The sequence below is a fragment of the Ovis canadensis genome, chromosome 1, assembly GCF_042477335.2.
Source record: "Ovis canadensis isolate MfBH-ARS-UI-01 breed Bighorn chromosome 1, ARS-UI_OviCan_v2, whole genome shotgun sequence".
Taxonomy (NCBI): domain Eukaryota; kingdom Metazoa; phylum Chordata; class Mammalia; order Artiodactyla; family Bovidae; genus Ovis; species Ovis canadensis.
The window spans coordinates 264,743,744-264,885,798 of NC_091245.1; the positions used below are offsets into that span (position 1 = coordinate 264,743,744).

The following is a 142,055-nucleotide window of genomic DNA, read 5'->3' on the forward strand; positions in this document are numbered from 1 at the left end:
GTCACCTCCTTAGCGTGAACTTCCCTCGCTGCCTCTGTGGAAGTGGTCCCACTCTGTCTGGCCTCTGCAGTGTCTTCCCTGTGCCTTTCCTGGAGCTGCAAAGGCATCCACCCTGTAACACAGTTGATGAATCAGAAAACTCACTGCAAAGTCAGCTGTCCAGTTCTTCCCTCCGTCTTACCCCTCTGCCCAGGGACCTCTGGATGGATGACCTGGGCACCAGGTCCTGCAGGACGCAGACCCTGGAAACTCCCCCCAGGACCTCTTAATGCCAGGCTTTAATAACCATCTTTTAAGCCTAAAAATGTCTTCTTTAGAGGAAATTTTGCCCACAAGTCAGGTGAATGAGCAAAAAAGTGCTCCGGATTCATTTTGTTAATTTTCTTAGATTTTTTTGTTTTGTTTTGGAAAGCTTCATGGATGTGACGCTGAGATGGAGGCAGAATCCCCCCGTCCTGTGCCAGCCCCGAACCCCCAGGGCTCCTTGGGGCCCCCCATACTCTGGTGGTAGGAATGCCCAGCTCACCCTCGCTTCAGTCACAGCGAAGGGAGGGCTTTGGAACCCCGGGGGAGTGCATGCCCATAGTTTTGCAGGCAAAGTAACCCACACAGGACCAGGAAGTCAGGCTCACCCCTGGGAACTAGCTCATGTGTGAGGGTACGCACCACGTGCCTACGTGAGGGATGCTGTGGAGGAGCTGTGGATGTCCCTTCCTAGCATGTTCAGAGCTTAAACAGGGCAGAGAGTGGCAGCGCAGAGCATCTCAGAAAGTCCTGGACAGTGCTATGATAAGTGACCCGTTCTCCAAGTGTGCTCGGCCCCAGCCTGCTGGAGAACCTGTTAGCCCCGTTACCCGCCCCCACCCCGACCCTCCCTGTGAGTTCAAATGCCCACCAGGAGACTCATGCAGCTGGAGTCAGGACCACTGTGTGAAGCACCGGGAAATGGATGGATGCTTCAGGTTTCGTTTCTGTGGCAGGCTGATGGTTTCGTTTCTATGGCAAGCCATTAGTTTCATTTCCCTTGCTTCTGGGAAAGCAAGCCACGAGGGGAGGAGGGATCCTATAAAAGGAACGGGAGGAATGTGCAGAGATGACTTGCCGGCCTCCCTCCTACAGGCGCACAGGTAAGAGCGGGGTCAGTGCGGGGAGGGCTGCCTAAATGCGTCTTCCGGCAGCAGATCTGCTTTTCTATTAAGAGCGGTTCCTGGTAAACGTGGCTTGTGCCAGAAGGCTGGAGGCAGAAAGATGATGTTTTTGAGGCTGCCTGCGTTGTGCGGGAGTGCTGGCCCCTAGCCATCCCTGCAGGCATGCTCTAGAAAGGAAGCACAGGGGGTGCCCATCTCCCCGAGTCTGGCCAAAGACCTTGTGACTACTCAGAAGTGGCTTCTGGAACTTCCATGGAAGTTGCACATCCTGAGGAGGGGAAAGAGTTTCATGCTCTGTGAAGCTGTGATTTATAATAAGAAATATATTAACCATAGTCGCCTTGCTGTAGTTTGCATCTCCACAGCTGATAATACTGTGTAACATTTTAGAAAGTTGCTAAGAGAGTAGAAGGCTTCCCAGGTGGCAATAGTGGTAAAGAACCCGCCTGCCAATGCAGGAGACTCAGGAGATGCAGGTTCGATCCTCAGGTTAGGAAGATCCCCTGGAGAAGGGCTTGGCAACTCACTCCAGTGTTCTTTCCAGGAGAATCCCATGGACAGAGAAGCCTGGGAGGCTACAGTCTATGGGGCTGCAAAATAGTCAGACACGACTGGGAGACTTAACAACGAAAAGAGTAGATCTTAAAAGTCCTCATCGCAAGAAAAAAAAGTAAGTATGAAGATAGATATTAACTCATCCAGGTGACTATTTCATAATATTCACAATTGTAGGGGAAAAGGAGAGATTATTTGGTCTGTGTCAGTTCCAGCCTAACAGGTGTTCCTAAAACCCTCAGAAGCGAGGAGAGCATCGGCTTCTGTTATGCTAATCAGGTGGCTTCAGGTCCCCGTGTTATGTTAATAAGGTGGGAGCCGGTTGCCTAGGTGAGCGATCACGTGACAGAGGCCGGGCACTTCCAGCCACGCCCCACCTCCCGGAAGAGAAGCAGGGCAGGAGGCTGGTTTCAATCTCTGATAGTCAGTGATGGAGTCACTCAGGTCTCTGTAATGAAACCGTCTGAAAACCCGAGAGTGTTTGGAGGGCTCTGGAGCGCACTGGAGATGCGGGGCAGCAGCGCTCGCAGACGAAGCGGAAGCTCCACCCTCGGCCCGCGCCTGCCCTCTGCGTGTCTTCCATCTGGCTTGTTCTGAGTTGGGCTTCCCTGGTAGCTCAGCTGGTAGAGAGACCTGGGTTCCATCCCTGGGCTGAGAAGATCCCCTGACGAAGGAAAAGGCCACCCACTCCAGTATTCTGGCCTGGAGAATTCCATAGATTGTATAGTCCAAGGAGTCTCAAAGAGTCGGACAAGACTGAGCGGCTTCCACTTTCATTTTTCCTGAGTTGTGTGTGTGTGCATGCGATTTCACTCAGTCATGTCCGAATCTTTGTGATCCCACGGACTGTAGCTCACCAGGCTCCTCTGTCCATGGAGATTCTCTGGGCAAGAATACTAGAGTAGGTTGCCATGCCCTCCTCCAGGGGATCTTCCCCACTCAGGGTTCGCACCCGTGTCTCTTATGTCTCCTGCATTGCAGGCAGGTTCTATAAAGAACTAGCGCCACCTGGGAAATCTTTTATAATAAACCTGTGATCTAGTCAGTGAAAGGTTTCTGCTCTAGCAGATTATTCAGACCCAAGGGGGGCGGTGAGCTGAGGCAGGCGGGCGGGGCGGGGCGGGGGGGCGGCGGGCGGGCGTGGGGGGGGGGGCGGGGATGGGGAAGACGCGGGGAACTCTTTGCTAGCAGTTTGCATCTCAAGTGGGCAGTGTTGACTGGGCGAAAAATGCGCATGAGAGTTATGAGTTAAGTTCTATTGGGGCCAAAATGAGGATGATAGCCTGGGAGATAGCATTTTGGATAGCTCCGAGGAGCTGCAACAAACAGCTAGTGGGGAAGTCAGTAATATATGATTTTAGTGAAGGGCGTACATGCAATCAAGCACACATTTCTGCAGAAGCTCACTGCTAGTCATGAGGAGCAGATGCCACTATTAGTGATTTTAGTGCTTTTCTAGACATGAGGAGATGCAAGAATTGTGTTCATAAAATCTTCTCCAGAAAATATCTAACTATCTGAAGACCTGTTCTGCCAGTTTTTCCCAGAGCACAGAGGGCCTTGTTCCTGATCTCCATCCTGAATTACTTTCAGGGGAGCAACTGCAGTGGCTCAGAGTTCAATCCTTGTAGAGTTAGATGTGTGTATGTGTGTGTGTGTGTGTCTCTGTGTGTGCTCAGTCACTCAATTGTGTCCAGTTGTGACCCCATGGACTATAGCCCGACAGGCGCCTCTGTTCATGGGATTTCCCAGGCAAGAATACTGGAGTGGGATGCCATTTCCTTCTCCAGGGATCTTCCTGACCCAGGGATCAAACCCAAGTCTCTTGCCTCTCCTGCATTGGTAGGCATATTCTTTGCCACTGTGCCACCTGGGAAGCCTAGAGACAGATGACAAGTGCCAATTTGCAATTGGCAGCACGATGGGGTGGGGGCAGGTGAGTAGGGTGAGCCCCATCTGATAATAGTAACTGTGATGATATAGAATGACACACACTTTAGAACTCGTATCAGAATTAAAGCCCCAAAGCCTGATCTCAGAGCTTCAGGATCCCTCTTACTTGAGGCAGCGGTGGCCAAGGGGGCTCCTGACACTGTTTCTCAAGGGGCAAGGACATCTGCTTTCTGCTGCTGCTGCTGCTAAGTCGCTTCAGTCGTGTCCGACTCTGTGCGATCCCATAGACGGCAGCCCACCAGGCTCCCGTGTCCCTGGGATTCTCCAGGCAAGAACACTGGAGTGGGTTGCCATTTCCTTCTCCAATGCATGCAAGTGAAAAGTGAAAGTGTAGTCGCTCAGTTGTGTCTGACTCCTAGCGACCCCATGGACTGCAGCCTACCAGGCTCCTCCGTCCATGGGATTTTCCAGGCAAGAGTACTGGAGTGGGGTGCCATTGCCTTCTCCAACACCTGCTTTCTAGCATTTGCTGATTCCCATTGTAGCATGAACTGGTGGATTATTACACCTTCAGAATTTTACTTAGAGACGGATATGATGCCAAGTCCACCCAGCAAAGAAAGGCACTTGGGGGGAACAGATTAGGTATAAACCATGGTGCTTTTGAACTGTGGGGCTGGAGAAGACTCTTGAGAGTCCCATGAACAGGAAGGTGATTAAACCAGTCAATCCTAAAGGAAATCAAGCCTGAATATTCACTGGAGGGACTGATACTGAAGCTGAAGTGCCAAAAATTTGGCCACCCGATGCGAAGAGCCGACTCATTAGAAAAGACCCTGATGCTGGGAAAGGTTGAGGGCAGGAGGAGAAAGGGAAGACAGGGTGAGATGATTGGATGGCATCACCAGCTCAATGGACATGAATTTGAGCAAGCTCCAGGAGACTGAAAGAGGGAGCCTGGCATGCTGCAGTCCATGGGGTTGCAGAGAGTCAGACACGACTGAGTGACTGAACAGCAATGGTGTGTGAGTGTCCTAGGGTTGTCATGGCACAGTATCCCAGACTAGAGGGCTTAAAAAATGAAAACTTAGTCTCTCCCAGCCCTGGAGGCTGGAAGTCTGAGATGGAGGCATTAGCAGCGCTGTTTCCTCCTGAGATTCTGCATAGAGCCCATCCCCGTCCCTTCCAGCTTCTGCTCATTGCCAGCACTCCTTGGCACTACTGGAGGAAAATATCTGAGGATGCTGCCAGCAGGATGAAAAAGAAAAAGCAGAGGCCTTTTCATGGGATCATACTTTCTCTAGACACTTGCTGAAGGGTCAGGTATTTTGTAAGATGAGGAATTTCGTGGGACAGACTGGCCCCATGGGAAACAATCAGATGTGAACCAGAGAAAAGGCAAAACCTCAGGGACTCAGAGAAATGAAGAACAGGAAGATGCAAACAGCTGTAAAACCCAGATTTAGTTTTAGTCCCCGACCAGTGGGAGGGGCTGGCTGAGAGTCTTCTTCCTCTAAAGCTAGCCACAGGGCATTTGAGGGCGGCGTGCCAGCAATTCCTGGCCAGGAAGTGTCTGCCTCATCTTCCCGCAGCCCCACACATCTGGGAATCGGCTGACTATAAGATTGGGGTTGCCTGTAAGACTGGCCTTCCACCCAACACTCAGCTGAGCAGTCTTACTGCCCCTCATCCACAGGAGGGAACAGAGGTGCTGTCTTAGGATTTCAGCACAGAGATAAGGGTGCTCCTTCCACTGGACAGCCTTTACAGGGTTCCCCCAGGAGTGGGGCCGAGCCTGGGGGTGTCTCCTTTTTCTTAGGGTCTCCAGGTCGGTGAGGCTGGCTGCTCAGAAAAGTGCAGGTAGAAGACTTCCTCACCTCCTTCCAGCCCAAACCCAAATGTCAGGTCTAGCTCCAGCCATGCCAGGAAAGGCCGGGGCACAGCCCGGAAAGAGCAAGGCAGAGACGACCAGAGGGGCCAGCCCCCAGTCCCGAAGAAGGGAGCCGCCCCTGGGCTGGGCTTTCTGAGCCCGCAGGAGATAAGTGTGCTTCTCCCAGTTCCCTGAGCTCATTCTGACCTCAGGACCTTTGCACTTGGACTGGCTCTGCCAGGAAGGTTCCTCCCCAGGTCCTCAAATAATAGCTCCTCTCTTCATTAATTTCCTGTTTCCTATATACACAGACATGCCCTCAAACAGCCCCTGCCTCCACCTCTGACACTGACCCCAGGATCTGTCACCCACTCCCTTTCTTCCAGACACCCCATCGTCACCTGGGGTTGCATTACTGCAGCCTTCTTCATTGGTCGGCTTTCTTGTTTGGGGGGTCCCCCTGACAGAATGTGTGTACCGGAGACAGGGACTTCATCTGGCTTGCTCACCACTGAACCCTCGTGACAGGAACCACCTCGCACATAGTAGGTCCTCGTATCAGTTTGCTCAGACTGCTGTAACAAAGGGCCGCAGGGTGGATGGCTTAGACAACAGAAATTTACTTTCTCCCAGTCTGGAGGCCAGACGTCCAAGACTAAGGTGTTAGCAGGGTTACTTTCTCCCAAGGCCTCCTGGGCATGGAGACGGCAGTCTTCTCCCCGTGTCCTCATCTGGTCTTGCCTCTGTGTGTATTTGTCCTAATCTGTTTTTTCTAAGACACCAGTGAGATTGGATTAGTGACCTCGTTTACCTCAATCACCTCTTTAAAGGCCATCTCTCCAGTATAGACATACACCGAGGTCCTAGGGGTTAGGACTCTGATCTATGAACTTGGGGACACAATTCAGCCTGCATCAGTCCTCAAAACACATCTGTTGAATGAATGAATAAGTGAATGAGCCACCCTCACTTTTAAAGCTAAGCCAGTGGCGCACACAAGGTTATGAATGTGCAGCTCCAGTTTGAGGGAAGGTAAAAAAACTTGGCCCAGCATTCAGAGGTATCAAATAGGAAAAGGTAGGTGAGGACCAAATTCTTTAGAAACTTTGTTCTGAAAAAAGACTCCCGAAGTTTTTAGAAAGGGTAGTGACAGGATGAGACCGAGGGCTTAGAAGGGAAAGGGCCACAGTGTGTGCAAGGATGGGACCACTGTTGTGAGGAGGGGATGGACGGAGGGCTGGAAATGGGGCACACACGGATGCCCCAAGGGTCAGCTATGGGGTAGGCACCACCTCGAGACTCCAATCCTCCCCACTGGTTAGTGCCCTGGAGCTGGCCTGACAAATGCCCCCAACTCAGACACATAGGACATCTGTTCTCTCCCGGTTCTCAGGCCAGAAGTTCCAGGGCGAGGTGTCGGTAGAGCTAGTTCTTCCCAGAGGCTCTGAGGGAGACCCCTTTCAGGCTCCTGTCCCAGCTTCTGGGGCCCCTGATCCCCTCGGAGGTCCCTGACTTGGGCCAGCGACCCGCCAGTGCCTGCCTCTGTCGCCCTCCAGCCAATGGGCTCTGAGTCTCAAACCCTCTCCGTCTGTCTCTTCTTGCATTTCGGGCCCACCGTCATCACCAGATCTGCCTCAATTCCACTGCAAGTAGGCTTTTCCAAATAAGGTCACAGTCACATATCCAGGTGGACTTGCATGGGAGGAGAGCGAAGACATTCAACTCACTGTCTCCACTCTGGCCCCCCTAGTGTGGGGGGCGGTCATAGCAGGAAAGTGTTCATGACCCAGAGTCCCTGGCCGGCCTCTGGGCCCTGACTCAGGCCAGTATCTAGACCTCTGTGCTTCACCTTCTTGACCTGAAAAAGTGCATACTAGGCACTGACATGCAGGGTTGCTATGGAAACAGCATCACAGGTTGCTGTGAAATGAGCATCTCAGAGTGGTGCTGAGTGAGGCCAGCTGTCTCTAGGAGGAAGACCACCTGGTTATAGGTCCCACGGAGATGTAAGAAACCCCAGCAACCTTTTCTCCCAGAATCTCCAGCAGCCTGACCCAGCCTGGGTGAGAAACAGTGACGGCGGGGCAGAGATTGGCAACCAAGGAACCCTGGAGGGGCTCCCTGTCATCTCTCCACGCCTTACTGCTTCCTCTTCATCCTAAGCTGTAGGTGACGACGCGGAGGCCAGCAGAAGTGACGGCAGACCCTTGAGACGCTCCCGTGGAAGCGTGGAGTCCGCTTGTCCCCAGGCCCCAGGGGCCCACCAACACCCCTTTTGTTTTCTGTGCCTGTTTGCTGCCATCAGCCCCTCCTGCAGACAGGCCTGAGCTGGGCTGCTGGTCTCCCCTGCATCGGTGAGCGGCAGGTGGGTTGTAAGGGACTGGGCGAGGCAGAGCTGGAAGAAATACAGCCCCCAGGAAGGTCCGCTGGGGGACCTCTGGGCCACATTCCCATCTTGTGTCTTCGCAGAGCTAGCCAAGAAGACCAGAGGCGCTGAGCCCCAGAGACCGCACACCCCAGCTCTCCAAGCAGACAGTCGTGTCGATGTCCTACAGGCCTTTGAAGTTCAGGAGGCATGCTCCAACCTCTACTCAGCACCACCCAAAGGAAGACATGAACTTCCATCAGCAGCCACCAGGGCTACCGGGCCCAGCACTGGGGCAGACAATGAGTCCCCCACCCTGGCAGATGGGAGAGAGCAACCCGGACTTCCTTCCCAACAACTTCAATCAGCTGAATTTGGACCCTCAGCAGCCAGAAGCAGACGGGGGCCAACAGAGGTCAAAGGTAAGGTGAGAAGAGGGTGGGTCAGGAAGGGTGCATGGGTGGGTTGGGGTGTGTGTGGAGAGAAGTGTGTGTGTTAGTCACTCAGTCGTGTCCGACTCTTTGTGACCCCATGGACCGCAGCCCGCAAGGCTCCTCTGCCCATGGGATTCTCCAGGCAAGAGTACTGGGGTGGGTTGCCATTTCCACCCTAGAGGATCTTTATGACCCAGGGATGGAACCTGGGTCTGCTGCATTGCAGGCAGATTCTTTACCATCTGAAAAGGTGGAGGGGTGGGGGGGAGTGGGGAATAAAACCTGCCAGTCTAGTCCAGTCCCCATAGCACAGCTGGGTCACTTCCAACAAGCCCCAGGGGCAGGCAGTCTCTGGGGCAGCAGTGACCTTCCTGGACATGGATCTGGGGCCTCCGTTCTCTCTGCTGGGGTCTCCTGCCTGGGAGCTTTCCCTCCAGCTATGACTGCCACAGTCATCACTGCCAGCCATCCCCCACCCCGGGCCCTGCAGGCCCGGGGTGGGCTTCTCCCTTCCCTCCAATTGGAAGCGCCTGCCCCCACAGGACCATCTCCCAACTCACACGGGCACCTCCACCTCCAGCCCACAGCAGTGGAAGCCAAGCCTCTGCAGGAGCAAGCGCGGGGGCCTTGCCTCTGGCACACCCGCCTCCACCTCTCGCCCCTCCTGTCTCTAACCCAGCATGAGCAGATCCATCAATTCAGCCGCAAATTCCAGAAAGCGGTGGGAGTCCATCAGAGACCAAGACTGTGAGTCTGTCTGTCTTCTCCAGGGGCCCGAAAACAACCTGTACAGAAAGTACGAGGAGAAGGTGCGGCCCTGCATTGACCTCATCGACTCCCTGCGGGCCCTGGGCGTGGAGCAGGACCTGGCCTTGCCCGCCATTGCCGTCATTGGGGACCAGAGCTCAGGCAAGAGCTCCGTGCTGGAGGCTCTGTCGGGGGTCGCCCTCCCCAGGGGCAGCGGTAAGTACTGCTGGAGCAGCCTCCTGCAAGCCACAGAGCATCCCAGGACCAGTAGGCTCAAGAGAGGTCACGAGAAGCCCCCCTGGACCGGTGATGTGGGCAGGGGGTGGTAGTGGGTGTGGGCCTGGATGTTCCTGCTGCCCCTAGGTTCTGAGTCCTCTTTCACGTGTCAACAGTCATTGCTGGGCTTTGTATCAGTTGGTTTCTTTCTAGTCTTCTAAGACTCTAGAAACATTTCTATGTTAATTTTTCAGTTTCCGGTAACATGTAAAGTCTTTTTGAAGAATTTTCTCAAATTCGAGAAGCTACCAGCCAGGATCATGGTGTGATAAGACACAATGTTTCATTTTAAAAGAGAAATGTGTTTTGGTCATGTCTCAAGGCACGTGGACTTTCAGCTTCTCAACAAGGGGTCGAAACTGCACCCCCTGCATTGGGAGTGCAGAGTCTTAACCACTGGACCACCAAGGAAGTTCCTGTTTCCTCTCAAAAAAAAGAAGAAAATTTAAGCGTGTGTAGAATTAAGCATGGCAACCCACTCCAGTATTCTTGCCTGGAGAATCCCATGGACAGAGGAAACTGGCAGGCTACAGTCCGTGGGGTCTCAGCGTCGGACAGAACTAACTAATACTACTACTGCTATGATCGTCTGGGCCTCCCTGTTGGCTCAGCTGGTAAAGAATCTGCCTGCAGTGCAGGAGACCTGGGTCCACTCACTGAGTTGGGAAGATCCCCGGGAGGAGGGCATGGCAACCCACCCCAGTACTCTTGCCTAGAGAATCCCACGGACAGAGGAGCCTGGCCGGCTACAGTCCATGGAGTCACAAAGAGCCAGACATGACTGAAGTGACTTAGCATGCACGCATTCAAGCACAGAATTAAAAAGCTGTCATACATTCTGACAATGAAAATAATTATAAAGGAGAAAAAAGGATGGACCTGGCACCCTAAATTGGGTAGTTTCCCCTGTCCTGATTCCCTCTCTCATTCTCATCTTCTTCCAGCACTGCCCATCCGTCATAAACAACAGGAACCCGGGGAGCCAGGGCTGCCTCCTGGGCACAGAGGAGGGTATGGGGGCTTCATGGACCCTGCACAGCCCTCAACAACCACCCAGACCAGGCGCCCCGGCCTGTGTGTCCTCCCAAGCATGGGCAGCCGGTCCTTTACTCCAGGGTCTCCTGTGAGATCCCCATCAGCCCAACTCTGGTGTGTGATGGAGTCAGAGGAGGGACCAGTGGCTCCTCCTCTCCGCCCTGGGTTCAGCATTTCCAGGAGAAAAGCAACAGAGCAAAGCGTCTGGAGGCCAGTGTGGCCGTGGCAGTCTTGTGGGACAGGCAGGAGCCCCTTACAGGACAGTGCTTTGGGCTCCCGCCATTCCCGAGTGTGAGGGGCTGGGAGGGCTGGATGGGGTCGGGTAGATCTCACTGCTTCCCTCCCACTCCTACCCCTGTCCTGACCCTTGGCTGCCACCTGGACTGTGCCCGAGGCCTTTCTAGGGCCAGGGGTAATTAGTCCTAACTGAGTCCTCCCTAGAGAGGGATACAGATTTCAGACAAGGCCTCTGGGGACACTGGGAAGGATAAGAGCAAAGGGTGGGGCTTCCCTGGTGGTCCAGTGGTTAGAACTCCATGCTCCCAATTGAAGAGATGAGGATTCGATCCCTGGTCAGGGAACCAAGATTCTACATGCCTTGTGGTGCAGTCAGAAGGGAAAAGAAAAGGGCACCTGTGAATGCTTCTTTTTAAGGGAAACTTAGAGGCTGTTTGGGAAACTCTCTCTCAGGAATCATCACCCGGTGTCCATTGGTGCTGAAACTGACAAAGCGGGAGTGTGAATGGACGGGGAAGATCACCTACCGCAACGTGACGCAGCAGCTGCACAACCCCTCCGAGGTGGAGCGGGAGATTCGCAGAGGTAGGGCCCTGCGGGCATCTGCAAGTCGGCTCCTTCCCCCGCTGGGGTCATCAGCGGTCACTCAGGCCTCTCCAGCTCCACAGCGAGCACCATCTCTTCTTTCAAGGCTTTCCCACATGCCGGCCCTCTGCCTCGCACATGTCCCTCATATAACCCTACCCTTTCATGACGGTCAGTTTACCTGCCTCTCCTCTGGGAAGTGTCCCGGGCAGCACCCCTGCTGCAGCTACCCTGGTCAGCGCTGGGGATGTGTGTCCCGATGGGCTGCTCTAACCTGAAGTATCTGGTTGCCTGTGGCTGCATTCCTGTCCCCAAGCCGTGAGGTTTCCCCCAAAGCCAACCCCACCCACCCATCACTCCTAGAAGCACATCCAACTCTTGAGATCAGCCTGAGGTAACCACTGAATGAGAAGGCTCAGTTGCTCCTAGAATGTCTTCCCAGGTGGCACTAGTGGTAAAGAACCTGCCTGCCAATGCAGGAGACATAAGAGACACAAGTTTGATCCCTGGGTGGGGGAAGATCCCCTGGAAGAGGGCATGGTAACCCACTCTAGTATTCTTGCCTGGAGAATCCCATGAACAGAGGAGCCTGGTGGGCTACAGTCCATAAGGTCACAAAGAGTCAGACATGACTGAAGTAGCATGCACACATGCTCCTGGAATCCACTTCCATACCCACCCAGAGGGGACCCTGGAGGTCATCCCCTAGCAGCCCTGCCTCCAAGGTCCCTGAGCCTGCCCACGCCTCCCCAAGGCATCTTCCCCTTCCTGCACTCAAGCTGGGCTCAGCCAGACAGGCAAAAATTCACTCTGATCATAACAGGAAACTCTGTGGCCATAGCTTCCGTTCTAGGGAGATGGACTTATGTCTCTGCTGCTGCTGCTGCTAAGTCTCTTCAGTCGTGTCTGACTCTGTGCGACCCCATAGAGGGCAGCCCACCAGGCTCCCCCATCCCTGGGATTCTCCAGGCAAAGACACTGGAGTGGGTTGCCATTTCCATCTCCAATGCATCAAAGTGAAAAGTGAAAGTGAAGTCGCTCAGTCGTGTACGACTCTTAGCGACCCCACGGACTGCAGCTTACCAGGCTTCTCTGCCCATGGGATATTCCAGGCAAGAGTACTGGAGTGGATTGCCATTGACTTATGCCTCACTGAGCAACAAACTTTGTATCTGAGGCTAGGGTTTTCACATGACTTCTTGGGCTCAGCTCCCTGAGAACCCCATGTCTCCAGCTAGCTCACCAGAAGGATCGCTCCCCAAATTGCAAGGTGCTGCCTCAATTCTAGATCCACCCCCAAAACAGGAACTTCCTGAGATCTTCACCTGGCAAGTTTCCTAGCTTCAAATGATAAAAGCTCTGCACTGCCATGCTTATTACGCCCGTCCTGTCCACATGTGCCCAGCACATCCTTCAGCGTGGCTGAGATCTGCCCAGTCTCTCTCTAGCTGTGAGCTCTGTGGGCAGATCTGGGAGGGCATGTTCTGTGAACTTAGGTGAATGTTCTGTGTTAGGATGAGTAATGAGCATCTTTACAACAGCATCTCTAAAGCATCTATAGCATCTTGGCACTCTGGTCCACTGCAGGTAGGAGTATAAGTTGGTGCAACTACTTTGAAAAATTGACACTATATCCACTAAGGCTGTGTGCACACCCCACGACACCTCAAAACTCTAATCCTGAGTATCACTTCAGTTCAGTCCCTCAGTCATTTCCGACTCTTTGTGACCCCATGAACTGCAGCACGCCAGACCTCCTTGTCCATCACCAACTCCCAGAGTTTACCCAAACTCATGTCCATTGAGTCGGTGATGCCATCCAACCATCTCATCCTCTGTCGTCCCCTTCTCCTCCTGCCCTCAATCTTTCCCAGCATCAGGGTCTTTTCAAATGAGTCAGCTCTTCACATCAGGTGGCCAAAGGATTTCAGTTTCAGCTTCAACATCAGTCCTTCCAATGACCACCCAGAACTGATCTCCTTTAGGATGGACTGGTTGGATCTCCTTGCAGTCTCCAAGCGACTCTTGAGAGTCTTCTCCAACACCACAGTTCAAAAGCATCAATTCTTTGCCGCTCAGCCTTCTTTATCCCAAGTATACCCCAGCCAAAATGTGCACCCAAAGTCAGCTTCTAGAATCTCTATAGCAGCACTATTGTGATTCCCAGATGGTGCTGGTGGTAAAAGAATCTGCCTGCCAATGCAGGAGACATAATAGATTCAGTTCCTGGGTCGGGATGATCCTCTGGAGGAGAGCACAGCAACCCGCTCCAGCACTCTTGCTTGGAAAATCCCATGGACAAAGGAGCCTGGCAGGCTCCAGTCCATAGAATCGCAAAGAGTCAGACATGACTGAGTGACTTAGCAAGCAAGCAACTATGATTACCCACCCCCCCCGCCCCCCAGCCCCAACCTCCAACACCCCACAGACTGGATCAAGACACAGAATGGCAATGAAAAGGAACAGCCCTCAGCCACAAAGCACCAGTATAAGGTATTCACACAAATGAAATGTTGAGCTGAGGAAGCGGGACCAAGAGAGGGCTTCCCCAAGGGGCTCAGCGATGAAGAATCCACCTGCAATGCAGGAGCCACAGGAGACTCTGGTTTGATCCCTGGGTTGGTAAGATCCCCTGGAGGAGGGCATGGCAACCCACTCCAGTAGTCTTGCCTGGAGAATCTCACAGATAGAGGAGCCTTGCAACGTACAGTCTATGGGGTCGCAAAGAGTCAGACATGACTGAGTGACTTAGCACACAGGCGCACATGCGTGACACCTAGAGAAGACACAGTTTTCGATTCCTTTTTTAATTAGGTGGGACCACAGGAACATGCTCTTCTTGTAGGTCAAAAGTGGTTATCTATCAGCAAATTCACTTAGCTCAGCCAAGTATAAGTACAAAAATGGGCAAAAGAGTAGATGCTGGTAAAGCTTAAGATAAGCGCTGCTTTACGCAAGGGCTAGTGATCCACAGGGAGAGAGGGGCTTTAGCAGGGTAGGGGGGCTGACCATGTTCTGCTTCTAGATATGTGTTTCTGTGACACCAATGGGTCCCGCCTGTGAAACTCACCAAGCCACAGGCTTAAGACAAGGGGTGCTTTCCTGTATGTATGTTTCACTTCAATACAGAGTTACAAAATCATAGCTTAAGTAGTGACTGGGACTGATAGCTGAAGCAGGAAACGTTTACAAAGTAGCCTGGTTGCCATCATTCTCCCACTTCCTAATTCCTAAAGAATTAGGCAATTCATCAGGGCTGTGCTTAAATTGCCTCCCTGTTTCTCACCCTAGGACTGTCCCCTGATACAGGTGAGACACATAAATAGATGAGGCACATAAATCTGCCCACAGATTCCACTGCTTTTGCCTGGTTGGGTTCTTCATCTGGACTCAGGTTTTCTCCTCTCTTGGTTTCCACAGCCCAGAACATCATAGCTGGGAATGGAGTTGGCATCAGCCATGAGCTCATTAATCTGGAGGTCACCTCCCCTGAGGTCCCAGATCTGACCCTCATTGACCTTCCCGGCATCACCAGAGTGGCTGTGGAAAACCAGCCACAAGACATCGGACTGCAGGTGAGCCTCTCTGCAACTTGGGAGTGGGCCCCACACTCAGCAGGGGGCACTTCTGAGGTCTCTGCCGGCAGCCCCCAGGGCTCTGGTGCACCTTCCCAGCCTGTACTCTGGGTAGGTGGGGAGGAGACTGCAGAGGAAAGTCTAGGGCTGGGGCCTCACACTTGGGTTCTGACAAGAGCCCGGCAGTCATGGAAACAGGCAAAGCTGACTCCGTAGGCCTGGAGGTGTATAATGCACACCCTGCCCAATGCTGTCCTGTGGGAATATGGACCCAGTGTTACCACTATCCTAATATTTAAAAGAAGCCAGACATTGGAGTTTTACATGGGATCTGCCGATTTTAGCCACAAGTTTTTAAAATAATACCACATAAGTCAATCAGGACACAGCTTGTGATCTCTGGCTAGGGACAAGAAGGCTGGTACAGTGGAGGCATGAGAACCGCAGAGCAGCTCTGACTGATACAAACCAACAGCTGCTGAGCCTGGGGCTTCTTTACCAAAGACCTTCCCACTTAAGGTTGCCTGAGAACAGTCATCACAGGAATGCCGGAATCACACCTGATCTCTGGCTGGGTCCACCCTGAGACCAGCCTTGTCAAGCCTTGCTGAGACAGCTCACATGGAGGCCAAGGAGGCAAGGATGGTCTCAGAATCAGGGTTGTTGTCCAGGGTGTAAAGGGACGGGGCAGGGGAGAGGGAGAAGATGAAAGCCTCGTCCCCTGAGACTGAGGTCACAGCTGCCCTCTTGCCTTTTCCAAGGAGGGGGCGGGGCACTGCCAGTGTTGGGAACCCAATTACAGCCCAACTAAGACCATGGCAGTCCCTCTTGGATGAGTCTCTGCTGGCCCCATTGTCTTAGGCACTTGATTACTCTTTTCTCCTCAACATCCAGATCACCATTCTCTGTCTCTGGGAGCCTTGTAATTAGGTCATTCCCCTTCCTGAGTTAAAGGACTCATTCCACACTTCTTACCCTGCTTCACTCAGCAAATGTGTGGGATTTCCCAGGGCATGACAAAAATGCTTGCCTGGGGTTAGAGCATGCCTCTTCCTCCTGCCGTCAGCTCAGAAGCATCCCAGGGAAGATCTGTCAAGGAAAGAGGGGTCTCATCTGACCACGGGAATCAGGGAGCCTTTGGGAAAGAAGAAATACCAGTGATGAGCTCTGGAGGATAAGCAGGACGTCAACAGAGAGCTCAGTGAGGGCAGCTGGTCAGACATTCTAGAGGAAGGGCGTAGGATAATCCAAAGCTCAGAAGTGTGAAAACTGGATGGTGCTCTGGGATGACCAGCTGTGCTCTTGGGTGACCAGATATGTGCTCTTCCTTTGTGACTCCCTGGCATCAGATCAAGGCACTCATCAAAATGTACATACAGAGGCAGGAGACCATCAACTTGGTGGTAGTCCCCTGCAATGTGGACATCGCCACCACGGAGGCGCTGAGCATGGCCCAGGAGGTGGACCCCGATGGAGACAGGACCATAGGTAAGAAGAAAGCACCGACAGGAAGCTGGGGGAGACCCCTCAGATATTTAGAAGGTCCTGGATGTAATAGCCCTGTTAGAGGCGCCCACATCCTGCATCAAATACGAGCTCTGTTCCCAGGGAAACTCCGTGGGCTCAGGGTGCAGTTGCACACAGCAGATGGGCCACCCTCACTCATGGTCAGGGCTAGATGTATGGCCAATATCTGGAGGTTCTTTGCCTCCTTCCTATTGTCCCTTATTTGCATTCTCAACCTATTTTGGATAGGGGGAAAGAGATGCCTTATTTTGTCTCCCACAATGGTCCAGAAAGGAGGAAAAGACTGGCCCATCAACTGTGCAAGTCCAGAGGAAAAATTCTTGTGAGCCTTTGGTTCATGGAAAAGATCTCACCAGGGCATGTATGAACATATTCAGGGAATACACTTCCAGGTTTACACTGGAGCACAGGTGTCTACAGAGTTTATATTCAAGTAGAACTCTTCCTTGGGGAGATGGGTTCTCTTAAATTCCTTTATTAAAAATGTCCCCCACAGAAGGCATTATAGGGGATTTGGTTTAAGAGCACAGATTGCCTGGGTTTCAATCCTTGCTTTACAACTTACTGGCTACATATCCTGGGGTGAATGAGAGCTACTATTTTAAAAACTCTAATTTTATTACTTAATATCACTTCTCTCCAATCACTTCACTTACCCATCGAATTTACCTTCCTGAAAGTGTGCCAGTCATTTTCTTTGACTAAATGGATACCCAGTATATTACTGCCTTTTCCACTTTTTTTTCCAACAAATACCCAGGTTTCCAGTAAGGATAAAAATAACAGTAGGGGAATACAACTTGAGTTTAATGTGTTATTATATGCCAGACTAGACTTGTACCCTGTTACCTGCTGACTTCTACAGGCGTCTAGAACACACTGAACCAGAGAAAAAACTCAGGTTTGGGGTCATCCACTATTATGCAATCGTAAGTCATTAGGGATGTCTCATTAATGACCACAGAAGATAGTTTCATCTGTTAAGTAGATAGATCTACTTGGATATCAATATCTTTATAGAAATTAAGTAATACTTCTTACTAGTAGTTTTCTGTTCTTCTCATGGGGCTTCCTAGGTGGCTCAGTGGCAAAAAAATAAATTTAAAAAAAATCTGCCTGCCAGTGCAGAAGACACAAGAGACATGGGTTTGATCCCTCGGTGGGGAAGATTCCCTGAAGAAGGGAATGGCTACCCACTCCAGCATTCATTAGCCACAAACTCTGATAATCTGTAAGCTTTCACTAAATATTAAGTATTATTGTGGTAAATTCAGTTAAGTACTATACACATACAGTATACACAAAAAGGTCTTAGTATATTCCAAACAGCCTTATAACATTGTGCAAATTTCCCATGCATTCAAGGTTAAGTATAGAAATAGAGAAAAGTATGCTAAGCTTAAAAAAGAAATGGAATATACACTCAAGTACACAGCAGCCAAAAGGTGGAAGCAAACCCAGCATCCATCAAGAACACAGTCACTTGGAATTCAAAGCCTTCAGTCCAGTGTGAGCGACAGGAGTAAGAGCAGGAGAGTGGGAGAGGAAGGCAGGGAGGATCTCAAAGGAGGTACCGCTACAGGGGCAGAGTGAGTCTGTGACAGGAGACCCTAGAGAGTCACAGACCCTCCGTACAGTAGGGAATGATGTGCTTTTGGAGACATGGTGACGGAGTGAGTTGGTTCTGATGATGCACGCTGCCTTAGTGTCGGGGACTCAGCGGGCACCCGAGAGACATTTTTAAATAAATTACACAAGGCAGTCAATGAGTTGAGTGACTGGATGAGCAAATACAAATACATAAGAGGAATTACAATGGAATGAAAGAATGAGCTGAGAGGCACTGGGCAGAAAAGGCTCTTGGTCATAACAGTCTTGATAAAGAAGAAGAAAGTTGGAGGCATCATAATTCCTGGTGTCAAGTATATTACAAAGCGACTGTGATTAAAACAGTATGGTGCTAGCAAAAGGAGACATATAGATCTGCATGACAGAATAGCAAGCCCAGAAATAAATTCATGTCTGTACAGTTAGCTGATTTGGGACCAAAGTGGTAAGAATATACAATGGGAAAATGATACTCTGCTGGGCTTGGCCAAAAAAGACCCCATAGCCTAGCAGTGTTCAATGTATTTGAAGATAAAATTGACCTTTCCATTGCCCTCCTCTAATTATCTCACAGGGATCCTGACCAAACCAGACCTGGTGGACAAGGGCACCGAGAAAGGTGTCCTGAAGGTCATGCAGAACCTCACCTATCATCTCAAGAAGGGGTATATGATCGTGAAGTGCCGGGGCCAGCAAGATATCACCAACAAGCTGAGCTTGGCAGAGGCAACCAGGAAAGAAGTAATGTTCTTTCAGACACATCCGTATTTCAGGTAAGACTCTTTATGACAGCCTTGGACTCCATGGAAACCAGCCCTGCCTACCAGAACTGGCCAAGATGATCACCATATTTAAAAATTATACAATTAACATCAGTTCAGTTCAGTCTCTCAGTCATGGCCGACTCTTTGTGATCCCATGGACTGCAGCACGCCAGGCCTCCCTGTCCATCAATAACTCCTGGAGTTTACTCAAACTCATGTCCATTGAGTCAGTGATGCCATCCAACCATCTCATCCTCTGTCGACCCCTTCTCCTTCTGCCTTCAATCTTTCCCAGCATCAGGGTCTTTTTAAATGAGTTAGCTCTTCACATCAGGTGGCCAAAGTATTGGAGTTTCAGCTTCAACATCAGTCCCTCCAGTGAACATTCAGGACTGATCTCCTTTAGGATGGACTGGTTGGATCTCCTTGATGTCCAAGGGACTCTCAAGAGTCTTCTCCAACACCACAGTTCAAAAGCATCAGTTCTTTGGCACTCAGCTTTCTTTATGGTCCAACTCTCACAGCCATACATGACCTACTGGAAAAACCATAGCTTTGACTAGATGGATCTTTGTCGGCAAAGTATTGTCTCTGCTTTTTATTATGCTGTCTAGGTTGGTCATAACTTTTCTTCCAAGGAGCAAATGTCTTTTAATTTCATGGCTGCAGTCACCATCTGCAGTGATTTTGGAGCCCCCAAAAATAAAGTCTGTCACTGTTTCCACTGTTTCCCCGTCTATTTGCCATGGAGTGATGAGACTGGATGCCATGATTTTAGTTTTCTGAATATTGAACATTAAGCCAACGTTTTCACTCTCCTCTTTCACTTTCATCAAGAGGCTCTTTAGTTCTTTGCTTTCTGCCATAAGGGTGGTGTCATCTGCATATCTAAGGTTATGGATATTTCTCCCGCAATCTTGATCCTAGCCTGTGCTTCATACAGCCCAGCGTTTCTCATGATGTACTCTGCATAGAAGTTAAATAAGCAGGGTGACAATATACAGCCTTGACATACTCCTTTTCCTATTTGGAACCAGTCTGTTGTTCCATGTCCAGTTCTAACTGTTGCTTTCTGACCTGCATACAGATTTCTCAAGAGGCAGGTCAGGTGGTCTGGTATTTCCATCTCCTTCAGAATTTTCCAGTTTATTGTGTTCCACACAGTCAAAGGCTTTGGCATAGTCAATATAGCAGAAATAGATGTTTTTCTGGAACTCTCTTGTTTTTCAATGATCCAACAGATGTTGGCAATTTGATCTCTTGTTCCCCTGCCTTTTCTAAAACCAGCTTGAACATCTGCAAGTTCATGGTTCGCATACTGTTGAAGCCTGGCTTGGTGAATTTTGAGCATTACTTTACTAGCATGTGAGATGAGTGCAATTGTGCGGTAGTTTGAGACTTTCTTTGGCATTGCCTTTCTTTGCGATTGGAATGATAACTGATATTTCCAGTCCTGTGGCCACTGCTGAGTTTTCCAAATTTGCTGGCATATTGAGTGCAGCACTTTCACAGCATCATCTTTTAGAATTTGAAATAGCTCAACTGTAATTCCATCACCTCCACTAACTTTGTAGTGATGTTTCCTAAGGCCCACTTGACTTAACATTCTAAGATGTCCGGCTCTAGGTTAGTGATCACACCATCATGATTATCTGGGTCATGAAGATCTTTTTTGTACAGTTATTCCGTGTATTCTTGCCACCTCCTCTTAAATATCTTCTGCTTCTGTTAGGTCGATACCGTTTCTGTCCTTTATTGAGCCCATCTTTGCATGAAATGTTCCCTTGGTATCTCTAATTTTCTTGAAGAGATCTCTAGTGTTTCCCATTCTATTGTTTTCCTCTATTTCTTTGCACAGATCACTGAGGAAGGCTTTCTTTTCTCTCCTTGCTATTCTTTGGAACTCTGCATTCAAATGGGTATATCTTTCCTTTACTCCTTTGCTTTTAGCTTCTCTTCTTTTTCACAGCTATTTGTAAGGCCTCCTCAGACAGCCATTTTGCTTTTTTGCATTTCTTTTTCTTGGGGATGGTCTTGATCCCTGTTTGCTGTCACGAACCTCTGTCCATAGTTCTTCAGGCACTCTGTCAGATCTATTTCTCACTTCCACTGTATAATCATAAGGGATTTGATTTAAGTCATACCTGAATGGTCTAGTGGTTTTCTCTACTTTCTTCAATTTAAGTCTGAATTTGGTAATAAGGAGTTCATGATCTGAGCCACAGTCAGCTCCCAGTCTTGTTTTTGCTGACTGTATAGAGCTTCTCCATCTTTGGTTCCAAAGAATATAATCAATCTGATTTCAGTGTTTACCATCTGGTGATGTCCATGTGTAGTCTTCTCTTGTGTTGTTGAAAGAGGGTGTTTGCTCTTGTGTGTGTTCTCTTGGCAAAACTCTATTAGTCTTTGTCCTGCTTCATTCTGTACTCCAAGACCAAATTTGCCTGTTACTCCAGATGTTTCTTGACTTCCTACTTTTGCATTCCAGTCCCTTATAATGAAAATGACATCTCTTTTGGGTGTTAGTTCTAGAGGGTCTTGTTGATCTTCATAGAACCATTCAACTTCAGCTTCTTCAGCATTACTGGTTGGATTACTGTGATATTGAATGGTTTGCCTTGGAAACGAACAGAGATCATTCTGTCGTTTTTGAGATCGCATCCAAGTACTGAATTTCGGACTCTTTTGTTTACTATGATGGCTACTCCATTTCTTCTAAGGGATTCTTTCCCATGGTAGTAGATATAATGGTCATCTGAGTTAAATTCACCCATTCCAGTCCATTTCAATTCGCTGATTCCTAAAATGTCAACATTCACAATTAGCATAACCAACTGTTTTCATTAGTTTGGTATTAAATGCATTGGCTTATTTAAATCATTTTTTCTTGAATTCTGATGATGACATTGATTAAAAATTGAAGTCGTGTATTTCATAGGGCAAGGGTCCCCAACCCCCAGGCCATGGACCTTTGCAGGTCTGTGGGCTCTTAGGAACTGGGCCACATAGCAGGAGGTGACTGATGGGCAAGTGAGTGAAGCTTCATCTGTATTTACAACTGCTCCCCATTGCTTACGTTACCACCTAAACTCCATCTCCTGTCAGATCAACAGCAGCGTTAGGTTTTCATAGATGCACAAACTCTACTGTCAACTGCAGATGTGAAGGATCTCGGTTTCAAGATCCTTATGAGAATCATCCCAAAACCATTCCCCTCTGTGGAAAAATTGCCTTTCAGGAAACCAGTCCCTTGTGCCAAAACAGTTGGGGACCACTGTCCTAGGGCATAGCACACTTTGGTTTCCCAAAATGTTTTCCCTTGCTCTCTCTTTTGAGTCCCACAATATCTTGAAAGACATTGGGATTTTTTTCCATTGAACTGGATACTTTTTTCCTTTCCTTTTATTTAGGAACTTGCTGTTCCTAAACCATGGGGGAGAGGGTAATAAGATATAGTGGTCGCTCCTACTTTAAGGAGAGACTGTGGGAAATTGGTGAATTTTTGCAGGCCTGGTTTACTACTTATTCTGTGCCTTCAGGAGATGGCTCAACCCCTCTGAGCTTCTGCTTTTTCATCTGCTCAGAGAGTCCTGCTACTGCTTCATGGGATTAGGTTTAGGATTAAATAACATGCAGATGTTCTGGCTAGTACACCATAAATATCACCTTGGTTCCTTCTTTCTCTCTGCTCCGGCCCTGAATGAAAGAAATGGAAGGGTTTCCGAAGTATTGAGGGTTACAGCAGAGAAGACTGCCTCCAAGCAAAGAGAAGATTCTGTAACAATCACACACGTCGTTTTCAACCTTGAGCGAGCAACAGAATTTGTGGGTTATTGTTGTTCAGTAACTCAGTTGTGTCCAACTCAATGTAAGCCTGTGGATTATAGCATGCCAGTCTTCCCTGTCCTTCACTATCTCCCAGAGTTTGCTTAAAGTCATGTCCATTGAGTCGGTGATACCATCCAACAATCTCATCCTCTGTCATCCCCTTCTCCTTCTGCCCTCAATCTTTCCCACCATCAGGGTCTTTTCCAGTGAGTCAGCTGTTCATATCAGGTGGCCAAAGTATTGGAGCTTCAGTGTCAACATCAGTCCTTCCAATGAGTATTCAAGTTTGGTTTCCTTTAGGATTGACTAGTTTGATCTCCTTGCTGTCCAAGGGACTCTCAAGAGTCTTCTCCAGCATCACCATTTGAAAGCACCAATTCTTCAGTGCTCAGTCTTCCTTATGGTCCAACTCTCACATCCTTACATGACAACTGGAAAAACCACAGCTTTGACTTTACAGATCTTGTTGGCAAAGTGATGTCTCTGCTTTTTAATATGCTGTCTAGATTTGTCATAGTTTTTCTTTCAAGGACCAGTTTGTGGGAGAGTTTGTTAAAATTCAGCTAGCTGTGCCATCCCAGAGTTTCTGAGTTCTAAGGTAGGCCCCCAGACTTTCTAACAAGTTCCCAGACTTTCCTGGTGGCTCAGCAGGTACAGGATCCACCTGCAATGCTGAAGACTTGAGAGACTTGAGTTTGATCCCTGGGTCAGGGAAGTCCCCTGGAGGAGAAAAAATGGCAACCTACTCCAGTATTCTTGCCTAGAAATCCCATGGAACCGGGAGCCTGGCAAGCTACAATCCAAAGTGTCTCAAAGAGACACACGGCAGTGACCAAGCACAAGCACAACAGTTTCCCAGTTGAGGTCAATGTTGCTGGTCCTGGGACCACACTTTGAAAGCCACTGTTCAAGGTCTTTGGAAAAGTTAAGGCTTGGATGAAAAAGTGTGCTGAAGTGCTTGTTACTGAACATCTGTGCTTCAATCCTTGTGTGCCCACGTGCTGGGACTCAGCTCTTTTGCAGCAAAGATGCTCGCAGTAGCACTGGAAAAAATGATCCTACTGGGTGCTTCGTGAATTTATGTTAAAGGTGAACACCTTGCAGCCAGACCACCTGGTCTGTGACTCTGGGCAAGCTGCTTAACGTTCCTGTGCCTTTGCCTTTTGCTCTCTAAAACTGGTTGTTCAATGATTAAATATTTGTAAAGCCCTTAGAATGGAGTAGGCACTTAGCATGGACCATGTAAACATTTTTTAAATTTAATTTTATTATGGAAAGAACATTTAACATGAGGTTCACCCTCCTAACAAATATTTAAGTGCACAATGTGGTATTGTTAACTACAGGCACGATATTGTTCGGCAGCTCTCTAGAATGTGTTTATCTTTCGTAACAGAAACTTTTTGCCCTTTGATTAGCACTCTTCATTTCCTCCTCCCCACAACACCTGGCAACCACCATTCCACTCTCTGATTGCCTGAGTCTGACTGTTTTAGATAGAGCACATAAATGGAATCATGTAGTATTTGTCTTTCTGTGACAAATTTCACTTAGCATAACATTTTCAAGGTTAATTCATGTTGTCATATACTGCAAAATTTCCTTCTTGTGAAATGCTGAATTATATCCTTTTGCATGTATCTACAATTTTTAATCCATTTATCTTTCCATGAACATTGAGGTTGTTTCCACATCTTGGCTCTTGTGAACGGTGCTACAGTGAACAGAGGGGCCCTAATAAATCTGTGAGATCTTGATTTCAATTCTTTTGAGTAAATGCCCAGAAGTGGGATTGCTAGAGCCATTTTTAATTTTTTACAGTACTTCATTACTGCTTTCCATAGAGGCTGCATCATTTTGAGTTCCCATCAACAGTATACTAGTGTTTCAATTTCTCCACATCCTTGCCAACACTTGTCTTTTTTTTTTTTTAAATATCATCCTAACTGATATGATGTGATATTTAATTGTGGTTTTGATTTGCATTTCCCAGATAATTAGTGATGCTGATCATCTTTCCATGTGCCTTTTGGCCATTTTTATGTTTTCTTTTGAGGAAATCTCTATTTGAGTCTTTTAGCCCATGTTTACACTGGGTTATTAGGGTTTATTTGCTATTGAATTGTGGAGTTCCGTGCATATTTTGAAAATTAAGCCCTTTTCAGGTGCATGGTTTTGCAAATGTTCTCTCCCATTTTGTAGGTCGCCTTTTCCTTCGTCGATGGCTTGCTTGCAGTGCTGAAGGTTTTGGTCTGGCATCATCCTGCTAGTCTATTTTTGCTTTTGTTGCCCGTGCTTTTAGTGTCATATTCATGAAATCACTTCCAAGATCCATATGATGAAGATGTTCCCCTATGTTTTCTTCTAGGAGTTTTACAGTTTTGGGTTTTACATTAAAGCCTTTAATCAATTTTCAGTTGACTTTTGTGTCTAGCATAAGAAGAGGCTCCATTTTGCTGTGGATATCTAATTTTCCCAACACCATTTGTTGAAGAGGTTATCCTTTTCCTATTGTGTATTCTTGGCACTTTTGCAAAAATCAGTTAACTGTATATGCATGGATTTATTTCTGGGCTTACGATTCTGTCCCATAGGTCTATGCTGTTGCTGTTTAGTCACTAAGTCATGTCCGACTCTTTGCAACCTCATGGACTATAGTCTGCCAGGCTCCTCTGTCCATGGAATTTTCCAGACAAGAATGCTGGACTATATCTGTCTTTATTCTAGTACCATACTGCTTTAATTATAGTAGCTTTGCAATATAGTTTAAATCAGAAATATGATGTCTCTAGCTTTCTTCTTCTTTATCAAGACTGATACATCTAATCAGGGATAAATATTTGTAATAAGAAATAAAATACTACTTTGGGCAAGTCACTTAACCTCTATGAAATTGTATTGTTTTGCTTTTCCTGAAAAAATGACTTAGCACGTGAGTTTATTGGGGCACAAAAAGAAAAAAAAGTAACCTCTCTAGTACTAGACTTGCCCAGGTATGATCTTGCTCCTTAATTATCAACTGTCCTCATGTACCACCTGGCTCTTCTGATGGTGTGTGTCACTCCAAGGAACTAAGCTCATCTACCCACTTATAAGGTGCAGTACTGGAAAGTAAGCCTATGGGCCCTTCTCAAATTCATGTGTGCTCCGTCTTGTTTCAGAGTTCTTCTGGATGAAGGAAAGGCCACGGTGCCTCTTCTGGCAGAAAGACTTACCACCGAACTCATCTGGCACATCAATGTGAGTCAGTAGTTTAAGTTGCAAGCTATTAAAAAAAATGACAGCCTTGGGTACTTCCCTGGTAGTCCAGTGGTTAAGAGTTAACCTTCCAATGCAGGCGATACAGGTTCAATCTCTAGCTAAGATCCCACATGCCTTATGGCCAGTAAGCCAAAACATAAAAGAGAAGCAGTATTGTAACAAATTCAATAAAGACTTTAAAAATTATCCACATCAAAAGACAAATCTTAAAAAAGAAAATGACAGCCAGTCCAGGTCACTTTCTTAGTCATGGTTGACTAGGACACTCCAGTGAAATGTCCAAACCAGTAGATAAATAAGAACATTTTGAAAACCAAATCACTCCTGGTCAGAGGCTCACAAAAGAGCTTCTGAAACAGAAAAGCAATAACTGCATAGTGTTGAAATAAAGAGTTGAATCTGTCAATTTGGGGCAAGCAAAAAGAGAAGGAAAATGCTAACACCAGGTTAGCAGTGTAAAAAAGAGTGAATATCGAGTTAGCAAATTTTTAATAGTTTGAAATGGCAACCCACTCCAGTATTCTTGCCTGGAAAATCCCATGGACGGAGGAGCCCAGTAGGCTACAGTCCATGGGGTTGCAAAGAGTCAGATACGACTGAGAGACTTCACTTCTAACAATTCACAGTATAAAAATCACTTTCCTTTGAGACTTCCTGATGGAACACTGCACCTTCCAATGCAGGGGTGCAGGTTGGATCCCTGGTCAGGGAACTGAGGTCCCAAGTGCTTCGAGGCCAAAAATCCAAAGCATAATACAGAAGCAATCTTGTAACAAATTCAATAAAGACTTTAAAAGTGGTTCACCTCAACAAGTCTTTAAACAATAAATTAAAGATATAAATATAAAATATTTTCCTAGCTTCAAACTTTTAGGAAATAAATGTTCAGTTTTCAGTGATTCTCAAAATAAGAAAACCACAGACAAAGTTCTCATGATGTCATTGAAGGGGGACTCTGGCTTAGTGCTTATTGAGAAATAGAATATTTATAGCCATCACCATCACCACTGTGGGCTCCAGGACTGGGCACCAGCCACTGCATCTGCACACCCCCATCAAGAGGATGACTTGAGAATTGGGCCATAAAGAAGGCTGAGCACCAAAGAATTGATGCTTTCAAATTGTGGTGCTGGAGAAGACTCTTGAGAGTCCATTGGACAGCAAGGAGAGCAAATCAGTCAATCCTAAAGGAAATCAAACCTGAATATTCATTGGAAGGACTGAGGCTGAAGCTGAAGCTCCAATACTTTGGCCATCTGATGTGAAGGGCCACCTCATTGGAAAAGACCCTGGTGCTGGAAAAGATTGAAGGCAAGAAGAGAAGGGGGAGACAGAGGATGAGATGGTTGGATAGCATCACTGACTCAATGGACATGAGTTTGAGCAAACTCCGGGAGATAGTGCAGAACAGGGAGGCCTGGCATGCTGCAGTCTGGGCAGTTGCAAAGAGTCGGACACAACTTATAGAGTGAAGAACAACAAATCAAGAGGATAATGGCCAGAAATAATGGAAAGACGTGGCAGGTGTCCATACTGAAAATAGTCCTCCTATTAAAAATATTAAACCCACGCAAGCTACTCAAGGACCTTTCACATCAAAATAGCCCTCTGAGACCACAGTAGATAATCATTTCTCCTAAACTCTCTGAGTAAGAGAAATACAAGTAAAATGAAGATGCAGAAGAGCAACTCTCAATTAAAAGGCCAAGAGAATGCCCCTGAAAGAACAATGAAACAGGCTTGTTTAGTCTGATGGATGCCGAGTTCAAAAGGGAGAGAATGAAAATACTGGAGGAATTAAGAAAGGCTATGGATAGAAATGCAGGTTACTGTAAAAAAGGAACTAAAAACTATAAAGAGGAGCAAAAAATAAAATTCATTTGCCAAGATGAAAGCTGATCTAAAGACAATAAATAGCAGAATGAATAATGAAGAAGGATAAACAAGTGATCTGGAAGATAGAATAATGGAAATCACTCAGTCAGAACAATAGAGAGAAAGCCAAATGATAAATGGAATATTTGTCATGCTTGCCTGAACCATTGTACATGAGAAGATGAACCTTGAGAACAGAGGTGGAACCTAGGGGCTGGATCCCAGTCCGTGCTAAATTGCATGTTGCATAGAAACAATACATTCTTTTGAACCAAAAAATGCATACTCAAAATATTTGTTTGTAGAGGGGCAGCATTTCTCAAACTGTGTTTGGTGCTTGTGGTAAAGAACGTGCTTGCCAATGCAGGAGACAGATGTAAGAAATGTGGGGTAGATCCCCGGGTTGGGAAGATTGCCTGGAGGAGGGCACAGCAACCCACTCCAGTATTCTTGCCTGGAGAATTTTTGCCTAACACACAGTTAGGGAAAAATGTTACCTAGAAAATTTTTTTTAATTCATATTCCTGGGCCCTGGCTGAGCTTCTGAGTCAGTAGGTCTGGGGTAGGGCCCATGAATTTGTTTTTCTCAGGTGATCTTTGGAAACATACTTGGAGAAATACTGATTCTGGTAAAATCCCTTCAGTTTGCAGCAGAGAATTCTAAAAGATATAACCCTGTCTAAAAACTATGCTGCTAGTACTAAATCACTTCAGTCATGTCCGACTCTTGGCGACCCTATGAACTTGTAGCCTAGCAGGTTCTTCTCTCCATGGGATTCTCCAGGTAAGAATACTGGAGTGGGTTGCTGTGCCCTCCTCCAGGGGATCTTCCCAACCCAGGGATCTAACTCACATTTCTTACGTCTGTCTCCTGCATTGGCAAAGCAGTTTCTTTACCACTAGTACCACTGGGGAAGCCCGTCTAAAAGCTATATCTCCTATCTAATTGAGAAAAAGCATCTTTCTTTTAAAAAGATGTTATATTTTGATAATTTTTTTCATAACAGTTCTCAACATTTAAATATTGCACTTTAAATTTTGAATTTCAGTTTTGTACTATTTTCAATTAATCTTTAAAATTTATATCAAAACACAATGGTGATCATTTGAAATATCAGGAAAAAGATTAATACATTTCTGCCTACAGATACAAACTGTCCAAAGAGAGAGAGGATGAGACCTTATCAACTTCTTGGTACGCTACTCCACAAACTTCCTCTAAATCCCAATAGCTCATTCTGCCTGGCTGACTACGCTAACGTCCTTCACTCAGATATCTTTACCTGCAGTTTTTACCTGCTCGGGCTGTAAAGGTGTGAGCAGCTGTGAAGTGAAGTCTGCTGCTTACCACCTCAGTGATGATATCAGTTCGTCTCTCTGAGCCTTTTCCTCTCTTGTGAAAAACAGGCAACAAAGTCATGTGCTTTGTACCACAGCGCCAGGCTTCACTAAGATGTAAAGGACTTGGAATGATGCTCAACCCAAAAACAACCCTCCTCGGTACCCCTCTCCATCGTTCCTGCTCCTCCACTTTGTTAAATCGTCATCAGCAACACGGACTGCTTTGGACTTTTGCCAGCCGACACTGACACAAAGGCATAACCTCTTCCAAAGCACCATTTATCAGTTTATAACACTCAAATGTTATAGGGAACATTTCATTAAAGAAACCTTCCATTATGTTCAAAGGTACTTGTTATCTCAACGAAAGCTCTGAGTCAAACAAACAAAAAAACCCAAACTGGTCACCACCGGATTCCCTCCCAACTCTGGTCACATGACGGGAACTGCAGAATTCTCAACACCAGATCATTCAAACATTGCATCCCAAGTCCTCCTTGAGTTCTTAGCAGGAATTGCGCTCAACAAGGGTCACAGGATAATCGAAACTGAATGCTTTCAAGTGGGACTCTGCCCATACACCTAAGATACCTGTCAGCTAATTTCAGCAGGCGGCAGCATTTTGTTGTTTGCTCTTATTTAGTTCAGGGAAGATCCCCTGGAGAAGGAAATGGCAATACTGTCCAGTATTCTTGCCTGGGAAATCCCAGAGACGCCTGGCGGGCTATAGTGCCTGGGGTCTCAAAAGAGTCAGATAGGACTTAGCGACTTAAAAACAAAAAAAGTTCATCAAGCTGTAGCCTTTCATTGCTTGCTCTTATTTTGTTCAGAAATCGCTCCCCTTGTTAGAAAACCAAATAAAAGAGAAACACCAGAGGGCGACAGAGGAGCTGCAGCAGTACGGGGATGACATTCCCAGCGATGAAGGGGATAAAATGTTCTTCCTCATCGAGGTGAGGATTACCCAGGACTCCCCGTTGCCCTGCCCTCCTCGTTTCTCATGCGGTGGCTGGTGTGGGGAAGGGGTTGGGGGTAGAGGGTGTATGAGGTGGCTGATGGGTCATCTCACCCCCTTGGAGCCCCAGCCCCCACACCACCATGCACAGCTGATCCAGATCCCTGCTCTTTAATATAATTACAGCACAGATTGATGATTTTATCTCATCTTTTCAGAAAATTAAGGTATTTAATGAGGACATTGAAAAGTTAATAGAAGGAGAAGAAATCGTAATAGAGACAGAGTCTCGCTTATGTAACAGAATCAGAGAGGAGTTTACAAGATGGGTACTCATACTTACCACCAACATCGAAAAAGGTAAGTCCTGGGACAGGGCTTCTCCAAAAGCAGCATCACGTTTGCCAAGACCAGAAGCTACTTCTGGCACATAAAACTTGTGCGAAGAGCCAACTGTGCCCACACTAGGGACCTCTCAGTATCTATAACAGCTTCCTGGCCATTCTTGTGGAGCACGGCCTTCGCCAATTCAATAGTAGACCATTCCACCCACCTACTTCCAACTACCTCCTTGCTTCTGTGTTTTGAGGCTCAGCAGTTTCACTTACCCTGTCTCTTTCCTCCTCTTTACCCCCAATCCAAATCAGAAAGGTCTATGCTTTGACAACAGACTCCTTACTTCTTCTGGCAGAGTTCCAACTTCTATCTGCTCCAGCCCAAAGGCCAATAGGGTGTGTGCCCGTGTGGCGTTGCAGCGTGTATATGTGTGTGTATCTTTGCTTTGACACTTTAAAATACATATTTATTTATTATTTTTGGCAGCACTGGGCCTTCATTGCTGCACATAAGCTTTCTCTAGTTGCAGAGCTGGGGCTTCTTTTGTTGTGGAGTACAGACACTAGGACACTCGGGCTTCAGTAATTGCTGCGTGTGGGCTCAGCAGTTGTGACTCGTGGGCCCTAGGGCATGGGCTCAGTGGTTGTGGTGCATGGGCTTAGTTGCCTTGCAGCATGTGGGATCTACCTGGACCAAGGATCGAACTAGTGTCCCCTGCATTGCAAGGTGGATTCTTAACCACTGACCCACCGAGGAAGCTCTGTTTTAACACTGAATAAAAGCAGCACTATTCCTTCCATGTTAAGAGCCTTCCAGCTATATGTAGTCTTAGAAGAAGAGCTGTAAGGGCCACAAGAATTTTTTGTTTCTATTTTCATTTAATCAGATTTTTTTTTTCCTACCAATTATAAACACTCAGCTTCTCTCCTGGCATGATGACTCTGAACTGAAACACATTGAAGTAGGAAAAGATTTCTGTGTCTTAACAGTCAATATTTCTGTGTATTATCAGGCCACAAATAATTATTTTCATAATTAAAAGAAATTCTATTTAGAAACATTGTCATAGGATTCGTTAGGTAAGCAAGACTTGAAAAAAATCCCTATCTTTAAACTGTCTGTGAAATTATTAGAATTTATCCTGGTGGTTTGTTTTTGTTGCAGTTAAAAGTATCCTTAACGAAGAAGTCTCAAAATATGAAACGAAGTATCGAGGCAAAGAACTTCTCGGATTTGTTAATTACAAGACGTTTGAGACTGTCGTGAAGCATTACCTGGGACAACTGATAGACCCAGCACTCAAGATGCTCCAGAAGGCCATGGGTGAGGAACTCTCAAAAAAACCTTTCAGATTGTTACCCTTGTACCTCCCATAGGTCTCAGTGCTTGGAGGGAGAGATTGGAATGGAAGTATCAAACACAGCCTGCAGATGTTTGTCCACTTAGGGCGAGGGGGAGAGTGTTGTCAAGGCTGTATATTGTCACCCTGCTTATTTAATTTATATGCAGAGTATATCATGTGAAATGCCAGGCTGGATGAAGCATAAGCTGGAGTCAAGATTGCTGGGAGAAATATCAATAACCTCACATACACAGATGACACCACCCTTATGGCAGAAGGTGAAAAATAACTAAAGAGCCTCTTGATGAAAGTGAAAGAGGAGAGTGAAAAACTTGGCTTAAAACTCAATATTCAGAAAACTAATATCATGACATCTGGTCCCATCATTTTATGGCAAATAGGTGAGGAAACAACGGAAACAGTGACAGACTTTATTTTGGGGGGCTCCAAAATCACTGCAGATGGTGACTTCAGCCATGAAATTAAAAGATGCTTGCTCCTTGGAAGAAAAGTTATGACCAACCTAGACAGTGTATAAAAAGCAGAGACATTACTTTACTAACAAAGGTCCGTCTAGTCAAAGCTATGGTTTTTCCAGTAGTCGTGTATGGATGTGAGAGTTGGACTATAAAGAAAGCTGAGTGCTGAACAATTGAAGCTTTTGAACTGTGGTGTTGGAGAAGACTCTTGCGAGTCCCTTGGACTGCAAGGAGATTCAACCAGTCAATCCTAAAGGAAATCAGTCCTGCATATCCATTGGAAGGACTGATACTATAGCTGAAACTCCAGTCCTTTGGCCACCTGATGCAAAGAATGGACTCTTTGGAAAAGACCCTGATGCTGGGAAAGATTGAAGGCAAGAAGAGAAGGGGATGACAGAGGATGAGATGGTTGGATGGCATCACTGACTTGATGGACATGAGTTTGAGCAGACTCTGGGAGTTGGTGATGGACAGGGAGGCCTGGTGTGCTGCAGTCCATGAGGTCGTAAAGAGTCGGACATGACTGAGTGACTGAACTGAACTGAACTGAGAGTGTGTATCAGCTTTATGTACCTCTTACCTAAGCCTGGATGACGCGGTGTGTGGAATAATTAGCTGCTAACCCTGCAGAGAGGGGCTTGCAGGTGGCACTAGTGGTAAAGAATAAGCTTGCCAATGCAGGAGCCACAGATGTCATGGGTTTGACCCCCCTGAGTCAGGAAGATCCCCTGGAGAAGGAAATGACAATGCACTCCAGTATTCTTCCCTGGAGAATCCCATGGACAGAAGAGCCTGGAAGGCTACCATCCATGGGGTCGCAAAAGAGTTGGACACGACCGAGCGACTAAACAGCAGCAGCAATCCTGCCGAGAATGCACACCCAGGAAAGGACCAGAAGTTGACAGGGTCTGCTTAGGATGGGGGTGGATTTGGTGTCTCCACGGTATTATGTGCCGTCTCTCCTTCTCTCTTCGTCTGTGATCTGAAGAGTCAGCACCAGAATGGGGCCAGTGTATCATGATTTAGCCTCCTGTGTCTTTAACCCATTTCATTCCTGCTTGCATTTTGCTGATGTTTCCTTCTTTCCTTGATCAGAAATTATCTGGCAAACTTTCAAGGACACAGCCAAAAAGCATTTTGCTGAATTTTGCAATCTGCATCAAACAGTCCAGGTAAGCGCCCACAGTTTGCTTGCTTATAGTCTGCCTGCCAGTGCAGGAGACGTGGGTTTGATCCCTGTCTGGGAAGATCCTCTGGAGAAGGAGATGGCAACTCACTCCAGTATTCTTACCTGCTGCAAGCATTGGCTGTTCTGGGGCCAGGAAAGTTCAAGGGCCTCTGTCCCCTGTAGCATCCTGGGATGAACAGAGGTCTGGGTGCAGCTACCTGGCTCCCAGCCAGCCACTTCCCTCCACCATCTGTACCCTCTTCTCCTAGCCGCATCAGAAGCCAGGATCTGTGTCCTCCCATAAAACTCCTCTTAGGAAGTGATGTACAGCCCATTTCTGCTCTCAGGGCCCCAATCTGCAAGGGGAGTGGGTTGTCACATACGTGTTTGTGGCCACATACACTCCAATGAAGAACCTGCCGTTGTGAAGCTCTCACTTTCTCTCTTCTCTGCCTTCAGTGCACACACATCCCTGTGAAACTCAAAAGTCAACCTGTAACCCAGTTTCACTGAGTCACCTCTCCCTTTCCTGGGATGCCTTTGACCATGTGCATGACTCGAGAGTCACAGGATTTCTGGGAAGCACAGAGATGGAGCTGTTATCCCATGGTGCTCATTAGCACCAGATGCATTCTTGAATGCTTGGATTCAAGCCAGCAACAGAGACAAGAGTGATGGGCTTGAACATGTAGATTAAACCGTAACTGAGGAAGCAGAAAGGCAGTAATGTGTGAGGAAGCAGGTTGGGGCCAAGAGAAAGACAGGTGCTTGCTTCGGCAGCATATATACTAACAAACACACAACAGGCAGGAGAGAGGGTGAGCATGGCATGTGCAAGGCGGGGAGCCACAAGATGCAACAGGTGAGGACACAGCGGAGGGCAAAGTGGGAGCTTCTGAAAATTGCTGGAAAAGTCTCAGACCTTCGTTGACCTCGGATTATTTTTAATTCAGTGTTCACCATCGTAATACGGTACTATAGTAATAGTAATAATACTTCCTAAGCTGTTTACACAGCAGGGGAAGAAAAGGAAAAGTAATGTATTTCTCTTCCTTATTCGACCAGAACAAGATCGAAGACATAAAAACAAAGCAAATGGCAGAAGCAGCAAATCTGATCCAACTTCAGTTCAGGATGGAGAAGCTGGTTTTTTGTCAAGACCAGATTTACGGCGTGGTTCTGAACAAAGTCCGAGAAGAGATTTTTAATTCCGTGGGAAAGGCTTCAGAGAATCCTCAGTCGAAGCATCCCTTTTTAAATAATCAGTCTTCAGTTTCCTCCATCGTTGAGATTGGGGTCCACCTGAATGCATATTTCACGGTGAGCATGTAGGGATACAAGTCAGTATGCTCTGGTCCCTACCGAGCAGAAAGCCGGTGTCCTGGTTGACAGCTGCTTAGCTGAGCAAAGAACAGGGCACTGCTGTGTACAAAGCCCTTTAGGCTGTGAAAACCTACTCATTTATCATCTCATCATAGTTTTACTGTAACACTGAAAGGGAAAGAGTTAGTTGCTCAGTCAGGTCCGACTCTTTGAGACCCCATGGACTATAGCCCGCCAAGCTCCTCTGTCCATGGAATTCTCCAGGCAAGAATACTAGAGTGTGTAGCCATTTCCATCTCCAGGGGATCTTCCCCGCCCAGGGATTCTGCATCACAGGCAGATTCTTTACCATCGGAGCCACCAGGGACAGTAACCCTATCAAGACACTTTTAATTAATTTGCCCCAAATCAGATTTTTCATCTTAGCAGAATGTGTACTCAAAATTGGAGAAGGCAATGGCACCCCACTCCAGTACTCTTGCCTGGAAAATCCCATGGATGGAGGAGCCTGGTAGGCTACAGTCCATGGGGTTGCTAAGAGTCAGACATGACTGAGCGACTTCACTTTCACTTTTCACTTTCATGCGTTGGAGAAGGAAATGGCAGCCCGCTCCAGTGTTCTTGCCTGGAGAATCTCAGGGACGGGGGAACCTGGTGGGCTGCCGTCTATGGGGTCGCACAGAGTCGGACATGACTGAAGTGACTTAGCAGCAGCAGCAGCAGCAGTACTCAAAATTAACTCCAACTCCAAAGTTCATTATATTTTATTCTCTGCATAAATTCCAAAATTACTATGATCAGAATACAGCAAAACATAAGCACTAACTTTACTGGCTATGTTTTAGCTTTCCTGCGTGTTCTAAGAGGGCACCCAGAGTGCCTCAAACTCAAACTAAGTCCCACAAAGTGGAAGTGGAAAAGCCTGTCCCTAAATTTTGCAGCCCAGCTGACTTCATGGTTTCTAAGGCTTCATCCATGGATTAAAGTATTAGGGTACATGGAAAAGAAGGTAGCTTTTTATTTAGTTGAGTTTTTATTTATTTATTTGGTTGCATGGAATCTTAGTTGTGACATATGGGATCTAGTTCCCTGACCAGGGATTGAACCCAGGTTCCCTGCATTGGGAATGCAGAGTCTTAGCCACTGGACTACTAAGGAAGTCCCAGAAGGTAACTTTTGAACTACCCAACTCCTGAAGCCCTTTCTTGATTAGGATAGAAAGTAGAGTGACCCAGATGTGGGGTCCAGCTGTCAGGCAAACTGGAGATGCTAATGAAAGGAGTAAATGAAATAAGCATTGAAATATGTCCCGATCATCTCCCAGAAGAGACTCGGGGTTCACTGCCAGGAGGTCCCTCCAGGGAGGAGAGAGGAAATGAGGAAGAGATCCCTTCCAGGAAGGCTGGTATGTCCAGAAGGTGGCTGGTTCTGCTAGCCTTCAGGTGGATCTTAGTGTCAGAGGGAATACCTGGGTAGTGAAAATGGGGCAACCCAAATAGATCCTTCCCTTGGTTGGTAGTGACCACTGAGTGGAAGTGGACAGGACCCCAGGACTTAGCATGGATCCAAGGAACTTGTCCCTGTAACCATAGACCCCTCCAGCTGACCCCTCTTACCCCCTCTTCCAGGAAACCAGCAAACGGCTCGCCAATCAGATCCCGTTCATCATTCAGTATTTTATGCTCCAAGAGAATGGTGATAAGGTGCAGAAAGCCATGATGCAGCTTCTGCAGGAGACGCAGCACTATTCCTGGCTGCTTCAGGAGCAGAGCGATACAGCTACCAAGAGGAAATTCCTGAAGGAGAAGATTTTTAGGCTGACTCAGGCACAGCAAGCTCTCTACGAATTCCCCCATTTCAAAGGGTAAATGCCAAAGGAACAGCAATACTTCTGGGTTTTGCTTACGTGTGGTGCGTGATCATTAAGGGAGGTGGTCCAGGAATTGGCCTCTTGTTTGGGGCCAGACCTTTCTGCTGTTGTCTGCATCCATCTCTGCTGTACTGCACTCAGAACAAGAGTTTATACCTGAAGTCCTGAGCTGTTCAGAGCTGTCACTTCCTCCGGGAGGTCTTCCCTGTCCTCTGTGAAGAGGGGTCTTTCCAGTCCTTGGGCCCCGTAGCCCCCAGTTACAATATTCTTAAATACTACTGTCATTCTTTGTTCACTTGTCACCCCTCCCCATTAGATTAGGAGACCTCAGAGACGAAAGATCACTTCTTGTTCTTTTGTATTTCCAGAATCTCACGTGGCCTCTGGAGCATAGTAGTTCACTTAATAAATATCTCATTGCACAAATGAATGATGGGGAACACTTGAGGCTGTGGCTTAAATCCAGTTTGGTTGTTCGGAATGGTGTCCCTTAGCTGGTCCTTTTCTTATAAATTCAGTCATACCACCTGCTTCCCATCATTTGCTGTGATGGTGTTTCCCAGCCCCCCTAGAGGAAACTGGCTGAGTGATACCATTTTTAATTTAGTTTTTCTGAATGCAGTGAGCTCCATTGCTGTATTAAGTCTTAAAGAGAAATTTAATAATGAAAAACTTTTTTTTTTTAAATATAGAGCTTCATGACAGTGGCCATCTCTAGATTGAGGGATTATGGATAATTTTATTTTCTTCCTCAAACTAAGCTAATGACTTCACAGCAATTTTAAGAGGGTTAAGTGAAACCATTTTTACAAACTATGTGTCCCAAAGCAGGTATTCAAAACTGCCAGCAATTTTTCCCTCTAATTTTTCTTTGCCTCTAGGTCTGTAGAGAAGCCCTCAGCTCTAAGACTCTTCCAGTCAATTCATACATTTAGTTCTTTGATATTTTTTTGACAATTTTTGTATATGATGTTAGATAAGCATCCTTTTGCATATGGATATTCAGTTTTCCTAGCACCGTTTTTGAAATGACTGTTCTTTCCCTACTGATCTTGGTTCCCTTGTCAAAAACCATTTGACCATATATGCAAGGACTTGTTTCTGGGCTTTCTGTTCTATTCCATTGGTCTAGATGACTGTCTTTATGACATTATCATACTGTTTTGATAATTGCAGACTTCTTGTAAGTTTTGAAATCAGGAACTCTGAGTCCTCCAGCTTTGTTCCTTTTTCCCACGAGTTTTGGCTGTTCAGGTTTCCTTGAAATTCCCTATGAATTTTAGGATAAGTTGTCCTATCTTTGCAAAAAAAAAAAAAAAAAGATCATTGGGATTTTGATAGAAAGTGTAACGAATCCGTAGGTTGCTTTGGGTAGTACTTGCATCTTAACAATATTAAGTCTTTAAATCCATGAACATAGGATTGAAATTTATTTGTGTCTTCTTTAATTTCTTTAAGCAATATTTTATAGTTTTCTGTGTACAAGTTTTTCAGTCCCTTAGTTACCAAGTATTTTGTTCTTTTTGTAAATGGAATTGTTAATTTCTTTTTCAAATCATTCACTGATGATTTACATATATGTAAATTTACATATATCATTTTTATGTGTTGGTTTTATATCTTTGTTGAATTCATTCTTAGTTATATTAGTTTTGTGGTATATTTATGGTTTTTCTAATACACACAAGGTCATATCATCTGTGAAGCAAAATTATTTTGATTCTCCATTTCTGACTTGGATGCCTTTTATTTCCAAATCTGGCCTAACTACTCTGTCTAGAACTTCCAATACTATGTTAAATAAAAGTAGCACAAGTGGGAATCCATGTCTTACAAATTTACTCTGATTTTATAGAAGTGTAATATCAAAATTGAAGATTATGAGAAACTTTACGAGACAAACATTGGTCTCACTTTAGGTATCATACTTTTCTTATTTTTGGCTTTTCCACCTCATTTTATAAATTGGGTCACAGGTACAAACAGTAGCAGAACTAAAGAAAATAGAAGAATCAAATCCCTTCCCAGTATGAATGCAGTTGTGGACAATGGAATCTGAGAAAAATGAAATCTGATGTTATCATTTGTGTCATACCTTGTATAGTCAAATCTGCCCCTAAATACTTTGTACATTTCACACATGTGTACACATGCATTCACACCTGTGTGTACATGCACACAGCCTCAACCAAGCTTTCTCACTTACCACCTCAGGACTGACCCCAAAACTTAGGTGTGAGACATCTAGGGAAGATGCTTAGTATCAAGTGTATGAGTTTCCGGGGACTGCAACACAAGGCACCAAAACCTGGGTGGCTTAAAACAACAGAATTTTGTTCTCTCACAGTTCTGGATGCCAGAAGTCTGAAATCCAGGTGTGGGCAAGGTTGGGTCCTTCTGGAGGCATTCTTAGTCCACAAGGACAAGCATAGTTACTCATTTACAGCTGCCTGTAGCAAGTGGGTCGCCACCATTGCTTACATTTTGGCAGAAACTCAAGGATAGGCAGAGGAGTGGGGAAGCTTCGTAGTGGGATGAAAAAAAGAAAAAGAAGGCTCAGCTTGCACTGAGAAGCTGCTCCAAAGAGAAAACAGAGAAGCCAGGATATTTGTGAACATTTTTTGCTAGGAAAATCATGTGTGTGTGTGCATGCTCCATCATGCCCAACTCTTCACAACTCCCTGGACTGGAGCCCATCAGGCTTCTCTGTCCACGGGATTTCCCAGGCAAGAGTACTGGAGTGGGTAGCCATTTCCTCCTCCAGGGGATCTTCCTGACCCAGGGATCAAACCTGGCTCTCCTGCATTGGCAGACAGATTCTTTAGTGTCTGAGACACCAGAGAAGCCCAAGAAAAACTTGTGGTCAAGCATAAAACGATTACTGCTGGTCACAAAGAACAGATATCTCAAGTTAATGATTTCAGTGCTTTTCTAAATAGGAGAAGATGCAAGAATCTGGGGCCATTGAAACTTTTCCTTAGTGTCCATCTTCACGATTGGTGTCTAAGGGCTGGTGTATCCAAGCACAGAGTCCTCCTTGTTTTCCCCCTTCTGCATTCCCCTCAGGTACACTGTGGGTGGGCAATGGTGGTGCCCAATGGTTTGATCCTTGTAGAACTGGAATGTCAGGAACAATTCTTTTTCTTTACAGTCTTAAGTTAAAAGTGGGGACAAAAAAGGGAGACTTTATTTGGTAGGGACAGAGTAAAGAGAAGAAGTAGGTGATTAAATAGTTAATCCCACTAAGGGATTGTAAGTAAAGAAAAAGTATGGGAGACCCTTGTAAGTGAATGATCACTCAAGATAGCACTCAAGTGGTTTTCTAAACCTCAAAACCAAGCAGGCTCACTTAGCAACAAAAACATGAAACATGACTCAAACAAAAATACGAGACTCACATCCTCCCCAGTGAGCTCAGTAAGTTAATGATTCCTAGGATACCATCCTCTGCACCCACTAATATATATATGGAAAAGGTGACATTATACTAAAACCTAAGCTGATTTTCTATTTTTAGCATATGAGGATGAGATGGCTGGATGGCATCACGGACTCGATGGACGTGAGTCTGAGTGAACTCCCGGAGTTGGTGATGGACAGGGAGGCCTGGCGTGCTGCGATTCATGGGGTCGCAAAGAGTCGGACACGACTGAGCGACTGAACTGAACTGAACCACCTTTTTGCTCATTTCTGTTGTACATGACAGTCCAGGCTTGACCATGTAGGCACAAGAAAACTCGCCTGCCTGAAGTGGAGCTGATGATGGAAGTGTGACGTCTGTTCAAGAAAGAGGATGAAGGTCGTCTTTTGACCCTCTCTACTTTTCCTTTGATTATGAAACTGGAGCCCACTAATTTCTTTAGGTGCAGCACCCTCTTACCTGCCTGCTTATAAGTCATATAAACTTCATATTCTAATAAATCACTTCATATCTGTCACATTGCCTCTTGCTGAATTCTTTCCTGCGCTCAGACATAAAGGACTTGGAGGCCTCAGAAATGCCACCTGGTGGTTACATTATAACCAAATTGAAACTGTGCACCCCATTCCTCCTCTGTCCATGGAATTCTCCAGGCAAGAATACTGGAGTGGGTTTCCACTTCCTTCTCCAGGGGATCTTCTCAACCCTGGGATGGAACCTGGGTCTCCCACATTGCAGCCGGATTCTTTACCATCTGAGTCACCCAAGAAGCCCACACGAAAACCAGTGATACATGGCATATTTTCTGCCGTATCAGTAAATGGTGATGTCACAGTCATCAATGATTGCAGCCACAGCTGATGGTGAGCCGGTGTCCCCGAGGGAACTCATGAAGGAAAAGAATATCTGCCTAGCAGCCATCAGACTACAGCTACACCCTAATTGAGCCCTGAGGAAACAGGATGTGAAAACAAAGAATCCTGGCCCCAGATAGGTGAGGTGCATATCAAAGAAATAAGATTTCAGTGAGCCCAGACTCTTGCATCTTCCCAAACATAGAAAAGTGCCAAACTCCTTAAACTGAGATATCTAGTTTTCTTTTAGTAGCAGTAATCTTTTGATACTCCAAATACCTGCCCTTTGCTGCAAAAACTTCTATATATCCTGGCTCCCCCCATTGCCTCCTCAGAGCAGTTCTCTCAGGTTTACTTGAGATCCTGCCTCCTGGGCTTTAAGTCCTAAAAATTCCTGCTGAATAAAATGAAACTCAACTTTTAGGTTCTAAATAATTTTTTAGTCAATGTATGCAACCCAGATGTGCCTGTGCATAATGCCAATGACCTCACCTTTTTCCTCCATCTCCATCACCTTTCCCCAACTCTGAGACCACCCTGCTTATCCCATAAATATCCCAACTCCCTCATATTCTGGGAGGTGGATCTGAGACTTGTTCTCTCTTCCCCACTCTTGGCTGCTTTGTGAATAGACTCTTTCTCTGCTGCAAACACACCTGGTTTGGTAACAAAACCCCGGTCATTTGAAGCTAATTGTTTCAGGAGTTACTGTTTGACTTCCCAGACTATTGGAAACAGCAATCTGACCTCCTGCAAGTTGGCCTAAGACAGGCTGGCTTCCTTGGTTGGCTACCGCAGAAAATGGATTGGTTTCCTAGACAAGTCGCTGCAGCCTGAAAGTCAGATTTTTCACATGTGGTCTGACAGCTTACAAAGAAGGGGAGGAGGTGAGGAAGTAAAGTAAAAGAGCCTTAAGTCCTATAAAGTATCTCCTGGTTTCACCAGTCTTGGGGAGGGGTAGGTTAATTTCTTCTTTCCTGCAGCCATTCAGAAGTGGGTAGGTCAAAGTGTCTCCCTGTGAAATGAACAAAAACAGTTATGTTTAACATTCAGGCAGAGGGGCAGGGTTCCCTGAGGTCCTGTGGGGCCTTTCTTTCTCCTCTCTCCTTGGACACTGCAGACCTGCTCCTACAGGTGAAATCTCCTTTGATCAAAATCTGGTGATCTGCCTATGCTTGAATATGATCCCTCCTGAAGCTGATTCCAGCCTCTCTACCCCCACACTGAATTAATTTTTGGAGACAGATTTGGATGAAGTAGAAAAGAATAGCTTTATTGATTTTCCAGCCAAAGGGGGCCACAATAAGCTAATGCCTTCAAAACCGTGTGTCCCAACTTGGAGAGGGTAGTGAGAAGTTTTAGAGTAATGGTTCAAAGAGGACATGGTCAGTTTGTGGACATTCTTCTCATTGGTTGGTGGTGAACCAACCTCTGGTTCCAACTATACTGGAGTCTATGCACTTATGGGCAACATATCACTAATTTCTCCCACCTGGCAAGAGTTTCAGTATCTGCAGAACAGCTCAAAGGTATTGCTTTATACGTCCCTTGATGGGGAACCAGGACCCTGGTCCAACCGCTGTACTATTGCCTCTCAACTATTTCTCCCTTGTCTGAGCATCACCTCCCTTCCCTAATCAGCAACTGCTGGAACTCAGGAAGGGAGGCTGAATGAAGCCTATTTTCTGTAATCAAGAAACAGGGGACACAGAAAGGCTTCTGTGCTCAGGAATCCCACAAGATCCTGCTCAGTATCACTCTCTCCCCTTCCTTCCCTTGAGATTCCATATTGGGGTGGAGGTGGGGAGGGGAAGGAATATTCTCCCCAGTCGATGGAGCAGTGATAATAGACAGACTCTGACTCCGCGATGGATCTGTTTCTTTTACGTTGACCTTTGCTTTTCATTGCTTTTCTTCTGTCTATAGCTCTGTTGTCATTCATTGTTTAGTCTCTAAGTTGTGTCCAACTCTTTGTGACCCCATGGACTGTATCCCACCAGGCTCCTCTGTTCGTGGCGCTTTCCAGGCAAGAATTCTGGGATGGGTTGCCGTTTCTTTCTCCAGGGGATCTTGCTGACCCAGGGATTAAACCTGAGTCTCCCGCATTGCACGCAAATTCTCTACTGCAGAGCCACCTGGCAAGCCCATAATGGCCTGCCTTGGGGACCGTGCCCCTCTACCTGAATGTTAAACCAAATGTTATGCCCAAGTCGCGAAATCTCCCAATGACCACCAGGGAGCCGATATCCGATGCAAAAGCAAGAGGGTTTTTATTACCAAGCTCGAGCTGGGGCTCCCACCAATACCAACGCAGCAGCTATAGGGAGGAGCCCTAAGCTCTGGGTTACCTTGCTTATATAGGGTATTATCCCGTGAAAAATTCAAAAAACGGGAGTCTCCGGGTCTGATTGGTCACCTTCTGGTGAAGGGTTAGGTGTTGAGTTCTGATTGGTTCTCCTTTCCCGGGCTTGACTCGAATTTCCCGGGCTGGCCAAGGGTTCTGATTGGTTCGCAGGTGGTGGGGTGAGGTCAGGGGATTTCCAAAGGCTCTTTACCCGGAACCTTACAAAATGGAGTAGCTTTGATTTTTCACCAAACTGCCTTTGTTCAGCTCACAAGGAGACACCCTGACCTGCCCACCTCTGAATGGCTGCAGGAAAGAATAAATTAACACAACTCCTCCCCAAGACTGTGAAACCAGGAGATGTTTTGTAAGACTTGTGGCCTTTTTATTTCACTGCTTCACCTCCTCCCCGTCTCTGTTCTATAAAAGAAATTAGCATCCAGACCCTGGTAAGATGGTACTCTAGAACTCTAGTTCACCATTGTTATGCCCAAGTCACGAAATCTCCCAATGACCACCCAGGAGCCGGTACCCGATGCAAAAGCAAGAGAGTTTTTATTACCAAGCTCGAGCTGGGGCTCCCACCATTACTGACGCAGCAGCTAAGGAGAGGAGCCCTGAGTTTTGGGTTACACTGCTTATATAGGGAATATTCAGGTGAAAGGGTAACAATGGGGGTGTTCGGGCTGAAGGACTACTGATTGGTTATCCTCTTCTATAGGGTTCTGTGTGGATTTCTGATTTTTTGTTTACTTCCATGGTAGATCATTACTTTCAAGGTAAATCATTACTTCCAAGGTAAATCACAAATTCTTGAACTTAAAGTCAGGAGGTTTAACCTAAGGGCTGATTGACTCATGCACAGTGGGGCAAGTTTAGGCAATAACCAAAGTCTAAGTCTGTTTGCCCGGTACCTTTGCAAAATGGAGTTCTTTTACAAGATGGAGTAGCTCAGGCTCTTCACCATCTTCTTGGATGGCTAACTCTTTGATAAAGTCACTATTCTTTGTGATAGCTTATGGTGAATGGTGCCAAGCTCGTGGTCTCTAAAGGAGAAAATTTCACTCCGGGACCAAAGACACAGTCTCAGTCACTCAGAGCTTCATGCAGCATATATTTTATTAAAGTGAAAGGATAGAGAAAGCTTTTGACATAGACATCAGAAAGAGGTAGAAAGAGTACCCCTCTTTTTGAGGTTAAGTGGAGCTTTATACATTTTTCAGTTGACTACTAAGAATAGGTAAAAGAATACTTCAAGGTTGCAAAACTTTTGCCAGACCTCTTTCCCACAACATATATCTTAGATAGTATCAGCATAAGATTATCCAAGGAGAATGGGCTCCTGGGCACTGTGTTTTCAAGTGAGAAAGCAGTGATATGGGAAAACAGACTCCAAGGCAAGATTTGTTACAAATATAATCATTAACGTGGAGCCTAAGAAAAGCATTTTCAACCAGGAAGATATATTGTGATATATCATTAACTCTGGCCTTAAAGAAAAAAACAATTTTCAAACAAGATATATTGTTGCAATGCAGAGCTTTAAGAAAAGTATGTCCTTGAGCAAGATGTATTGTTGCTTAAAGGGCCCATTGACTAAGGCAAAACAATGTGAAAAAAAAAAAAAGAATGTTTGCCTGCTCCTCCTTAAGGGGCCTTGGACTCTCTATCAACCTGCCTAAGCTTTAACTCTCTCACTTGCCTCAACACCTCATCTTCCAAATTATTGGTCTGTCGTGTAGTGAGCATAGCAAGCTTGGACTTAGTAGCTATAAGACAAAGGATTATCCACAAGAGGGTATCTACAGGTGGGATAAAAAATGTGGATTGTCCATCTTGTTTCTACTCCTTGAGGTCCTAAAATGCCCCCTTTGTCATGCATAGTGACATGGTATAACAGTTATATTTTTACATAACAAATTATTCCAAATTTTAGCCCTGAAATTTCCTCATCATTTCTTGGCTCAGGAATTCATATGAGCCTCAGACTGGTGCCTCTGGCCCAGGGTCTTTCCTGAAGTTTCAGTCCAGCTATGGGCCAGTCAGCTGCACTTGAGGCAGGAGATAGATTGGGTTCCAGGTCAGACATTTGAAGATGAAGTTCCAATACCCTGACCGCCCAATGTGAAAAGCCGACTCATTGGAAAAGACCCTGATGCTAGGAAAGCTTGAAGGCAGGAGGAGAAGGGGATGATGAGGATGAGATGGTTGGATGGCATCACCAACTCAGTGGACATGAGTTTGAACAAACTCTGGGAGATGGTGAAGGACAGGGAAGCCTAGTGCGCTTCAGTCCACGGGGTCGCAAAGAGTCAGACATGACTTAGCAACTGAACAACAATAGGTTAGACATTTACAGACAGAAATAACTTTCAGATAGAAATAATAACAGGAACAAGGTAAATAGCTGGCTTTGCCTCTAGACAGACAATTAAGATTAATAGTAATGGCATTGGCAAGAGTCCTGTCCAGATAAGAGACAAAGACCACATATTTCTCATCCTCAAGGTCAAGGCGACCTTCCTGACTGCACATGCACAGGAAGGCTCCTTGGGGGGTGGGGTGGTCAAAAACGGAGGGAGTTGGCACCCTCCTTACAGGTAGTGATGTCAACCTACCTGGGGGCCTCTTAGCTGGAATCCGACTTGGCTAAGAGATGTGTGCACACATGGGAGGATCCTGAGCTATACCAGATACAGCCTCAGAATCAGGTAAAGCAAGATGATTGGCCAGAGGAAGCCTGGAAGAAATGCCCCGTGTAAGTAATTCAAACTACCGTAAAGGCGTGACTCTGAGCCCACCTGTGTGTGTCTATTCACACCTACTCTTTTTTGTTCCTAATAAACACTTCACTTGGTTCACTCTTTCTGGAAATTTATTTCTACACAGCCAATGGGCCGGGGCCTTATCACCAGCCACTGGCCCCAGTGGTCTAACGGCTAGGATTCGGTGCTCTCACTGCCGGGGCCTGACCTCACTCTCTGGCTAGGGAAGCCAACCCTGCTGCAAGCCGCTGCAGGCCAAGGCCACCCCAGATCAAGTCCGTTTCTCTGGGCTCCATTACCCATTTGATTTATTTTTGCAATCTTCCAGATCATGTGTGTAGACAAGTTAGCCCAACGCCTGTTGTGGTCACTCCACAGATGCTCCATAACCAAGAGGCGGCAATTTTAGCACAGAAATTCAACTTTATTCCATAAAGCATGGAACTCAGTTGCAGGCAGAGGAGGAACTGAGTTAGAATTTGCAGGAATTTGGTATAAAGAACAGCCTGGATGGCCCAATTTCCATTCCCCTGGGGAGAGTACTCCAGAAGGCAGGGAACATGCACTGTTACCTCCTCCATTGGAATATCAAACCTTCACCAAGTGATCACGACGAATGCCAGCTAGACAGCTGGCCCTTATCCAGGAAAAAATGATTTTGGAATGGCCACCAACCGTCCCCAGCGATTCCACATTGGGCCACATGAGAGCTTCTCCATCCAGTAGCTCAACAGTAAAGAATCTGTCTGTAATACAGGAGATCTGACAGGAGATGCGAGTTTGATCCCTGGGCATTCCATTCCTGGGTCAGGAAGATCTCCTGGAGGAAGAAATGACAACCCTCTCCAGTACTTTTGCCTGGGAAGTCCCATGGACAAAGATGTCTGGTGGGCTACAGTCCCTGCGGTTGCAAAGAGTCCAACTGGGCGACTAACACCACCACCAAGCCTCGTCCCAGGGCCACCGACTCAGCTCCACCAGAGAGACAGAGCCTGCGTTTCTAATAAGCTCCACGGTGAAGCCGACCGTGGGACCTTCCCTTGAGAAGCACGGATGTATGTCGCGCACAGAAGAGAGAACGCGGCAGTGACACCAGACAGTCTCCAGGGGGCACTGACAGGGCCCTGACCAGCGTCAGAGAGGGCAGCATGGTCCTGGTGGGTCGGTTGCCAGGCCCCCCGGAGCCCCGCGCAACCCCGCGCTCCGGAAGAACTGCGACCGGGCTGGATGCAAGGCCCCAGCAGCAGCGCGGCCACAACGCGCCGCGCAGGAGACAGCCGGGCTGCGAAATGATCCGGCGGGGCGGGGGGCGGGGGGCGGGCCCCTAACCCCACCCCCTCCACCTCGGGCGAGTCCTTCTCTGTCCTGAGGCTCCGCCCCCCACCCCGCGCACCGCCCCCTCCTCTCCGGGTCCCTGGACTCCGGGGTGGGGCCAGTAGGACTTCCTCTCTCTGAATCGGAGAAAAAGAAAGCGAAACCCAACTTGATAGACTGGGAAACCGGAGATCAGAAACTGAAAGGCTTAGGGGAACTCTCCGGAGGTCATGTAACCTCCGGAGTGGTCATGCAGACCATTCTGCAGGAGCAGAGCCGGTCCTCCGACTCTTCACTCACTCATTCTTTCATTCTAGAAACATTTATTGAAATGCTGTGTGTCAGGAACTGTGCTGGATCACAAGGATAGCAACAAACACCACCGACTTGTCCGCCCTGTTGATGGCCTGGTAGCAGACAGGGCGTTCAAAAAAAGACCAAGACTGTGCGATGAAGCCATCGTCCCGGGAAGCCGGGAGCTGGGGCGGGGGGCTCCCAGAGAGCAAGTCTATTAGGCCTGGAGAAGGACGGAGGCTGGCTGACTTCTGAGGAGAAGCCCAGGTGGAAGATGAGAGCCCTGAATTGGAAGTTCTTGTGCAGCGAGGAGGCATTACATTCAGACAATGGAGGTGGAGCCAGGTGAGGCTGGGCATGCCAAGCTGAGCAGGTTGGAATGCCTCTACCCTCTCCCATCCCTGCAGTAGGGCGCGGCGGTCTGTTCGCTTCCCACAGGTATCTGAGGAAATGCACCAGTTACAAGTAAGGAGTAATGCATAAAAGACTGCTCAGCCTGGTTTCCCATTAACACCAGTGCACCTCTCCTCTGCAAAGCCAGGCCAGCAGCCGATGAGAGGGCTGGACAAGGGCCAAAGAGACCTACAGAGCCCTGAGCACCCAGGACTGCACAGGCAGGAGGGGTTCTGGAGTCAGTGTGATTTTTTTTAGCCTCTGATATGCTTTCCTGGAAAAGACCCTGATGTTGGGAAAGATTGACAGCAGGAGGAGAAGGGGGAGACAGAGGATGAGATGGTTGGATGGCATCATCGACTCAATGGACATGAGTTTGAGCAAACTCTGGGAGATGGTGAAGGAGAGGGAAGCCTGGCATGCTGCAGTCCATGGGTTGCAAAGAGTAGGGCACGACTGAGCAGCTGAACAGTGACAAATGCTTTCCTGTGGATGCTGTTTTCGCCAGATACTTTAATGATGTTAGGAAACAGTAAGAAGAGGGTAGGGGGCTTCCCAGGTGGTGTGAGTGGTAAAGAACCCGCCTGCCAATGCAGAAAACATAAGAGACATGGGTTCAGTCCCTGGGTGGGGAAGAGCCCCTGGAGAAGGACATGGCAACCCACTCTAGTATTCTTGCCTGGAAAATCCCCACGGACAGAGGAGCCTGGCAGGCTACAGTCCATGAGGTCGCAAAGAGTGGGACCCGACTGAGTGACTAAGCACACACATGATTACTAAGCACTCACTGTTGGTAGGTAGTTAGGCACTGGAGCATCCAAGCTTGATAGACCTTTATCAAGCTGACAGCCTCACTGAGGAGGTGGCCATATCTGCACTATTCAGAACATCCATCTGAAATGCAAAGAATCTTTGCTTGAGCTAATTAGGCCCACGGAAGGGGAGAGGTGGAAGAGGTGCGACCCAGGCTTAGAAGAGGTGCAAGCCAGGCTGGAAGAGGTGAGACCCAGGCTTAGAAGGAGCTGTCCAGGGTAGCTGCAGAGACAGGAAACACACAGCTGGGGCTTGGCCAGAAAGGAGAATGTCTCTGGGAGCCCAGGATGACAGTTAGGTCAGCAGAAGTGGGATCAGGGGTGGTGGGTGGTGAGTTGGGTGCTGAGCCTGGAGGGCAACTCTCAAGGGCTATGAGTTTGACACTTACCTGGTAGAATATAGTGTCTTTCTAGTAGGGGAAGAATAGTTCACAATTCAGGCAAAAGGCTGTGAACCTCCTAAGAGCCTCATCTTGTCAGCTTTAGCATGGAGAAAAGATGCTAGGGAACCCAGGCTTAAGAATAAAAATCTTGATTGCAGTCTAAGCTCCTTCACTTCCTAGTCAAGGGGCCCAAGAGTAACCTAACTTGTTGGCCTGTCTCCTCATATGTAACATGACTGTGATGATCTTACTCCCCTCACAGGGTGGTTCTGAAGTGAGTTATTTTCTCAAGGTGGCACCCACATACTCTGGCCTAGAGCATACAAGCTATTATTGTCTTATTATTAAATTACATCCCAAACAAGCCCCTGGGCTCTTTAGGGAACTACCTTCTAAGGTGCATATAGATGCAGCATGTACCAAAATCCCAGACCAGGAGGCAAGAAGGGGAAGAGTGTGAAGCATCTGGGCACCAATGTTAAGGATACATTTGACCTACTGACAGTGAGTGATTCTTTAAACACTGAACTCCAGGCACCTCACTCACCTGTTCCTAGTTCTGCCCCAGGCAGTGACTTTTGCCCTGGCCAATTTTCACTTTTGCCAGTGGCTCTTCCTGAGTTCATTTCTATACAGGAGTCAAGGGGAGAACCTCCTGTGGTTTGAAGAAGTAGGATCATGCCTCAGATTTAAGTCTTCACTCTTCTTTGTATCAGCTGAAAAAATACATGCAACCTAAAAGTTTGGAGATATCTGTTATTCAGCAGAAACTTTTAGGACTGCAAGCCCAGGAGACAGCATCTCAAGTGACCCTGAGAAAACTGCTCTGAGAAGAAGGGGGCTGGGGAGAAGCCAGGTTATATAGATGTTTTGCAACAATGGGCAGGTAGTTTGAATGCCAACTTTTTTTTTTATAAATTACAGAAAATAAGATATCCCAAGTTAAGGAATTTAGCGACTTTTCTTTGTATGTGCCTAGTCCAAGCTATGGTTTTTGGTTTTTCCAGTAGTCATGTATGGATGTGAGAGCTGTACCATAAAGAAAGCTGAGCACCAAAGAATTGATGCTTTTGAACTCTGGTTCTGGAGAAGACTCTTGAGAGTCCCTTGGACTACAAGGAGATCCAAATAGTCCATCTTAAAGGAAATCAATCCTGAATATTCATTGGAAAGACTCATGCTGAAGCTGAAACTCCAATACTTTGGCTACCTGGTATGATGAACTGACTCATTGGAAAAGACCCTGATGCTTGGAAAGATTGAAGGCAAGAGGAGAAAGGGATGACAGGATGAGATGGTTGGATGGCATCACCAACTCAATGGACATGAGTTTGAATAAATTCTGGGAGTTGGTGATGGACAGGAAGGCCTGGTGTGCTGCAGTCCATGGGGTCGCAAAGAGTCAAACACGACTGAGCAACTGAACTGAACTGAACTTGAACATTCTTTGGCATTGCCGTTTTTGGGGATTGGAATGAAAACTAGCCTTTTTCAGTCCTGTGGGCACTGCTGAGTTTTCCAAATTTGCTGACATATTGAGTGCAGCATTTTAACAGCATCTTCTTTTTGTATTTGAAATAGCTCAGCTGGAATTCCATCATCTCTACTAGCTTTGTTTGTAGTGGTGCTTCTTAAGGCCCACTTGACTTCACACTCCAAGATGTCTGGCTCTAGGTGAGTGATCACACCATAGTGGTTTTTCAGGTATTAAGATCTTTTTTGTATAGTTCTTCTGTATATTCTTGCCACCTCTTCTTAATACCTTTTGCTTCTGTTAGGTCCATACCGTTTCTGCCCTTTATTGTTCCCATTTTTGCAAGAAACGTTCCCTTGGTATCTCTAATTTTCTTGAAGAGATCTCTAGTCTTTCTCATTCTGTTGTTTTCCTTATTTCTTTGCATTGATCACTGAGGAAGGCTTTCTTATCTCTCCTTGCTATTCTTTGGAACTCTGCATTCAGATGGGTTTATCTTTCCTTTTCTCCTTTGCCTTTCACTTCTTTTATTTTCTCAGCTATTTGTAAGGCCTCCTCAGACAACCATTTTGCCTTTTTAGATTTCTTTTTTGGGGGGATGGTTTTGATCACTGCCTCTTGTACAATGGTACGAACCTCTATCCATAGTTCTTCAGGCACTGTCTATCAGATTTAATCCTTTGAGTTTACTTGTCACTTCTACTGTATAATTGTAAGGGGGTTGATGTAGGTCATACCGGAATGGCCTAGTGGTTTTCCCTACTTTCTTCATTTTAAGTCTGAATTTGGCAATAAGGAGTTCATGATCTGAGCCACAGTCAGCTCCTGGTCTTGTTTTTGCTGACTTCCTCATCTTTGGCTGCAAAGAATATAATCAATCTGATTTCAGTATCGACCATCTGGTGATGTCCATGTGTAGCATCCTCTCTAGTGTTTTTGGAAGAGAGTACCATGATGGCTGCTAGATGGCAAGTATTCTCCTTCCTGAGTTTCTTTAGGGCTCACCAGTTCACCGTCAGCTGTGGCTGCAATGGCTGGTGACTGTGACATCCTTGTTTACTGATATGGCCGGAAATATCCCATTTCTCATTTGTAACTAGGAAGTAACAAGGCCTGGATGGGTAAGCAGCCGTGCAAGGGTTCCTTGATAATTGCTGGGGAAGCCTGTATTCTCCCATTAGACCCCAGCAGAGGGCCCCATAGAACATGCCAGACTTCAGGCCAGGAAGCTGCTCTGTGTGGCCTCCTCCCCTTCTTTTGGGTGCCACCACATTGAAATTGGTTCCATCCAAGTTTTCCCGATGTGGCTGAAGAATGTCACCAGCCATATCAGTAGACAAAAGATATTGCAGCCATCACGCCAGCAGCCACTGCATTTTTTGACCTGTGACTGTACGTCCTTCAGGGATTCAGGATGAGGAAAAGCAGGATGCTGGCCCTAGACAGCCAAGGTGCACATCAAAGGAATAATTTCAAGGAGCCCAGACTCTTGCATCTTCCCATGCATAGAATAAGTGCTGAATTCATGAACTTGGGATGTCTGGTTTTTCTTTAAGTAACAATAACTTTGTTAATATTTTCACTACCTGGATTTTGTTGCAAAAACTCCTATATGTTCTGGCTCCTCTCTGACCTGTTTGCTGCCGTCCCTAAGAGCAATCTGAGAGGCTGTCTTCCAGGGTAAGTCCTCAGCAAGTCCACCAAGTAAAATATAATTCTCAATTTTTTTAGGTGTGTAGTTTTTTTTTTAAAGTCGACATTGTAGCCCAGCACTTGGAAAAGGGGCAGTTCTGGGTCTTTGTGTAGGGGGCAGGTGACCCTCTATAACCACAGGAGTCTTTGTGGGGAGGATACTTGTTGTCCAGGCTTCTTAGCTGAGCCAAGGAGGATGGAGGTGGGCTTTTCAAAATGAAATTTTACTCCTCATCCCCAAAGCCCTCCTGGAGGGCTCATCTTTGGGTCTATTTGACCTTGGTCCCCCACTTTCTACTCATTTCCATCCTGAAGAAATCAAATGAGCTAAACTTCAGGGAGGGCTTGGGACTTCCCTGGTGGTCCAGGGAACCCTTTGCTTCCAATTCAGGGGGCACAGGTCAGATCCCTGGTCAAGAAACCAAGATCTCACAGGACATGCAGAGTGGTCAAGAGATTTAAAGGTGGGTGGAGGGGGCGGTGCTTGAAGAGGATAAGGAGAATTGAGAAAGGAGCCTGATGTAGGTCTGGGTGAGGAGGGGGCTAAGGGGGTAGCTCCCTAGCATGCTTGAGAATCCCTACGGGCGCTGGAATGTTCCCAGTGAACCTACAGCAGAAGTTTGATACCCAGTTATCAATGCATCTGTTCAAACAACCAAAGGTTAAGGTTAGCTAGGTTCCAAGCTACCTTCGGCTTTGGATGACTCGGGGCTGCTTGAGCAGAGGTTCTCAAACTGCCAGAAACTTCAGAAGGGCCGGATAAAGCTCGGGTAGCTGGGTCCTGCTCCCGAGTTTCTGGGGCAGCAGGTCTGGGTGCGGGCCGAGAATCTGCATTTCCCGCAAGCTCCTAGGGATGCTGTTGGTGCGGGGCGCACCTAGAGTGCTTCTGGGAGGATACAGCTGAGGGTGCTGGGCGCAGCGACCTCGGGAGGCGCCGGTGCGCAAGTGCGCTACCCGTTCGATTTGGGTTTCGGTTTCCTTTCCGATTCAGCAGCCCTGAAAACTCTACGAGTTTCGTTTCCCAGAGGCTGGGTGGGAGATGAGGGACGGGGAGGCGGGGGCAGCGAGCTGGGGGCAGCGAGCTGGGGGCGGCGCTAGCGCTGCATAAAGCCGAGGAGGGCCAGCGCCGGGAGCCCGCCGGTCACTGCGCTGGGGACGGGTAAGTGTAGCTCTCCTGGGTCTGGGCACCCTCCGCGGGTAGGGGCATTTGGGCGTTTGGCTGGGAGTTGAGCGCTCTGGGATGCCGGTATTGCGCAGACTAGGAGAAGGCGATGGCACCCCACTCCAGTACTCCTGCCTGGAAAATCCCATGGACGGAGGAGCCTGGTAGGCTGTAGTCCACGGGGTCTCGAAGAGTCGGACACAACTGAGCGACTTCACTTTCACTTTTTGCTTTCATGCACTGGAGAAAGAGATGGCAACCCACTCCAGAGTTCTTGCCTGGAGAATCCCAGGGACGGGGGAGCCTGGTGGGCTGCCATCTATGGGGTCGCACAGAGTCGGACACGACTGAGCGACTTCACTTTTACTTTTCACCTTCATGCACTGAAGAAAGAAATGGCAGCCCACTCCAGTGTTCTTGCCTGGAGAATCCCAGGGACAGGGGAGCCTGGTGGGCTGCCGTCTATGGGGTCGCACAGAGTCGGACATGACTGCAGCGACTTAGCACGCGATAGTGATGATGACATGATGATGGTAATACAGTGTTGGCTGGGTTCAAAGCATTATTGATGCTGCTTTCCCACCGACACGCTGCTGAGGCTCTTGAGTGACGCATCAAAAGCAGCAGGACGCCCCTCCTGTCCTCCAAGCACTGGCGAATTTTCTGCCTGAAGAAATAGGAAGGTGGAGCAGAGCGTGTAAAAAGGGTCTCCGAGGGAGCTAAGGAGTGCAAGCCAGACAAGTCTACGCCGGGGAGGTACCCTTGGAAGCGCAAGGACCCAGGGATCTTCCCCAGTCTCTCTGGAAACAGGGATGTTGTAGCGGAGGGTCTCCGCGGACAGGTTTTGCCTAGGGGACCGTCCCTATAGAGATGGGGCATGCGCAGAAGTGCCCTCCGCGGAGTACAAGTCACCCAGGGGATGCAGAGCTGCTTCCCGCAGCTTGCGCAGCGGGATGCAATGGTGTGGGGCCGGCGCAGTTAGTTTTCCGGGTGGAGCGAGGTAGGACAGTCCTGGGGGCTGGCCGAAAGCCCAGGTATTGCTGAGACCTGCAGCCCGCAGAGCAGCCGGGGGTGGCACTCTCGGAATTAATAAGTCAAATTTTAAATCAAGTTTTTTGTTGGACTTAGGGAAGTAGGAGGGGATGTGTTGATTTCTTCTTCATTGTAGTCATTCGCCGGCGGCTGGGTCAGGATGCTTCTTCTTTTAGTTTTACATCCTGGCTTGGGGGCCACTGTGCTTACTCTAAGCTGTAGGGAACATCCCTTTAATGATTAGCTTGTGGCGAAAGCAATAGTGTTGCAGAAAGGGGGACCACTCAGGGCCCATAACTGAGCTCTTATCTAACACTCGGAAATGGATCGTCCAAGGAGACACACACGGGCTGACAAAGCAAGAGATTTTATTGGGAAAGGGTACCCGGTGGAGAGCAGGAGGGTTAAGGGAACCCAGGAGAACAGCTCTGCCAAGTGGCTCGCAGTCTTGGGTTTTATGGTGATGGGATTCGTTTCTGGGTTGTCTTTAGCCGATCATTCTGACTCAGGGTCCTCCCTGGTGGTGCACAGCTTTTTCGGCCAAGATGGATGCCAGCGAGAAGGATTCCGGGAGGTGGTTGGACATGTGGTGTCTCCTTTTGACTTTTCTTGAACTCTTCTGGTTGGTGGTGGCTTTTTAGTTCCCTGTTCCTTACCAAGACCTCCTGTCATAAAACAACTGATGCAAATGGTTACTGGGATGCCTGGCACGGTGGGCGGTTTCAGTCAGTGTCCTTCCCCTAACAATAGAATATAAAGGTAAAAGTAAATGACACAGATCTAACATGGTGTCAGATTTGTTACTCTCTATTACAATCGTAAACAGTTTAAATGTCAGTGAGTTTTTGGAAGGCAAAACACTTCCATGAGAAAAAGCAAATATAAGTTCTTAAAGGATTACCTGGACTGAATTATTTGGGCTGTTCAGTTCGGCAAGTGCAGCCAGATGCTGAATGTGACGAGTTAGTAAAACACTGATTTTTATTACTGAGATAGCTTTGCCCCAGAGATCCAAATTGATTTTCAAAGACTATCTAAGATAGGTACAGATATTTAAGATGTACAGACAAAACTCACAAGACTTGGTTTTCAGGGAATGTCACTTTATGAAACAAAGAGAGAGATTTTTTGTTCTCAAAACGTCCATGGTCATCAAGTGGTAGCCCTGGGGATCAATGATGCCACATGGCCGGGTACAGTAAGGTCAGCGGAGGTTGTGGTCTTTAACCCAGGGCCCCAGCTCCAGCCTAGGAGCCCCCGGACACACGAAATCTTTCCAAACGCAGGGGGATGGATGGTGGTTAAGAAATAAATTACCAGATTCCATAAGTATTCTTTAAAGTTGATCACCTTTCAAAATCACCTTTCACTATACAACGAACAGAATCCATCCCTCCCCCACACTTTTTTTTTTTTTTAAAACAAGCTTGCCCTTTCAACTTGGCCTTTCAGTGTGGATTCAAAATCTGCACAGGCCTTGGGGGAGGGTCCCTAGAAAATGTACAAGAAGAGTAAAAAAAAAAAAAAGTGTTGATACAGTACACTGACAGCAAGTCTCTCTGCTTTATCCTTCAACCTTAGAATTTAAATATTTAAGGTTTACAAAAGGACTCAGGGAACTGTGAACTTCCTTCAAAGCACATCCCCTCTGCATCTTCACCATTCTCAGCAATGGGATGTATGGCAATGAGCGCTGACATGGATTGTATTCATCGGGTTTTAGTCTAATTTGTATGTTTTGCCTGATTCCAAGGCAGTGTTGGAGGAGAGCTCTGCATTTCTGCCAACTAATCAGCACTACATTGTCAAGTAAAAGGAAGGTATATTGAGGTAAGTGCTTTATACTTTTTATAACATTTATTTCAAGTCTTAGGAGAAATATATTTTCATTTACTTTTATCCAAGATTATTACATATTATGAGTCTTAATATTTAGAAGTTTATGGTCCCAGAAAAAAATTATAATTTTTTAACATATATTCCCGTGGTTAGGACTCAGCACTTTCACTGCTGGGACCTGAGTTCAAGGCCTGGTCAGGGAACTAAGATCATGCAAGCTATGCTATATGTATATATATATATATATATATATATATATAAAATGTTTGGGTATTATCAAATATTTAGAGTCCCTCATCTACATTGGAAAGAGTCTTACAGTAATTTTATTTTTAAACATAAATTTTAAAATGCAGAAATTTCATTCTTTGTTGCTGTTTAACTTTCTGGTGAAAAAATTTTTGATGTTCACCCTGTAATCATGATGGGAAATACAGAGTTTTAAAAAAGCTTTTGGCATCCGGAAGCATGTCTCTGAAGATCACTGAGCTGGGATGGAGCATGTCTTCATCTGACATTTGGTTCCTTGGCGTTCTCCTGTAGTTTCTTTCTGAGCTCCCCCTCTGCCTCAGTGTGTCTCATGGTGGGTTTGGTTCCATGATTGAATGTACCCAGCTCCTGAATTGTGTTAATCCTGATGTGCTTGATTTATGCTGAACTGATAAAGGAAGAAGATGGTTCTTTCTGACTTGGATATCAAAGAACCTGATTCACCTGAATCCGGTCTAAATGGAAGTGACGATATGGTGAGGGAACATGAAACGGTAAGTTGATGCCTGAAAACCGCTATCCACATGGACATGAACTGTGTTCACCTGTGGCCTGCCCATTGATAACAGTGATACCATTGCTGCCCAGGGATGTGCTCTTCCTCATCTCTCCAGGGGCTGGATGTGGATGCAAAGATGTGACTCATTCTGCTTGGGCCCTTCTTGCAGCCAAATGCCATTAGTGTTTTGCTTTAGCTGATCCTGAAAGTGAAAGTGTTAGTCACTCAGTCATGTCCGTCTGTAACCCCATGTACTGTAACCTGCCAGGCTCCTCTGTCCATAGGATTCTCCAAGCAAGAATACTGGAGTGTGTAGCCATTCCTTTCTCTAGGAGATCTTCCCAACCCAGGCGTCGAACCAGCGTCTCCTGTATTGCAGGAGGATTTTTTACCATCTCAGCCACCTGGTTGGCGTGCAGTTTTGGTCTGGAAAATCCAGGCAAGAGGCCAATGGGCTGGTGTAAGAATTGGGCCCAGGCACTGGGCCCAAGGAGCCCTGTGAGATCATGTGCCCACACCTTAGTTCAGTCTCAAGCTCAAACCTCCTAGGTGTCATTGTGATATCTCCGACAGTGAAGCCATGTGGTATCTTTTCTCCCAGGAATGAGACATATTTTTGGTGGGAATCAAACTTAGCTTCTGGAATCAGTTCAACCTAAATTTGATTCCACTACCGACACTTGCAGCTGTAAGATCTTGGGTGGTTACTCCTCCCTTTAGAAGCCTGGTTTTCCATTTCTAAAATGAAAATAATAAGAGCATTTACTTTGTGCAGCTGTTGAGAGGAGGTAGAGGCTGGGCACTTAGAAAGAGCTCTGTTTATTGCTGTCATATGTTTTAAAGCAATGGCTCTTCAGCTTCTTTCCAATTGACTCCATTTTAATCATCAGTGGTTAACAATATTTTAAACAATATTATAAACTACACCAAAGGACACAGAAAAATAAGAAATTCACCCATCTTTCCAGCACCATGATATAACTGTGGTCTCTTGCCTGGCTGTAACTGGCAAGGTATAGGGCAGTAGGAACTCATAATGCTCACACCCACATGTTTGAATGTTGTTGTTGTTGTTATTCTAGAGAAGGAAATGCAACCCACTCCAGTATTCTTGCCTGGAGAATCCCATGGACGGAGGAGCCTGGTGGGCTCAGTTGCTAAGTTGTGTCCTACTCTTTGAAACCCCATGGATTGTAGCATGCCAGGCTCCTCTGTCTTCCATCTCCCAGAGTTAAATTCATGTGCATTGAGTCAGTGATGCTATCTAACCATCTCATCGTCTGCCAAGCTCTTCTCCTTTAGCCTTCGATCTTTCCCAGCATCAGAATCTTTCCCAGTGAGTTGACTCTTCATATCAGGTGAATCTAGCTTGGCCTTTCTGGCCAGGTTGAACAAGGTGTATCTTATGACCCAGAAATTCTACTTCTAGGTGTTGACCTTGGTTCTCAGAGTATGATCCCCAGAGAAGCAACATTAATATCTCTGGGGAAGTTTGAAATGCAAACTATCACCCTCACACACCCTTCCCCAGACCTAGTGAACTAGAAATTTCAGGGGTGGGACCTACCATCTGTGTTTCTACAAGCCTTCTAGGAGATTTTTCTTTGTGCTGAAGTTTGAGATGCATTTTTCCATGTTTGTACAGCACTTTTTTATAAGCAAGACCAGAAATAACACAAGTGTCCATGAGTAGTGGAATGCATACATAGATTGTGGTATGCAGTAGAATTCCACACAGCAGTGAAAAGTAATGAGCTAGACTTCCAGGTATCGTGATGGCTGTGTCTAAAAAACAATGGTGTGGCTGGTGACTCTATGGTTCGGGCTCAACACTTTAACTGCCATAGGTTGGATTCAATCTGTGGTTGGGGAACTAAGATCCCCTGGAAGCCACATGGCATGGCCAAAAAAAAAAAGTAAATAACAATAAATAGACTATGGTGAATCCCCTAGAATCAGGTCACAAAAGAAATATACTGTATTATTCCATTTATATAAAGATCCAGGCCACCATAAGCCATGTATTTTTTAGGGAAAGATGGGTGAGTGGTGAAACGAATGAAGAGCAAAGACATAGTTTTCATAAACCTGGAAATAGAGGGACCCTCTAGAGGTAAAGGGGTTTTAGGAGGAAGGTGCCTGGGGAGGGGTGGACAAAGTGTCTCAAGTACAGGGAATATGTGTTTTCTTAATCCAGGTGGTTGGCACATGCATTTTGGCTAATTATCGTTCATGTTTTATAGACTCTTGGGAATGAGTGATATAAAGAAATGAAAACAAAAAGAACCCATAAGGAGGGCTCAAATAGGCCACTGATAGCCACCACAAGGCTTTCCCTGGGGATTCAAGCTCCAGATCTTTCTTAAGTGTCATTATTGAGAAAACTCACACAGAACACTTGTTTTAAAAATAGTGGGGAAGATTTTATTCAAGACTATTGCAATAGAGGAGAGAGCTTGAGCTTAGTGTGGATACAAGGACAAGTGGGCAGGATAGAGGAGAGGAGAAGGAATTGCCAAGACTAATTTGCGAAGGGTAATGGGAGGTAAAGAATTGATGTTTTCGAAGTGTGTTGCTGGAGAAGACTCTTGAGAGTCCCTTGGACTGCAAGGAGTTCAAACCAATCAACCCTAAAGAAAATTGGTTACCACAGCTTTAATAATAATCATGGAAATCAGGTCATGTTAACCCTCCAACTCTTTTGTTTTTCAAAGTCATTTGACTATTCTAGGGGTATTTAGACTATTTAGATTCACTGTGATTGTTAATATAATTGCACTTGGAAAGATCATTTTTGCTATTTGTTTTCTATTTGCCTTATTCTTCATTTCCTCTTTTTCTGCTTTCTTTTGAATTAACCAAGTTTTTTATGATTTCATTTTATCTCCTTTGTTGGTTTATTGAGTAAAACTATTTTAGGGAGTATATCATGTCTTTAATTTACCAAGTCTACCTTCAAGCACTAATATATTATTTCATATATAATATAAGAACCTTATGATAATGTGTGTCCATTTCTCTCCTCCCAGCCTTCATTCCATTTTCATCATGAGTTTTTATTTTATCAGTATTTTAAGTCCCCACATTACATTGTTATTTTTTTTTGAAATGGCCAATGTATTTTAAAGACATTTAAGTAATAAAAAAGTATAGTAGTCACCATTTCTGGTGTAAATTCCTTGGTGTAGGTTAAAATGTCCATCCAATATCATTTTCCTTTGGCTTGAAGGGCATCCTAAACATTTCCTGTAGTGCAGGTCTGCTAGTGACGAATTCATTCATTTTTGTGCATCCAGAAAAGTCCTTACTCACTTTCTCATTTTAAAAGATATTTTTTTCTGAGTAGAAAATTTTAGGTTGATGATTTTTCTCAGTACTTTAACAAAGTTGCTACACTGTCTTCTCATTTGCATAGTTTCTACTGAGAAATATGCTATAAATCTCATGTTTATTCCTCTGTACATAACATGTCGCTTTCTGGCTGGCATTCTGTCATTATCACTGATTTTGACCGATTCGACTATAGTGTGCCTTGATACAGTTACTTTATGTTTCCTTTGCTCTGGGCTCATTGAGCTTTGGGGATCTTTGGGTTTTCACCAAGTTTGAGGACATTTTAGCTATTATTTCTTCAAATATTTATTTCTGTTTTACCCTCATTCTCTTGATTGGGGAGCTTCAATCACCTGTATACATTAGGATGACTGAAGTTGTCCATCTTTGATGGAACGTGACCTGCAGGCTATGATAGAGATCTCCCATTCTGCCTCTTCCAGGAGTCCAAGGGCAACCTGTACAGCCAATATGAGGAGAAGGTGCGGCCCTGCATTGACCTCATCGACTCTCTGCGGGCCCTGGGCGTGGAGCAGGACCTGGCCCTGCCCGCTATCGCCGTTATCGGGGACCAGAGCTCGGGCAAGAGCTCCGTGCTGGAGGCCCTGTCTGGGGTTGCCCTCCCCAGGGGCAGTGGTAAGCACTTGCCTTCTGTGTTGGTTAGCTCAGGCTGCAGTAACAGAGGACCTCAGACTTGAGCTTAAACAATAGAAGTTTACTTCTCAAAATTTGGGAGGCTAGAAGCCCAAGATCAAGGTATTACCAGGGTTGGTTTCTCCGGAGGCCTGTGTCCTCCGCTTACAGATGACTATCTTCTCCTTGTGTCTTCTGGGGGATGGTGGAGAATGTTTGCAGAAGTCTGGGGTTTCCCACTGCAGTGTACCACCTGGGCTGATGGAAGACACTGGGGTGAAGCAAGAGATCTAAAGTAGGGGATTTCAAGTCAAATTCCATCTGAAATGTAAATCCTAGATGCACATTCGTGAGTCATCCCAGATAGGACGCCTCAGAGAGTCAAAGGGTGAGAACAGGGAGTTTGCAGTTTTGGGAGCCTCCCAGATGATTATATACAAATTTAAGAACCACTGGTCTAAGACCACCATATAGGACTGTTAGCAGCAGAGTACAGACCTGATGAGTAGTGGTTTCCTAGGTATTGTTACAAGATGTCCTCTCGTGCTGAGGCTGAAAAAACTTGAGAAGGAAGGCGAGTGGAAAGGCAAAGTCAGCTTCCTGGACAGAGAGATTGAGATTTCAGATGCTTCACAGGTGGAAAAGGAAATCAGTGAAGGTAAGTGTCTCATGATTGTTCTTCATGCCTATTTGGATATCTGGTCAACCAGGTGAAATAGATGGGGTCTGCCTGTCACTGTCCCCACTCTCCCCTTTCTAGGCTTGTTCTGGTCCCTCAGGAACCTTCCCTTCCCTCCATCAGGCCCCCAGCTCTCTTGTATTTTCTCTCTTTTTTTTTTTTTTACTCTCATTAAGACCAGTGCTTTGGACAGAATCTGACCTCAGTAATTTATTACTTAGTATGTAAGTATGTATCTGAGCATAATGTGAATTTTGAAGCTTGTCTTCAAATATGGAGTATTTGTCCTTTATTCAAAGGCCTCCCCGCTCCACAGATCTGATGTCAAGGTGTGGGGCCCGGGGACACCTTCACCTGTTAACAGCTTTCCAAAATGCTGGCTGGAACACCACTGAATCCTGTTCAGAACTGGAAGTCTTTTTCTTCCAAGAGTGGGATGCATGTGCTTGAATAATCCCCAGCTTAGAATAATATATGGCAGGTCTCAGTAAATGCACACCACAGAGATTACTGTATCCATCTGAAACATCTGAAAAGAGAAAATTGATGTAGATAGGGACAAAGTAGGGATACACTTAGTTGCTGCTGAGAGCGAGTGAGATGAGTAAGCAATTTTCCCTTATTGACTTTAATTTCTTCCTAGTGTGTCACATAATTAAGTTCTAGTCATTTGGGGAAGATACAAAAAATGGTATGAACTGATATCCAGCAATAGGAAAGAATGGATTTGACTCTATAAAAGTGGAAGCACTAACTACCATTTACTGGCTGTTGTGCAAAAATTAAATAATGTTATCATGAAGATGTTGTTATGTGTTTGTTGGGATTAGGTTGCCTGCAGAAAACGCAAAATTAGTATGTATCAGTTAGTCTTTGGTGTGTAACAAAACAATCTCAAAACTTAATGGCTTGGAACAGTTTATTTCCTGTGAGTCAAAGGATCAGCTGGGCAGTTGTTTTCCTCTAGGATGATTTGTCTGGGGCCAAGAGTCTAGGATGACCTCAGGTACCAACCCAGTCCTCGACTGGAATGACCAGACCTTCCCATGGTCTGACAGTAGCCTGTCCCCCCAGGTGACTGGGTTGGGTTTTTTTAACATGTTGGAAGAAGGGTTCCAAGTACCAAGAGACCTGAGTTCAAATCTCTGATGTGTAAGCACCTTTCAGTGTCTACTGGAATACATTTTGTAACAACCTGTTACCCAAAGAAATTAATGCACTCAAGCCCAATTTCAAGAAGCAAATTCTCTTGATGGGAGAAGTGGCATTCTTTCTATAAAGTGGCATCCATATGGAGATGGGAAGGAGTATAGAAGCCATTTGTGCAAGCAAATTACTAACACAATGGTTTAAACAATGTCAGTTTTATGTCTCTCAGAGCTGATGTAAGGGTTCCCAGGTTATGAACCCAGACTCCTGTCTCATTCCTACACTCTGTGTGGCCTCTGCTCCCAAGGCCCCCTCATCATTCAGTCAAGTGCCTATTCCTGCCAGCTAGTCATTGGCAAAGGACCTATCCCTGTCTTAAGCATATTTCTGGAAGTTGCACATAGCATCTTCACATCTATCCCATGGGCCAGACGGTTTTATATGACCGCATCTCTGGGAAATGGATTTGGGGTGGGGGGTGGGGGGCGGAATTAGCAGATTGCGCTACATATACCATTGTTACTATTATTTCCTTCTACATTCTTGACTGATATAAAGCATACCCAAAAGACATTTTGGATGTACAAAGTGGTCAAGTGGTATTAGCTAAAAGTTTGATGAAATAAATTCTTATCTTGAAATTTTCATTATTAAGGAGGAAGGGACAGAATTAAATCTCTTAATGGAATATCAACAGCTAATGCTCAGCTTGCCTGAAACAAGCATGTACCACCACCCGTAGCTTTCCAGGTCATGTTTTAGGAGTCACCATTTTTTAAAATTTCTTTTCATTTTACCTCTTTGTTAAGTTCCTAGTATATCAATGGGAGGAATTTAGGTGTGGCACCAGGAAGAACTTACCTGCTCTGGCAGGTTAAGACTGGTTCAGTTGGGTGTCACCTACAGAGGTGTTCTCGCTAGTTCTCTCTGCAGACTATTCTGGCCACTGGCAATGCAAATACGGGATTATCCTTTGATGTCCCTTTTTGTTTCAGAGAAATGAATCTGCTCCAAACATGCCTTACCGTTGAATCCCAGCAGGTGGGTTTTGCCTTCAGAGGATTCACTGTAATGAGATATTCCATCCCAAGCTCTATTCCGTTTTCCTTTTTCCTCTTCTCTAGCCCAGATTGCCATCGCTGGCGAAGGCATGGGGATCAGTCATGAGCTGATTAGTCTGGAGGTCAGCTCCCCTCACGTCCCAGATCTGACCCTGATAGACCTTCCTGGCATCACCAGGGTTGCTGTGGGCAACCAGCCACACGACATTGAATATCAGGTGAAACTTCAGGCCCCATCCTGGCCCAGGTCTTGTGGGGGAGAGGCTGCATTAGAGCATCAGTGAGTCCAGGACCAAGCTTGAGGAGTGGGTATGGGGAGGTGGGGAATTTGAAGCATGCATTGGTCGAAATTACTCCACCAAGTTGGATGGAAGCTTCTGTGGGAAGAGGCAAAGTTGGGAAAGCATTTTATTTGTGTTTTATTCAGTGACTCATTTTTGGTTATAGTTACACTCTATGCCATATCTAAATTGGCATGCATTAGGAAGGGGTTTTATGTGGGAAGAGGGAGCATTAGGAGCAAATATTCCTGTATCAGTGAATCTCACCCTGTGGATTAAAGATTTAGAGAATAGTCAAGCATTTCTTTTGGCATCTTATTTTTCATTGTGACCTTCAGATTTGAGGTCTTGGGAAATGATTTGCGAGTTAAAATCTCACAGTGTTCCCTCAGAAAATGTAGTTTTTCTGCATTTCTCTGTGTTTGCTTCTTGGAAGAAATACCTCTGGGACTTGGAAGGCCTGAAGCAAGTCAGGACCTGTCTCAGCTCTCATACCCTCTCATTTTCTTACAGATCAAGTCTCTCATCAGGAAGTATATCCTTAGGCAGGAGACCATCAACTTGGTGGTGGTCCCTGCTAACGTGGACATCGCCACCACAGAGGCGCTGCGCATGGCTCAGGATGTGGATCCCCAAGGAGATAGGACCATAGGTAAGAAGAGTGAAATTGTTAGTCACTCAGTCATGTCTGACTTTGTGTGGCCCCATGGACTGTAGCTCTCCTAGCTTCTATGTCCTTGGGATTTCCCAGGCGAGAGTACTGGAATGGATTGCCATTCCCTTCTCCAGGGGATCTCCCTGACCCAGGGATTGAACCCGTGTGTCCTCCATCTCCTGCATTGCAGGCAGATTCTTTACTGCCTGAGCCACCAGGGAAGAATCTGAAAATGGTAGATGGCTTGACAGTGGAAGACCATCTCTTAAATCCAGTGGGTGTTTCTTGGTACACATGAGTGGGGACCTACACCCAGCGGATGAGAACCATTCAAGAACCATTGAGGCCAGATGACTCTTGGGCCACAGCTGACTCTTATTGGCCATGGGTTGACCCATAATCCTTGTTTATCTGCTGATAAGAGGCGTTGTGGGTTCAGGGGTGGGGCAGAAAGTAGTTATATCAGTTGACAATGCATTTTATGTAGAATAACCCATGTGTCCCAGAAAGATGAGGGGATACACAGGATGTGAGGTATCCATACAATGGGATAGTTCTGTGCTGTGCTTAGTCGCTAAGTCATGTCTCTTTGTGATCCCATGGGCTATAGCCCGCCAGGCTTCTCTGCCCATGGGGATTCTCCAGGCAAGAATACGGGAGTGTGTTGCCATGCCCTCCTCCAGGGGAATCTTCCCAACCCAGGTCGAACCCAGGTCGAACCCAGGTCTCCCATATTGCAGGCAGATTCTTTACCATCTGAGCCACCAGGGAAGCCCACAGTGGGACAGTATCCAACCTTAAAAAGGAGGGACATTCTGACACCTGCTACAATGAGGATGTACCTTGAAGACATTGTGCTCAATGACATAAGCCAGTGCCAAAGGACAAATACTGCATGACCTCAATCATATGAGGGACCTAGTGTGGTCAGGTTCATGGACAGGAAGTGGGGGAAGGGAGAAATAGGAGTTAGTGTTTGGCGGTTACAGAGTCTCAGCTGGGGAAGATGAAAAGGTTTTGAAGATGAATAGTGGTCAAGGGTGCCCAACAACGTGAAAGTGTTTCATGCACCTGAAATGTGCGTGTAAAAATGGTTTAAGTGTTATGTTTGAAAAAATGCATTTGGCTGTAAATAGCAGAGAGCCTGAGGGCAGTGGCTGAAACAAACAGCAATTTATTTTCACACCTAAGAAGAAGCCTGGGCAGAGGCTGCTCACCTGTGTACCAGAGATGCTGTCAGTCCCTTCTGCATTCTGCTCCACCATCCTTAGCTGCAGGTTCTCATTCTTTGCTTGTCCTGCTGCCCATCCTGCCTGGGATGAGAATCTCTCAGCCAGGGCTGCAGCTACAAGTGGGCACAGTAAACCTCAGAGTTAATCTTGGGCTGGACAACCGCACAGTGCCACACATGCAGATGGGTCCATGCTCAGTGCAGTGTTGTGATGATGCCATCTTGCAATACTTGTTTAAACAGGTGTTCTGCATTTTTATTTTGCAGTGGGTCCTGCAAATGACCTAGCTGACCTGGTCAGGCCCTTATTTTCCCAAGTGTGAGCCAGGCCCCACCTGCACCAATATTAACTGAAGAATTTTTAGAAATGCAAGTCCCTTGATCCCACCGAATCTGCTGAACCAGAATCTCTGGAGCAGGGCCTTAAGGTGGCTTAGATGCACAGGGAAGTTTGAGACCCATTGCATGAGAATGAACTCCTTTGCTGAACAGGAGGAACATAATGGGCCATTACATGCTGCTATCTCTCTGGCGTGAGAGCCAAGATCTGGGTGAAGTGAACTTAAGGAGCACATAGGGGCTGAGCCTTGCACCTTCACTTGGTGAGCTGCATTGTGGAAGCAAGCCTGGGGCCAGGGGACCTCGCTGCCCAGGAGGGGAGCTGACCTTGCTCCTCACCCTGCGAAGATGTGAACATTCTATAACCAGAGTCTCTGGGTCGCAGGAATCTTGACAAAGCCCGATCTGGTGGACAAAGGCACGGAAGACAAGGTTGTGGACGTGGTGAGAAACCTGGTCTTCCACCTGAAGAAGGGCTACATGATCGTCAAGTGCCGCGGCCAGCAGGAGATCCAGCATCGGCTGAGCCTGGATAAGGCCCTACAGAGAGAGCGGATATTCTTCGAGGATCACACACATTTCAGGTATGTGCATGGAGCTTTCCCAGGGAGAACCAAAATTAAGGACCTCCTTCCTCACAGGAGAAATGCATGCTGTCCAAGATTGGCTGTTGAGAGTATCCCTGTGTGTCTGTTCCTTTACGGTGACCACGGGGAATCTGCCTGGAGGAGTAAAGGAGGAATTCACAAAGTAGGCAAAGAATAAATCTAAAACTTCGGAAGAAGGCGGAGACTTTTTGCAATAACTTATTATAGTTCTGGAAACAGAATATGAACGTAAGTATAACAGGATGGAAACAAAGTGGAAAACCCAGAAATAGACTCAAGTACGTACATTTGGTCTGTAATAAATGTGGCACTTCAAATTCCTGGGCTTTGTCAGTTTCATTATCAATCAGTAGCACTGAAATAATTATTTAATAGTTGGGAAAAGTTAAACATGTCCTTACTTAACATGGGATACCAAAATAAATATCAGTGGAAGTTTAAAATTAAGTACAAAGAAAGTACCACTTCTCAGAAGAAAATATAGGCGGAGAATTAATAATCCCAGGATAAAGGCCTTTCTAACCCTGATGCCAAAAATGAAGATTTTTTTAAAAAGGATGATACTGATAAACTGGTTATTTTGAAATAATGAGAAGGTGTAGAGTTGGTGGGAAAGGAGGGGTGTGGGCTTGCATCTTCGCTACCAATAGCGCGTGCCGAGATCACACAGGTGTCCCTAAGGCTGAGTTCCGTTTCTAGGAATTCCACACAGGCAAGTAATCCGAGATGTGTTCAGTAATGTCCCCTAAAGCGTGTTCAGCACAGATTTGTTTTCAATTGTGAAGACTGTGGAATGTACATGTTGAAAATCATGAGATTTGTATGGTCAAACCAGAATAAGAGATCACAGGGCTAGCAACCATTATAGTGCTGTGCCAAGGAGATGCCAATAAAAAGATCCTTCCAAGATGTTGAGAAAAAAGGGACACATTCACTGAGATCCCTTGTGTGTGCACATGTGTATGTGGGGGGAGACACATGTCCTTTGTAAACATTATCATATTGGATGTTCCCAGAAGCTTGCAGAGACATATAATTCAGAAGAGATCCTTGCAGTCCTATGTTCATAGCAGCGTTATTCACAATTCTAAAACAAACAAACAAACAAAAAAACATGGAAGCAAGCTGAGTGACCACTGATAGATAAACACAATGTTTATCCAAAATGGATTTAAAAAATTCCATCCACACAGTGGAATAGTATTTGGCCTTAGAAAGGAAGAAAATTCTAGCACTTGCTATAACACGGCTGTACCCCGAGGGCACTATGCTCAGTGAAATAAGCCAGTCATGAAAAGACAAACACTGTGTAATTCCTCTTATACAAGGTCCCTAAAGGGGTCAAAACATAGAGACAGGACCTGGGGGAGGGGTTGGGGAGCTGCTTAATGGAAACAGAGTTTCAGGTGGGGAAGATGAGCTGTTTCTGGAGGTAGATGGTGGTGAAGGTTACACATCAATGTAATTGTACTTAATACCGCTGAATGTGTGCCTACAGGCCTCCCAAGTGGCACTCACCACTTGTGAGTAAAGAACTCACTTGCCAGTGCAGGAGATGCAGGTTTGATCCCTGGGTCAGGAAGATCCCCTGGAGGAGGGCATGGCAACCCACTCTAGTATTCCCACCTGGAGAATCCCATGGACAGAGGAGCCTGGTTGGGCTACCTTCCATGGGGTTACAAAGAGTCAGATATAACTGAAGTGACTTAGCTCACACATGTGCACTTACAAATTATTAAAGTGGTGAATTTTATGTATATTTTCCCACAATTAAAAAATTCGACAGGTACAGAAGCTAAAACTTAGGTATGAGTGTCCTCTTGCAAAGATATGTGTGAACTCATGTTTCCTGGCTGCCCTTCATCTTAAAAAGTCCTTTAACATGTGGAAAACTGTGTAGTAACTCACTCTACAAACACATATTTGGAAAGAGTGAGAGGAAGGCTTGGTCTCCTTCCCCAAGCAGCTCATGGTTTCAATTGTCATTTTGGAGAAGTGTGGGTCCCCCAGTTCAGGCTTCATCCATGCACCTGTGTAAATATCTGTCAATATATGTTCATGAAGCCCAATACCAATATGCACTGCGTATTCAGGAGGGTATGTGCATGTTATGGAAACATACCTCTAGGTGATATGTGAACTTTTATAAAGACCATTTGTAGTCAGGTGTCATAAGACACATTTACTTTATCAGCTGGAAGGGATCATTCTATACCATTTCCGAAATATGCAACGTTACAAAAATTCAGTCGTGATTCTGTGTGGTCCAGTTGCAGGACATGCCGTCCAGTGGGAAGTAACTGCACTTGCTTTGGCTTTCCCCAGCAACAGAGAGCCAACCTGTGTTTCCTGGCTAGACCCAGGTGGACAGGAACATTGTCTTCTCTTGCAGGGACCTTCTGGAGGAAGGGAGGGCCACTATCCCCTGCCTGGCAGAAAGACTCACCAATGAACTCATCATGCACATTTGTGTAAGTGCACACAGAGCTGAGCAGAGTCTTGCATGTGCAAAGCTAACCCATGTCCTCACACATGGATCACCTGGACATCTTGTGAAGATGTGGGCTCAGATTCAGGGGGTGTGGATGTGGCCTGGGATGCTCCCACGGGTGTGGCTATTGCCTGTCAGAGGATCACGTGCTGAGTGGGATGCTGATAAACTACCCACCCGGCCTAATTAAACATGAGCGTCTTGCAGGCGCTGGCCTAACCCTAGCCCTTCCCCATCGCCAACCGCAGCTCGTTCCCTGTTCATATTTATGTCTTTCTGTTGTTTTTCTCAGAAAACTCTGCCCCTGTTGGAAAATCAAATAAAGGAGACTCACCAGAGAATAACAGAGGAGTTACAGAAGTATGGCAAGGACATCCCAGAAGAAGAAAGTGAGAAAATGTTCTCTCTGATAGAGGTGAGTACTGCCAGTGGCACCAAGCTGGGGAGCCATACATCACTGTCCACAGGGATTATGGGTGTCACGCTCATCCATCTTCACTTCCCTAAAGCTGATCCAAACTTGTTCTGCCCACTTAGCACCAAAACTGGCCCGGAGTTAGAAAGCGGGCAGGGAGTGGTGGACCACCCCATGCGTGCCACTGGCTCTTCCTCAAGTGCGTCCCTCACTGGGGACCCCCCAGGCAGTGAGGGGAGTTTGGGGTTCTGTGCAGCCCAGGCTTCTTCTCTCCTGTCCTCCCACCTGACCTGAGAGACAGCACAGAGGGACTCATCCATGCACACGACTGCCAAACTACCTTGCTCAGTTTAGAATGTCTCTGCTGATTCTTTTTTCCTTCTTGGCAGAAAATTGATACATTTAATAAAGAGATCATCTCAACAATAGAAGGGGAGGAACTCGTGGGGCAGTATGACTCCCGACTGTTTACCAAAGTACGAGCCGAATTCTGCAAATGGAGTGCTGTGGTTGAGAAAAATTTCGAAAAAGGTGAGTCTGAAGCACCATGGTAAACGCGTCAAGTTGAGCTGAGACCAAGGCTGGGGGAGGTGGGTGATGGCGGTGGTCAAGGACGGCCAGAGTAAGGACTTGGTAGCGTGAAAGCCACATGTGCTCTTTCAAGTCCCTGAACTCTGGCCAGCAAGCATCAGGTTCAGGTTTCAGAGGACACCTGGAGAGAAGATGCAGATTCAATGGCCCACGCCAATCACGACTCTTAGAATAGTCAGTTTCCCCTCAACAGTGAGCAGGTGAGCCTGCGACGTATGTCATGCCCTTTGTGTTCCCAGTGGTGCTGCCCCTGAAATAAGCCAGTGGTTAATCCACTGAGGCCTTGACACCTGGCGTGTCCTGTGATGGATCTTCTGGTCACTGTTTCGCTGCCCAGTCATCCGGTGCTGTAGTCATCTGTAGCCTGCCAGGCTCTTCGGTCCATGGGATTTCCCAGGCAAGACTAATGGAATGGGTTGCCATTTCCTCCTCCAGGGGACCCTCCCAACCCAGGGATCAAACCCGTGTCTCCAGGTTGGCAGGTGGATTCTTCACCACTGTGCTACCTGGGACGCCCTTACGGCTGCAGTGTTGGAAAGAAAATACAACAGCATCTTGCATCATCACATCCTCCGGAGTCAGAAAATGTGATCTGAACTTTATTATTTTTTTTTACTATTTTAAGAACCCTAAACTAAATCATATATTGACCAATGAGAAAACTGCAGCAGCTGAGGGAACTTTCAATTGGCTTTTATTCCAACAATCTGATGGTGGAGGGGGGCAGTAGGCGATGGTGGTGGTTTCATGATTTATTTAAACTGAGCAGAGGTTCAGACTGACAGTCCTCCTTGGCTTTGAATAATGAACAGGGGGAGAGAAATCAAGGGAGTTTCTACTTAATTCAGAGGCCGCACCTTTATTCCCTGGCAGAGGGCACAGAGGGCGGTGTAGGATGTGAACCTTAGGGACCAAAGTCCAGGACACTCATTCCTGGGGTGCTCGCTTGTCACGTGTCCGCAGTCTTTGTGCCACTTGTTGCTAGTGCTCAGTTGCTTGGTCGTGTCCGACTCTGCAACCCCATGGACTGCAATACACCAGGCTCCTCTGTCCTTCGCAATCTCCCAGAGTTTGCGCAAACTCGTGTCCACTGAGTCTGTGATGCCACCCAGCCAGCTCGTCCTCTGTCACCCCCTGGTGCCGCTTACAGAAGCCAAGTCCTTGAGCAGAGAGTTGTACACCTGCTGTGCAGTCTGTTCTTTTGTCGGGGAGGGGGAGCACCATGCTAACCCCTTTCAAAGAAAACACCAGTCTTTGGCTTCCGGAAGCTCCCTCATGGCATTGCCTAGCCAGGTTTTTACGGAAACAGTGCTTATGGCAGACAGCCTGTGAGAAAAATGGCTCATTTTTTAAAATGATAAATTCCTCCCAACAAATGATCAGTTCCATATCACTGAGTGTCCAAAAGTAAGAATTAATTTGGACCCCTAATGCACCTCCTATCCAAAAATAAACTCAAAATGGATCAAAAACCAAAGTGTACAAGCCAAAACTATAAAACTCTTAGAAGAAAGCATAGGTTTAAAACTTTGTGCCCTTGGGATTAGGTAGCGGTCTCTTTACCTAGGACACCTGAAGCAGAAGCAACACAGGGAAAAAATGATATGCTGGATTTCATCAAAATTTAAAACTTGTGTGCATATCAAAAAACACTATCCAGGAGCACAATCAAGAAAGTGAAGACATTCCTCAGAATTGGAGAAAGTATTTAAAAATCATGTATATGATAAGGGTCTAGTCTTTATAGGACTTCACTTCCCAGGTGGTGCTAGTGGTAAAGAACCTGCCTGGCAATGCAAGAGACCTAAAAGCTGTGGGTTTGATCCCTGGTTCTGGAAGATCCCCTGGAGAAGGAAATGGCAACCCACTTCAGTATTCTTGCCTGGAAAATCCCCTAGAGAGGAGCCTGGTGGGCTATAGTCCATAGAGTCACAAAGAGCTGGACACAACTAAAGTGACTTAGTACTCACTCACTAGTATTTGCAATATGTAAAGAACTCTTACAGCTCAACAACAAGAAGAGAAATAACTCAATTTAAAGGTGGACAAAGGGTTGGAATAGACATTCCACAAAAAAAAAAGAAAAAAGATACAGGTATAGCTAATAAGATTGTCTTCCCAGTGGCTCAGTGGTAAAGAATATGCCTGCCAATGCAGGAGACATGAGTTTCCTCCCTGGGTTGGGAAGATCCAGTGGAGGAGAAATGGCAGCCCACTCCAGACAGTGTCCAACCCTGGACAGAGGAGCCTCGGGGGCTGCAGTCCATGACGTGGCGAAGAGTCAGACACAACTGAGGACGCACACACACATGGCTAATAAGCACGTGACAAGATGCACAATATTGTTAGCCATCAGAAATGCAAGTTAAATCCCATCTCACACGTACTAGAGTGGCTCTTATGCTAAGTGGAAGAAGTGAGACACAAAAGGCCACAGGACGTACAATTCCATTTACATGAAATGCTCAAAACAGGCAAGTCCATAGAAATAGAAAGTGGATTAGTGGTCTCAGGGGCTGGGTGGAGGGAATGGGGAGTGAGTGCTGATGGGGCTCCCTGGGGTGGTGGAAATGCTTGAGAATTAGATAGTGGTGATGTTTGCACCACTTTGTGAATATACTAAATGTATACTTTAATAATGGTGAATTTATGGCATGCCAATTAAATCTTAATTTTTTAAAATGCCTTTCAGAAAGTATCTCCTGACCAAAAGAGAGTAACCGGGCTACTATCCCGGGTTAGTTCTTCAAAAAGAAGGAAACTTAGTCCTTCTGAATCATCCTCTCCCCACCCCATGAAGGAGGTTCTTCACACCCTAGTTTGTTTAGAGTAAAAAGAATTCTAAGAATATAGAAAAAAAATTAAGTGCTTTATGTGGTAAACAGTGATAACATATCACATTAATAATCCAACTGTATTATCCCTCTGGTTTATAAATACGTTTTACTGCTGCTGTAACCTGGGAATATATGCTGAATCACTGACTTCAACTGGCGTTATGATCATTTCTTTATTTTTTTTAAGTGAGTCCACCTTGAGCGGCACATGGGATCCTAGTTCCCCGGCCAGGGATCAAACCCTCGCCCCCTGCACTATGCCCACAGGGCCCTAACCACCAGGAAAGTCCCCATTTCTATTTTTTAAAGTGTCTGCAGGTCATAGTATTCTATGATATAATTTTCTTTACAAAATCAAATTTGATTTCCCAAATTTCCTACTCAAGTTACCTTTTCCCGAATATGTCTTGGGACTTCCCCAGTGGTCCAGTGGTTAAGACTGGAGTCCAGTGAACCAGGGGGCCCTGGTTCAGTTCCTGGTCAAGGAACTAAGATCCCACGTGCTGTGGTGTGCAGCCAAAATTTTTTTAAAATTCTGTCTTAGTAAGTTTCTGCATTTGCTAGTTTTCAGTGTCCTTCCCTGGCTTTACACGTGCCATCTTGAGATGACTAAGGACAGTTATCTGAAAATCTGTTTCTTTATTGCAATCCTTGCATCTTTTTCAATTTGAAAATCAGATTTGATTTTTTTTGTCTTGCTCCTCTGTATTTTTAGGAAGGTCAGGATGCTGCTGTGTTCAGCCAAACCAGCAAGGTTATTTCTGCAAAATAATTCAGAGCTATCCTTTCCTTCTGTAGGTCATGAAGCCATACGTAAAGAAATAAAGCAATTTGAAAATCGGTATCGTGGCAGAGAGTTGCCAGGGTTTGTGAATTACAAGACATTTGAGATCATCATAAAAAAGCAGGTCATAGTTCTGGAAGAGCCTGCTGTGGACATGCTGCACACGGTGACAGGTGGGTTCTTGGTTTTACTTTAGGCATTTTATCAATATTTCTAGGACAGGGTCAAACACCCTGCTGGGGTGTTTTCCAACACAAGCAACCCAACCAGTCTTCTCCAGACTCTAATGGGTGTCCAACAATTCATTCCCCTTCTGACACTAACTGCCTGGAGTTTGCACAGGGCTCAAACTGTGCAAGGCTCAGCTCACAAGACCTGCCTCTGGATGGCAGCTCCGTTCTGAAACTCCTGTATTGCTGAGTGACCAGCTATAAGTCACAGTGCCCACCACCCACTCCTGGGGTTCCATACTCAGCTGGAACAGCTCACAGAACTCAGGAGCATGCTCTACTTTACTGGTTTGCTATAAAGGATTTGCTTACCTTTACCAGTTTATTAGTGGCGTTTCCCGGGTGGCTCAGTGGTAAGGAATCTGCCTGCCAATGCAGGAGCTGCAAAAGACACAGGGCTTCCATCTCAGGGTCGGGAAGGTCGCCTGGAGAAGGGAATGGCAACCCACTCCAGTATTCTTGCCTGGAGAATCCCATGGGCAGAGGATCCTGGCAGAGTACAGTCCTGGGGTCACAAAGAATGGGACAAGACTGAGTGAGCACACGCACGCACCAGTTTCCTGGTGTTGGATATGAAAGACTGCAAGTTTGCAACGAAAGTTTGCAAATGAACGATATGCATAATGCGTGATGTGGGCGGGTCACAGATGCTTCTGTCAGAGGAGTGGTGAGGGCGGGACTACCCTTTTGGCATGTGGTCATGTTCACCAGCCTGGCTATCTTTGAGCCCAGTCATTAGGGTTTTTATGAAGGTATAATCAATTATACAGCTTCCCTGGTGGCTCGGATGGCAGAGTCTGCTTGCAATGAGGGTGACCTGGGTTCGATCCCAGCATTGGGAAGATCCCCTTGAGAAGGGAATGGCAACCCATTTCAGTATTCCTGACTGAAGAATTCCATGGACAGAGGAGCCCCGAGGGCTACAGTCCGTGGGGTCACAAAGAGTCAGACATAACTGAGCTATCAACACACACACCCACACCCACACACATAAAATCAATTATCCCATGGAAGCATAATCAATTTTTAATCCAATCTCCAGCCTGTCCCCTAGCCCCTAGAAGTTGGGGAGAAGGCGGAAGCTGGGTTGGAAGTTCCAGGCTTCTAATCAAAGGCTTGGTCTTTTGGTGACCAGCCCCATCACGAAGCTGTCTAGTGCCACCTCGTTAGAACAAGTGATGCAAAAAAAAAAAAAAAGAAAGAAAAAAAAGAACAAGCGATGCTCCTGTAACCCAGGATATTCTAAAGGGTTTAGGAGCTCTGTTTTAGGAACTAGGGACAAGAACCAGATGTATGTTTCTTATCATACCTCACCTCCCTCTACTCCACCACTTTGCATACTTCACAATCTCAAAACACTATTGTTTATTCGAAATCTCTGAGAAGTAAGGTTAACTAAACAGCTGTACACGATGGGAGTGGGCTGAGCCTCTAAAGTGCGGCATAAACCTGAGACGGTGTCCCTGTGGTCACGTGCCAATTGCAAGCCACACCGGCACTCCAGAGGAGAGGCACAGTCCCTCACAGTACTCACCACCCCTTCTCCTCGAGGATCTTCACTTCCCGGATTCCTATTTACTGCTCTGAGCTTACTGCATCTCTTCTCTGTCGTCTCCTTGGCCGACACCCTCCTCACTCAGGCTTCAACTGTGTCTCATTTTAGCATCGAGTCATAATCTTGAGGATCCGTGAACTCGTAGGGGTGAAGGGAGGACAGCCTTTGCACAGTTGATAAGACATGTATTTCTTCTTTTTTTACTTTGACCTTTTATTTATTTTTCGCCGCTCAGGGTCTTCCTTGCTGTGCGCAGTCTTTCTCAGTTGCGGCAAGCGGGGGCTCCTCTCTGGTTGCCGTGAATGGGCTTCTCATTTCGGTGGCTTCTCTAGTTGAGGAGCGCGGGCTCAAGGGCCTGTGGGCTTCCGTAGGTGCAGCACGTGGGCTCAGTAAGCGGCTCGTGGGCCCTAGTGGTTGTGGTGTATAGGTTTAATTTCTCCTCAGCTTGTGGGATCTTCCTGGACCAGGGATCGAACTTGCGTCCCCTGCGTTGGCAGGCAGACTCTTGTGCACTGAGCCACCAGGGCAGTGCAAGTGGCTTCCCTGGTGTTTCTAGTTCAATTTTATCTTCGGGCTTAATAACTATAAACCCAAATCTGCAATTGTGTCTTGTTGATCAATTGTGCATTCTTCCTTCAGTCCTGAAGAAAATTCTTGTGTAATATGTCAAGGCTTTCTGAAAATTCTTCAGAAAATGTTAAAAAGTCTATATATTTATATACCTATTTCTGTTTAGAAAAATATGATATGTAGCCAAAAATGTGATATGTATGCTATGATTTCCAAGCATAGCAGCCAGTGGTTAGCACTGGTCTAGTGGTTAGGACCGGAGAAGGCAATGGCACCCCACTCCAGTACTCTTGCCTGGAAAATCCCATGGACGGAGGAGCCTGGTAGTCTGCAGTCCATGGGGTCGCTGAGAGTCGGACACGACTGAGCGACTTCACTTTCACTTTTCACTTTCATGCATTGGAGAAGGAAAGGGCACCCCACTCCAGTGTTCTTGCCTGGAGAATCCCAGGGACAGTGGAGCCTGGTGGGCTGCCATCTGTGGGGTCACACAGAGTCAGACACGACTGAAGCGACTTAGCAGCAGCAGCAGTAGTGGTTAGGACTCTGCACTTCCACTACAGGGGTGAGGATTCACTTCCTGGTCAGTGAACTAAGATCCCACATGCCTCACAGTGTGGCCAAAATAAAATTTCCAAGCATAAAGATACTGTACATCACACTAAGATAACATTCTGTGAGGAAGTCAAGTGGAAATATGAGTTTCAAAAATAAAATGAAATAATGTAAGTTTTCTGATTGAAATGAGTTTGTTCACCTATTGCTTTCAAATGGATAACAGAGCTATTTTGATTCCATTGATGTATTTTAAAAAGCGATGTGTTTTACTATAAATATTAATATATTTATAATAACAGAAATTGCATTCTTTGCAACTATTTATACTTGGGATGAAAATGTAAACATCAGATAAATATTTCAGGGGACATTTAGATGTTTAAAATTCCTCCAGGATGTTTTTGAGTAAAAAAGCACACCTTCTTTCTTCAGAAAGAAAGAGAAGATTGGGGGTGGGGAAGAGGGAGGCAGGGAACTGTTTCTGCTGTTTTATCCTCTTATATTTTGCAGTTTATGAAGTCATGGGTCCTTCCAGCAAGACTGGACTTCTCTCTCTTTCTTTCACCAGATATAATCCGGAATACCTTCACAGAAGTTTCAGGAAAACACTTTAGTGAATTTTTCAACCTCCACCGAACTGCCAAGGTAAAACTGACCATTAAGTTACTTTAAAAAAAAAAAAATGTAGGCCTGACACTAGAAAATAGATTTCTTAGATTAAGACTATTCAACCTTTATTAGTCAAGATCAATAATGAATTTAAGATATGAGCAGTGATGTCTCGTTAAAGGCAGTAAGAGGGAAAGAAAGAGAAAGAATTCAGAAGGAAAATATTTAGTCACAGGAACAGAGGAAAGCCATAGTAAGTGTGGAACCCTGTTACAGCTGAAGAGAATGATACTGACTCTGGAAACTCATCGAGGAAACCAAATAGGACAGACTCGTCCAATCTAGGAACAGGGGCCCCCCCTTGTCCTGGCTTGGGCTGCATAGCTAATACCACTGCAGACACTGAATATTTCTCATAGTCCAGGAGACTGGAATCCCAGATGGAGGTGCTGGTGGCCTTCTCATTGGCGTCTTCACGAGACAGAAGGCCGGGGGCAGAGGTAGAGAGAGAGCTCCCTGGGGTCTCTTCTCAGAGGGACACTAACCCATTTGTGGGGACCCCACCCTCATGACCTAATTACCTCCCAAAGACCCCCATCTCCAAATGCCATCCTGTTGAGGATTAGGCTTTCAATGTACAAATCTGGTGGGGACACCAACCTTAGCCCCAGCACCCAGCAGAGATGGGAAGACTGGCTCTGCCTTTTGCAAGCCAGAGGTCTTGGGGCTTCTTAACCTGCCTGGACCTCTGATTCCTCATCTACAGACTAGGACTAAGAGTGCCCTCTTATTCAGAAGGAACACAGAGAAGAAGATTTAGGACCACACTTGGCATCACACTCTTCCATTCAGTGAAGCCAGGGGGTCCAGGTAACTTTGTGTGTGAAGAGTCCCCTCTTTGACTTTCTGGCAGCCAGTTCCTCTAAACTCCAGGAACATGAAATATGTGGAATTTGACTGATGGAATCTGGCTCCCATCTTATCCCTGTGAGCTCTCTGGTAGAAAAATATTTCTCCTCCTCAGATGGAAAAGTCTGTAAAAGGGAAAAGGAAAAAAGCTGGATATCAGGCCTGAGAACAGAGCCCATGCAGGTTCCCAGGCCCTGGGGATGCAAGGTCTGGTCATCTGTGTGGCTCAGGCTTCCTGGGAAATTCTGACCCTCAGCCAGAATGGGAAGTCCCACTCCCTGCCCAGAGAAGCTATTGTGGGGACAGAGGCTGCTCCAAAGCCACCAGCTCTTTTCTAGATGGCACCTGCTCCGGGTGGCCTTTGCAGTGGAGCTATCTTCCTGTGACCCAGTGATTTGTTTCTAGATGGAAATTCTGTTGTGTTTCTCTTTTGCTATAGTCCAAAATTGAAGACATTCGGTTAGAACAAGAAAATGAAGCTGAGAAATCCATCCGACTACATTTCCAAATGGAGCAGTTGGTCTACTGCCAGGACCAGGTGTACCGACGTGCTTTGCAACAGGTCAGAGAGAAGGAGGCAGAAGAAGAAAAGAAAAAAAAATCAAACCATTATTACCAATCTGAGGACTCAGAGCCCTCCACAGCTGAGATCTTTCAACACCTGATGGCGTACCACCAGGTGAGTCTGCTAGTCTTGGGACAGTGCTTCTCATCCATTCTCTGTCTCTGAGAATGAAGAGCCTGTCTGTTCAGTCTTGTCTCTGTAAGGGAACCACCAGCCCCATCTTTCAGCCCTTGGTAAGCTTCTGTAGGAGCAATTCAATCAGACATGAGAAGGTTGTTACTTAGAGCCATTTGCATCTGGTTTGGGCTGGCTGCGTGGCCCCAGTCGAGTTATTTAACCTCTCTGAGCCTTAGCTTTCCTCTTTAAAAGGAGGCAAAATGGCTACCTCCTCCCAGGGTTCTTGTGAATATTCAGCAGGAGGAGTGTAGAAGGCAGTGACCTCTGGCCCTTGGAGAAGCTGCTGCTCATAGAGACTTGTACTTTGATTGCTACCCTACATTTTGGGCTTCCCAGGTGACACTAGTGGTAAAGAACCCACCTGCCATTGCAGGAGATGTAAGAGACGTGGGTTCAATACCTGGGTCAGGAAGATATCCTGGAGGAGGGCATGGCAACCTATTCTAGAATTCTTTCCTGGAGAATCCCAAGGACAGGGGAGCCTGGCAGGCTGCATTTCATAGGGTTTCACAAGAGTTGGACGTGACTGAGCAATGCAGCACATGCACCTTACGTTTCAAATAACTTGAGGGTCCATCTAATTCATCTGGGGAAGGATGTGTAACTCAGAGCCCGGGGGGATGTGAAAGTCTGGACAGGAAGACAAATGGCAACCTCCTGGTTTACCAGATGTCTCCATCACTTTAGGCAGAGTTTCCCACACCAACCATGCTCACCCATCTCCAGGACCTTCCGGAGATGCAGATGTGGTGGGGTGGGGGCAGGTCTGAGATGGGGCACAATTCTGCATGACTGACGGGCTCCCAGAGGATGCCATGCTGCTGGATGGGGATACACTCTGAGCAACAAAGCTCAAACGGTCAGATTCTGCAGACCTTGGGATGTGCACGGGTGTGTGTGAAGCCAGTAAAGGGCAAGGCGAGGGCAGCCCTGTGCCCCCTTGGTTTCTCCTGCAGCCAAGCTCACCCCCCAGTGCTGCCTGGCAGAACCTTTGAGAGTGAGCAATACACACACACACACACACACACACACACACATATTAAAGCCTCCACCTGATTGGGTGAGGCCCACCTGATTGGGTGAGGCCCACCCACATTCTTGAGGATGATCTTGTTTACTTATTTAAAATTGACTGACTGGAGCTATTAACCACATCTACAAAATATCTCCACAGAGATACCTAGATGAGAGTTCCATTGAATAAGTGGGTCTACAACCCAGTCAAGCTGACACATGAAACTGACCATTATATCTGGGGAATGGCTAGGGCTTGTTTTATATTGATAAGTATAAACAAAGGAACTGGCTTATACAATTATGAAGGCTGGCTCATCAAGTCCAAGGTAGGTAGGACAAGCCATGCAGAAAGCCAGGCAGGTGCCAGATCTGCAGACCATAAGCCAAAGTCCTTCCTCAGAATTTCTACCTGCAGTGGAGGAGTTGACACCTTTGTGCCTTTAAATTTCCTATCGAAGAACATCAGGGGATGTTCCTTCTTAAATATCCTTTTGGGGAGTCTCAGAAGTGTTTTCAAGTTCTCTTTGTGTAGGTGGTACACACACCTGGAGTTGATTCCTTCTTCTTTTCTCATCTTGTACCTGCTATCAATGAGACTTTTCTTCCATGACATCGCGTTTGTTGATTTCTGCATGTTGTCGTACATTTGTTAACCATGCTGATTCTCTTAAACTGTCTGTGGTGGGTTTACATCTGTTTCTCCTGAGTTTTGCCAACAAACACTCATCCCTCTGCAGACAGCGGTGGTTTCACACTCTCCCTGATCTTTCCAGTTTTTATACCTCAAACTTTTCTTGCCCCATCTGGTGGTCCCTTCAGTGCAACTTGAAACCACAGTAGACCAGCAGACAGCCTTGCCCTGTCCTGACTTTAATGAGAACTCCCTACTTTTCCTATCAAGTATGATCCTCATTGGCTAAAGTCAAGGTGTTAGCAGGGCTGGGTGCCTTCCGGAGGGTCTAGAGGGAGAATCTCTTTCTTTGCCTAGTCCAGCAGCAACAAAGGAAATTAGTCAAGTAAAGCAAATTAATATCGGGTTGGCCAAAAAATTCATTTGGGTGTCTGCCTTTTTTCATTTATGTGATTCCATTTATTCTTTGGATAAATTTTTTTAATAGACCAAAAGGAAGCAGAGGACATGGGTGAGGTGGGAAGGGGGTATTGTCTCAGGAAGGACTCCCTCAGGAAGAGGGAGAAAGGAAAGTTGAAAGTGACTTCCAGCATGCTTAGAACTTTGGAGGGGCTCCCTTCTGTGGCTTTTGATAGCCCACCTCCTTTTATGCTAAATAATTTCAGCCTTGATTTAAAACAAAAAAAGAGGTTATAGAATCTTTTAGGGAGAGTTGTAAATAATTTTAAAATGTAGGGTTTTTTTAAAATTTATTTTTAATTGGAGGATAATTGCTTACAATGTCATGTTGATTTCTGCCATACAACAAGAATCATCTGTAAATACACACATGTCCCCTCCCTCTTGAACCTCCCTCCCATTTCCTCACCCCCATCCTGCCCTCTAGGTCGTCACAGAGTATGGAGTTGAGCTCCATGTGTTATATACCAGCTTTCCATTAGCTATCTGTTTTACACATGGTGACGCATATGTTTAAATGCTGCTCTCAATTCCTCCCACCCACAGACTCTGTCCACAAGCCTGTCCTCTGTACTTTTGTACTCCACGCATTTACCTTCCTAGGGCACATTTTGCCCTCTTCTGTCAGAAGTAACCCTTTAGTGGTCCGGAGAGGCTGGCGGGAGCCCAGAGTCGGGGTTGGTCCCTAGCCTGGTGCTGCCCAGACCACAGAGGATGACCATGCACCCATTGGGTCTGGGTCCCTGCCGGGGTGCCGTGGTGAAGTCAGGGTGTCCTGGCTGCCGCGGCCCCTCACCCTCGTGTGAACTGTGCCTTCCTTCCTCGCAGGAGGTCAGCACCCGCATCTCCAGCCACATCCCCTTGATCATCCAGTTCTTCGTGCTCCGGACGTATGGGGAGCAGCTCAAGAAGAGCATGCTGCAGCTGCTGCAGGACAAGGACCAGTACGACTGGCTGCTGAAGGAGCGCACCGACACCAGAGACAAGAGGAAGTTCCTGAAGGAGCGGCTGGAGCGGCTGTCCCGCGCTCGGCAGCGGCTCGCCAAGTTCCCGGGCTGAACCCGCCCCCCCGCCCAGCCCCGGGTCTCCAGGGAGCAGACCACCACCGACAGCTCCCCTGACGGCCTCATGCCCTTAGCTGCCCGCTTCACAGATGCTTCAGTGGTCAGCCTGCAGCCGGGGTCTCTGCTGTCTCTCAGTGGATAAGCACACTGGCTTTAAACAGCAGGTGATTTCATTCGATGCTTCACGCCCACCCTGCCCCATCCCTGAACTCTCTCCACCCCTCTGTCAGTGATCCCCACACAGCGCTGTAGAAGGGTCATTCCAATGACTGTAATAGCCTTTCACACCCCATGTGTTCGGAACATGAGTGCCACATTTGTGAATGCACACAGAAGCCTATTCCTTCAATTTGTAATACACTTCTTTCTACCAGACATTTCTCTGACACTTTCTTTTCTAATGTTTATTTATTTTATGGTTATGTTGCTCGCACTGGGTCTTCATTGCTGCACTTGGGGTTCCTCTGATTGTGGCGAGTGAGGGCTGCAGCGGGCTTCTTACGGCTGTGGCTTCTCAACTGTGGTGGCTTCTCTTGTGCACGGGCTCCAGGGCACGTGGGCTCAGTAGTTGCGGTGCATGGGCTTCATTGCTCCTAGGCATATGGGATCTTCCCAGATCAGGGATCAAACCTGTGTCTCCTGCGTTGGCAGGTGGATTCTTATCCACTGTGCCATCAGGAAGCCCTCTCTGACACCTTCTTTATTTGGGAGACGTTTGAAAATGACAGCAGGTGGGAATCTGTGGAGCAATCAGTGGACACTAAGGCTGCCCTCTGTACTGGGTCAGGTCAGAAGGAATGGTTGAGCAAAAGAACGTGGTGGGTTATTTATAAGAGGCTAGAAGGGAAATGGGGAATAAAGTTAAAAAAAAAATGGGACAGAAGGTGAAGCAATCGGCATTTTTGTTTATAATGTATGCTGACCAAGCATCCAGGCTGCTTAATTGCTGGCCACCTAGTGTGGAGCTGAAAGGTGAAAGCCTAAGTCGAGAGAGGTCACTGCCCACCCAGGAGGATTTTACAGCAGATGCTGTTCTGGTCTGGGAGGTGAGAAGGCAGAATATTAACCACGTGTTATCCTGAAGGAGCAGTACGGGTCCTGACTGGCCTCCTTGGACTAGGCAGCCATGGGGACATGCAGACACCCAGCCAGAAAGGGAATGGCTGCCTCATGAGCTGTCCATTCACTCCCAGGCCAAGCTAGACAACAGCTTGTTGGAAGAGGTGGACTAGCTGCACTGTCCCTTCCCATCCAGCCCCTGCCCCACCCCACCCCTGGCCCCTTCTGACACTCAGGATTCCACAATCCTCAAAGCGTGGGACAATATAAGAATTTCTGTATGAGGTTATTGTATGGGCTCTGAAATTACTGCAGGTGGTGACTGCAGTCATGAAGTTAAAGGATGGTTGCTCCTTGGAGGAAAAGATATGACCAACCTAGACAGCATTTTAAAAAGCAGAGACATTACTTTGCTGACAAAGGTCCGTATAGTCAAAGCTATGATTTTTCCAGTAGTCACAATGGATGTGAGAGCTGGACCACAGAGAAGGCAGAGTCGAAGAACTGATGCTTTTGACCTGTGGTGTTGGGGAAGGCTCTTGAAGAGTCCCTTGGACAGCAAGGAGATCAAACCAGTCAATCCTAAAGGATATCAGTCCTGAATATTCATTGGAAGGGCTGATGCTGAAGCTGAAGCTCCAATACTTTGGCCACCTGATTGGAAGAGCTAACTCATTAGAAAAGACCCTGATGCTGGGAAAGATTGAAGGGAGGAGGAGAAGGGGACAACAGAGGATGAGATAGTTGGATGGCATCACTGACTCAATGGACATGAGTTTGAGCAGGCTCCAAGAGATGGTGGGGGACAGGGAGGCCTGGTGTGCTGCTCTCCATGACACGACTGAGCAACTGAACAAATGTACGTGAAGGGATGCTCTGAGACTTGGAGCTGCTGCCCCCTCGTGGCTGGCTGAGTAACTGCTCCAGTATCAGGCGTCCCCTAGAATCTGCCTCGACTAGAAACAGAGGTGTCACTGTTGCCAAGGATTCTTCTTTGCTGTTGTTATAGTTTTCCTAGAGATTCCTAGATAGATGGGGGAAGAAAGCCAATAATATTTCAGAGAACAGGAATTTCCTTGGGGGACAAGCCCACTGAGGACTCACAAGGTGCTCACTTTCCTTTCATCAGAAAGAGCAGGTGTCCAGGAAGCCCTCAGATCTGTCCTGACTGGCCATCGATAGGGCAGAAGTACACTGTCTTCCCTCCTATCTGTTGAGGAGTCAAGCAGAGGCAGGTCTGGAGTCCACTCTGTGTGAGTCCATCACTCAGAGGGCAGCGAGGCTCAGGCAAGGGGCTGAACTGCCCCCCATCCTCCAACCCCCATCTCCCCACCCCAGTCCCCCATCTCCTCTGTGAAGGGCAACACCAGGATCAGAGCCTGCCTCTCCAGATTCTGCTGCCGGCTCCACAGCGCCAGCATGAAGGTCCATCAACCTGGGCAGACTAAACTAGAAGAGCAATCAGGCATACTCAGGGACCCTCTCTCCAGGCAAGTCTGGGGCTCAGCTGACCCCAGAGTATGGGGCTGAGTTTGAAGCAGAGCTAGGAGAGGAGCTAGATAACACTGAAGTGACAGAACTAGGAATACAGGGTCTGCTGGCGCTTAATAAATGCTGTGGGAGGGAGTGGGCATAGGAGATCAGGCACAAGTCCAAATGACTTGCTGGTTGCTTGACTATCTTCTAAGATGCTACGGAGCAGCTACTTTTATTAGTTTCCTTCTTAGAGCAAAGACAAAAGCAGCCAGGCAGGAAAGTCCCCACAGTCAGTTACTGTGTTGGAGAAAAGGAATCCAATCCAACTGGTAAACCAGGAAGCCCTAAAAGCAGCTAATGGGGCACTGACATTGGCTTTCCAAGGTTCAGTGGGTCCAAGTGATCAGTGGCTTTTCAGGGGATTATGAGTTCAGGTTCTTTAATCACAGCAAAACGATGGCTCAAACACCAATATTTATGGGGTTAATTCATTTAAAATGAAATAGCTGGTACATTATGGGCTTTCGCAGATGTCCTAGTGGTAAAGAATCTGCCTGCAATGGAGTAGATGTGGGTTTGATATCTGGACGGGGAAGATACCCCAGAGAAGGAAATGACAGCCCACTCCAGTATTCTTCCCTGGAGAATCCCGTGGACAGAGGAGCCTGGTGGGTTGCAGTCCATGGGGTTGCAGAGCCAGAGAAAGCAGGCACAGCTGTACATTAGTGACTTTTTAAAACAAAGAATTGATGTTTTTGAACTGTGGTATTGGAGAAGACTCTTCAAAGTCCCATGGAAAGCAAGGAGATCAAACCAGTCAATCCTAAAGGAAATCAGTCCTGAATATTCATTGGAAGGGCTGATCCTGAAGCTGAAGCTCCAATACTCTGGCCATCTGATGTGAAGAACTGACTCATTGAAAAAGACCCTGATGCTGGGAAAGATTGAAGGCAGGAGAAGGGGATGACAGAGGATGAGATGGTTGGATGGCATCACCGACTCAGTGGACATGGGTTGAGCAAGCTCCGGGAGATGGTGATGGACAGGGAAGCCTGGCATGCTGCAGTTCATGGGGTTGCAAAGAGTTGGACATGACTGAGCGACCAAACTGAACTGAACTACTTTGGAAGTAGCATAAATTGCACATTTTTCTTAAAACACTGGGCACACTGGGAGAAGAGCTCTGGCCTGTACCACATCATACCTCACCCTCTCCATGTCCAGAGCAGAAAAGGACTGTGGTTGTGGGATAGGACTCCAACCGGGAGTATACGTGTGTGTGTGCGGCTCTTCACAAACCAGGTCCAGGGTGAAGCCTTGGTCAGAAGGATAAATTCTCTGAATTTCGAGCCAGATCAGGGCAACCCCAGGAGAACCAGGGAGGTGCTGAGAACAGACCAGGTACCTGAATTTAAGGCAGGACTGTGCCCCCTCCCGCGTAACAGCGCAGTGAGAATCGAATCAAAGTTAATTCATTCTCCTGGAAATTCACCTACTTCCCCAGCTGCAAGAATCCACAAAATGATCAACACAGATTCCACACCTTTAATACTTGTGTGTCCACTTTAGTATTTTGGGTTAATTTATATTAAGCAAATTAATGTGTCTCTTGTAAAGGTTTAAATAGAGAAATATCTATTTCCCTAGTTTCAGCATTCAGGCTGGATCTTTCTTTGTTGTTTGTTTATATTTATTCACTTGGCTATGCTAGGTTTTAGTTGCCACATGCAGGATCTTTGATCTTCGTTGTGGCATGCGGGATCTATGCCACCCTGGGATTAAACCCAGTCCTCCTGCATTGGGAATGTAGAGTCTTAGCTACCGGACCACCAGGAAAGTCCCCTGGCTGGATCTTTTAAGTGAAATCAGCTTCATTCAAAATTAAAGCCACTCACGGAAGGACTCCAAAATGAGAAATACAACTGAAAAAGATGTCAGCTACCCTGCCACGTGGACACTTTTAGGACACAGTCCCATCTTCATTATTCACAGATTCCTTACCGGTAGATCCACCTACTCAGTAAAGTTGATTTGTTACCCCAAATGAACACTAGCAGCACTTTTGTGGACACCAGTAGAGGAGCAAAAATATTGAGCTGCTGACTGAGTTTGAAAATGGCTACCCTGCCTTCCTGTTTCAGCTCAGACTGTAAACAAGTATCCTTTTCAGTTTATTTAGCGCCATGTTGTTTGGCATTTTTGTATTTTCGGATAGCGATGTCAATGTTGAAATGGCCCCAAGCAGCATGGGAAGTGCTGTCTAATCTCCTAAGTGCAGGAAGGCTGGCTGTACCCTCCAGACAAAACATGTGTGCCAGAGAAGCGTCCTTTAGGAATCAGTTATGGGGTTGCTGGCCATGAGTTCAATGTTAATGAATTGACAGTATCTACCAATAAGGTGTCTTTAAGCAAACATACAGTAAACAAAGTTCTATGATGACCAGGTGACAAAGACTGCTGGCCGGCAGGCACCTGCCTCTACTTGGCCCCTTTTGCTACTGTTGTTCAATAGCTAAGTCATGTCCGACTCTTTGCGACCCCACGGACTGCAGCACACCAGGCCTCCCTGTCCTTCACCATCTCCCGGGGTGATCCGACTCATGTCCATTGAGATGGTGATGCCATCCAACCGTCTCATCTCGTCCTCTGTCATCCCCTTCTCCTCCTGCCTTCAATCCTTCCCAGCATTAGGGGCTTTTCCAACAAGTCAGCTCTTAGCATCAGGTGGCGAAAGTATCGGAGTTGTAGCATAAAAGATTTTAAAGATGGCCCACATCAAAAACAAAACAAAAAAATCTTTAAAAAATATTATCTAACAAAATATGTCTTTTCTTTACTTTTTTATTACAACTTTCACCGTTATTTTAACACAAACTGACATAACGCAGACAGTTCTCTCCAATCATCTGTTACACATTGGGACCTGCCAGATTTGGGCTATTTGAAGAACATGAACGGATCTCTTCCAGGGAGGAAAACATTTACCCTCTCTCTCTCTCCTACCTGTGGTCACAATTCTGGGGGCTGAGACATGTGTTAAGGAAGCAGCTCTGCTGCCGTGAGCTCACAGGAATTTTAGGGGAGGAGATGCTACACTCAAGTTTGAGAAGACAGAATCTGAGGACTCTGGGGTCACTGGGCAGAGTTCTAGAAGGGAGTTGGGTCTCAGGGTCCATATCTGGGAGAAATGGGAGGTACAGGTGATGCTCCTTAAGGAGATTGGTTACCTCCTATAGCAGCAGTCCCCAGCCCCTAGAATCAGTACTGGTCCAGGCTACACAGCAGGAGGTGAGTGCCGATGGGAAACTTCATTGGCCACTTCCCATCACTCCATCTGAACCATCCCAGCTCATGAGAAAATTGTCTTCTATGAAACTGGTCCCTGGTGCCAAAAAGTTGGGGACTGCTGCCTTCCCTGGTGGCTTAGATGGTAAAGAATCTGCCAGGAATGCAGGAGACCTGGATTCAGTCCCTGGGTTGGGAAGATCCTCTGGAGAAGGGAATGGCTACCCACCCCAATATTCTTGCCTGGAGAATCCCATGGACAGAGGAGCTTGGCAGGCTACAGTCCATGGGGTCACAAAGAGTTGGACAAGACTGAACAATTAACACTTTCACACTTTCACTTTGCTGTCCTACAGGACAAGCTGTGGAGGCCAGCAGGGCAGCCAGAAGACCACACCTGCCCCACCACACCTGACCTCACTCCCTGCCAACCCACCATGCAGCGGCGGCCCCGACATCAAGGCCTAGTGCAGAAATGCAGACTGGTTCTGCTTGCCACATGTTTGGAAAAAAAAAAAAGATGCATAATTTATTTGCACAGTTTTTCACACTTGAATTTTACAGTTTAAAAAAGATACAAAACAGAAAACAAACTGGTCACATAAATTAAAAGAAGGACTAAAGAAGGAATGCTTGCTCACCATGACGACGCTTTTAAAAATCTGACTCGGGAGCAGGCAGGTCAGGATGGCTCCTGGGGATGCTGCCACCCGAGCATCCTGCTGGGATGCTCGTCCTGACTTCCACTCCAAGGTCAAGTCCTAGTGCAGAATCACTCAAGTCGTTCTGCGAAACCAGTGTGTCGGAGAGGAGGCAGGACCTCACAGCACCCGTGTTTATGCTTCACACTGGGTCACTGAAGCCGGACTCTCCCCTGCAGGGGAACTGGAGGAGTGGTTGGAAGGGGCCAGGGGGAGGCCCACGCACACCCCTCTCTCCTTTCTCACAAGCCCAGATGCTGTGCTTCAGGACGACATTTACAGAACGTTAAACTGGGAGCAGTCACTTTGTGAAACAGCTCGAGTCGGCCACTGCTCACACAAGCAAAGGCAGCAGTAATTTAAAGCTAAGAGTAGGACTACGGCCCGCTTTCATGGGCACTGACTGAGGTAGTAACAGGTAGACGCTTTACAGGAAACAGTGTTTCTTTAATTAGTATCCCTGATTTCCCTGGGTGAGCTCGATTTCCAGGTGAATGATTAGCAGGCTTTAAGAGGGTCAGCAGGCACCCCACTCGGGGTGAGGACCTCAGTGGGGGCCCAGGGCATTGCACCATCTTCAAGGGAGGCCAGGGAGAGACTGGAGAGTAAGGCGGGTCTCCCTGGGTGGGGGGCCCCCAGCAATGCTGGGGGTGGTCACATATGTTCCCAGGGCTCTGTCTACACACCCCTCAAAAGAAAAAGGTTTGGGTCCCCTTTCAAGTGGCTATCAAGTCATCACCCGTGAAGAGCTGGTCCCTTTATCTCCAGCCAGCACTCTGGGCTGCTAAGAAGGCACTCAAGAATGTTCATCAAATTCCCTCGTGGGGAGACAGGCCCTGGGGCTATCCCAAGTGGCCTCACCGGCAGTGGCCCCAGAGGCTGGCCCCTGCAGATTCTGCCAGGTTTTCCCTCTTCCTTTCTCAAGCCGTCCAGCAGCTGAGAAGTCGCCAGCCCCCTGTGCATCCAAGAGGGGTCCGTGCAGTGGGGCTCAGAGGGGAGGTCCCCGCAGGGCAGACCCCGTCCCCTTACTCTGCACTGGCTCTGCCGTCCACATCCAGCCAGCCTCCCCGGTCAGACGAGGGGGGCCTGGAAGGTTGGGCCCGGGGGTAGGGGAGCCACGGGGTCTGCACAGAACTGTGGAAAGGGCCAAGACATACAGGATCATGATCGAACAAAAGGACCTGGAATCACTTCAAAAAATACGTAATGCATGGGGATTCGAAATCAGCCCCTTCTTTTTCTTGTGGAACGTTGTCAAGGACCCAGGCCGTACAGATTAGCTGTTTGCCTGTTCAAAAAGGAAAAAGAAACGATGTTACTTTCTTAAGACAAACAAAGGTAGAAAATTATTTTTCCCCTACACTGACAGGGAGGGCTTCCCTGGTGGCTCAGTGGTAAAGAGTCCACTTGCCAACACGGGAGACGCAGGTTCTATCCCTGGTCCAGGAAGATACCATGTGCTTTGGGGCAATTAAGCCCATGTACCACAGCTTCTGAGCCTGGGAGCTAGAGCCTGTGCCCCAGAGCCTGTGCTCCACAACAAGAGTGCATGCTACGTTGCTTCAGCCATGCCGGATTCTTTGTGACTTCATGGACCGAAGCCCACCAGGCTCCTTTGTCCATGGGATTCTCCAGGCAAGAATACTGCAGTGGTTGCTGTGCCCTCCTCCTTCCCAACCCAGGGATCGAACTCAAGTCTCTTATGTCTCCCTGCACTGGCGGGCAGGTTCGTTACCACTGGGAAACCCCCCTATAAGAGAAGCCACTGCAATGAGAAGCTCTCTTGTGCTCACACCACGAGAGAGTAACCCCCGCTCACCACAATGAGAGAATGTCTGTGCAGCAATGAAGACCCAGCACAGCCAAGAATTAAATAAGTAAGTTATTTTAAAAAATAAGACAAAGGGATATTTTTTTCCTACAGCATGAAGGTTGGGTTAGACTGACAATGGAGAAGAATGGTTTGTGCAAAGGCCCAGGGACAGGAGGGGCCAGGATGTGGGGGGGTCCAATGACTCAGCACCGCTGGGACACAGGCATCTCTGGGCCAACCAAGCATGACCTTAGCCACTGGAAGTCATCCACGGTCTATGTAGTCCTGCTTTCTACCCCACCTCTTCTGTTGTCATCCAGCCGCATCCCCTCCACTTCCCGCTGCTGAGCCACCAGCATTGCCTAGACACAAGGTACCTGTTCGCTCTCTCATCCTGGAGGGACAGTCACCCCATGGCCTGCCTCACCTCCCCCCCAGTCCCCCCAGGACCCCCTCCCAGCTTCCCTGCATCATGCAGGTCCTCAGTGGGACAGTGGGGGTCATGAATTTCCAGAACTCAGCCCTTTGCGGGGTGGGGACTGGCTGGGCTCCAAGTCACTTGAAAGTGTTAGGTCTTAGGTTTTGGCTCAGGAGAGATGCAGGCCATGCCTCACCAGGCACTGCCCTTGGCTAGTGCCCTAGCACCTGGGCACCTTCGGAGACTTGAGGGAGACAGGACTTTCACCTAGAACCTAGCCCTGGAAGGAGCCAAAATCTGTGAGCACTGCCCAGTCCCAAGGCCCCTGTGATGGACAGACATCTGGTCCTCACCCAGGATCTGGACAGAACCCAAGACTGGGCCCCGCTGAGTATCATGCACCAGAGGCAGCAGGGGCGCCAGGAACCCCTGGGATCTTTCCCTTCTCATGCCCTCTCCTTGTACCAGAGACCCCAGCTGCTCCCCTGGGTGCCTGTGACAGCCCAGAGAAGGATAGGCCCGAATCATGCCTGGTAGCCTCACTCTGCTTTCTGCCCATCCCCAGAAGTTTGACGCAATGACATGTGAGTAGGTGAATGGAGCTATCAGAGCCAGAAGCAGGCCCATCACAGGTAACCCTGGACCCTGCAAAGCTGGGCCCCAGAAGTTTTCATCCAAACGCGTACGGGGAGGGGTGCCACCAGTCATAGGATCACACCTCCTAGACCTCCGGGCTCTGACACAGTGAAGTGGGGAGCCGATCAGGATGGAAAGGTTACCCTCATTTGTCGATAGATCCAGTCTGTGAACACTGTCACATTCCCGTACACTCCCGGTCGGTACGCCTTGGCACAGCCCGACCCCCAGCTCGTGTCTCCGATCAGCCACCAGACACTGCTCTTCAGTGTGACCAGAGGACCTCCACTGTCACCCTGGGGGACACAGCAGGTTACAGAACAGAAGTCAGTCCACAAGCCACCCAGGCCAGAGGGCAAGAAGGTGGGATGAGGGCTCAGCGGGGTGATGGGAGAGTCTCCGGGTCTCCTCCAACCCCGGGTCCCAGGTAGGGGAGGGATGCACTTCATGGGCCCCGTGGGAGCCGGGCAAGGCCCAGCTGGTCATCACCTGGCAGGAGTCGACGGTGCCCTGCAGGTAGCCTGCACAGATCATGGCGGGCGTGATGAGGTTGTCGTACATGTACTTGCTGTTGCACTTCCGGGGCTCAATGAGGTGCACCTTGGCCGCATTCAGGTCATCCGAGGTCTTCCCTGCAACGAAGACAGCATAGCTCTCACAGGAAGCCTGTCCTCACACATGGACATATGGCCATGCCACTCCTCCCAAGCCGGCTCCTGGGGAACCCAGGTACCTTTCAACTGCTGAGGCATGTGTTTAAAGCAGCTCAAGATTGTGTTTTGGGGAGGACTACCTGCCTCTGGGCTGTGGACCAAGCTCCAGCTGTGTCCTAGAGTTGGCTGCTCATCGCCCAGCCACGTGGTTCCCTGCCAGGGGCCAGCGTGAGGAATTTCGCCCTTGGTGAAGGTCATGAGGAAGGAGGCTCAGCATTACTCAAAGGCAGATCGAGCCTCAGGAGACCCTCTGTTCCCGAGCATCTAGCCCCAAAACCAGAGTCTGATTTATGCTCTCAGCTACACCTCTGACTTTACGGGGAGCTCTCCCCCATCACCATTTCTCTCGGAGAAGGAGTTAACTTGCAGCTCCAATTAATAAAGATTCCTGGGCGTGACAAGAGTGTTTTTACTTACAAACTCCTCTGAAGGTTTTCTAGCCTGCCTGACCAGGTTCGTCCGGCCACATGTGATTGTTTACAGCCTCCCAACCGTGAGAGGCACAAGATGCTTTCAACTTTCTATATACAGACTCTTTTGAAAAGTTAGAAAATTATTAGTATAGTATAGTGGGTTGATTAGGAATTATATTGGTGAAGGGTTTTTTATTTATTGTGCCAATAATTACTGCTAATTCCCTGCCCTGGGTATGACAAGGGTGTCTCAGGTCAAACCTCTCTGCTGGTAAACTAGCTTGTGTGACAGGATTATCCATACTCCTGCCACTACGCACATGATTGTTTACTACCTCTCAACCATAAACAGCACAGAGAGTTCAGAGTATTTTGAAAGTCTTAATTAGCATAGGGCTTTTCTCATTATTGAGTCAATAATTGCCGCCAGGCCTCCATATCCTTAGGCACCTGGGAATATATTAATCAATGTATTTGGAATATAGAAAAGGAAATATAGTAGTTTTGATGTTAGCAATACTAGACTTTTTGAGTTAATGAATTTTCTCTTTTGTTATAGATCACTGTACTTTGTTATAAATCACTGTGTCCTTGCTATGTAAAAATGTAACTTTATCACTATCTTAAGACTAAATAGATCCTAAGGGGAATACTGGTGAAGGGTTTTCATTTGTTGAGCCAATATTTGCTGCTAAATCTCCATATTCCCTGCCCTTATAATGAATATAACTAGCATATAGGAAAAATAAGTATTAACCTTTAAGATTAATCAGGTTAAACCTTAGGCTAAGTAAATTCCTTTCTTGATTATAACCCACTACACCCTCACCCTATAGGAATGCAACTTTATTTGGAGGGTGGCGCTTGGTTTAAGAAAAAATCACCCCTGGAAAAAATAAGTTTCTGGTTGACTGACCATTATCAGGAAGGATCATAAAATGTCAGCAGGCCTCATGGCCAGAAGATGATGTAAAACCCATAAGACCTTTGTATAATTTTATAAGAAGCACCTGATTTTGACAAGGGTCAGGTCTGCTGACCCCCGCGTGACTCTGTATTCATCCCTATGTTTAACAAAGGTATATAAGCAAACCTGAAAATAAAGAAAAACAGATCAGTTTCTGGAAAGACTGATTCCCCCATGTCTTTCTTTCCCCTTCTGGCTGAACTCCCATCTGGTACATGGGTACTCACCAAGCCTGCTAATTTTTCCTGGGCTTCTAAGATCGGACCGGGAAGGCCTCAGTGCCTCCTCTCCTTTGGGAGAACGGAAAGACGCCTGTGGCCTACATAGATGGTGATTGATATTCCACGTAAACCAAGTTATTCAGCCTCCTTTTCTCCACTAATTTTCCTACTACACTATCCGTTTCTAATCTCTCTATATATCTGTAATTAAATAAGTTTTTTCCTAGGATGCCTACTCCATCTCCCCTTCCAATTACCCTGGATCCACCGGGGCTGGACCCCGGCAGTTCCCTGGGATCACTTCTCCTCCATTGCTCTCTCTTCTCTGGACAGTTCCCAGGGTGACACCAGGAGCTCCTGTGTTTCCACCTCAAGCACCCTAACCTTTCTCAACCCCATGCGATGCTCCACTCCCGACTGCCTGCCCTTGCTCCCTGCATGTGGAGACCTCCAATCACTTGCAGGTCTGTGCTGTCTCCATCACCCACCTGCTACACAGAGGTTTTCTAGGCTCTGTGGGCTTGGGGGCTGAAGCAGAGCCTCTCCCGGAGTGCTCCTCCACCCTAAGCCAGGCCCCTTGATCCTCCTCAACTCGGGAAGTGGCCCCACGCCCCACCATGGGGCTCAGATCACGAGCACGAAGCAGGCCCCCCGAGACTGCTCACTCTCCCGTGACACTCCATCCATCAGCAGATTTGGTGGCTCTGCCCCTACCCCTCCACCCACCTCCCTGGTCTGGCCTCCTTCTTGTCTCGCAGGATGTGGCAGTGGTCTCCTCACCATGCTGCCACATTTTCTGTGAGTCCCTACTTAGCCGTCCAACCATGTCACTCCTTAGCAGCTCCCTGGCCCACTTGGATTAGAAGCCGGTGCTATCATCATAGCCTACAATACCCTATGCAACCTGACTCCAGACTGCCCCCTCGACCCTGGTTCATCATGCCCTGGCCACCCTGGTCCTTCTGTTCCTAAGACATTCTCGTCATGCTGATTTCAGCTCAAATGTCCCCTCTTCCGGGAAGCCCTCCCTGACCACCCCTCACTGTGACAAGACTCCACTGTTTGAAAGCACCTAGTTTCTCATTTCCTATCTGAGCACAATCTGTCCCCTAGTGCCCATAGGAGAATGTGAAGCTTCTGCAGGCAGAGGTTTTGTTTTAGTTTCCTCACTATTGCTCTCCCAGCCCTTGGAAGGTGTCCCACAGATCATGGCTGACTTTTCCTTCGGTCTTGGCTGCTGGGGAAACTTGCTCACAGCTGGAAGGATCAACCCAGGAGCTTCTCTAGTCCAGATGCCAAGATACTCAGCCCAGCTGCCATCTCTCCCTTCTTTCTTTAAGTCGTTCCACCCATGTACTATTTACCTTGCTTTAAATCAGTGGTCCCCAGCCCTCCTAGCACCAAGGACCAGTTTCGCAGAAGATAGTTTTTCCATGGACCAGGGAGGTGGGGGGGGGGGGGATGGTTTCAGGATGATTCAAGTGCATTACATTTATTGTGCACTTTGTTTCTATTATTAGAACATTGTGATAATGTGGTGATGAAAGCAATAGGGAGCAGCTATAAACACGGTGAAGCTTTGCTTGCTCACCCGCCGCTCACCTCCTCCTGTGTGGCCTGGTTCCTAACAGATGACTGACTAGCACCAGTCCATGGCCTGGGGTTTGAGACCCCTGCTTTAAAGAATTCCTTGTAGGCGTGCCCTAAATACTTCTGGAAGGATGTAAACAATATATTAATATAAACGTACCACTAACCACATTGAAGGTCAGGAACGCTGACAGTAAAGAGACAGCCCTCGTCCAAGGTAAGGAGCTGTGCTTTGCTGGAGCAGCCGTGAAGAGATACCCCACGCCAAGGTAAGAGAAACACAAGTAAGATGGTAGGTGTTGCAAGAGGGCATCAGAGGGTAGACACACTGAAACCATACTCATAGAAAACTAGTCAGTCTAATCACACTAGGACCACAGCCTTGTCTAACTCAGTGAAACCAAGCCATGCCTGCAGGGCAACCCAAGATGGGCGGGTCATGGTGGAGAGGTCTGACAGAATGTGGTCCACTGGAGAAGGGAATGGCAAACCACTTCAGTATTCTTGCCTTGAGAACCCCATGAACAATATGAAAAGGCAAAATGATAGGATACCAAAAGAGGAACTCGCCAGGTCATTAGGTGCCCAATATGCTACTGGAGATCAGTGGAGAAATAACTCTAGAAAGAATGAAGGGATGGAGCCAAAGCAAAAACAACACTCAGTTGTGGATGTGACTGGTGATAGAACCAAGATCCGATGCTGTAAAGAGCAATATTGCATAGGAACCTGGAATGTCAGGTCCATGAATCAAGGCAAATTGCAAGTGGTCAAACAAGAGATGGCAAGGGTGAACGTCGACATTCCAGGAATCAGTGAACTAAAATGGACTGGAATGGGTGAATTTAACTCAGATGACCATTATATCTACTATTGTATGGGCATGAATCCCTCAGAAGAAATGGAGTAGCCATCATGATCAACAAAAGAGTCCAAAATGCAGTACCTGGATGCAATCTCAAAAACGATAGAATGATCTCTGTTTGTCTCCAAGGCAAACCATTCAATATCACAGTTATCCAAGTCTATGCCCCAGCCGGTAATGCTGAAGAAGCTGAAGTTGAACGGTTTTATGAAGACCTACAAGACCTTTTAGAACTCACACCCAAAAAAGATGTCCTTTTCATTATAGGGGACTGGAATGCAAAAGTAGGAAGTCAAGAAACACCTGGAGTAACAGGCAAATTTGGCCTTGCAGTACAGATGAAGCAGGGCAAAGACTACTAGAGTTTTCCCAAGAAAATGCACTGGTCATAGCAAACACCCTCTTCCAACGACACAAGAGAAGACTCTACACAAGGACATCACCAGATGGTCAACACTGAAATCAGATTGATTATATTCTTTGCAGCCAAAGATGGAGAAGCTCTATACAGTCAACAAAAACAAGACCAGGAGCTGACTATGGCTCAGATCATGAACTCCTTATACCAAATTCAGACTTAAATTGAAGAAAGTAGGGAAAACCGCTAGACCATTCAGGTATGACCTAAAGCAAATCCCTTATGATTATACAGTGGAAGTGAGAAATAGATTTAAGGGCCTAGATCTGATAGATAGAGTGCCTGATGAACTATGGAATGAGGTTCGTGACACTGTACAGGAAACAGGGATCAAGACCATCCCCATGGAAAAGAAATGCAAAAAAGCAAACTGGATGTCTGGGGAGGCCTTACAAATAGCTGTGAAAAGAAGAGAGGCGAAAAGCAAAGGAGAAAAGGAAAGATATAAGCATCTGAATGCAGAGTTCCAAAGAACAGCAAGAAGAGATAAGAAAGCCTTCTTCAGCGATCAATGCAAAGAAATAGAGGAAAACAACAGAATGAGAAAGACTAGAGATTTCTTCGAGAAAATTAGAGATACCAAGGGAACATTTCATGCAAAGATGGGCTCGATAAAGGACAGAAATGGTATGGACCGAACAGAAGCAAAAGATATTAAGAAGAGGTGGCAAGAATACATGGAAGAACTATACAGAAAAGATCTTCACAACCCAGATAATCATGATGATGTGATCACTAATCTAGAGCCAGACATCTTGGAAAGTGAAGTCAAGTGGGCCTTAGAAAGCATCACATGAACAAAGCTAGTGGAGGTGATGGAATTCCAGTTGAACTATTTCAAATCCTGAAAGATGATGCTGTGAAAGTGCTGCACTCAATATGCCAGCAAATTTGGAAAACTCAGCAGTGGCCACAAGACTGGAAAAGGTGAGTTTTCATTCCAATCCCAAAGAAAGGCAATGCCAAAGAATGCTCAAACTACCGCACAATTGCACTCATCTCACACGCTAGTAAAGTAATGCTCAAAATTCTCCAAGCCAGGCTTCAGCAATATGTGAACCATGAAGTTCCTGATGTTCAAGCTGGTTTTAGAAAAGGCAGAGGAACCAGAGATCAAATTGCCAACATCTGCTGGATCATGGAAAAAGCAAGAGAGTTCCAGAAAAACATCTATTTCTGCTTTATTGACTATGCCAAAGCCTTTGACTCTGTGGATCACAATAAACTGTGGAAAATTCTTCAAGAGACGGAAATACCAGACCACCTGACCTGCCTCTTGAGAAATGTGTATGCAGGTCAAGAAGCAACAGTTAGAACTGGACATGGAACAACAGACTGGTTCCAAATAGGAAAAGGAGTACATCAAGGCTGTATATTGTCACCCTGCTTATTTAACTTATATGCAGAGTACATCATGAGAAACACTGGACTGGAAGAAACACAAGCTGGAATCAAGATTGCCGGGAGAAATATCAATAACCTCAGATATGCAGATGACACCACCCTTATGGCAGAAAGTGAAGAGGAACTAAAAAGCCTCTTGATGAAAGTGAAAGAGGAGAGCAAAAATGTTGGCTTAAAGCTCAACATTCAGAAAACGAAGATCATGGCATCCGGTCCCATCACTTCATGGGAAATAGATGGGGAAATAGTAGAAACAGTGTCAGACTTTATTTTGGGGGGGCTCCAAAATCACTGCAGATGGTGACTGCAGCCATGAAATTAAAAGACACTTACTCCTTGGAAGAAAAGTTATGACCAACCTAGATAGCCTATTCAAAAGCAGAGACATGACTTTGCCGACTAAGGTCCGTCTAGTCAAGGCTATGGTTTTTCCTGTGGTCATGTATGGATGTGAGAGTTGGACTGTGAAGAAGGCTGAGCGCCAAAGAATTGATGCTTTTGAACTGTGGTTTTGGAGAAGACTCTTGAGAGTCCCTTGGACTGCAAGGAGATCCAACCAGTCCATTCTGAAGGAGATCAACCCTGGGATTTCTTTGGAGGGAATGATGCTAAAGCCGAAACTCCAGTACTCTGGCCACCTCATGAGAAGAGTTGACTCATTGGAAAAGACTCTCATGCTGGGAGGGATTGGGGGCAGGAGGAGAAGGGGACAACGGAGGATGAGATGGCTGGATGGCATCACGGACTCGATGGACATGAGTTTGAATGAACTCCGGGAGATGGTGATGAACAGGGAGGCCTGGCGTGCTGTGATTCATGGGGTCGCAAAGAGTCAGACACGACTGAGCGACTGAGATGAACTGAACTGAACCACTAACCACATCCACACACTCAGCAGTGGCCACGGCACTGGAAAAGGTCAGTTTTCATTCCAATACCAAACAAAGGCAATGCCAAAGAATGTTCAAACTATCATAGAATTGCAGTCATGTCACACTCTAGCAAAGTAATGCTCAAAATTCTCCAAGCCAAGCTTAAACAGTGCAGGCACTACGAACTTGCAGATGTTCAAGTTGGATTTAGAAAAGGCAAAGGAACCAGAGATCAAATTACCAACCTTCTTTGGATCATTGAAAAAGCAAGAGAGTTCCAGAAAAGCATCTACTTCTGCTTTATTGACTACTCCAAAGCCTTTGGCTGTATGAATCATGACAAAGTGCAGAAAATTCTTAAAGAGATGGGAATACCAAACCACTTTACCTGCCTCCTGAGAAATCTGTATGCAAGTCAAGAAGAAACAGTAAGAACTGGACATGGAACAACAGACTGGTTACAAATCAAAAAAGGCAAGGCTGTATATTGTCACCCTGCTTATTTAACTTATATGCAGAGTACATCATGCGAAATGGTGGGCTGGAAGAAGCACAGCTGGAATCAAGATTGCCAGGAGAAATATCAAAAAACCTCAGCTATGCAGATGACACCACTCTCATGGCAGAAAGTGAAGAAAAACTAAAGAGCCTCTTGAGGAAATTGAAAAAGGAGAGTGAAAAAGTTGGCTTAAAGCTCAACATTCAGAAAGCTAAGATCATGGCATCCAGTCCCATCACTTCATGGCAAACAGATGGAGAAACAATGGAAACAGTGAGAGACTATTTTGGGGGGCTCCAAAATCACTGCAGATGGTGACTGCAGCCATGAAATTAAAAGATGCTTGCTCTTTGGGAGAAATGCTATGACCACCCTAGATAGCATATTAAAAAGCAGAGACATTACTTTGCCAACAAAGGTCCATCTAGTTAAAGATATGGTTTTTCCAGTAGTCGTGTATGGATGTGATAATTGGACTATAAAGAAATCTGAGCATGGAAGAACTGATGCTTTTGAACAGTGGTATTGGAGAAGACTCTTGAGAGTCAATCAAACCAGTCAATTCTGAAGGAAATCAGTCCTGAATATTCACTGGAAGGACTGATACTGAACCAGAAGCTCCAATACTTTGGCCACCTGATGTGAAGAATTTACTCCTTAGAAAAGACCCTGATGCCGGGAAAGATTGAGGGCAGGAGGAAAAGGGGACGACAGAAGATGAGATGTTGGATGGCATCACCGACTCAATGGACGTGAGTTTGAGCAAACGCTGGGAATTGGTGATGGACAGGGAAGCCTGGTGTGCTGCAGTCCATGGGGTTGCAAAGAGTCGGACAGGACTGAGCGACTGAACTGAACTGAGGCACGTCCAGTGCTCCATATAAAGGAAACAGCCTGGATCTCTTCATTTTAAAAAGGTTATCAGAGATGCAACCAAATTATAACTGAAGGCAGCAAGGCCAGCCTCCGTCAGGAGAGTCTAGAGCCTCTTCCCCTCTGTGTGGTCATGCCAGGAGAACTAGGCTTTGATGACTTGCAGCCAGTCACACAGGCCCATCCTCACCGAGACCGTTATCCTCAGCATCAAAGGCTGGCAGACTTCCAGGCAGCCCGTTAATGACTATGTGACTTGAACATGGTGGGCCATGTGCCTCTCATGCTTAGGTGGCCTCTACACTCCAAAACACAGTTTCCACTCACTGTTCCATTTGATTTGTTTTTTTAATTAATTTTTTGATATGGACCACTTTTTTAAAAGTCTCTATTGAATTTGTTACAGTATTGTTTCTGCTTTATAGCTTGGTTTTTTGACCACGAGGCATGTGGGATCTTAGTTACCTGATGAGGGATTGAACCCACACCCCCTGCACTGGAAAGTGAAGTTTTAACCATTGAACCACCAGGGAAGTCTTTGCATTTGACCTTAATCAGGGAACTGTGGTAGGTAGGGCAGGTAGGATTTTCCCATCTAACATGTAGAGAAACTGAGGCAAATAGCCTGGGTGAATTACCCTAAAATCATCCAATCACTCAGTGGTAGAAGCAGGATCAAAACCTAGATCTCCCACTTCTGAACCCATGCTTTGACTCATGGGGCCTGCCGACCCTGTGCTGGGAGACTCACCTTTCTCGTAGATGGCCCCCCACCCAGAAATCCAGCAGGACTGAGTTGGCTCCAGCATCATGCCTGGATTGGGCAGACACACTGGCTTCACTTTGTCTGTTTCATGAGAAGAAAATGCCATGAGCGAGTCTGATCTAACTGAAGGCCCCGGGTGATAGTCTCCACCTGGACCTTCCCATGTGCATGCACCGGGCCTGGGACCACCAGCCTGTGGCCCAAGGAGACGTCTAGATTCCAATGTGCCTAGCATCCTCTTCCTCTCCCTGCCAGGACCCTTTTTCTAAGAGATGAGAAGTTCATCTCTGGAAGTTAGGGTTTGGGAAAACTGAAGGTCAACAGTCAACAGTCCTGTGATGCAGATAGTTGACACTGGGCACAATAGGGCTGTATCAGCTACAGACTAAACTGATGATGAGGAAGGTAAATGATCAGTGTATTATAATCAAAGGCACAGTGTCAACTGCCACTGACCAGACTCTGATTATGAAATGACTTTTGTAGACGTGCATGTGTGCTAAGCTGTCACTGTGTGGTGGAGGAAAAATGTGGTGACCACATCGTTCGGCGGCCACAGGCACACTTGAGGGCGGCTCAGTCTCTGCTAAACCCTCTTCTAGCAGTCATCCCCTCCCCCAGCCCCGCACACGATAGCTCAATGCACATTTCCTCCATCCAGTCTTCACAGCAGTTTCATTTCCAATCAGCCTCTTAAGATTTGGTCCAAACTGTTCACACACCCTGGGCTGCTGAAACACAGGTACACACCGTTGAAAGTCAGAGGCTTCTGCAGCTTCATTAGAGCGATGTCATTGTTCTTGGTCTTGGAATCATAATTTGGGTGGGAAATCACTTTTGCTACTCGGTATCCACTTCCATAGAACATGTAAGATTGTTTCAAGATTCCCGCAAAGGCCGCCCATATCTTGGGATTGTTAAGAGGTCTGGAAGACAGAGACGAACACCGCTCAGCATGTAAGGATGGCAGACACACAACACGCATTCCACAGTTCTCAAAAGTCATCAGCCCCCGAGGTGGCATGACTTGTCAGAAGCCACACCAGAATGGTCTCAGGCTCTTCTCTCTCCCCATCTTACACAGCCTCACCCTCCCAGACCTCTCTCCTTTACTTCATCAGTGAATCATCTTCCTCCCGTATTTCTGTACCAGCCTGCAAACCCTCGCAATTCCAAGAACACTTATGCGTGTGAGCTAAGTTGCTTCAGTCATGTCTGACTCTTTGTGACCCTATAGACTATAGCCTGCAATGCTCCTCTGTTCATGGAATTTTCCAGGCAAGCATACTGGAGTGGGCTGCCCTGCCCTCCTCCAGGGGATCTTCCTGACCCAGGGATCAAACCCATGTCTCTTATGTTTCCTGCATCAGCAGGCAGGTTCTTTACCACTAGCGCCACCTGGGAAGGCCAACAACACTTATTCTTGAATCTAAATGTCTCCCTGAGGTTTGAAACCCCATTTCTAGCATGACTGGGTCTTACTTATCTTTATATACTAGAACATCTCCTGGCACACAGTAGGTGCTTAATAAATGTGTACCGGGGAGTAGACTCTGAGTCTAATAACCACTCAGGCACTACCTTCTTTTGGGTGCTTCCCTTCCAAGAAAATCCCAAGTCTTAGAGCCCATGGAATCTTGTGGATGGACACTCCTGAGTTATACACACTCCTTCCTTCAACCTTCGCAACAACCCTCGAAACAGCACACCTGACTTACAGGTGCAGACACTTCTGTCAGACACCTGGGGTGAACTGTCTGAGGCTAATCAGTCAGGGAACAGCCAAGTCAGGCCCAGCCTCACTCTAAACATGACAAGCAGCTACCATGAGTAAGGGTTTTTCAAAACATCCATGTGACCAAAAAAAATTCCTTGTTTAACAAAAAAGGAGGAAAAACAGTATCTTCTACAAGAGCTAACACTATAAGTGATGGCCACCCTCACCCCTCCCCACCCATCTGTATGGGCAACTCTGGGGCCCAGGCTGCTTAATGGATCACAGAGAACCTTCCGGCAGGACAGCCTGAGGTGTGAGTGTCTCCAAGATTCTCTGAGTGTCTCTCTGGGGACGAGCACCCAGGGAGCCCAAACCTGTCGAGAGGGCAGCGGCCTCAGGAAGGATAGAACCGAGCTGAGAAGACTGTGGACTGGAATTCGTCCTGTTCATAGCATCATCCCAGCCTTACACTGCATCCCTGTGCTGACTCAAAGCGATGGACACACGCTATGGGATGTGTTGGCCACAGTTTCACGTGCTTCACAAGTCATCCGACCCTCCCTGTGACGCCAGGGAGGCGCCCTCAGAAGCCCCAGTTGTCCCCAGGGAACCACCACAGAAGCCCAGGCTCCGCCCCCTACTCCTCTGGTTCCGCCCCTTCCCTCAGGCCACGCCCCCTTTCTCAGGCCCCGCCTCCTCGAGACTTACTCCTCTACACAGTGCGCAGCTGTCACGATCCACTCCGGGGTGATGATGGAGCCCCCGCAGACGTGGATGCCCTGCACGTGCAGGCTAACCTGCCAGGGCCATTCGCCCAAGTTAGCATTCGATCCCCCCACGATCCGGCTCTGGCGACTCGTCTTCACGGCGACCCCGCATTCTGACAGTGACAAGCATAGTGCAGCCGGCCAGTGAGCAAAGCAGGGCCGCCCCCACCCAATCCCACTACGCCCCTGCCGCCCCACCTTCCTGCCTCCCCCGGACACCTGCCACATTGTGTGCCCAGACAGTTCCCATCCCAAGGTTCTGGCCTGGCTGCAGGGTGACCATTATCTCCTCTTGTGCCTGTTTCTTTGGGCTCTGACTTTAGAAAACGCTGCCTGGTCTCTTTCGGCTGGGGTGGGGGGCCAGAGGACACTCCTCGAGCAACCACCCCTACCCCATACCCGCAGCCACCTCCAGGAAGCTCCACTTCTGATAGCCCTGGATGCCGCCTGTTGCTTGGCACTTGTGTGATTCCATCAGCATCTCCCAGATACCCATGTAGCAGGGCAGATAACAAAGGCCCTGGGACCCCCTTGAATGCTCAGAGACCCCAAGATTCCTGAACAAAGCTAAGGAGGGCTTTTCTCCTATGCACTGCTCTCAAACCATCACAAGGTGGACAGTGTGGGTAGGAGGGCAGGGCAGGCACCACGCTCTCCTAGTACCTAAAGAAGCTTGAACCAACCTGTGTGGGAAGTTACTGCCAGGACCACTGGGGAATGGTGTTCACCCTGGAATGACCGCCTGCTTCACCTGTTCAAACTGGGAATCCAAGCTTCAGGACCGAGACCCATATGGGAAGAGGATGGGGCCATACCAGAGAAATGAGTTCAGGGACAGTATCCTCCATACCCATAAAAGGTTTGGAAAATGTGAAAGTGTTAGTTGTTCAGTCATGTCTAACTCTTTGCGACTCCATGGATTGTAGCCCATCAGGTTCCTCTGTCCATGGAATTTTCCAGGCAAGAATACTGGAGTGGGTTGCCATTTCCTTCTCCAAGGGATCTTCCTGACAGAGGGACTGAGCTCAGATCTTCCGCAGTGCAGGAAGATTCTTTACTGTCTGAGCCACCAGGGAAGCCCAAAAAGGTTGGAAACTATAAGTAGTCCAAACGCTGGAATGGGGACACCCATGGGTCTCCAGCCCCACAATGTGGACAGCACAGAGAGGGCCCGTCCATCTCTGGAGCTTGTCTGTCCTCAGGGGACAGCTGGTTCTCGGACCAAAGCAGTAGGTATCTAAAGTTATCCAGATTCAAGAACGGGAACTCTTGGGCAAGGTGCTGGGCATGTCCTGATGCGTTACTCCACCTTCTATCTCCAAGTCCCTCAAAGACACACTGGGATACATTTCAGTAAGGTATCAAATTTGATACTATTTGATTTTGGTATCAAACGGAATACCAAAATGTATCCCATTTTAGAAACACAAAACAGAAAACCAAGAATCACTTACCTATACAGCGTAAAGAAACCACTGTTTTTGAAGAACAGACATCGCTGCAAAAGAAGAGGGGGAAATTCTGGTCACTATAACAATCAAGACACTGGATTCTCAAAATACTTAGAAATAAATATTTTCTTCCAATGTTCTCACTCCCTGCCTCTTTAGATATAGAAGAGTTTGCAATTGAAGACATGAATAGAGAAAGTAAATACATAGGGGGACAGTAGTAAAGAGTAGACACCAAGTCAAACTGGAAGGTTAAAATCCAAGCTGTGTGACCTTGGGCAAGGCACTTAACCTCTCTGTGCCTCGATTTCCCCATCAACAGAATGGGCTAATAATAGTACCAAAGGTAGTTGTGAAGATAATCACACATTGTGTGTGTGTGTGTGTGTGTGTTAGTCATTCAATCGTGTCAAGTCAAAACACACATCATATCAGCTGTCATTTTTTTTCTTGGAGTTTAAAATCATCCTTTAATTTTGTAAGGAAGACTTTTGTAAACTTCCAGCTTCTTGTAACATCTTTATATGAACTGCACAGAAAACTATACAACCATTTGCCTGGGAACAGAAGAAGAGTTACTCCTTGGGAGGCAAACATTCCAGGTTACAGATGAAAAAGAACTAACCAATGCATTCCACTGTACACTGAATTTTCTCCAACATGTTGAAAAGAGAAGCAGCATTCATGCCCAGGTATTTGAAGCTGGCAGTGTTCCTTTTTTTTTTCTTTTCTTTTTTATTTTTTAAATTATGGAAGTATAACGCATTTACTGCAGATTTGGAAAATACAGAACAGTTACGTATTATTTCACTATATACTACAATTATTTTTAAGTAGATGAAGATTTTTCATTGGAATTTCAATATCAAACTCTCAAAAATTAATGGAATGAATGGAAAAGTAGAAAGATTTAGTAGATCTGAAAAACGCTATGTCCTGAATGCCCTCCTGACACGCTGAGAAGGAAAGAGGTGCTGACACCCAGATGCTTGAAGCTGGCGAGGTTCTTTTGAACATAATCAGTTCGTGTGGGGCCAGATCAGTGTTACATGGCAGAGCAGGACACAGGCACACCCATCACACAATCCCAGGTTGTTGTTCAGTCGCTCAGTCACATCCGACTCTGCGACTCCATGGACTACAGCATGCCAGGCTTCCTTGTCCCTCACTATCTCCTGGAGTTTGCCCAGAGTCGTGTCCTTTGTGTTGATGATGCCATCCAGCCATCTCATCCTCTGTCACTCCTCCTCCTGCCCTCAATCTCTCCTCTGATGAGTCTTTTCCAGTGAGTTGGCTTTTTGCATCAGCTGGCCAAAGTATTGCAGCTTCAGCATCAGTCCTTCCAGTGAATATGCAGAGTTGATTTCCTTTAGGACTGACTGGTTTGATATTGCTGTCCAGTGCCACAATTCAAAAGCATCAATTCATTGGCACTCAGCCTTCTTGAGGGTCCAGCTCTCATATCTGTACATGACTACCGGAAAAACCATGACTTTGACTATATGGACCTTTGTCAGCAAAATGATGCCTCTGCTTTTTAATATGCTATCTAGATTGGTCATAGCTTTCCTTCAAAGAAGCAAGCGTGTTTGAATTTCAAGGCTGCAGTACCATCCATAGTGATTTAAGACCCCAAGAAAATAAAATCTATCATTGTTTCTAGTTTTTCCCCATCTGTTTGCCATAAAGTGATGGGACCAGATGCCATGATCTTCGTTTTTTTGAATGTTGACTTTTAAGCCAGCTTTTTCACTCTCCTCTTTCACCCTCATCAAGAGGCCCTTTAGTTCCTCTTCACTTTCTGCCATTAGAGTCATATCATCTGCATATCTGAGGTTGTTGGTATTTCTTCCTGCATTCTCAATCCCAGCTGGTAATTCATCCCATGAACCTGGTCCAAACCTCACAGTAACAAACAGCCCCCTCTGCTGGCTGGCATAAGTGACTGCACTTCTTTGCCAATCCCAGCAGTAGCCTGGCTTCATGCCAACCCACCTTCTGACAAAAAAGCATTGAGGTACCAACTATAGAAGGACCCTCATTTCTGGAAAGCATCCAATCCATGGCCAAACCTAGCTTCCTGGAACCTTCCCCAAATGACTCAATACAAGCCCACATCCCGTTATAAGTCCCTTCTAACACCCTCCCACTGAGACCCCCATGGTTTCAAGACAAGGTGTGTCCTGGTGGCCTCTGGCTGGGTGGCACAAAATGCCAAGAGGAGACATGCTCCCATTAAGAGCGGATGTTTTCTAAGGATCGTCTGGTCATTCTCCCTGTGTGGAGGCACACTGTGCAGCCACCAGAGCCTGACGCTGGGAAGCATTGAAGGCAGGAGGAGAAGGGGGCAACAGAGAACGAGAAGGTTGGATGGCATCACCAACTCAACGGACATGAGTTTGAGCAAACTCTGAGAGATGGGGAAAGACGGGGAAGCCTGGCGTGCTGCAGTCCGTGCGGTCAAAAGAGTCAGACACGACTAAGAGACTGAAGAACAACGCAACCTCAGGGCACGAAGCGATCGCTCAGACGAGCCCTACCAGGAGCCCGAGGTTCAAGCATCAAAGTGCTACGTCTGAAAGCAAACCGGAAAGAAGTCCTCCCAGCCCCCTGACGAGCATGCGGGTACCATGTGCCTCTTCTTTCCTCCAAAGTGTGAAGCCTTGAGTTACCACAAGGCGGCAGCCTTCCCTCCCTTACTCAGCCCTGGTTCCAAGTAACTGAGCAAGACAAGGAGACGATATTTACAAAGAGCCCAGGCAGCTGTGTTCAGCGTCTCAGGGGGGCAAGCCACGGCCCGCTGTTTTGATGGCCACACCTGGCCATGGGCACCCTTCCTCCTAGGCTCAGCCTGTCACATTCTTGGGGACGGCCAGGCTCAGGTGCCCCGGGCAGAAGGCAGCCCCCCGGGCCACCAGGAACACAAACCCACTCACAGAAAAGGAGGGGGGAACTTGACTTGTCCTTCTTTCCCTAAACACAGCACCTGGCACCTGGCCAGCAGGGAGGGGACAGCATGGTTTGGGTGAGTGATGGGGAACTGGGAGCTGAGGAAGCTGTATGCTGTGTGTCTTTCCATTTGGATAACAGTATTCTATACTCTCTTGTGGCTCAGTGGTAAAGAATCTGCCTGCAATGCGGGAGACCCAGGTTTGGTCCTTGGGCCGAGAAGATCCCCCTGGAGGAGGGCATGGAAACCCTCTCCAGTATTCTTGCCTGGAAAATTCCATGGACAGAGGAGACTGGAGGGCTGCAGTCCATGTGGTCGTGAAAGAGTCAGACAGGAGTTAGTAACTAAGTAACACCAGCATGAATGATTCTAGGAAGACTGCAAACATTTTAAACATATGCAACACAAACTGAGTAGCTTAAGCCTAGCCCTCTCCCCCACCCTCCTAACTAGTCAAACGATCAACCCGTGGCACCAACTCAGGTTCACGTCCACCCACTGGACACACTTCGACCTTCCCAGCACTGCAAGTTGGCCTCCAGGTACAGAAAACACTGGTGTACTGGAGTAGCTGCTAGCTCCCAGGCCCACCCCTCACACAGCATCCTCTGACTCCACGGCTGGGGCTGGGGGACCAACCTTCCCCACTGCCTGGGCTGAGAGGACCTCTGGGAAGCAGAGTTTCCAGTGTGAAACCAGCAGGGTCCTGCGAAAACCAGGATGAGCTGATCACCCCAATGGGGTCACGAGACATTCTTCTGGACCCCTAGACACACACCCTGACACACACTAAGATGCATCTCTAATGTCTGCAGAGAAGGAAATCGGGAAAGAGGAATCTTCATTCTGTAATGTTACCCAATACCCTGGAGGGCAGACGGCACACACAGGTGGCCAGTAGACCATAGCTGCTTCCCAAGGTGGCGCTGATGGTAAAGAACCCGCCAGCAATGCAGGAGATGTGGGTTTGATCCCTGGGTCGAGAAGATTCCATGGGGGAGGAAACGGCAACCCACTCCAGTATTCTTGCCTAGAGAATCCCATAGGCAGAGGAGCCTTGTGGGCTACAAAGAGTCAAACATGACTGAAGCAACTTAGCACGAACACCTCCCTAGAACGAACCCAGAGCTGCTCAGTGATGGGTCCTACTTAGAGTCCAGTCTCCTCCCTGTGAGGAACTCAAACTCTAACCAGCAAGAGAGAAATCAAACTCTAATGGTGATTCTCCCAGACATCCCCTACTCATCTGCAGTTTTTGAAAGGAAAAAAGAAACAACCATGCCCAATGCACCCATGAAAAGATGTTCAACGTCACTAATTATTAGAGAAACACAAATCAAAACAACAACGAGGTATCACCTCAACACTGGTCAGAAGGGCCATGATTAAAAAGTCTCCAAATAACAAATGCTGGACAGGCTGTGGAGAAAAGGGAACCTTCCTACACTGTCAGGCGGAATGTAAGTTGGTGCAGCCACTATGGAGAACAGTGAGGAGATTCCTCATTTCAATTTAGTTCAGTCGCTTAGTCGTGTTTGATGCTTTGTGATTCCATGGCCTGCAGCACGCCAGGCTTCCCTGTCCATCACAAACTCCCGAGCTTGCTCAAACTCATGTCCATCGAGTCAGTGATGCCATCCAATCGTTTCATCCTCTGTTGTCCCCTTCTCCTCCTGCCCTCAATCTTTCCCAGCATCAGGGTCTCTTCCAGTGAGTCAGTTCTTCCCATCAGGTGGCCAAATTATTGAAGTTTCAGCTTCAGCATCAGTCCTTCCAATGAATATTCAGGACTGATTTCCTTTAGAATGGACTGGTTGGATCTCCTTGCAGTCCAAGGGACTCTCAAGAGTCTTCTCCAACACTGCAGTTCAGAGGCATCAATTCTTCAGCACTCAGCTTTCTTTATAGTCCGACTCACACATCCATATATGACTACTAGAAAAACCATAGCTTTGACTAGACAGACCTTTGTTGGCAAAGTAATGTCTCTGCTTTTTAATATGCTGTCTAGGTTGGTCATAGATTTTCTTCCAAGGAGCAAGCATCTTTTAATTTCATGGCTGCACTCACCATCTGCAGTGATTTTGGAGCCCAAAGAAATGAAGCCTCTCACTGTTAACCCATCTATTTGCCATGAAATGATAAGACCAGATGCCATGATCTTAGTTTTCTGAATGTTTAGTTTCAATCCAAATTTTCACTCTCCTCTTTCACTTTCATCAAGAGGCTCTTTAGTTCTTCTTCACTTTCTGCCATAAGGATGGTGTCATCTGCATATCTGAGGTTATTGATATTTCTCCCAGCAATCCTGATTCCATCTTGTGCTTCATCCAGCCTGACATTTTGCGTGATGGAGTCTGCATATAAGTTAAATAAGCAGGGTGACAATATACAGGTTTGACGCACTCCTTTCCCTATTTGGAACTAGTCTGTTGTTCCATGTCCAGTTCTAACTGTTGCTTCTTGACCTGCATACACATTTCTCAAGAGGCAGGTCAGGTGGTCTGGCATTCCCATCTCTTTCAGTTCCACAGTTTGTTGTGATCCACACAGTCAAAGGTTTTGGCATAGTCAATAAAGCAGAAGTAGATGGTTTTCTGGAACTCTCTTGCTTTTTTTGATGATCCAACGGATGTTGGCAATTTGATTTCTAGTTCCTCTGCCTTTTCAGCTTGAACATCTGCAAGTTCATGATTAACGTATTGTTAAAGCCTGGCTTGGAGAATTTTGAGCATTACTTTACTAGCCTGTAAGATGAGTGCAATTGTGCGGTAGTTTGAGCATTCTTTGGCATTGCCTTTCTTTGGGGTTGGAATGAAAACTGACCTTTTCCAGTCCTGTGGCCACTGCTGAGTTTTCCAAACTCGCTGACATATTGAGTGTGGCACTATCACAGCATCATCTTCCAGGATTTGAAATAGCTCAACTGGAATTCCATCCCGTCCACTAGTTTTGTTCATAGTGATGTTTCCTAAGGCCCACTTGAATTCACTTTCCAGGATGTCTGCCTGGGTGATCACACCATTGTGGTCATCTGGGTCATGAAGGTCTTTTCTGTATAGTTCTTCTGTGTATCCTTGCCGCCTCTTCTTAATTTCCGCTGCTTCTGTTCGGTCCATACCATTTCTGTCCTTTATTCTGCCCATCTTTGCATGAAATATTCCCTTGGTATCTCTAATTTTCTTGAAGAGATCTCTAGTCTTTCCCATTCTATTGTTTTCCTCTATTTCTTTGCATTGATCACTGAGGAAGGCTTTCGTATCTCTCCTTGCTATTTTTTGGAACTCTGCATTCAAATGGGTATATCTTTCCTTTTCTCCTTTGCCTTTAGCTTCTCTTCTTTTTTCAGCTATTTGTGAGGCCTCTCCAGACAACCATTTTTCCTTTTTGCATTTCTTTTTCTTGGGGATGGTCCTGATCACTGCCTCCTGTACAATGTCACAAACCTCTGTCCATAGTTCTTCAGGCACTCTGTCTATCAGATCTAATCCTTTGAATCTGTTTGTCACTTCCACTGTATAATCATAAAGGGTTTGATTTAGGTCATACCTGAATGACCTAGTGGTTTTCCCTACTTTCTTCAATTTAAGTCTGAATTTGGCAATAAGGAATTCATGATCTGACCTACAGTCAGCTCCCAGTCTTGTTTATGCTGACTGTGTAGAGTTTCTCCATCTTTGACTGCAAAGAATATGATCAATTTGATTTCAGTATTGACCATTTGGTGATGTCCATGTGTAGAGTCTTCTCTTGTGTTATTCAAAGAGGGTGTTTGCTATGACCAGTGTGTTCTCTTGGCAAAACTCTATTAGCCTTTGCCCTGCTTCATATTCCAAGGCCAAATTTGCCTGTTACTCCAGGAGTTTCTTGACTTCCTACTTTTGCATTCCAGTCCCCTATAATTAAATGGACATCTTTTTTGGGTGTTAGTTCTAGAAAGACTTGTAGGTCTTCATAGAACCATTCAACTTCAGTTTTACTGGTTGAGCCATAGACTTGGATTACTATGATACTGAATAGTTTGCCTTGGAAACGAACAGAGGCCATTCTGTCCTTTTTGAGATTGCATCCAAGTACTGCATTTTGGACTCTTTTGTTGACAATGAGGGCTACTCCATTTCTTCTAAGGGATTCCTGCCTGCAGTAGTGGTCACCTGAGTTAAATTCACCCATTCCAGTCCATTTTAGTTCACTGATTCCTAAAATGTCGATGTTCACTCTTGCCATCTCCTGTTTGATGACTTCCAATTTACCGTGATTCATGTACCTAACGTTCCAGGTTCCTATGCAATAGTGTTCTTTACAGCATCAGACTTTACTTCCATCACCAGTCACATCCTCAACTGGGCGTTGTTTTTGCTTTGACTCTGTCTCTTCATTCTTTCTGGAGTTATTTCTCCAGTGATCTCCAGTAGCATATTGGGCACCTACTGACCTGGGGAGTTCCTCTTTCAGTATCCTATCATTTTGCCTTTTCATACTGTTCATGGGGTTCTCAAGGCAAGAATACTGAAGTGGTTTGCCATTCCCTCCTCCAGTGGACCACATTCTGTCAGACCTCTCCACCATGACCCATGCATCATGGCCCTACATGGCACACCTCATAGTTTTGTTGAGTTAGACACGGCTGTGGTCCATCCGAATAGTTTGATTAATTTTGAGATTCCTCAAAAGACTAAAAATAAAAGTGCCATGTTATCCTGCAATCCCACTCCTCAGCATATACCCAGACAAAACCGTAATTCAAAAGGATACACGCATCCCAGTGTTCAGTGCAGCACTATTTACAGTGTCAAGACATGAAGGCAACCTAAATATCCACGTGTCGATGAGCGTATGAAGAAGATGCGGTACATATACACAGTGGAATACTACTCAGCCATAAGAAGAAAAGAAACAATTCTTTTTGCAGGAACATGGATGGACCTAGAAATGATCCTACTAGGTGAAGTAAGCCAGAGAGAGAAAGACAAATGCTATATGATATCACTTCTATGTGGAATCTAAAATATGAAACAAATGAATTTCCCTATGAAACAGACAGACTCACAGACGTAGAAACAGACTTGTGGTTGCCAAGGGGAGGGAAAAGCAGATGGACTGGAATTTCAGGATTAGCAGATGCAAACTGTTACATATAGGATGGATATAAACAACAATGTCCTACTGTATACCACGGGGAACTATATTCAATATCTTGTGATAAATCACATGGGAAAGAATGTGAAAAAGAATGCATATATTTGTACGACTGAATCACTTTGCTGTTTGGTGGAAATGAATACAACATTGTAAATCACCCATACTTCAATAAAACAAATTTTTAAAAAAAGAAATCAGCAAATTAAATACCTGTGGTAGAGTTTTTTATAGAGATCGATATTGTTGGCACTTATGTTCAGCTTCATAAAGCTTGTGGCTCCGCTGTCATCTGCTATTCCTTGGCTAGAATAAAAACTATTCCTAAAAAAAAGACAGAGAGTCTTACTTAAAATAATAGTTTTGCTGCGAGCATTTGCAAACCCTATGCTATAGCTATATCATAGTACTGCTCTTATACAACACGCAGGTTAAGAGCATTTTGGAAAACAAAAACACAACTTCTAATGAAGTTACACCACATTATAACCATCCAATAACCCTGGAGTGTCAGGGGAAAGTCCTCTATCAGTCGTGTTTCGAATCTAATCGGGATCAGGATGAAAAAGCAGTATGAATATAGATGTGCGAGGACGTATAGTGTAACCAAACATATAATGTAACCACATGTCCAAATGCTCTCAGTGGTAAAATGTAGCCCCTGAACCACGATGAGACATCCCTACGTCATTCATAGTGACACACACTTCAACTAGGGGGAGAGTGGAATTTGGAAGCAGTTCCCTAGCTAAGATGGCAACTTTTTTATCCGGTGATAATTCATTTTGAAAACTAGCATAAGGTGAACAGGCTAGATTTGCAGAGAAGTCACATGGGGACGCGCCCAGGGAGGAGATGGGGGCAGTAAAATGGCCCAGCCTCTCCCTGGAAGGCCGGGCTGGCAGGTGCACTCTGAGGAGCTCCTGGCTGGAACCTTCTCTGGTGGCTACATGAGGGATGTATTCTCTTACAGATAAATCCAGTGATCAGCTCTCTCTGTTCAAAAGCCCTCAGTGCCTCCTGCACTCCTGCAGTGAAGCTCTCACAGATGTGTTCCCTCCAACCTCTCCCGCAGTCCTCCCCACTGGCCCCCCACCTCCAGCCCCCACCCAGGAGGCGAGCTGAGTCAAGGCTTCCACCTTGCACTGGAGTCTCCTCAGGAAATGAGTCTCTCAAGGCCCTCAGCCAGCACCCAGGACCCTGGTGACCTCGGCGCTGGACAGACCTGAGGAACTAGGAGCAGATGGAGGCCCAGGAGGAGGTGGGGCTGGGGGTGTGGGGCACACGCTCCCCTGCTGGTTCCCTGGGGCAGCTTTGGGAAGAAGACAGAGGTGTGTGGTGTCTATGGGCTGGCACTTCCGGAGAGGGGCAGAGAGACGCACTGATTCCATGCTCTGTGCCTGTCACCATCACCAGGGAGGACGAGGGGCGCGGAACTCACCGGTAGCCCATGTCCTGGCAGGCCGCCCTCCCGTAGCTCTCACTCCAGTTGTCCTGGCACACGGGGTGCCAGGACTTCCTCTGTGCTGAGTACACCTGAAGGATGAAGTTCGGTCCATAGAGGCGAACTGCGGGAAGGGAGGCTCTGGTGAGTTCCAGACCGTGACCTTCATCCTGGCCGCACGCGGGCCCCACCCTCCCCGGACACAGAGGCTCCAGAGGGCTTGGCTCCCTCTCCCCAGCTACACACAAGAGATGCCCAGAATCTAGCCTTTCCTCCCAAAACGTGCCCTTCACCCAACAGAGCTGAAAACAGGTATTCAGACAAAAATGAACATCGTGCACACATGTTTGTGAGAGCATTATTCACAAGAGCTCAAAGCGGGTAACATCCAAACGTTCATCAGTGGAGGAACGCACAGAATGCAGTCCTTGCGCACAGTGGGACGTTATTCTTCCATGAAACGGGATGAAACACTGACAGGACCCAACAGGCATGAACGTTCACACACGATTGGTATCCTCCTGACTGAAAGAGGCCAGGCAAAGGTCCACACACGGTAGGACCCCATTTCTATGAAACATCTGGAGGAAGAAGTCTATGGAGATGGAAAGCAGACTAGTGGTTGCTTAGGGCCTGACATCCAGGCTCAGTCTGCCATGGAGCAACCAGCTCATTTCCTGATGCTTCCGTGGTGAGCGATTCCATCCACCATGTGAGTGGATAAACCAACTGTAAGGGCATCCAGACAGTGGAATATGATTCAGCCCTAAAGAGAAATGAGCCACCAGGCTGTGAAGAGACAAGGAGGAAGCGTAAGTGCACATCAGTCAGTGATGGAAAAGGCTACATACGTCCTGTAGGATTCCAACTCTACGACACTCGGGAAAAGGCAAAACCATGGAGACAGTAAAAGGATCAGTGGTTTTCTGACGAGAAAGTGGTTTCAAGACAGGGGGTGAAAGCTTCTACCCGTGGCTCAGTCTTTGAGGTGACCAGCGCCTACAGGAGCCATTCAGGGGCCACCCAGAATCGCCTCATAGAACAAAGACCCTTCTACCACCCAGGAAATGACAAGGGCCTTAGGAGCTCGGTGTCAGGAGCTGGGGTCAGGGACCAAATACCAGAACAAAAGATGCACCAGGTGGTCTCACCACTTGAAAATCACCATGGTCTCAGGAGCCCTGTGCTAGGAACTGGGGTCAGAGACCGGCACCTTTCCTCTATCTAATCTCACAGTGTATGAGTGTATGTATTAGTATCTGGAGCATGAGACTGTGTTTGAGTGCGTTACGTGAAGCGGTAGGTAAGATTTTTCACTCCGTACCCTTAGCTACTTCCTGAATTTTGATCTATTTGAAGACATTAACTCTTAATAGTATTTAAATAAATACAAACTTCGACATTAAGAAGAGAAAGTCACTCCAGGCAACATCATGAGTTGGTCTTGCTAGAGTCCACACGTGAGTGGACACAGGTATTACAACATCAAACACCATTCCATCCAATAGAGTAACCACGTCTGCTCAACCTCAGAAATTCTCCACTTTAGTTAAGAAAATGGTGACAAATATACCATCACCCATAAAGGCAAAGCAGTATGTGGACACTTTGCCGAGTGAGTGAGTCTGCCAAGTGCAAATCCTCTGCTGTAGGCGAGAACTCCAGGAACTCCCAGTGCAGGGGAATCCACAGGCAGAACAGCAGTGTCTCACACGGGTGCCCTGACCTGGACTTGGGGTGTAAAAGAGAACCATCTCCCCAGGACGGCCACAGAGGATGGACAGCTCTAGGGAGGAGCACAGCCTCTGTCTGCATCACTTGCACTCAAAGTTAACGGCTCCCAGAGCACGCAGCAGGCTTCAGGCTTTGGGTAGGCCCTTCAGGGGATATCAAGGCAAACTTCATCCTCAGGCATCATTTCCCTGCTGCACCTACTTTGCGTTCAGTTGCTCAGTCGTGTCTGACTCTGTGCGACCCCATGGACTATAATCCGCTAGGCTCCTCTGTCCATGGGATTCTCCAGGCAAGAATACTGAAGTGGATTGCCTTTCCCTTCTCCAGGGGATCTTCCCGAACCATGGACCGAACGCAGGCTTCTTGCATCTCCTGCACTGGAAGGTGAATTCTTTACCACTAGCGCTACCTGGGAAGCCCACAGCTACTGAAAAATTCATTGAAAATAAAAGCAGAAGCAGTGTCTACCCTGTGACAACAGACATAGGCCACCCGAAAAGCAGCTTGCTTAGAAAGCACAGAGCCCACTCCCAACTTGCTATTTTAAACAATTTGCTGTTTTAGTCACATCCTGTGGCAGCTGGGGCATGAATGTGGCCTGGCCCTAGGCTGTGGTCTCCCATCCCCTGGTTGTGTGACTCCAGGTGGGAGCTCACCCCCTCTGAGCCTATCTCCTCATCTGAAAACTGAGCTTGCATGCAAGGTTCAGCCTCCAGGAATGGAGTCGATGGGGGAGTGATTGACGTGCGGGATACAAGCCTGGCACCGTGTGCCTGCCTTGCTGTGGCCTCTGTGGGGGCCACCCAGTGCCCAAGCCAAGCGGCCCCCTCCCACAAGCAGCCCTGCCACTCACCGCAGCGGTTCTCGTCCTCGCCACCGGGGCAGTGCAGGATGCCATCGCACCAGAGGGAGGGGCTGACACAGGTCCCGGAGGAGCCGCACTCCATCCCTGAGCACCCGTCCTCCACTTGCAGGGAAACAGAGGGAGACGCCCATCAGGTGAGAAACCAAGGAAACCCCCAGCCCTGGGGACGAGAGACAGCAAGCCGTTCCCCTCTATTTTAAAAGGAGGGAGTGGGTCCTTGCCGACAGCGTATGTCAAAGGAAGCGGGGCTGCCCACAGCAATGGTGAATCCCCCAGGTGTATTACTTCCGGTCGGAGGCGGATCCCTAACCTGGGATATGGACAGCAGTTCCCCGCGCCCCCTCCACACAGGTGAGTCCTGTGACCCATGATCCCTGCCCCAGGCTGGCGGAGGAGGCCTGGCTGTAGGTATAGGAGTCCCCTGGGGAGCGTGGCCTCCAGCCACCACCATGTACACTGAAAAGCAGGAGACAGGTGTGCCCCGAGGTGCGGATGCTCACGAGTGCCAGGCCCCACCCAGGGTCCTAAAGCACAGGGTGAGCTCAACACGCTTCAATACCACACGAAGGACATGGGATCTTGACAACCCACAGGCGAGGAAGTATGCCAATGGGACTGGCGGCTTCCAAGAAAGGTTTTCCAAGTATCTTATAGTCAAACAGGAAAGAGACGGGAAACTTCACGAGGGGCTGGGGGTGGGCCCCCGGTCCAAGCAGCAGGGCTGCCGAAGGGCCAGCACAAGGCAACTCAGCCCTGGCCCGCACTTACTGTACTTCCAGAGGAGGACAGCAGCGAGGATTGCTCCTGCCAGCAGGACTGCCAGGGTGAAGGTGATGCACAGGGCTTTCTTGGTCTCTGCAGGAAAGGCAGTGAGGACACAGCTTAGTCACCTGGTTTCTTAGACTCTCAAATTTCATGCACTACTGTTATGGTATATTTTATCAAGGAATAATACACTTAAATGGGGCTTCCCTGATAGCTCAGTTGGTAAAGAATCCACCTGCAATGCGGGAGACCTGGGTTTGATCCCTGGGATGGGAAGATCCCCTGGAGAAGGGAAAGGCTACCCACTGCAGTATTCTGGCCTGGAGAATTCCATGGACTGTATAGTCCATGGGGTCGCAAAGAGTCGGACACGGCTGAGCGACTTTCACTTACTTACTTACTTACTTACACACTTAAATATTATTCAGCCATAAAAAGAATGAAATTGAGACAGCTGTAGTGAGGCAGATGAACCCACAGCCTATCATACAGAGTGCAAACTAAGTCAGAAAGAGGGAAACAAATATTGTATTTTAAAACATATCTATGGAATCTAGAAAAACAGTGCTGATGAAACTATCTGCAAGGCAGGAATAGAGATGCAGACAGAGAACAGACTTGCAGCCACAGTGGGGGAAGGGAGAGTGGGACGAACGGGGAGCAGCATGGACATATACACACCAGCACGTGTGAAACAGCTGGTGGGGAGCAGAGCACGGGGAGCTCAGCTCAAGGCTCTGCTGCGGCCAGAGGGGTGGGGTGGGGTGAGGGCCAGGTGAGAGGCGGGGCCACGAGGGAGGGGACACATGTCCGCTCGAGGCTGCTTCTCTTTGTCGTACAGCGGAAACTAACACAACATTGCAAAGCAATTACATTTCCATTTTTTCAAAGTGACTTTTCTCTTTAGGAACATATCCTGGGAGGCCTTATTTCTTCCATAGAGTTGAACTAAAACTAACTTTTTGGAGAACCAAAGCAGGCAGCCATGATATAAAGCAAACATACGTTGAAGTTAAGCTCTTTAAAAAGTAAGATAGTCTTTTGGTCTCAAGATAGTCCAAAAAATGATGAATGTAAAAAAATTGGTTGAATAAAGGAAATATACCTTGCTCTAGTAACTACAAGCATAAGCAAAATAATAATAACACTCCCCAAATCGTCATCTCCAGGGACATCCCTGGGTGTCCAATGGTTAAGACTCCAAGCTTCCAAAGCAGGGAGCCCAGGTTTGACCCCTGGTTGGGGAGCTAAGATCCTGCAAGCCACAAAGCACAGCCATTCTCTCATCTCCGTGTCAGTGATACTCGAGGCAGAGAGAAAAAAGCCTCTTCCTCAAGGCAGTTTAGGGAATGGATGGGCCAGAGTCACACTGACTCACAGTCACTGGCCTCGGGTGGCTATTTTCACCTTAATTAATTCTCATGTTAAATGATATTAAATCATTCTGTAAATTCAACTGCTCGATAGTCCCACATGGCCAGTGGCTGCCGCGCTGGACCGTGAAAAGGAAGGATGATCTATCACTGTGGGAGTATCTACAGCGCTGGGGTCGCCAGCGCTCACGTTTCAGCTAAGAAGGCAAGCTGTAGGGCAAGGTCACCAGTGTCCTCTGCTGCTGCTGCTGCTGCTAAGTCACTTCAGTCGTGTCCAACTCTGTGCGACCCCATAGATGGCAGCCCACCAGGCTCCCCCGTCCCTGGGATTCTCCAGGTAAGAACACTGGAGTGGGTTGCCATTTCCTTCTCCAATCATGAAAGTGAAAAGTGAAAGTGAAGTCGCTCAGTCGTGTCCACTTCTTCGAAACCCCATGGACTGTAGCCTACCAGGCTCCTCTGTCCATGGCAATTTCCAGGCAACTGGAGTGGGGTGCCATTTCGAAACAAACCAACACGCTGCTGTTGGTCAGAGCCTAAGCCACAAGTCGTGCCAAGCTTCAGAGTAAGACGTCCACCACCGCCACCCCCAGCAGTTCCTGTGCAGAGAGCACCCCAGGGCCGGTGCTTCACTCGGGAGATGGGTGGACAGGCAGAGGAGAGGAGAGCCAGGGCCAAGGCTCTTATACAACCTACTTCTCCTTAGCTCCTAAAGGAGGACACCAGGCGGCAGAGGTGGAGCCCATTCGGAGGCCCTGCACCCCACCTGTGCCCATTTTTCCTGCCAGAAGTCCACCAGACCAAGAAGTCCAGTTTCTGGAGTCAATCGAACCACTGGACCTGGGCATGAACCCTCACCCCTCATTTTGTTACCACATTCTGCAAATTCCACAGTCTGTGCTCAAACCTGCTTAGGAATCACCTGCGGAGCCTGTTACCCAGAGATTCTGACTCAGCTAGGGGAGAGGAGGTGAGTCTCAGACCTACAGGCTCCTGGGTGAGGTCACGGCCGCCGGTCTGAAGAGTGCCATGTGACACCAGCCACGTGTTATCAGGGCTTGGTTCACGGTCAACGTGTCTGGCAACAGGCAAGGTGGGGTCGCCAAGGAGGCTCAGGGGAAATTCCAAATGGTCAATTTGATCCATCAGTAAAGGGTGATTTCTTCCTTTGGGTGACTTCCCTGTGTGTCATAGTATCCAAGATAAGATACCATGCTGGTGAGTAGAAGGATGTTAAACCAGGTGTCCTGAACCTTTCCTTGAGAGGGTATCCTGAACTAGGTGTCCTGAACCTCTCCTGGACAGGGTGGCAACCTGCCCGGCTTTCGCTAGGAATGTGGGCAGTGGGGGCCCCAGATCTCACTGCTGGTGGACAACTATTTCGGGATCAGTGTCTGGTCGATCAGACTGGACTGGGTGCTGGTTTGCAATTGTACCTATTTGGGTACCTAATCATTTGCTGTTGTTATTGTTGTTCAGTACCTAAGCTATGTCCGATTCTTTGCAATTCCATGAACTGTAGCATGCCAGGCTTCCCAGTCCCTCACTATCTTTTATAGTTTGCTCAGACTCATGTTCATTGAGTTGGTGATGCTATCTAACCATCTCATCCTCTGCCACCCTCTTCTCCTGCCTTTAATCTTTCCCAGCATCAGGGTCTTTTCCAATGAGTCGGCAAAGTACTGGAGCTTCAGCTTCAGCTTCCAGTGAATATTCAGGGTTGAATTCCTTTCAGACTGACTGGTTTGATCTCCTTGCAGTACAGGGACTCTCAAGAGTCTTCTCCAGCACAATTTGAAAGAATCAATTCTTTGGCACTCAGCCTTCTTTATGGCCGAACTCTCACATCTGTTCATGACTGCTGGAAAAACCATGTGTGTGTGTTAGTCACTCAGCCGTGTCCAACTCTTTGCGACCCCATGAACTGCAACCCTCCAGGCTCCAATGTCCATGGGATTCTCCAGGCAAGAGTACTAGAGTGGGTTGCCATTTCCTTCTCCAAGGGATCTTCCCAACCCAGAGATTGAACCTGGGTCTCCCATATTACAGGCAGATTTTTTACCATCTGAGCCACCAGGGAAGCTTCTGACCATATGGACCTCTGTCAGCAAAGTGATGTCTCTGCTTTTTAATACACTGTCTAGGCTTGTCATAGCTTTCCTTCCAAGGAGCAAGCATCTTCTAATTCATGGCTGCAGTCACCATCCGAGGTGATTTTGGAACACAAGAAAATAAAATCTTGTCATTGCTTCCACTTTTTTCCCCTTCTATCCACCATGAAGTGATGGGACCAGATGCCATGTCTTAGTTTTTTTAATGCTGAGTTTCAAGCCAGCTTTTTTCACTCTCCTCTCACCTTCATTGTTACCAGTTGCTGATGTAGCCCTTCTGTGACCAATGTCAACTATTTGCCTCACAGGATTGTTGACCTTCGAGCCTCCCAAACCCAAACGCTAACACATGTATTAAGGTTCAGTGTGAAAGATCTCTTGCTAAAACAAACAGAACCAGGAAGATAAAAAGTCCCTTGTACTCTTGCTGAGGATCTCTTTGTGCTTTTTAAGTCACTTGCAAAATACTGTCAGGCTCTGACAGGCTATGTACTGCTGCATGATTCCAACTCTACACTCTAAAATTTAGAGACAAAATTACGGAGACAAATCAGTGGTTGCCAAGAGTTAGGGAAGGATGAGCTAAGACCATGAGGGGCTAAGAACAGCGGTCCTCAGCCTGGGTACCATGGACATCTTGCCTGGGCCATCCTTGGTGGTAGTCATTCTGTGCACCGGAGGATGTTCAGCATCATCACTGGTGCCTCCCGAGTAGATGCTGGTAGCAACCCCACCCCAGTTATAGCAGCCGAAACTGTCTTCGTACATCATCAAATGCCCCTGAGGGCCAAAATCACCCCATTAGGAGCCACCGTTCTCAATCTAACAGCCATCACCAGAAAGACATCAGTGCAGAGACAAGTAATTTCTTGAACCAAGAAGAACTGATGGAGGGAAAGAGAACCACACAGGAAAGGGGTAGGAGTAATTAAGGAGAAGGCATCACAAAGGGGTGGAAGACACAGGAATGGAAGAGAGTAGCGGTCGGGAGAAGGAAGGATGGAAGAGTCATCTGTGAAGCATGAGGGAGACAAGAAAGGACAGAGAGAGAAATCCAAGAGGGACGGCGCTTGTGAAGAAACTCCGGGAGATGGTGATGGAGAGGGAGGCCTGGCGTGCTGCGATTCATGGGGTTGCAAAGAGTCAGACACGACTGAGCGACTGAACTGAACTGAACTGAGGGAGGTCTAAGGAGAGGAATCTTCAAAGGGTACAGATAGAACCTGATGCCACTGTTTATGGTGTGTTGTTGGCACATGGAAATTCACCCTGTCATAGATCTTTAACTGTGTGAGTTGTATGTGAGGGTATGTGTTTCTCACAAAATAAAATAAAAATGTCATCAATGAAAATGTTCCTTGGGCCAGCCCTTATACTAGCTCTGTGCTCATATAACGGGCTGTACTCGTCCTATCCGGGCAGTGCTTACCACATCAACTTGCCTGCATTACAAGCTAGGGGAGGGGGCACAAAGGGAAGGGATCTGGACGGAAAGAAGATAAAATGAAATGTAAGGCGGGCAGACAAGGATTTCCCTGGCAGTCCAGAAGTTAAGACTCCGTGCTTCCGATGCAACGGGCACGGGTTCAATCGCTGGTCACAAAACTAAGATCCTGCGTGCAGCATAATGGGGCCAAAACAATTAATTAATCAGAAGTTTGAACTGCTAAAAAAGAAAGCAGACAAATGAGAGGGCATGAAGACATGGAATTAAGGGGGTGGGCAGAAGACACACCACCTGCCGTCCCTCACCCTCTGTGAGACCTTTCAAGCCATGAGAAAATGTTGCAGATGCTTCTGGGTGACAACCCCACCAGCCACTTCCTTCACTGAATACACAGCACTCATCAAGCACCTTGACTGCGACTTGTAGCATCCAGGAAATGGGTACGTAGAGAAAGGCTGTTTCTTCCTGCCCTGGGGGCTTACCATCTACTCAAGATGGCACAGTGGTAAACCACGCAGACAAGAAGCAGTTCAGAGAGGCTGGGTGGTACAGGCCAAGCTGGTACAGGAGCGTTGGTGGGAGATGAAGGTCTTAGCTGCTGTGTATGTGTGCTGTGTGCTCAGTCATGTCCGATTCTGTGTGACCCCATGGACTGTAGTCCGCCAGACTCCTCTGTCCACAGGATTCTCCAGGCAAGAATACTGGAGTGGGTTGCCATGCCCTCCTCCAGGGGATCTTCCCAACCCAGGGATCGAATTCAATGCTCTAGCATATCCTGCACCTGCAGGCAGATTCTTTAACAATAGCGCCACCCAGCTAAGAGGCTCCCAAAGGCCCCCGGGGGGTGAGAACCAGGATCCACAACTTTGACGCAGAGACACGAAAGGGAGAGGCATGCACACCAGCCCTGCAGACAGAGAGCCGGCACCAAGCTGGTGGGGGCAGAGGGCACACTGGAGAAGGCAGACCCCAAACTCGGCTCCATTAGAGAAAATACAAGCAAAAAGGGTCTTACTTGAGGTGCACGCTGTCCTGGACGGAGGTTTGGGCTGCCTGTAGATTACAGGTGTCGAGGCGTGCGTCTGAACCCTTGGGGTGTACTGGGGCACCATAGGCGGGTAGTACTGAGCGGGGTACACCTGGTAGGCAGGGGGAGCCGTGGGCAGCTGCCGAGGGTACAAGCTTTCCGGCTGGTATCCATGGTTCTCATAGTAAGGCCCGACACCTGGTGATGATCCCTAAATGATTAAAAAGAAAATGAATGATACAAAGCTGTAATTATTCCAAAGCTTAAAGAAACCTTCCACGGCACTCAGTCAATTCATGGGTTCAGCACTGCAGACTCCTATGTGAAAGTGAAACTCTTAGCTACTCAGTCAGGTCTGACTCTTCCCAACCCCATGGCCTATAGCCCGCCAGGCTGATATTCATGGAATTTTCCAGGTAAGAATACTGGAGTGGGTAACCAATCCCTTCTCCAGGGGATCTTCCTGACCCAGGGATTGAATCAGGATCTCCTGCTTTGCAGGCAGATTCTTTACCAAAGATACCAGGGCATCTTTAAGTATGCCAAACCCTCACCTAGAATGAAAACTCACCAGGGTGTCCAATTAATTGGCAATAGTGTTTGGTTTTGTTTGTTTGCTATTCATTTTTTGAAATAAAGAAAACATAAATGGCTGACATTGAGACTGAGTAACTAAAGAAAAAATGTGTGGAAGTCTGGGAATGAGCCGGTACCCCCCAGCCCCTGAGGCTGGGGTACCAAGTTATGGACTAGCAATACCAGAATTACAATGAGAATAATAAAAGCTAACATTAGAAAACTTACCAACTTGGGCATCTGTATTCAAGCCTCCTTAGAGCCTGATCATAACCTCCCAAGATGGTACAGGTGTGATGGGTATACTCAGACAGGAACGTGAGTGACAGAGGCTACGAAATCTACCTGAAGGATTTACAGCTGGGGGCAGCTAGCAGCTCTGCTGCCCCAGGCATCCTTCCATGGCACAAGTGTCTGTGTGGACAGCACGTGGACTCTGGCGGCTCCACCTCTGAGTGGTATTTCTGGGGTGTAGTGTACACACACACAGACATGGAAGGGACGCCCAGTCGCTGCATCGCACTCTCAGCTCCATCCTTTGGCTGGTTCCTATCTGCTTTTCTTTTCAAATCTATTCTCTTTGTACCTAGCGTTGTTTTCTTATCTAGTTGCTTCAAATTAAACGTTTTGATAACAAATAGGAACATTTTTTCATGAAATGGTAATGATCTGGGGGGAAGGTGTATCTGCTATGCCATAAGTTGTTTCCAAGATTTCAGCAATGCTGTGGTTGGCAACATTGATAAAGGTTTTCCAGTGTTTATAATCAGAGTTATGATTATCAAAAAATAATATTTTCTTTAACAAGAAGTATTGGTTTATGCTTTTTACCAAAGTTTCTGTTGGAACCTTGTGTGTGTGCTAAGCTGCGTCAGTCGTGCCCAACTCTGTGTGACTATAGCCTGTCTTCTGTCCATGGGATTCTCCAGGCAAGAATGCTGGAGTGGGTTGCTGTGCCCTCATCCAGGGGATCCTCCCAACCCAGGGATCGAGCCCGTGTCTCCGGCTCTGCAGGTGGATTCTCCACCCCTGGGCCACCAGGGAAGCCCATTGAAACCTTCAGTTCAGTTCAGTTCAGTCGCTCAGTCGTGTCCGACTTTGCAACCCCATGAATCGCAGCATGCCAGGCCTCCCTGTCCATCACCAACTCCCGGAGTTCACTCAAACTCACATCCATCGAGTCGGTGATGCCATCCAGCCATCTCATCCTCTGTCATCCTCTTCTCCTCCTGCCCCAAATCCCTCCCAGCATCAGGGTCTTTTCCAATGACTCAACTCTTCGCATGAGGTGGTCAGAGTACTGGAGTTTCAGCTTTAGCATCAGTCCTTCCAATGAACACCCAGGACTGATCTCCTTCAGAATGGACTGGTTGGATCTCCTTACAGTCCAAGGGACTCTGAAGAGTCTTCTCCAGCACCACAGTTCAAAAGCATCAATTCTTCAGCACTCAGCTTTCTTCACAGTCCAACTCTCACATCCATACACGACCACTGGAAAAACCATAGTCTTGACTAGACGGACCTTTGTTGGCAAAGTAATATCTCTGCTTTTTAATATGCTATCTAGGTTGGTCATAACTTTCCGAAATCTCAGTGTTCTACCAATTAATTTTTGTGAACACTCTATGTAGAAAGTGGTAAATCTTTGCTTTAAAATGTATTTTCTAGCTTGTCATTTGCCTTTTAATTTTGGTTTTACTTGTTGTTGTTTTTCTTTTCTTTTTTTTTCCCCACTTCTCTCCTCCCCTTGTGCCTACTTAAAATCTGCCCTCTCCAAACCCCAACCCCCCAAGGCAACTGGGGACCCCAGGAGCTTGAGAACTTGCTGTGCTTCAGACCCACTCCTGCCCTCACAGCCCACCCACTGGCTAGGCTGCCCTGGGAGCCACACCTGCCCTCTTATCTAAGTGTCCACTTGCAACACTCCTCCCCACTCAGTAACGCCTCCTCTTGTTCCTGGCTGTCTGAGAGCTCAGAGAAGACTAGTATTCTGAGCATAGGCGACTTAATGCTGAGAATTTTAAATGAGGCCTCCAGGGCAGCGTGGTTAGAAAACAGTGAGCCAATCTTGAGTTTAATAACTCACCAACGTGCCCCTTCCAGAGTCCGAAGACTGCACCCAACACCAGAGCAGTAACAGAAAGGGAAAACAGAAGGTAATCTCTCATCTAAATGAGGAAGCCAGAGGCCAAAAAGCAGAACAGGTCTCCATCTGAAGCATCTGAGAACACGCTGACCTTCCCAGGAAAGGTGGCAGCGGGCACAGCAGTCTGACCCTGTGAGTTCCTGTACCATGGGTTTGGAATTTTAAAAGGATCCAATGGAAACTATCAAATACAGGAATGGGGCAAGCAAAGGTCTGTTTTCCAAATAGAGAGACCTCTGTTGTCAACCACAACTTTTAGTAATCTAAATGTAAGATAAGTGAGATGCGATGGGGAAGGTACAGCCAGTCGGTCAGTTCAGTTTCAGTCGTGTCCGACTCTTTGCAACCGCATGGACTACAGCACACCAGGGTTCCCTGTCCATCACCAACTCCTGGAGCTTGCTCAAACTCATGTCCATCGAGTCAGTGATGCCATCCAACCATCTCATCCTCTGTCGTCCCCTTCTCCTTCCACCTTCAGTCTTTCCCAGCATCAGGGTCTCTTCCAATGAGTCAGTTCTTTGCATCAGGCGGCCAAAGTATTACAGTTTCAGCTTCAGCAACAGTCCTTCCAATGAGTATTCAGGACTGATTTCCTTTTGGATTGCCTGGTTGGATCTCCTTGCAGTCCAAGGGACTCTCAAGAGTCTTTTCCAACACCACAGTTCAAAAGCATCAATTTTTCAGTGTTCAGCTTTCTTTATGGTCCAACTTGCATGTCCATGACCACTGGAAAAACCGCAGATTTGACTAGATGGACCTTTGTTGGCACATCTTTTCTTTTCTTTCTTTCACCTTTGTTGGCAAAGTAATGTCTCTGCTTTTTAATATGCTGTCTAGGTTGGTCATAAGTTTTCTTCCCAGGAGCAAGCATCTTTTAATTTCATGGCTGCATTCACTATCTGCAGTGATTTTGGAACCCAAGAAAACAAAGTCTGTCACTATTTCCATTGTTTCCCCATCTATTTGCCATGAAGTGATGGGACCGGATGCCATGATCTTCGTTTTTTGAATGTTGGGTTTTAAGCCAGCTTTTTCACTCTCCTCTTTCACTTTCATCAAGAGGCTCAAATGTAAGGTACATTTGTATCCAAAGTGTGTGTTTGGGGCGGGTGTTTCAGGAGGGGGCGGCCAGCCCTTTGCTTCAGCTATGGCCTCTCCCAGGATTCCAGTAAGTGAGGCTACACTGTGCTCGGCTGGCCACTGGTGTCACAGGCACGCTCTTTTAACTGGGAAAGAATCGTCCTGCAATGTGGGAGACCCGTGTTCAATCCCTGGGTAAGAAAGATCCCCTAGAAAAGGAAACGGCAACCCACTCCAGTATTCTTGCCAGGAGAATCCAATGGACAGAGGAACCTGGTGGGCCACACACAGTCCATGGGGTCACAAAGAGTCGGACATGATTGGGTGACTAACACACACACATACACACACACACACACACACACACACACACACACACTCCCTCTCACCACCATCCTGCCTCTGTCCCCACATCTCACCCCTGCCCCCTGCTCCATGCTGATCAAAGCAGGAAGAACCTCATCAGCCACACAACCCCTGCAACTGTACAACTGCCACGCGGCTCCCCCGGCCCCACTCCTGATCACCCTTGAACCCCAGAATGCCTTCACAGCATCCCAAGCGGCACAGGCATCCAGCAAGCAGCTCTGACAGTGCTGACCAGCACACGCCTCTGCTGGAAAGAGCAGAAGGAACCCAGGACAGGGCAAGGCCAGGGAGGTAATGATTAACCACTTACTGAGTTTAAAGCCATCCTGATGTTATCAGCAGCATCGGGTAAAGGGAGGTATTTGGAACGTTCCAGTTGACCTAGAGGAAAGAACGACAGGACTGTTTTGCTTCTGTGCCGGTGAGTTTGCTTCTGTGCCGGTGAGTCTGTGGGAGATGAGATGGGAAAGAACCTGAACAAGCCATATGAGGTGAGAGGGAACTTCAAGAGGGAGGAGACATGTATACGTATGGATGATTCATGTTGATGTTTGGCAGAAACCAACACAATACTGTAAAGCAATTATCCTTCAATTAAAAATAAATAAATTTTTTAAAGCAGAAAACAGCAACAACACACACACACACATACAAATAAGCCACATGGAGTCGCTGCAACCTTAATCAACACAAATGTATAAAAATTCTATAAAACACATTTAAACTCACTTGATACTCCACTTACTATTCCCAAATCCAGAAAAGAAGGAAATCCAGGACTAACCATTTGAGTGGTTTCTAAGGATATCAGTCCAAGAGACTTTTCAAGCAAGAATACTGGAGTGGGTTGCCATTTCCTCTCCCAGGGGATCTTCCCGGCCCAGAGATTGAACCCACCGTCTTCTGTGTCTCCTACATTGGCAGGCAGATTCTTTAGCACTGAGCCACCTGGGAAGCCCTATACAATACGCTTATCAATATATAAGGAAATTGGTCACGAAAAATAAAGCCCTTGGTCACTTTGCAGACGTTTCTGAACAGTGGTATCTAGGAAGACCATCAACATAAAAAGCTTTATAGTAAAGGCCCATCTGATGTCACTCTTCCCATCATAAGCAAACAATGGCTTTTGTCCACCAATCCTGGCTACCTTGAATTGATCAAACAGTAACTCCAAGAAACAGCCTTCACAATCACCCATCCACAGGACCTGTCCCGGGTGAGAAAGCTCCGGGCTTCAAAGCTGGCAGATCTGGTCAGAGCATCTTTCATCTGTAAAGTGCCTGATGCACAGCCGGTAAGGGCAGCAAGGCAGGATGGCTGAGCCCATGACTCCTGGGACCAGACTCTGGATCCAAACCAAACTCACTCACACCAGCCATGACCTGGGGGCGAGTCTAATAAGGCTTCCGGGCCTCGGTTTCCTTGTCTGTAAAATGGGGAAATGGTTTAACTAATCAGTAGGGTTGGTTTGCCTAAGTCACTGCTTTTTAAATGTGGTTTCACTGTACATAATACAGAAGTTATCTAAGACATACTAGAAACATCTTTCAGAAGAATGTAGTTTGGTATTTACTTAGTATAGGAGGTTTTTGCACAGTGTAACATATTGTTTACAAACCTGTTTAAAAAAAAAAAAAGGAGGGGGAGAGGATAACAGTGGCACCCAATACAGGGTTGAAAAAGAAATAAAAGGAATCCAAATTGGCAAAGAAGAAGTGAAACTGTCGCTGTTTGCAGATGGCATGATTCTTACTATACATAGAAAACCCTAAAGATGCCACCAGAAAACTATTAGGACTACTCAATGAATTCAGTAAAGTCGCAGGATACAAAATTAATACACAGAAATCACTTGCAGTCCGACATACTAACAATGAAAGATCAGAAAGAGAAATTAAGGAAACAATCTCATTTACCATTGCAACAAAAAGAATGAAATCCCTAAGGAGGCAAACTGTGGAAAATTCTTAAACAGATGGGGATACCAGACCACTTTACCTGCCTCCTGTGAAACCTGTATGCAGGTCAAGAAGCAACAGTTAGAACCAGACATGGAACAACAAACTGGTTCAAAACTGGGAAAGGAGTACATCAAGGCTGTACATACAGAGCCGACTCTGTAGCCCACCAGGGTCCCCAGTCCATGAAATCTTCCATGCAAGACTACTGGAGAGGGTTGCCATCTCTACTCCAGGGGATCTTCCTGACCCAGGGATCGGACCTATATTTCTTGAGTCTCCTGCATTGACAGGCAGATTCTTTACCATTAGTACCACATGGGAAGCTCTTAAAATTGATCATAAAGCGGATAAATGTTGAACAGCCCATATAAGCAGGATGGGCCTGACTGGCAGCATTTATAGATTCGCAGATCTGTATCTGCAAAGAATGCCCAAGATACCAACAAGAAATCCACCAGCTCTGAAAAACCCACTGGAGCTCCTGCTGGCACTGCCTCTCCAAGTCCCAAGCAAAATTATTACTTGACTCGTTACACATCAAAAAAAAAAAAACCTCAAACATTAACTTGGATACATAAAAATATAAGTAAGGGTGTTTAATCTCAGGAAAACTTGTTGAACAAGTCACAAGAAAGATGTACCAGGTCATTCATTTACTTTTCATGTAAAGATAAAAGAACCAGTTCGTGCTGACAGCTTTGAGATTTTTTAAGATTAAAAAAAAAGAGTCAACATGGTTCCAGGTATGAGGAAAAAAACCTGACCATACACAGGAAGACGAGATCAGCATGTAGAATACACATGATGTTTACATCTTTACGTGGATGTGATGATCACGTATTAATAACCTTTCCTACTTCGGCTCTGTAACGAGAGACGTTTCTGAGACTTGCCAGCAGGACAGAATCCTCTCATCTAAGCAGGAAAAGCTGGCACCTTCCTTGGATTAGTTTCAGATGAGTCCTGCCCCGGCCGAGGTTCTCAGCCCTGGTTTCTCTGCCCTCAGTGGCAAGCACTCCCCGGGCCTCTGAGCTATCTCACCAGTTATAGGTTTGGTTGGAGTTTCAGGAAATGAAAATCCGATCTCACTGGCAGCTTTCCCAGTTTGAGAGCCCTCTGAAAAGAGTGATGAATCAGTGCCCGAAATCCACGCTCCCCAGTCATTCAAGATCCCACACAGTGAGACCAGGAAGCCAGGAGCTCAGGGGCACCGGGAGAAGCAACCGTGAATTGTCCCCTAAATGCCCAGGACCCAGAAATAACTACAGCACAATCCTCTCTCACCCAGAGATCCCACAGCTGGCAGATCCTGAGGACCCAGGACACCAAATGAGCCCAGACAGGCTACCACGGACTCTGGAATAGAAGACGAGTCGGAGTGCTCCTAACTGTCAGTGTGTGTGTGTTAGTAACTCAGTCGTGTCCAACTCTTCGAAACCCCACAGACTGTAGCCTGCCAGGCTCGTCTGTCTATGGAATTCTGCAGGGGGGATACTGGAGTAGGTTGCCATTCCCTCCTCCAGGGGATCTTCCTGACCCAGGGGTTGAACCCAAATCTCCTGCACTGCAGGCAGATTCTTTACCATCTGAACTGCCAGGGAAGTCTAACTCTCAGTGGCCAGAGACAAAGCCAGGAAGAAAGGTCTCCCCAGGGACCTGGATCTGATGGAGACGCACTGCTGTCCAAAAAGACCAGGGGCTCACATTCTGTGCGATTAATTTCCCAAACAGGCAATTCCACTCCCTTACGAGGTAGCAACACTCTTTAGCTGGTTTCTGAAAGGAACAAGACAATCCAGATGGCAGAGACAACACCGCCTCTCAAATGTTCTCTCTGGTCATCAGAGGACACCCGTGAGTGCTCTTGATTCCGGAAAGCAAGCCTCAGGGAAACGCTTTTCCCCAAAGTGACCGAGACTCACGTGTGACGAAGCTCTGCCCTGCTGCTTGCTCCTGGCACGCGTCCACTTCAATGTCACCCACCTGAGTCACACAGCAGAGCCTGACTGTCCCAGGCCACCCTGGGCTCTCCTTTCAGGGGACTGACTCAAGCCTCAAGTCACCTGCCCGGCCACCACTCAACAGGACGGCTTTGTGGAATACCACCTGTCTCCCATGACGTGATGAATCTATTTCTAGACAAGGAGGGTCCCTCCTTACAGTATCTTTACTCTGGACCTCAGAACACATTTGCTGGAGATTTATTTTGAAAACTACCAAACCAGTGGAAATGAGGTCAGAGAGGTAGATACCAATGCCCACACAGGAGTCAGGGGTTTTCCCTATTATGAAGGCTCCACTAACTTTCCCTCACACATCATCCATGCATGGGCGCCTGCACCGGGCCCGTTCTAATGCCTTCCAGACGCCAGTCGTGTGATGAGGTGTGACGGGTGGAAGAAACCCCACCTTCCTGACCTCAAATTCGGCATGCCTTCTTCAAACTCCAAGCAAACACCACCAACAGATACTCCCTATCTGAGGATCCATGATCAATGGAGCCCCTTACGTCTCAGCCACTGCATACAATCACCTTACATTTGGAGAGGTTTTCATATCCCATTTGGGGACAAAATACACTGTGAGAGGGAAGTTAACAGAGACAGTGGTGGATTTAATTAACAGTTCAACGTAAACAAATATAAGACTATCAGAGAAATGGCACACACAGTGACTGATGCAGGAAGGAGAAAGACAGAGGGAGGGAGAGAGCCACTCAGGAGAGGTACTGCCTACATCATCCAAGTTTCTTTTTCTATGAATGCCTCATTGTCCAAACGAGATTGCAAACTTTTTAGGGCAGGAATTGAATCTGGTCCTTTTTCTTTCAGTCTAGTTTTGTACCATACACAGAAAGTGTTCCAATTTTTTTTTTTTTTTTTTGCATCCCAAAGGCCAAATGAGTAAGATGAAATTTAAGACAGAGAGAGCCAGAAAGCCTGCAGCTGGACAAAGCAGACACCAAATTGAGGATGTGAGTGACCTTACAGGTCCAGGTGCACAGAGCTGACCGAATGCCAGCAGGCAGGCTGGAGAGGTTGCCTGTTCCGCAATAAAGTACAAAAGCCACTGTCTAAGGTTCGAAGAACTTGCCTGAGTCGATCTGTGAAATGGGCATGCGTGCAGGCAATACGTGCCGACACTTCAGTCATGTCCAACTCTTGGCGACCCCATGAACTCTAGCCAGCCAGGCTCCTTTGTCCATGGGATTTCCCAGGCAAGAATACCAGAATGGGTTGCCATTTCCTTCTCCAGAGGATCTTCCTGACCCAAAGATAGCAGATAAATGGGGTTTTGTCCAGATTAAGTGTGTTCATGGCCTAACACCATGCCCATCACACGATGAGCCCTCCAGAATAACATAATGGCAGTAGCTAAGGGACTGATGTGTGGGAAAAGGACTCAGTTTTTTTGTGTGAAGATCCAAAGGAAGAACTCAGGATCAAAAAGTTCAGAAATATCAGGAGGGCAGATTTAACTCAATCCAGGAAAACCAAGTTCCAACAATGAGGAAGTTTCAGTATCCACTGGTTTCCCTTGTGAGAAACAGTTCCTCAAACCAAAAAAAAAAAAACAAAAGTTTGATCCAACGCTGGAAGGCTGTGTCTACAGAACATTCTAGAACCAAACTGGGCTTTCGCTGAGAGGCCAGACACGATGATCTTTTATCTTTTGTGATCAGAAACACAAATCTATCCCTAGAAAACACAGGCTCCACATGCCTGGTGTTCAAATCAAGCCTCAGATGAGGCCAGGTGCTTGCCCTGACAGGCGGGCCCCTCTGAAAGCAGGGAGCTTAAAGCAATGCTGATGTGAGGTGACATCCAAACAAGCCACCATAAAAGCCTGGGCTTCATCTCACCTTCCAGATCAGAGCTCCCTAGAGAATATTTCTCTAATGGACGTCCACTAGAAGGCCAATGGAGCTCCCAATGATTCCGTCCACTCTGCCTTTGCAGAAGCTTCCAGACTTTAGCTTTTGTTGCTGTTTACTTGCAGATAGCTGCAAGAATAAATGTGAATTGCAGGGCTTCCTTTGTGGCTCAGATGGTAGAGAATCCAACTGCAATGTGGGAGACCTAGGTTCAGTCCCTGGGTTGGGAAGATCCCCTGGAGGAGGGCAGGGCAACCCACTCCAGTATTCTTGCCTGGAGAATCCCCATGGACAGAGGAGCCTGGCAAGCTGCAGTCCATGGGGTTTCACAGAGTCAGACACAACTGAGCGACTAAGCACAGCACTTGCTAAGTCATGTCCAACCCCTTGCAACTCCGTGAATTGTAGCCCACCAGGCTCCTCTCTCCAGTAATCCAAGAATATTGGAGTGGATTGCCATTTCCTTCTCCATGCCTTTCAAACATTCCCTGCTTCCTTATCACATTTCTGTACCCTCGTCCCTCCTGCACCCCACCCCTACACACAACATAAATGCCTGGAGTTTCCACTCATGGCAAGTCCTTCCCTCCTTCTCCTTGACTGACCTCTAACAAGAGCATAAAGCTCTGCTTTGAGTCACCTGCCCTCTTCAAGATTCACACTGTTCACAGTTCAGGGAGCTGCCCACACGCCCACCAGAAAATCAGGGCCTACCATTCTCCCTGGATGTCTCTAAGACTGCCCATGACATTTTTCATGCTCCTGGTTCCTCTTCTCTGGACCTCTGTCCAGTGGCTGGGGCAGACCAAGTCCGAGGTTACCTCCCCTTCCTCCTGATCTCGAGTTCTGCCTTGGGGTTGTTCCTCAGACCTGTCTGTGTGATCAGCTGAGCCCTCTGCTACTGCATTTGGGACCAGGCTGGCCATCGGCATGGTGGGGGCAGGGGCACTGGGAGTCCCCTCCCCCACATCCAGGCCCACAGTCCTGAGTGGCTTGCAAGCCAGATCCCCCAAAATGGCCTATACATAGGGATCCCCAACCTCAAGCTAGGAAGGGACTCACCAAGCCTGGCCCAATTCACATCTCAGCATCCAGGTGTGTTACACCTCCCATTCCCTCCCCAGAGGCCCCTTAGCTCATCTTGGGGGTCCCCTAGGGGGTGCCAGGAAGGGCAGCAAAGACTGAGCAATTGTGGGAAGCAAGACCACCCAGCAGACCCAGAGCTGAGAGAGCAGCAGAGGGTGGACGAGCCCTGAGTGCCCCACCCCCACATCAACAGAGCCGGCTTCCCCTCCGTAAGTAAGCAAAGCTGACCAGACACTACTTTGACCCAGTCGCCTTTCCTTTTCCTACTTCCATGCCTAAGGATTGCATAATTCTGGAGGGCTTCAAAAAATAGATTTCCTACTCCATCAGAATCTGATGCAGCAACTGAAACCAGGGCAATGACCCTCAGTGGTCACAGAGGCCCCCAGGACTCCTGCCAAAGGCCTAGGTGGAAAAGAGTGAGAGGCACCAGCCTGGAGCCCTGGTTTACACATCCTGGTAGACCCCGTGTCCCTGGCTGGGTCGACTCTCTGCAACAACCATTATAGTGTCCTTCGCGTGTGTAGGCTTCACCGCCAAGACGTTTGCACCCTCGGCCGCATCACCAGAGATGGTCACCCCTCTGCACTGCCCCATAAAGGTACAAGATCTCCTGCCCAAGTCACCCTGGAAATGGGCAGCTCAGAGCCAGCGGGGCAGGGGTAAGGGGGAGGGGGAAGGGAAGAGGCTCTGCTCTTGGATCATGAGGAAGTCAGCCTGGCCCTAGAGCCACCCTCTTTCCCACGAGGATTCCAGGCCTCACGAAGCTTCCCTGGAGCCATCTGGCCTGCCTGCACCCCTCTGGTCTCCCTACAGGTCATGGGATCGCCTGGGGCAACTTATTTCCCCTGTCTGCCTTAGTTCCTCACAACTGAGTTACATGCATCATAAAGAGCCTGGAAGGATGCCCAGTTGAAAGTAAAGGCCACATCCACATGGGCTGTTCCTATGATAACAGGGGTGCAACCCAATGTTCTCCTACAGTTAAAGCAGGAGTCCAGGGTGGAGCAGCCCAGGGTGAGCGGAGGCCAATCACCAAGCAATTCTGAGCCCTGGAGGCTCCAGGCATCTACACAATCTTGTAGGAAAAAGACTGACCTTGGAGGAGTCAATAAGAAAGGCATGGCTGGGGATCAAACAAACAAACCTCCCAGTCAAGAACAAAGGGCTCCTGCTGCTAGCCAGCTCACGGTTTTAAAACGGAGAGGGAGGTGTCCATAGCCAATCTCCAGGCAGAGCCCCCACCGCAGCTCCCTGACTCCTGTGGTGTGGCCTTGCTGGTGGTGCCCTGGCCTCTCACACTGATCTCAAGGGTCCAGTAAGGTTGGCGGTGGTCAGGGGTTGCAGGCAGGCCAACCTCCGGAAAAGCTGTGGAAAGTGGGAGCAAACCTCCACCGCCTCCCTGGGTTCCCCAACCCCTGCACCTCACTCAGCAGCAGCAACAGCAGCACCTGCGCCCCCAGGAAGCCGGTTCATGTAAGCCGGGCTCCCACTCCCTGCCCCCGCCCTCCTCCAGGGGAGATTGGCTCCGTCCCCACTTCCTGGAGAACCTTCTGAGACCTCCCAGGCTAAGTCAACAACCCTCCCCTCACTTCAGGTTTTCTAAACACCTTGAAGCTCTCCTTAGTAGCCTTTGTAATTTTCCATCAGTTTGTTGGCTCTCTACAGCCCGGAGCCCAGGGCGCCTGCTGGGTGCCCCAGTACTACCACGCGGGTCTGAATCTAGCGGCAATCGGGCGGGACTCGCAGGCTCGAGGCAGAGCCCCGGGTGACCCCTGCCCGACAGGCAGGTCTCGAGTCTCTCTCTTTTCCCTCCCAAACTATCCACTGGGCTTCCACCTGACTGGCCCGCAGCCACCTGCGCGTCCGAAACGGAATTCAGGACTTGGGATCACCGGCGTGGTGGGCCCTTCCCAAAAGCCGGGGCGCAGGCCAGGGCAGGCGGCCGCCCTCAACCCGTTCTTCCCCTCCGGGGCCTGGAAGCGCGAAATTTGGGGCCATAAGGCAATTCTTATCGGTGTCCACTGCCAAGCGGGTACGTTCAGCCGCGGTGCCACGGCCCGGGGTCCTGCCGGATGGCATGCGGTGGACCGAAGCGCCCAGGTGTCCGGCCTTGTCCCTGGCGTGGAATGTGCGCCGAGAGACCAGGACCGCTCCTTCCGGCACTGGAAGCTCGGGGGACCGGAGCGGGGGCGGGGGGCGTTGCCGGCTGTACAGGCGGTCCAGCCCTGATCGTAGCCTCCGGGTCGCCGCATTGGGGCCAGGGTTGTGGGAATTGCCTTCCTGGGGCCACCGAGTGGTTCGCACCTCGCCCGGAGGCCCTCCAGGCCAGTCACCGCCGCGCCGGCGTTATCGCTCCCGGCATCTCCGAGAGTTTCCAGTTTCTCCCCACTTTGGGAGGGAACCAAGAAACAGGAGTTCAGGTAACACTACGAGGCTGCAGAGATTTTCCCGAAACAAAGAAGCGGATGGACAACCCTCCCTCCCGCCTCGTCCCTGAAGGGAAAAGGCGCACCCCTCGTTCCCAACTAGGAGCTAAAGGGGCCAGGGGAGCATGAGCCGATTTCAGCCAAGGGGACCCACTCCAAGGCACCTTTCCGGCTACCAGTTGGCTAAGGACCGGCAGAGTAGCCTGCACCAACCCAGTGATGCCAACAGAGCAGCCGGGGGGCCTCTGACCCCCGCGCCAACGCGTCCCGGGCGCGCGGAACCCTCCCGACCTCACGCAGGTCGCTTTGCACGGCTCAGCCCAGTGCGTCCCGACGGCTGGAGGACGGACCCACCGGGCCGAAGCTGCTCACACCTGGCTTCACATCCCGCTACTCCCACCCAGTCCGGGCGCCCAGGTACTCCCTTGCTCCCGCGATCTCCAGCACAGAGAACCCGTCGCGCGAGCCACTTACCTGCTGCCCTCCGGGGCAGCTCCCCTCCCCTCACCCCTTCTTCCTCCTCCTTCTCCTCTGCCTCCTCTGGAGTTCGCTTCTTCCTCGGCCCAGCTCGGAGTCCCCGATCCTCCCCGGCTCTCGCTTTAATCCTGGGAGGCGGTGTCCGAGCGCCCAGGGCAACACCCCCAAGCGCCGGTCCCGGGTCACCTCGGACAGAGGGAGGGGACGGACCGGAACGGCTGTCCCGGGCGGGGCTGGTCGGGTCGAAGGCGGCGAGAGGAGGAGTTTCCTCCAGGGAAAGCCCGGCACGCGCTCCTGGAGGGACCCAGAGGGAGCTCGGGGGACGCTTCCATCCCCGGCGGGCAGTCTAGGGCTGGGGAGGAGCGCGTCTCCCTCCCGCATTCCCCGGGACCGGGACCGGGACCGGGACCGAGCCGGTCGCCGGCGCTTTGTGCCCGAACGCTCAAGTTTGGATTCGGCAACGGGATTCTGGGGAGCGCTGACCGAGTCTCCTGTAAACCGGCCGAGCCCTGGCGCAAGGGATCTGCCTGATCTCTGTACCCTAGGCGAGGACCCAGGAATCTGCTTCCGGAGGCCCCTGGCCCGGGCGCTAGAGCCCAAGGACCCTCCCCAGTCCTCTTGGGGGGCCTTTTTCTGCCCTCAGGTCCCAAGTCCCTCCCCTTCCCTCAGAACGTCCCCAGGAGTGGCTTGATGTCTTCCTGCCCCCACTAAGGCAGAGGGTGAGGGAAAAGGGTGAAATAAAGCTTAGCTCTCTGCTTCCTTTTAAGAGGCTCTTCCCAATGTCGTTTGCAATACACAAATACGTCTGGATTGCTTTAGAATCAGGCAGAGGCAGAAGAAGGCCCGATTCATGCCAAGTCATGTGCTGCCTTGGCACAGCATTCCTTCCTGAGCAGGTGTCCTGGGACTGGACTTGCCTAGTAAGTTCTCCCCAGCCTCTCCTTTGGCCCCCACCCTTTGGCCCATCCCATCTCTCATCCTTCGCGGTGTACAGGTTGTCGAAGTAGAAGACCCTTGAGGACTGCTTCAAGGTCAGTGTCAGCTCACTGGCAGGTTAGGTGCTCTTCTGGCGGTGCTGTTTTGAACAGTGCGTTTGGAGTCTGCTGGGAACGGCACCGTTGTTCACCAAAACTCAGTGTCCACCACACATCAGGAACTACGTGTGTCTCAACCTTCACCCCTTTAGTGGTTGTTTTCTCACTATCCATTTCCCCTTCTTTTGGCAACTTTCTGGAACATTTGTTCCCAGGGGCAAAGGACTAGCTTGGGGAACCACCTCAGTTCTGGAGGTGAGCACATGGCCAGTGTCTGGCTTAGCAGCTAAATCCCATCCTTGCCTGGATTTGTGCTTCAGGGATGAACACACAACCCACCTTTGCACCCGAGTCTAGGGTCAGCCTGGGGAAGCTGGAATTTTTTTCTCTTCTACTCTCTTCTACTGGAGCCTTCAGAGACCCTCTCCCTTGTGCTTGGAGGAAGAAGCAAGTAGTCACAGGAATCGTTGATAGCTGTCTTTCCATCACCAGGGAGCTAGTACCACAACAAAGATAGCTTCTCCACCAGAACCAAAGCATACACCGCACACCAGCCAGGATGCCCATCATTACAAAGTACAAGTAATAAATGCTGGAGAGGGTGTGGAGAAAAAGGAATGCTCCTACACCACTAGTGGGAATGTAAATTAGTGCAGTCACTGAGGAGAACAGGATGGAGGTTCCTTAAAAAGCTAGATGGAGCTACTATGTGATCCAGAATTCCCAGTCTTGGGCATATAAGTGGAGAAAACTCTAATCTGAAAATAAATGTGCATCCCAATGTTCACTCCAGCTCTACTTAAAATGGCCAAGATATGGAATCGACCTAAATGTCCATCAACATAGAAATAGATAAAGAAGACGTGGTACATATATATAATGCAACATTCAGTTCAGTTAAGTCGCTCAGTCATGTTTGACTCTCTGCGACCCCATGAATCACAGCACGCCAGGCCTCCCTGTCCATCACCAACTCCCGGAGTTCACTCAAACTCATGTCCATCGAGTCAGTGATGCCATCCAGCCATCTCATCCTCTCTCGTCCCCTTCTCCTCCTGCCCCCAATCCCTCCCAGCATCAGGGTCCTTTCCAATGACTCAACTCTTTGCATGAGGTGGCCAAAGTACTGGAGTTTCAGCTTCAGCATCAGTCCTTCCAAAGAACACCCAGGAATGATCTCCTTCAGAATGGACTGGTTGGATCTCCTTGCAGTCCAAGGGACTCTCAAGAGTCTTCTCCAACACTGCAGTTCAAAAGCATCAATTCTTTGACACTCAGCTTTCTTCACAGTCCAACTGTCACATCCTTACATGACTACTGGAAAAACCATAGCCTTGACTAGACAGACCTTTGTTGGCAAAGTGATATTTCTGCTTTTGAATATACTATCTAGGTTGGTCATAACTTTCCTTCCAAGGAGTAAGTGTCTTTTAATTTCATGGCTGCAGTCACCATCCACAGTGATTTTGGAGCCCAAAAAAATAGTCTCTCACTTTTTCCAATGTTTCTCCATCTATTTCCCATGAAGTGATGGGACGGGATGCCATGATCTTCGTTTTCTGAATGTTGAGCTTTAAGCCAACATTTTTGCTCTCCTCTTTCACTTTCATCAAGAGGCTTTTTAGTTCCTCTTCACTTTCTGCCATAAGGGTGGTGTCATCTGCATATCTGAGGTTATTGATATTTCTCCCGGCAATCTTGATTCCAGCTTGTGTTTCTCCCAGTCCAGTGTTTCTCATGATGTACTCTGCGTATAAGTTAAATAAGCAGGGTGACAATATACAGCCTTGACGTACTCCTTTTCCTATTTAGAACCAGTCTGTTGTTCCATGTCCAGTTCTAACTGTTGCTTCTTGACCTGCATACACATTTCTCAAGAGGCAGGTCAGGTGGTCTGGTATTTCCGTCTCTTGAAGAATTTTCCACAGTTTATTGTGATCCACAGAGTCAAAGGCTTTGGCATAGTCAATAAAGCAGAAATAGATGTTTTTCTGGAACTCTCTTGCTTTTTCCATGATCCAGCGGATGTTGGCAATTTGATCTCTGGTTCCTCTGCCTTTTCTAAAACCAGCTTGAACATCAGGAAGTTCATGGTTCATGTATTGCTGAAGCCTGGCTTGGAGAATTTTGAGCATTACTTTACCAGCGTGTGAGATGAGTGCAATTGTGTGGCATTACTCAGGCATAAAAATGAGTTAAACAATGTTATTTGCAGCAATATAGATGCAGAGGAGGCGATGGCACCCCACTCCAGTACTCTTGCCTGGAAAATCCCATGGACGGAGGAGCCTGGTAGGCTGCAGTCCATGGGGTCACACTTTCACTTTTCACTTTCATGCATTGGAGAAGGAAATGGCAACCCACTCCAGTGTTCTTGCCTGGAGAATCCCAGGGACAGGGGAGCCTGGTGGGCTGCCGTCTATGGGGTCACACAGAGTTGGACATGACTGAAGCGACTTAGCAGCAGCAGCAATATAGAGGGACATAGGGATTGTCATATCAGGTGAAATAAGTCAGAGAGAGGAAGACAAATATCATATGATATTACTTATATGTGGAATCTTAAAAAAAAAAGATACAAATGAACTTATTTACAAAACAGAAATAGATTCACAGACCAAGAAAAGAAACTTATGGTTACTAACAGGGGATAGAGGAAGGGAGATAAATTAAGAGTCTGGGATTAACATATACAGACTATTATATAAAATAGATAAACAGCAAGGACCTGCTATGTGTACAGTACAGAGAACTATACTCAGTATCTTGTGATAACCTATAATGGAAAAGAATCTGAAAAAGAATATGTATATAACAGAATCACTTTGCTGTACACTTGAAACTAACAGAACATTGTAA

At 47.4% G+C, this 142,055-nt stretch overlaps 3 protein-coding genes across 18 annotated transcripts; 2 read left to right on the forward strand and 1 right to left on the reverse strand.

The window, feature by feature from the left end:
* Nucleotides 1-936: 936 nt before the first annotated feature.
* MX2 (MX dynamin like GTPase 2) lies at nucleotides 937-40,338 on the forward strand. 6 transcript variants are annotated; one of them, XM_069581249.1, is made up of 17 exons: nucleotides 1,027-1,127; nucleotides 1,693-1,818; nucleotides 7,630-7,831; nucleotides 7,936-8,253; nucleotides 9,036-9,228; nucleotides 11,014-11,145; nucleotides 14,566-14,720; nucleotides 16,070-16,208; nucleotides 18,430-18,628; nucleotides 25,609-25,687; nucleotides 29,755-29,877; nucleotides 30,098-30,239; nucleotides 31,380-31,538; nucleotides 33,135-33,211; nucleotides 34,273-34,527; nucleotides 36,159-36,394; nucleotides 39,918-40,338. In XM_069581249.1, exons 4-17 carry the CDS (start codon nucleotides 8,011-8,013, stop codon nucleotides 39,922-39,924), a joined length of 2,139 nt encoding a protein of 712 aa, XP_069437350.1. In that variant the 5' UTR covers nucleotides 1,027-1,127; nucleotides 1,693-1,818; nucleotides 7,630-7,831; nucleotides 7,936-8,010; the 3' UTR covers nucleotides 39,925-40,338. The 6 variants fall into 6 exon arrangements, with proteins under 6 accessions (XP_069437393.1, XP_069437383.1, XP_069437350.1 ...); XM_069581265.1 differs by having other exon boundaries at nucleotides 1,053-1,127; nucleotides 7,630-7,820; XM_069581292.1 differs by lacking the exon at nucleotides 7,630-7,831 and having other exon boundaries at nucleotides 937-1,127; nucleotides 8,022-8,253.
* Nucleotides 40,339-47,005: 6,667 nt separating this feature from the next.
* On the forward strand, nucleotides 47,006-82,754 carry MX1 (MX dynamin like GTPase 1). Of its 9 annotated transcripts, XM_069581383.1 has the most exons (17): nucleotides 47,254-47,737; nucleotides 49,988-50,193; nucleotides 50,562-50,654; nucleotides 56,094-56,170; nucleotides 56,847-56,943; nucleotides 60,725-60,917; nucleotides 61,435-61,572; nucleotides 63,867-64,021; nucleotides 64,598-64,736; nucleotides 66,695-66,893; nucleotides 69,310-69,388; nucleotides 69,701-69,823; nucleotides 70,213-70,354; nucleotides 74,050-74,208; nucleotides 77,517-77,593; nucleotides 78,906-79,145; nucleotides 82,144-82,754. In XM_069581383.1, the coding sequence occupies exons 5-17, from the start codon at nucleotides 56,854-56,856 to the stop codon at nucleotides 82,372-82,374; spliced, it is 1,965 nt and encodes a 654-aa protein (XP_069437484.1). In that variant the 5' UTR covers nucleotides 47,254-47,737; nucleotides 49,988-50,193; nucleotides 50,562-50,654; nucleotides 56,094-56,170; nucleotides 56,847-56,853; the 3' UTR covers nucleotides 82,375-82,754. The 9 variants fall into 9 exon arrangements, with proteins under 9 accessions (XP_069437440.1, XP_069437494.1, XP_069437467.1 ...); XM_069581339.1 differs by having other exon boundaries at nucleotides 47,006-47,737; nucleotides 49,988-50,654; XM_069581393.1 differs by having other exon boundaries at nucleotides 47,006-47,737; nucleotides 49,988-50,654; nucleotides 56,098-56,170.
* A 4,987-nt stretch (nucleotides 82,755-87,741) lies between these two features.
* Nucleotides 87,742-138,952, reverse strand: TMPRSS2 (transmembrane serine protease 2). Of its 3 annotated transcripts, none has more exons than XM_069581436.1 (14): nucleotides 138,160-138,952; nucleotides 128,643-128,779; nucleotides 124,147-124,369; nucleotides 118,204-118,290; nucleotides 117,424-117,537; nucleotides 114,834-114,960; nucleotides 113,606-113,716; nucleotides 105,307-105,350; nucleotides 103,794-103,965; nucleotides 102,119-102,294; nucleotides 101,354-101,449; nucleotides 92,257-92,399; nucleotides 91,911-92,063; nucleotides 87,742-90,188 (listed from the first exon to the last, which is right to left on the reverse strand). In XM_069581436.1, exons 2-14 carry the CDS (start codon nucleotides 128,655-128,657, stop codon nucleotides 90,177-90,179), a joined length of 1,473 nt encoding a protein of 490 aa, XP_069437537.1. In that variant the 5' UTR covers nucleotides 128,658-128,779; nucleotides 138,160-138,952; the 3' UTR covers nucleotides 87,742-90,176. The 3 variants fall into 3 exon arrangements, with proteins under 3 accessions (XP_069437537.1, XP_069437528.1, XP_069437548.1); XM_069581427.1 differs by having other exon boundaries at nucleotides 128,643-128,713; nucleotides 138,160-138,946; XM_069581447.1 differs by lacking the exon at nucleotides 138,160-138,952 and adding an exon at nucleotides 138,040-138,062 and having other exon boundaries at nucleotides 128,643-128,713.
* Between the last annotated feature and the right edge of the window lie 3,103 nt (nucleotides 138,953-142,055).

Excerpts from the sequence above, each read along its gene's own strand:
- MX2 (XM_069581292.1), top strand. The coding sequence starts at position 946 with ATGGATGGATGCTTCAGGTTTCGTTTCTGTGGCAGGCTGATGGTTTCG. Across the intron at positions 11,146-14,565 it reads GGAGCGGGAGATTCGCAGAG|CCCAGAACATCATAGCTGGG; the intron begins GTAGGGCCCTGC and ends TGGTTTCCACAG. Across the intron at positions 18,629-25,608 it reads CAGACACATCCGTATTTCAG|AGTTCTTCTGGATGAAGGAA; the intron begins GTAAGACTCTTT and ends GTCTTGTTTCAG.
- TMPRSS2 (XM_069581436.1), bottom strand. Across the intron at positions 114,961-117,423 it reads CGAGGACGAGAACCGCTGCG|TTCGCCTCTATGGACCGAAC; the intron begins GTGAGTGGCAGG and ends CCCTTCCCGCAG. Across the intron at positions 113,717-114,833 it reads TGCCAGGACATGGGCTACCG|GAATAGTTTTTATTCTAGCC; the intron begins GTGAGTTCCGCG and ends TCTTTTTTTTAG.
- MX1 (XM_069581339.1), top strand. The coding sequence starts at position 56,854 with ATGGTTCTTTCTGACTTGGATATCAAAGAACCTGATTCACCTGAATCC. Across the intron at positions 70,355-74,049 it reads TGAGAAAAATTTCGAAAAAG|GTCATGAAGCCATACGTAAA; the intron begins GTGAGTCTGAAG and ends TTCCTTCTGTAG. Across the intron at positions 79,146-82,143 it reads ACCTGATGGCGTACCACCAG|GAGGTCAGCACCCGCATCTC; the intron begins GTGAGTCTGCTA and ends CCTTCCTCGCAG.